The sequence below is a fragment of the Lutra lutra genome, chromosome 4 (genome assembly GCF_902655055.1).
Source record: "Lutra lutra chromosome 4, mLutLut1.2, whole genome shotgun sequence".
In the NCBI taxonomy this organism is placed as follows: Eukaryota; Metazoa; Chordata; class Mammalia; order Carnivora; family Mustelidae; genus Lutra; species Lutra lutra.
The window spans coordinates 154,743,995-154,857,773 of record NC_062281.1 but is presented as its reverse complement, the minus strand read 5'-3'; the positions used below and the strand labels follow the sequence as shown (position 1 = coordinate 154,857,773).

Sequence of the window (113,779 nt, the reverse complement as noted above, 5' to 3'; positions counted from 1 at the left end):
GGCTCTAGGGATTAGAGTGTGGGTATCTTTGGGGTTCATTCTGCCTACTACAGTCATGGTACTTTAGGGCTGGAAAGGGCCCTTGTAGAACACGAAATTCTACAAGAACTCCCGGGTTCTTGCCCGGGAGGGTTTATAATCCAGTGGGGGAAAGAGATGAAAAACATACAGCAAAAAGAGTCCAGTAATAAAGAGTTTCTATGGGACATTCTAGGAGCCCAGAAGACCTTTTCTGTATCTGACTCGGCCTGTGGTTCTTCCGTCAGACCCTGCTTGATCTTTGGTGTTTTGTCTTTTCTCAAGATCCTTCAGATGGAATCCATATACACAAAACACCATGTGATTTGATCTCTAAATGTCCCAAAAACAAGCTGCTACCAGAGCTCAGCATTTGGGACTCTGCCATTTAATAAGGAAAGGTCTTGAGCCCTCCGCTCAGAGTAAGAGGAATCATTTTCTTCTCCGATGATGAAGGTATAACAACACCTTATCTCCCCTCCTTCCTCATCATTCCCCCAGGAGAGCCCTCTTGTCTTTCACTCCTCGTTCTCTGGCCACATGTATGTCTTTACTCCCCTCTTTAAAGTTTTCTTGTTTCTTATTGTTTTGAATTAGAAGGCACTTACCCTGGATAATGCAGAGATTTCTGGTTAATTCTTCGCACTTGTCATTTCTATTTTAATAATGTTTCATAGATGTTAATTTAGCCAGGCCTTGGTGACAGTTTGGCAATAATAACAGCTGTCATTTATTGAACACTTATCACGTGCTGGGCGCTGTGCAGAGTTCTGCACTTCCGTTTTCTCATTTACTTCCAATTTCTCATTTAATTTAGACAATCTGTGAGGCATGGGTACTATTCATAGCTCCATTTGAACCCATCTTGGATTTGAACCCAAATCTAAGTCCAAAGCTTGTACTTGACACTAGAGTAATATTAAACAGGAGCTAAAAATGAGGCATGAAGGAGCCAAAGCAGCATGGGTGGATTAGGAACCCTCAATTTCAAACTCAACTCTTTACAGCTATTTGGAAAGTCCGAGGATTTCCTTCTAGAGCACAGGATCTCCTCCATTTTCTACCAGAGACACAGGGATTCCTCCATACTCTGTTTCAGACAGGTGATTTTAGCATGTGTTCCCACAGCGCGCAAACAGCTACAGAGTATATGTGGACACCGGCTTGGCATTCCACAGAAAAGCCTGTCTCTCTGGGGGTGGGGTGGAGGAGATGTAATGTGTCCTGTGGCTGGCCCCAGCAGTTTACAGGTAACAGAAAATACATTCCCCACGGAATTGGGATGAGTAAGGTATTTAAGGATTTCACACAGAGCCTGACACTTAGTAGGTACTCAGTAGATGCTGATTCTCATCGTCCTTCTGGAAGATTTTCTTTAGTTCATGGGTATTCAAGTCAGTAGAATCCTATTCTTCTAGCTTCTCTTGAATCTAGGCTCAATGTTGAGAAGACAGGAGATAACATTTTCTGGGTCAGCCCCTGTCCAATCCTGTGAATCATACCAGCTCTCAAGTTTGAGCTCAGAACTGAAATCTGAGGCCAAAGAAGGCAAAATATTTCCCTTTCTCATTCTTGCTAAGTTTCTGAGTTATTGATGTAATGGAAACAGATAGCCCCGGGTTCAAATTCGGGCTCTGCATTTGCCTTCTCAAGTTACTTGCATGTTTCCATCATGGAAAAAGCCTGGGCTGTGGAGAGGCATAAACCTGGCCATTTTACTCAATCATTTCTCCTTTGTCAGGTATCTCCTTACCTGTGAATGGGGCCAACAGCAATCCTCTGGCAGGGTCATAAAGCTTGGAGAGTAATGTATGTGGTACAATCAAGATGCAGCAGCAGAGGCCCAGGAAAGATCCTTTACATGAGCCATTCATTCATTCAGGGCATTGGCAATCTAAGTTGAGCAAGTGGTCCCAAGTCTGAGTGATTCATCCTTCTCCCTGTCCAGTAGGAGGGCAGCCAGGCAGGGTATCTGTGGGTGCCCTGCCCACAGGCTAGAGCAGGTATAGGGACAGACAGCCTTGTAGGGGCAGTGGAGGTGCCAAGTACCACCTAAACCCAGCCCCACTGCGGTCTACCGCCAAAGCCCCTGGCACAAAACTGTGTTGCTTCAGCTGCTAGTAGTTAATGCTCCTTTACTTGGAAATGTTTTCAGCTCCTGGGAGCAATATGGTGCCGCGAGGGCTTACTGCCCAACCCCCTTGTCTCCCGGCGATTGAGATCCGCATGCACCCTACTCCCAGCCCAATTTACCGTCCTTCAAGGCTCACCAGGCTCTGGGCCCAGGGTCAACGTGGGCGTGGGGGGGAGGGGGGAGGTTGTCGGGGAGGGCGGGGAACTTTTCCCGGAAGGGGCCCAGCCGGGTCTTGGCTGGCGGCCCCGTTAGCCACGGCCCGGGACCCCAGGGTGGGAGAGTGAACGGAAAGGTACTCGTCGTGCCTGGAGCGGTTGCAAAATCCTCAGTTATGAGGAAGAAACTGGGCTTAGAGGCACTTTGATGAAGGGGCCCTCTCCCCTGCCCTCCTTTCAGGTGCTGGGGCCTAAAGGGGGTGCAGTTACCCTGCGGAAGGCGGGAACTAGGAAGCGTTGCGGGTTGGACACCCCGCCTTCCCAGCCTCTTGGTGGGGGTGGGAGGGCGTGGTACGGTGGCCCCGCCGGGGCGGAGAGGGGGAGAGGGGTCGGTGCGGGGGCTCTGCCTCCCGGGGAAGGGGGGCCCGGCCAAGTCCACGCGGGTAGGGAGCAGGCCCTCTCCCCTCCCCGCGCCTGCAGGGACCCTACGCCTGTGTGCGGAGGAGGCCGGCGTCCAGCAGATGCACGCGGTGTAGGGGGGGGGGCGGGGGAGAGGCGGGGAGGAGAAAACCCACAACAAAACTTGCGTCGCCGAGCTCACGGCTCGACTTGAATGGAAGGAGCCCGCGCCCGCGGAGCGCAGAGACTCGGGACAGCGCGGACCGCCGGCTGGGCGCGGCGCGGCCCGGGGGCGCAGCAGGTACCCGGCGAGGGCGGCCGGGTGGGCCAAGGGGTCGGGGCCGAGCCGGGGCGGCGGAATCACAAGTCCCCGCCGGGTCCGTACAGCTCCCGCAGCTACCCCCGGCGGAGCCGCCGCACTGGCCCCCTAGGTGGGAGCGGTGCACCGAGTGCGCGGCCGAGAGCTCCAACCTGGGCGTGTGACCCCTCCGCGATCGCGACCCGGGCGGGGGTCTTTTCTCCTCGCGGGCTAGAGACTGGTCCCGGCCCCCGGGCCCCCCCGCTGCGCACATCTGGAAAGAATCTGAGGGCGGATGGGAGGGGGGAGTGGAAGGATGCGGGCGGGTGACAGGGAATGTGGGGGCAGGTGGAATTGGGGAGGGGCGTGGACCCCTGCACTTAGAGACGCGCATTTTTCTACGTCAGCTTACCCCAGCTACTTCACCCTTCAACCTGGTTACAGACGGAGAAACTGAGGCCTAGGGAGGGGCCGAGGTATGCTTCTGGGAAGCGTGGACAGGTGTGGCGGAGACCCCGAGACGACGGCTTGGACGCGCTCGAGGCTCGGCTCCCCAGCCCCGCGGCGCGCACTCGCCCAGCCAGAGCTCACAGCTGGCACCTGGTGTCCGTTTGTCTGTCTACGCCGCTGGCTCCCCGCGGGGACAGCTGGACTGAGGGTGGGGTGGGGAGGGCACGCGGAGCTAGAGAAGCGAGGTCGGCGCCCTCCCTCTAAATCGGGATAAGTCCCAGGTTGTTGGTCCTTGAATCGCCAGGCTTGGGGGCGGGGGGTGGGGATGGTTAGAATACCTGATGAGCCGTCAGGTGGAAGAGGAGGTGGCTGCGGCGGCGGCGGCAAGCTCCGGGCAGCCGCGGGATCTCCGGGTGCGAGGCAGCTGCACCGGGAAATTAAGGAGAGGAGCAGGTGAGGCTCCGACCATCCCTGGTCCCCAAGGCACAGAGGGATGCGCTTCTGGCACTTGGAATGCATCACGGATCTGTTGAGGCCCCCGCAACCTCAGTGGCTGCTCTTGGACCTCGGGCGGGCGGGGGAAAGCGAAGCTGTGGTCTAGCGGCTCTGAGAGGCACCACTGCTGTGAACCGCGAGAGCCTCTGGGTGGTCATGTCCCCTTTTAGGGCCCGTGGCCCAGTCTACTCGAGCCTCGCACTCAGGTGCAAGTTAAGAAGTGTTAAGATTCATGTGGCTGTTTTCACGAAATCTTGTGGGAACATACTTGGCTCTATCTGAATCTCAGGGAATGGGTGACAAATGGTGGCACCTTTAGGCCTGTAGAGTCATACATAAGACCTCTGACCATGACCTGCCTGGTCCGATTGATGGCTCCTTATCACCAGCACCTTAGCATAGTGGCTGACACCCCCGGAGGCTTGGACCTCCAGCCCTAACCTCATCCCCTGTCTCATTCTGTTTACCCTTCTTTAAAGGCAGCTCCCTCTTTCCCCATCCTGTGGAGTACTTTTCCTCCCCCTTGTCTCCCTGGAGAGCTCCGACTCCGCCTTCAAGAGCAATTCAAGGCTCTGGGCAGGAGTCAGAAGACACAAATTCTAATTCTGGCCTTAACTTCAACATACTAATCTGTAAATTGAGAGGGCAAATCTTTTCCAACTCTGCCTTTCACAAATTCATTTCTTCATTCAGCAAGCATTTCCTGAGCACCTGCTCCATGCCTGGGGAGTTAGAAAGGCTTTGCTGAATCGTGCAGGGTGCAGGGAGCCAGGGTACTGTGGGTGACCTGAAGAACTAAAGACAGTGAGGCGCAGCTATCTGGGGCCCAGCGCAAAGTGGGTGATTAGTGAACTTCTACAGTATTTGAGTGGAGAAGGAAGGTGCTGCTTGGGGCGGAGGATCTGTGTCCTGATTTGGGTCTCCTTTCCCTTTCCTTATTCTAGTCCTTTTTTTTTTTTTTTTTAAAGATTTTATTTATTTGACACAGAGAGAGAGAGGTCACAAGTAGGCAGAGAGGCAGGCAGAGAGAGGGGGTGGGAAGCAGGCTCCCTGCTGAGCAGAGAGCCCGATGCGGGGCTCCATCCCAGGACCCTGAGATCATGACCTGAGCCGAAGGCAGAGGCTTAACCCACTGAGCCACCCAGGCGCCCCCCTTATTCTAGTCTTGCCTTAATTCTCCACTTAAGCTCTTCTGGGCCTTGAGGTTTGGTTCCCCAGGGGTGGTAGGTGGGGTGAGAGGCAGTAGGTCCCAGGGACTTCCTCAGTAACAGCAACCCTGTGTGTGTGTCACACTTGCTGGAGGCTAACATCAGATGGACATGTCATTTCATTTCATCCTCATGAGGATTGCCCAGGCTAGTAAACGGAGGCTCAGGCGATGAAGTGACTTATCCAGACTCACATAGCAGTCAGGAGTGGAACCCATGTCCTTCTGTTGCTCAAGTGCTCCCCCTGAGAAAGAGCTCACTGCAGGCCGAGCTGCTCCTCTTACTGGCCATTTGCTGTCCCAGTGTGTGAGTTCCTCACTGCGGGGCTCCTCACTCGGGATGTGCATAGACCAGGGCCTGGCCTCCTTTGCTCTTCTGCACACAGCTCCCAACGTGGCTGAGCACACAGAAGGGGCTTTAGAGGCTAATCTCGCCCAACATTCTTAGAACAACAGCAACAACAAATTGAGACTCAGATGGGCCATGACGTGGCCAAGACCACACAGAAATCCAGGTGGTGGAGCTGAGACTGCCAGCATTCCAAGGTCCAGAGGAGGAGGTGGTACCCTCCAAGCCTGGTGTGTTCTTCCTCCCGCTCCTGTGAATCCAGCTCCTCCTTCCCATCCTAGCACCTCTCTCCACCCAGACCAGGCTTACTACCCCTCACCTGTACCGTTGCATGGCCTCAAAGAGCTCCCCACTGGTCCATCCATAAACCTACCTATGCCACACTCCTGGGGCAGTGGCTCCTCATCTTTCCTAAGATCTTAAGATAAGCATCCTGGCTTCCTGGCTTCTTGGCCTGGACTGTCCACCTGCATCACTCCCCATCCCTAACACTCAGCAGACACTCCATGGAGGTTTGTGGAGGTCACAAATGGGCTCCCTTGCACCTGGCCCTTTGTACCTGCAGACCTCCTTGCTTATGTCACTTTTCCCCTTTTGCCCGATACTCGTCCTTCACGGCTAGATAAGGCATCACTTCTTCAGAGAAGCCTTCTTGACCCCAGGCATGGTTAGCTCTGCTCTGGCCCCCTGTGGACTCTAGCTTCCCTCCTTCACACCTCTGATGACACCAGGCTTGTAATACTCAGTGTACATCTAGTGTCCATGCCAGGACCGTTCAATAGAAATAGAACGTGAGGGGCGCCTGTGTGGCTCAGTGGGTTAAGCCTCTGCCTTCGGCTCAGGTCATGATCTCAGGGTCCTGGGATCGAGCCCCACGTCAGACTCTCTGCTCAGCGGGGAGCCTGCTTCTCTCTCTCTCTCTCACTCTCTCTCTCTCTGCCTGCCTCTCTGCCTGCTTGTGATCTCTGTCTAATAAATAAATAAAAATCTTAAAAAAAAAAAGTAATAGAATGTGAGCCATAAATGCAAGCCACATATGTAATGTGAAGCCACATTAAAAAAAATAATAAAACAGGTAAAATTAATTTTAGTAATTTATTTTATTTAACTCAATTATTCAAAATATATAATCAATATAAAAATAAATATTTTATGAGATATCACTAATATTAATAATGAGCTATTTTACATCCCTTTTTGTACTAGTGTTTGGAATCCATGTACACTACATTTTACACATAGAGCACCTCTCAGTTTAGACTAGCCACATTTTAAGTGCTCAGTAGCCCCATGTGGCCACCACATTGGAACGGCAGGTGTGAGCTTCTTAAGGGCAGGAACCAAACTGAGTGGTCTGTCTGGGCCCTTTGTGCCCAGCTTTGGTTGGCCCAGGGAAGGGCCCCAGGGTTAACTCTGCTTCACCACTTGACAGCTGAGTCACATTGACCAACCCAACTGGGCCTCATCTCCCTCATCTATGAAGTGATGGTGATAGCATTTTCAGTATGGCTCATAATGTTAATATAAATTACTTTGACAGAGACAGTGTATAGATCTTTATAGATACAAATTAAAGGGGAAGGTGAAAAAACTAGCTGGTCCAGTGAGTGCACAGAATATGTGAAAAGGATCCTCCTCCCTGGCCCCCTGCCCTCATGGATTTGGGGTTTGGGCCTGTGCCCACACTTCCACTCCCAGAGCCCTGGTCTGGAGTCACACAGATAGGTAGGGAGGTGGACTCTGGTCTAATGCTGATGGCTCTCAGGGGCTGCAGGCTGTTGAGCTGGTTGGGGGTAGGGAAGGGTTATAATGTGTGTGGGAGTGATGGGCTGTAGATGGGTTGAGGATTAGTGGCCCGTTGGGTCAGGGATGGGGCAGCAGGGGTGTGGTAGGGTGGGCGCAGGGCCAGGCCACAGCAAGTTATGTCCTGCTGCCACCTGATCCCTGGGGCCCAGGAGCTGTGTGTGTGCTAGGCTCCCTAGTTTCCTGCCAGGTCAGGGGCTGGGATCAGAGTCTGCTTAGGCCTCCTCGACCTACATGGATTCTAACTAGCCTAGATGCTGCCCATCTTCTCTGTCCTCACACCTTTCTCTCTGGGGCCTCAGAGAGCTCACCCAGTCTGGGGTGGAGGATAGGGCAGGAGTTATTGTACTGGGCTCTGCTGCCGCCTCCAGACTGAGGGGCAGGGAAATTTGCCACCTCACTTATGTTCCCTGTGCCAGCACAGGGCTGAGGGCAGACGAGACCTCACCTTGGAGAGCTGGCTGGGCCAGGGAGTGAGACAAAGCAGTGTCTGAAACGTCCTAATGGCCGCAGGGCAGCCGGAATTCATGGAAGGCTGGAATCTGCAAATCTGTAGGGAGCTGGGCCTAGGGCTGGACTGCAAACACGAGCAGATTTTGGACAAGAGAAAGGGAAGAAGCAGGGGCTTCTGGAGTGGGCCGTGCCCACAGATACAAGTGGTAGGAAGAGCTAATGTTTATTGAGCACTTATGGTGTACAGTATGTGCCTCTCTCTGTTCTGACTCTCACAGTCTCGCCATGAGGGCAGCTCTGGTAACCTCCTTGGACAATGAAGAAGCCGAGGCTTAGTGGGTGACAAAACAGAGCCAGAGCTGACTACAACCCCAGCTGTCTTGCTCCCACACCAGCCTTCCTAACCAGACATGGGCAGCGGTGGCAAGTGCCCCGTTTCCCTAGGCCCAGCATCTCAGGCCTTTCTAACTGCTGTGTGGGCTGTGGTCCCCAGTCTAGTGCCAGGGCAAGGGCCTCAAACTGACACACACACCCCTAGCCCCCGCTGCCAGCCGGGCACAGGGCTTAGTGTGCACCTGCGTTTATAATTGCCATAGCAGAGTGATGGACACACCTCAGCCTCTAGGAGGCACCAGGAGCTTCCCATATGTTACCATGCCAACCCCACACAGACGCTGTGGTTTGGGATGTATGGTCTGCAATGTAAGATGGGGAAATTGGCTCCGGGAAGTCCTAGCTCCTAAGTGCTGGAGGGGAGCTCAAACTGGGGTCTGTGGGACTCTAGAGAGTAGGTGTACCCGAGCTGTGGCCTGTCACAACTTAGCATTCCCCAGAGATGTTTGCTAAGTGAGTTTCTTGTAAAGAGAACTCCAGGGACCAGCCCGGAGCCCAGCTCGGCCCCTGCGCTGCCTAGAAGATGGGACCCCTGCATCTTCCTCATGGTCTGAGGCCAGCCCCAGTCCCCCGCCTGTGCTGCCTTAAGGAACCATGCTGGGGAGTGGTCTCTCGCAGGTAGCAGCAGTCACCTGCACACAGCAGGCCAGCTGAGGGTGTAAACAAAGGGAAGAAGGGACTGGGAAGGTCCTGGGAATGGTAGCAGCTCCATTCAACTGAGGCCAGCTCTGTGCTGGCTCTGAGCTGCGCCTCTGCCCAGAACCTGAGAGTGGCTCACCACCCTCTATGGGAGAAAGACAACTTCACATATTCACAGTCCAACCCAACTCATGCCCCTCCCTAGGGAACACAGTAAGGGAGAGCCCTTCGACAGCTCAGGGTCTTACCAGGAGCTACAACACTGATGTTGGTTCTTAAAGTTGCTGACTGCACAGAGGGGCAAGGCACTCCAGGCAGAAGGAACAGTATGTGCAAAGGCCTGGAGAGAGGATCTACTAGGTAGACTTGTATACCTGGGGTGGGGGTATTGGAAGAGAGACCGGCTCAAGTCCGGAACAGCCTAGAATCCCAGGCCCACCATGGCCCTCCCTGTGGCTCTGGAGGACGGACAGATCCTCCTGCCCTGCCTGTGCCCGGGCAGCAAGTGCTCTGCAAAGTCCCAGCCAAGCTCTGCAAGTCACAGTTTGTCCTGGGCCTCAGCTTCCCTGTCTGTGAAGTGGGGGTACAGATTCCTTGGGGGCCAGGCCCGGTAAGGGTTGCTGACTTGCCTCCTGATGACAGGTAGGAAAGTGGGGAAGGGAGGGTGGCAGTCAGCAGATCAGATTGTGCCCAGGACCCCAGGAGGGCGCCGTTATGACCTCTGTGGGCCCTTGCCCTGTGTCTGCTGTACCCGCAGGTACCATGGCCCAGAGCAGGACACTGCTGCTTCTCTTGCTGCTGCCACTGCAGCTGCAGCTGGGACCGGTGGGTACAGCGAGGTCTCCAGGGTTTGGCCGAAGTGGTACCCACAGCCTGAGCCCTGACGAGAATGAATTTGTGGAGGAGGGGCCAGTGCTGGTGCTGAGCCCCGAGGAGCCAGGGCGTGGCCCTGTTACCATCAACTGCCCCCGAGACTGTGCCTGCTCCCAGGAAGGTGTTGTGGACTGCGGTGGCATCGACCTGCGAGAGTTCCCGGGGGACCTGCCTGAGCACACCAACCACCTGTCCCTGCAGGTGATGCGGGCCTCGCAATAGCGGCCACGGGGCTGCCCCCTACACTTGCAGCTCCTGTCCCTGACCCCCTGCCCACAGCCCCCAGCTCATCCAGAACCCCCAGTACTTGTGGCACCCCCGACTCAGTGTGCTAGGGCGCTCCCCGCTCTGACGCCCCCGTCACAGAGTACTGTGCTATTACATCTGCCTTATTCCACCTGAAGGAGTCAGGGCTGAGACCCCTCAGCAGAGTCAGACCCTGGGAAAAATAGACACAGAGCCATCTGGCAGCTGACCTTCTGAATAGACAGGATGCCCCAGACACTGTTGCAGGCCAGGAATATAAGAGAAAGGAGACCCTGATAGGGTGTTCTGGGGGCTCAGAGGATAGACTAGTCTCTGGCTTGGGTATAGGCTAGATTTTGAGAAGTAGGACACAGCACTCTGGGAGTGCTGGCAGCCACGACCAGTTCTGTGTGGCCCAGGAGCCCTGGGGGAGCACGAGGGGCTGTTGTACTCATTTCCAGAGGTCAAGCCCAGTGAAGGGAAAGGGACCTGTCCTTTGTCACCCAACCTGAGGGGTCCATGTTGATGGTGAGGGAGCCCAAGGCCAGGGTAGCCTATGAGGGAAAGGGACACAACACTCATTGTTGGTCCATCCACTCATTTATTCATAAAATATCTCCTGGATACCTGCTCTCCACCTCTGGGGCTGGGTCAGGTGCTGTGCATGGAGGGAACACTCAGTCTGTGGGGGAGGCAGAGATCTAAACAGGTCAAGATAACAGCTGGAAACAGAAGGCTAGTGCAGCAGGGCCCGGAGCAGCTCCTAATCCAGCCCCCAATCCAATTCAGGAAGGCTTCTGGAGGAGGTGGTACCCCACCCAGGTTTTGAAGCCTTCCAGAAGGATTGAGGACCACAGGTTTTTCCCCCTTAAGAAAGGGAACCCAAAGTAGTTTCTGGCTTGGGGTGGGGAAGATGGGCTGGGGATGCTTGTCACCAAGTAGGAACATGAAGGGAGCGGAGATGTACTCCAAGTTTGCACTGTCTATAAATGCCCATGATGGGCTTCTAGAAGGTGGGACCTGCTCTCTGTTGTGGTTCCTGCCAGGCCTCCCCATGCTTAGACCCAGCCCTGGCCAGCCACAGGTCTATCTGCATGGTGGAGAACCCCAAGGGAGGTGCCCACCAGAGGGATTGGCTCCTGGGACTGCATGGGGGTGAGCCTCTACTGAGGCAAGAGCCCTGGGCCTCTAGTGAGGCCCCCTCACCACCCCTGTCCCCTGCTCCCAGAACAACCAGCTGGAGAAAATCTACCCCCGGGAGCTCTCCAGGTTGCATCGGCTGGAAACTCTGAACCTCCAGAACAATCGCCTGACTTCCCGAGGTGAGGAATACCCCAGAGCCCCGGCCCGGGACACCAGGTGGGGGACCGGGCGCCCATGGGAAGAGCTCTGCCCTGAGGACCCAGGGATATGGGAAACAGCAGGGCCAGGCTGGCAGCAGGACCCCATGGGCAACGGGGCTCCCTCTGGTTACCGGAGAGCCCCCCAAGCCCGGGCGTGCCTGAGTGCTCAGTGTCGGGTCACGGGACAGGCTTCAGAGAAGCTTCGATTCCCAGGACCTTTGTCAGAGACTCGTAGGTAGATTCACAGAAGGCCTTTAAAATCAAAGAGCCATAGAATCTTCCAATTGTAAAAGGCTATTTTTTTTCCCAATACAAACACAATTTATGATTATAACAGAAAATTTGGAAATGTAGAAAATGAAAAGAAAAACCTTACTCATAATTCTGCCACGTGGAGTTCATCAGTATTGATATTTTGGTATATCTCTTTTCACTTTTTAAAAAAACAGCTTTACTGAGGTCTAACTTACATACTGTAAGGTTTACCCAACATAAAAGTACAATTTGATGAGTTTTGGGAAGTCTATACAGTTGAACAACCATCGCCACGTTCCAAACTAGTCTTTTTTCTTTGCGTTTTTTAATTCCTAGTGAGCTTATAGGATAGCCACGATAACGACTGTAACAGCTTTGTTTCCCCTAGCAGTTAGCTCAGCAGCGTCCTTCCTGGGGCTGGACACTCTGGGTGGCCATCACTTTTCCCAGCGGCAGCAGGGTGTTCCCCGAGGGTGGGGGGTGCTGCACAGTTTATATAACTGTTCCCTCTCCTTAGATACTTGGGTGAGTCCCAGCATCTGAGGAGCTGGGAGACCGGAACTGAGTGTCAGAGGCCGGCCTACGGACTGGAGAAGGGCCAGGTTGGCTAGGCTCCCAGCGACAGTCGAGTCCTGACACCACATCTGCCAGCTGGGACAGGGGTGGGCCAGGTGGTGGGGAGGTGCAGGGGCCCCTGCCCTGCCCTGCCGCTGGGTATCAGGAGGGTCTGTGACCCCCTTGGGCCGCACCTGAGGGGAGCACTCCTTCCTGGTGAGGAGGGGCGGTGCTGGGTCCTCTGCCCTGTGGCCTGACCTGATGAACACCCATCCCCATTGGGGTGGCCCCGAGCAGGTGAAGGATCGATAATTTCTGAGCCCTTTCCACCTGCTCCTCAGAGCCAAGGCCCCTGTGAGCAAGGGGAAAGAAAAGGGGGCTAGGTAGGCCTGCTGGGACTGGTCGGAAAGGGATCAGAACCCAACCTGCCTCAAGGGGGAGCCTTCCCCAGTCCTGGAAAGTAGGGTGGGCCTTGTGGGGGTTGTTGGTGGCGTGCTGTATGCCCTGTAGCATCTCCTTCATCCAGGGCTCTGACCGATGCCTGTCCTTTGAAGGGCTCCCGGAGGAGGCGTTTGAGCATCTGACCAATCTCAATTACCTGTACTTGGCCAATAACAAGGTAAGGGGCCCCCTGGTGTCTGGGGCTGAGCTCAGGGAACTTTTACCAAGGCCTTTTCTAGGGTGGCAGCTGGGTCCCCATTGCTGCTCAGACGTTGGCCCTGGGATCAGAGTGGCCAGATAATGAAAACAGAGGCCCAGGGCTTACAGAAGTTTAGGGAGTGACAGCTCATCCCCACTAGTGAGGGGCTACTTGGAACACTTCCTAGAGGAGGCAGCATTTGAGCAGGACCATGAAGGGTAACAGGACTTCAGCCAGGGGCCCTAAGGGGGAGGCACTGCTGAAGAGACAGAATGAGAAGAGGCAAAAAGGCACTCAACTTCAAAATAGTTGGTGTGTCCCAGGGCTCTGTCTTGGTTCCTTCCCTCTGAGCTCTCTCAAGGTGACCCATCCCCTCCTTGGGCTTTAGTACCCATCTGCATCATGGCCATGTCCAGTGGCTGTCCCCAGACCTTTCTACTCCTCCCACTCGAGACTCGAATCCGAGTCTGAGCCACAAATCCTGGGTGCTTTGCTCAGCCACGCCCCATCCCACTGCAAGCCCTTGGCTCCCCTCTGGCCCTGGTCCACAGCCCCCACCTAGATGGCCCTGTTTCCTCATTCGCTGCTCCTTCTCCTCAGAGAAGCCAGAGTGACCTTTAAAAATCACCCTTGCTTCTACTCTTCCATCCCCTGTCCCCAGCCCAAACATTCCTGAAGCTTCCCTTTCCACCCAGAATGAAAGTCACGCTTTTCCCCCATGGCCTGTGGTTGGAGGGCCTATGTGTGGGCCTCGCAACTCCCATTCCCACTCACTCCCTCTACTCCAGCTCCCAAACCAGGCAGCCCCCCAGCAGGGCCTATACTCACTGCCCCTGCCGCCATGGGTGCTCTCCCCTCAGATGGCGTTAATGGTGCCTTCATGCCTTAAGTGTCCCTTGTTCCCTGAGCACCCAACCCAGTTGTTCCATCTTTGGTCTGTTTTAACTTGTCAACCCTATCCTATACTTTTGTTCCTTGTTCGTTGTCTTCTCCACTAAGATGTAAGCTTTGGGGGTGGGGATGGGGACACTTCCCTGTTTTGTTCCCCAGGACATGTCCAGCACTGGGAACCAGGACTGCAGTGTTGTAGACTCAGGGCCTACGATTGAATGAATGAAGGCTAGACACTGGGCCGGGGGCGGGGGTGTCTGGGAAAGTGTGGGTCCTCACAGTGACTGCACGGAGGGTCTGTGCTGGGGAGCTCTGAGGGGAGAGACCAGGAGGACAGCAGGACAGGACAGGGGCCAGGCCTAGAGGGCTTTGAATGGTCAGGGTTGGGGGGAGCTATGCAAGTTCTGTTTTTATGATATCAGGGGAATGGGATGGATTTCCAGTTGAGAAAGATGGCTCTGGTTGCAAGCAGGTGGCAAATTGGAGGGGCCCAGATGGCAGCAGGACCGAGTCTGCCTCTGCCCTCCATTGGTCTTTCTTCCCCAACTCTTCCTTTCCAGCTGACCTTGGCACCCCGATTCCTGCCAAACACCCTGATCAGTGTGGACTTTGCTGCCAACTATCTCACCAAGATCTACGGGCTCACCTTCGGCCAGAAGCCAAACTTGAGGTGAGGAGTCAGACAACTCCGGCTGGGGAAGATGGAGGAGCTGAGACAGACACTCCCAGCCCTGAGCAAGGCATAGAAAGCCCAGACAGGCCCTGGAAGAGGGGAAGGCCGGGCAGGGCAAGCAGGATGCCCCTGGCTCAGGGCTATGGGCATGGGTATTGCCCGGGGGCTGCAGGATCTGAAGCCTGAGAGGAAACCGTCCAGGAGACAAGATCAGAGAGTGATGTCTATGGACTTGTGGGGAGCTGGGCAAGGGTTTTTACCTCCTTCCCCAGCCTGTGGGGGAAGGAAGCATCTTCCAAGAAGCAGAGCGGGCCCTCACTGAGAGCTGCTTTGGGAGGAGTGAGGCCTCCTAGCAGAGGTGTGTGAGCAGGGCAGAGTGGTGCTGGGGGGTACTGCCAACTGCCAGTGCTGCTTCTGTCCCTGGATCTGTCACCTCACTCGATTGTCTCTATCCCCCAGAGGAGCCAGGGTCACTGTACGTGGTCCCATCCCACTGATGAGAAGGCTGAGGCCCAAGAGAGGTCACACAGCAAGAACGAGTTATATCTTCTATATTTAGAATATCTACTCTGTTTAAATACCTGCTCTTTCTCTGATTTCTGGTCTTTGCTCCTTCTTATATGTTAGTGCATGATGGCAAGGTCCTGTTGATTGTGTCCACTGCTTACATCTTCAGAGCCTAGAACAGTCTTGGCCCCTAGGGACACTCACTATATATTTGCTGAATGAGTGAGAGGTTACTTCCTCTGTGCCAGGCCCTGTCCTGGACACTTGAGACAAAGAGGTGGCAGGGATGGTCCCCGTCTGCGGGAAGTCCCACAGAACTCAGAGTCAGCTGCGTGGAGATGCCAGGCAGGGATCCAGGGCTGCCACAGTCAGGGAGTGACTGAGAACTGTTGAAGGGTGTAGAGGAGCACAGATGAGGGGGAGCACAGATGGTCAGCTGCCACTGACGTGTGTGGCAACCTCCAGTGGTCCCTCGGTCTCCTTGCTCTGTAGGGTGCACTGGATTAGGTAGGGTTTGAGGTTTTTCAAATGGAAAGAGTGTACTCTTTCTAGGCCCTGGCTCAACCTGAGCAAGGTCTGGAGGCTCACCAGGTAAGCTGGTGGGCAGGGGAGCCCGGGCGAGGGTAAGGACCTTTGCCTTGTCCTTCAGGTCCGTGTACCTGCACAACAACAAGCTGGCGGATGCCGGGCTGCCAGACAACATGTTCAACGGCTCCAGCAACGTGGAGATCCTCATTCTGTCCAGCAACTTCCTGCGCCACGTGCCCAAGCACCTGCCGCCCGCCCTCTATAAACTGCACCTCAAGGTGGGAGGGAGAGCGTGGGGAGGGGCAGCAAAGAGCAGGGCCCTGCCGTGGGGGAAGAGCCCCGGCCCACTTAGGCCCAGTAGCGAGGCTGTGGGGCCTTGGGTACAAGCCAGAGGGCACAGCGTTTGCTGTGGAGAACAAGGCTGATGCCCAGGTACACGGCTGTCGATACCACAGGCACAGTGCTCCACGCCCGGGCCTCTTCCCCTGGCTCCCCAGGCCCCTTTCCATGTCTCATTCCCAGGCCCTGCCCTCGCCCCTTGGCTCTCCCTCATGCTCCCCTCCCAACCATCCCATCCCTCAGAACAACAAGCTGGAGAAGATCCCACCAGGAGCCTTCAGTGAGCTGAGCAACCTGCGTGAGCTCTACCTACAGAACAACTACCTGACCGACGAGGGCCTGGACAACGAGACCTTCTGGTGAGCCCGCCTGGGCCCTTCGTGGGAGCGCAGCACCGGGGAAGCTTCTCCCCAATTGGCAGCCATCCCTCTCCCACACGCCCTTCACCCGCCTGCTCCTGGCCAGCTTCCTGGAGAAGGAACTTTGGGGCTCCTACCTTGGCTGACATGTCTGTCTGTCTTTCTTTCTTTCTTTTTTTTTTAAAGATTATTTATTTGATAGAGAGAGACAGCGAGAGAGGGAACACAAGCAGGGGGAGTGGGAGAAGCAGGCTTCCTGCTGAGCAGGGAGCCCCATGTGGGGCTCTGTCCCAGGACCCTGGGATCATGACCTGAGCCAAAGGCCGATGCTTAACCGGCTGAGCCACCCAGGTGCCCCTCTACTGACATGTCTGTCCCCAAGAACGAGTGATATGTAGAGAGAAGACCCGCCAGAATGCCAGTGAGACATCTACAGGGACTGGCTTCTTGGTACAATGTTGAAACTGGAGCATACTTGTTGAAAGCAATGAGGTGTCACTTTTTAGGCCCAGGGTAGCCACAAAAGGCCTTAAACGATTGGTCTTCAGAGGCTCTTTGTGTCAGAAACCACGCTAGACTCTTCCCACACCCAGAGAGCATCGAATCACCCCCAAGGAGAGACTGGAGGGGACTAAGGTCCCCCGGTGGGTCAGCTGGGGGCAGAGCAGTTCCTGGTCGTCTCCCTCGGGAGGAGGGGCTGCAACAAGCACCCTGCGGGCCTCTGCCCACACCCCACCGTCCTCGTTCTCCGCCGCAGGAAGCTCTCCAGCCTGGAGTACTTGGATCTGTCCAGCAACAACCTGTCACGGGTCCCCGCCGGCCTGCCGCGCAGCCTGGTGCTCCTGCACCTGGAGAAGAACGCCATCCGGAGCGTGGACGCCGACGTGCTGACGCCCATCCGCAGCCTGGAGTACCTGCTGCTGCACAGCAACCAGCTGCACGCGCACGGCATCCACCCGCGTGCCTTCCAGGGCCTCAAGAGGCTGCACACGGTGCACCTGTACAACAACGCGCTGGAGCGCGTGCCCGGCGGCCTGCCCCGGCGCGTGCGCACGCTCATGATCCTGCACAACCAGATCACCGGTATCGGCCGCGACGACTTCGCCACCACCTACTTCCTGGAGGAGCTCAACCTCAGCTACAACCGCATCACCAGCCCGCACGTGCACCGCGATGCCTTCCGCAAGCTGCGCCTGCTGCGCTCGCTGGACCTGTCGGGTAACCGGCTGCACACCTTACCCCCGGGGCTGCCGCGCAATGTGCACGTGCTGAAGGTCAAGCGCAATGAGCTGGCCGCCCTGGCACGCGGGGCGCTGGCCGGCATGGCCCAGCTGCGTGAGCTCTACCTCACCGGCAACCGCCTGCGCAGCCGGGCCCTGGGCCCCCGGGCCTGGGCCGACCTGTCCCATCTGCAGGTAAGGGGGTGGGGAAGGGGGCTGGGTCGTGCCCATGTGGGGTGCTATTGCTCTGGCTGCCCTGAGTCCACCCATCTTGTAGGCTCAGTTGAGGGGTGGGCAGGAGGACCTGGCTTGGGGGAGGGGGGAGCAGCTAGACCAAGGAAACAGTAGGTATGGCTGGCACACCGCGTGCAGCAGTGAGTGGCTGGTATGGCCAGGCTGAGTTCAGCCCCTGCAGGGACAGGCTTTAAGAGGACTGTGGGGGATCTAGGGAGGTCATGGCTGCAGGGAGGGTCTCACAGTCCAGGAGGACCGGGGCGCAGGGCCAGTTCGGGGACACTGGAGAGACAAGCTCACCCACCTGAAGGCTCAGGAGCAGGTGACTAGGAAAGGCTGGGCTGGGGGAGGGGAGGGCGGGAAAGCCTGGGAGGCAGGCTGACCTCACAGGGCGAGGAGGGCTGGAGGAGGCGACCTGAGGGTTGTTGGGGGGCTGCTGAGTGAGTGTGGCTGCTGTGGCCACAGTCTGAGTCAGTCGGGGTATCTGGCTGTAAGAGAAAGGTCCCACTTAGTGAGGGCTGAGAGGGAACTCGAGTAGAGAAATCTGGGAGGCAGAGCCTAGATGCTGCAAGGTTAGGAAGTGCTCCCATTCTATTGCCCTGTGGGGGGAAGGGGGGCCCTTCCCCAGATGTTCCCCCTTCACCCCCCCCCCCCCAGCTTGCTTCATCCTCTCTCTCAGGGCTGTGCTCAAATGCACCTACTTGGGAGATCTTCCTTCACCAGCTCTCACCCTCCTCTGCTTTGTTTTCCCGCACAGTCCTTATCCCTCCTGGGCATCAGGTCATCTGTCTGTTCACTTGTTGCCTGCTTTTCTGCTAGAACAAGGGGCAGGCATTTTATTCTGTTGGGTTCACTGCTGGCCCCAGGGACCTATGTGTGGTAGGCTCACAGTCCCTGTATTTTGGGAGAGCTGTCAGGAAGAGGATATCCAAGGGGAGGGGAGGGGAGAGCCCACAGATTGGGCAGTGGGCAGGCAGGGCTTAGCCCTGAGGGTGGATCAGGGTGGGAGCTGGGGGTAGACAGCTGGCCCCGCAGGAGCAGCTAAGCTGGGGTCTCTCCTCACCCAGATGGCCCTGCTGAGGCCCAGACACCGGGATCCAGCTGCCTGGCCCAGGCCCCCTTGGTTTGTCCTCAGGAGCCCAGATCCCATTGTCCTCTCCTCCACACCTGCTCCTCCTCCTGCATTTTCTAATTCACTGAAGGGGCTGCCCACAGGAGACTTGGACGCTGCCCCTGATACCCCCTTTACACACCACCTGCCCCCCAACACCCACTGTTACTGAACTCTCCCAATTCTACCGTCACACGTCTCAACTCACTTTTCTCCATCCCTGCTGCCCATACTTCAAGCCAAGGCATCCCTATTTCTCAGCTGGACCCCAGCTCTATAGGAGCGCTCCACTCCCACATCCCATATGCAGTTGGTGGGTTCTTGCAAAATTCACGCTCACCTTCCGCTCCTGCTCAGAACTCTTCTATGGCTCCCGATGGCTCTTAGAATTCAGAACAGAATCCTTGCCACAGTTGTCAGAGCTGGCCTGCCTCTGCTCTGGGCCAGGATCCTTAGTCTCCCAGGCACACCAGGCGTCACTCACCCTGGCCCCACTGCGGAAGCACAGCACCCTGGAAACACCTGCTCACTCATTCGTTCCACAGCCTGTCCCAGGCCTCCACCATGTGCAGACATAGCTGCCCTAGAAACTCCTGGCAGGGAGTAAGACAGATGGAGGGTCTCTATCCTCCTGGAGCTTGTAATACACCTAGGACTTAGTCCAGGTGTCATCTCCTTCAGGAAGCCCTCAGTGAGGGGCAGATGTGGCCTGGGTGACTTCAGTCAGGGAGGAAGTGTCTGTTGTGTGTGTGGGTTCTTCCTCACACTGTTGGATCTTTCTACAAGCGGCTGTCCCCCTCCCCCGCTTCAGAGCCCCCACCTGTGCTGGCTGCTGTACTCCCCTGATGCAAGGCTGGGTCAGGCCACTTCCCTGGGTTCCCTCCACACTGCCCAGTTCTACCAACTGTCATCAGATTTTGTGTCCATCTCCCCCATCACCCTGACCTCCGATGAGGTCAGCATCTCTGTGGATTCCATATCCCTGGCCCCCGTTGGCACTGAGGATGTTTGGAATGAATGAGGAAGTGTAAGAGCTGTGTGGAGGGAACACAGTGGAGAGCAGGGAGCCCTGCTGGGTAAGGAAGGTGACAGGGAGGCTCCCCAAAGTGTGTAAAGCTTGTTTTCCTCTTGATTCTTGAATCTTGAGTCATGGCTCCCAGTTTCCTGACCCTGAGCCCCAGCCTGTTGGGGTGAGGAAGGGAGATTAGAGATGAGGGAATGCACCTGTGTGGCACAGGTGTGTGTCAGAGCGACTGTGTGCTGATGGCCTGAGGGAAAGGCAGGGAGCTGGGCCTATACACGCCCGGGTCTCTTGCGTCTCTTGCCTATGGCGTTTGCTCCTCCCTGGGGAAACCACACCATTTCCCTGGCCACCTGCTGCTTGCTCTCTAGGCATGTGATGACTCAGACTGGCCAGCCTAGGACTGCCTGCCATGCTAGGGTCACTGTGGGCCTCAAATCCTTGCTCCCAGCACCTGCCCATGTGGCCTCTGAAGTCCCATGAATGAGCAGCCCCACCCGTATGAACCCCCACCCCCACTGTCCTCAGACCTGAGGATGGATCAGGGTGGGAGCTGGGGGTAGACAGCTGGCCCCGCAGGAGCAGCGGACCAGTGTGGGGATATTCAAAGCCTGGAGGATCCCTGGCCTCTGCCCTTCTGGGGTCTTCAGTCTGATGGGGTGACAGGCAGGCTAAGGAGGAGGGACTGTGCCTCCCAGGTATCTTGGCTGTCATGTCTGTGGAAAGGCAGCAGGAGACGGGGAGGACATAGTTAGAACAAGGGTTTGGGTTTCAGCCTTACACAGGCTGTCAGGCCTCGGACAGATCTCTTAAAACCTCTCTGAGCCTCTGTTTCCCCACCTGGAAAATGGGGCTAGTTCTAGATCCCACCTCACAGGCTTATCATCAGGTTTAGTTAGACCAGGGGGTGGGTGGGATCTTTGCAAGACATTAAGTGCTTTGCCTCCCCTGGTCACCCATCCAGCTGCTGGATATCGCTGGGAATCAACTCACAGAGATCCCGGAGGGGCTCCCCGAGTCACTCGAGTACCTGTACCTGCAGAACAACAAGATCAGCTCCGTGCCTGCCGGTGCCTTCGAATCCACACCAAACCTCAAAGGGGTCTTTCTCAGGTAGGAGGGCTCCTGGGGTCAGCCTGGCTCTGGCGGGAGAGCTGAGGCTTTTGGAACAGCTCCCAGGTAGAGGTCGGTGTTCAAAGCAGGCTCCGCGGCTGACTGGCTGTGTGACCCTGGGTACATCCCAGAACCCCTGTCAGCCTCTGTTTCCTCTGCTCTCAAGGGTGGGGACAGTCCTGACCAGGCCTGGTGGCGTTTATAGGTTTGTAAAAGGGCTTCAAAAACCTGGACAAGCTGTGTGTGGGGGCATTATTGATGTTACTGTGGCAGGAAGGGGTACCCGAGAGCATGGTGACTGCTGTGCCCACAGCTGGCCGGGGTTGAGCCTGGGCCTCAGACGCAGGCCAGCAGATGGAAGATGTTCAGGTCCTTGCTGAGCTGTGGGGGTTTAGAATTATTATTTTTTAAGACAGAGAGAGGGAAAGGGGAGAGGAGAGAGAGAGAATCTTAAGCATGCTCCATGCCCAGCGTGGAGCCCAAGGTAGGGCTCGATCTCATGACCCTGAGATCCTGACTGGAGCCCAAAGCAAGAGTTGGACGCTTAACCGACCGAGCCACCCAAGTGCCCCTTGAATGATTCTAATGGGGGAGCCAATTCCTCAGGACAGCAGCCAGGGTGGTTCTTCCCAACATCCTACCTAACTACTCCCTCAACTCAGAGAGAAAGGGCAGATTCGAGAAGGCAGAATGTGCACCCCCAGGGAGTTGATGGCCCAGCAGGCCCCAGGCTGGGTGGGGGTACAGTGTGACCCATGCGTTGGGTCCTGTGAGGACTAAGGCACAAAGAGTTGAGGCGGCCTGATATCAGAGCCCAGCCTCTGCCTCCCCTCAGCCTGAGTGCAGCCCTGGCCCAGTTTGACCCTGGCCATGCCTGTGTGCTGCTCCACACCAGGCTCCAAGGTAAGCCTAGGCTGGCAAGCCTGGAGCCCCAGGCCTTGGGGTTAATCCCAGAGGGAGGTGATCCCAGGCAGATAGGAGTCTGTCACTCCCCAGTCTTGGAGCATTTGCAGATGGGGGCCTGCCCTCGCTGTAGGAGATGAGTGGCCCAGGATCCACCCTTCCTTCCCCTGTAAGCTGTAGGCACACTGAACAGCTGCACCTTGCTTCTCAGCACTGACCCCCTCCCCGCACTCTTTTTGTGCTTACTGCACCGTCTTCCTGGAGAACTGTCCCCTCCCCTTTCCCTGTTATGGTGAGTGGAGGTGGGGACTCTGAGGGCCAGGCCTCCCACGCTGACCGCACATGGCTGCCTGCGCAGGTTTAACAAGCTGGCTGTGGGCTCCGTGGTGGAAAGTGCCTTCCGGAGGCTGAAGCACCTGCAGGTCTTGGACATAGAAGGCAACTTTGAGTTTGGTGACGTTTCCAAGGACCGGGGCCAGCTGAAGGAGGAAGAGGATGAGGAAGACGAGGAGGACGAGGATGAGGAGGATGAGGAGGATGAGGAGAGGCGATAGTGACAGGGTGAACTGGATGTGACACAGGTAGGTCTGTGTGGGGGTGCACTGACCTCTCCCCATCAGTGTCCTGTCCCTGTCCCCAGTGTGGGCCCTGGGTGAGGGGCTAGCCAGCCTGTGGTAGGCCGGCACAGGCAGGGGCCTCTCCAGAGCGAAGAGCACCCTGATGGGACATGCACAGGGGCTGGGACGGTGGAAGCAGGGAATGGATGTGGGGGCCCCGGAGGAGGCTACCACTGTGACCCAAGCTGCAGGTGAGGACGCACTCAAGCAGATGGCCTGAAGGGGCTGGGGTGCGGGGGGCAATGCGCAGACTCCAGAGACCAGAGTCAGCCTTCCCGGCATGAGGTAAGGCAGAAAACAAGCCCCCGGACCTCACTCGGAATCCCGGGCGGATGATAGTACGGGGGGAGCAGATTTGTTGAGGTGGTAGAAACATTGAGTTAGAAGGCCTAGGGGTCCTAAGGTGGCGGCCCAGGTGTGGGCTGGATGTGTGGGTCAGTGGCTGGAGATGTGGGTCCAGCCATCATCAGCCTGGAAATAGTACGAGGCCACAGGAGGCTGGGGGAGCTCACCTGAGGAGAGTGCAAGGCCATGGCCCGCTGCAAGGATGCCTGCAGAAGGGGCTGGAGGGAAGCAGCAAGGGAAGGAGGTAGGAAAACCCCAGCCGCCATGGAGGGAGCTTATGCGCATGTACAACACAAGCACCCCGTGTGTGCACATGGTGCACCAACACCCATGTACCCATGTTCACACGTGTGTCTAAACACGCATATGCTCACCCGGAGCACACACTTGTGGAACACGTGGTGTGCACAGACACACAGGCACGTGCTCCGTGGACTGTTCGCAGGTGCTGGGCAGGCACAAGCGTGCACACACGAGGACGCGTGCATCCCCACGCACAAGGCCCTTAGAGAGAGAGCAGCCACGTCAGTGCTGCTGAGGGGCAGCGGGAGGGAGCCCCATCAAGGACCCAGCAGATTTGTCCACTAGGAGCTCAGACAGGACCTTGTGGGGGAGGGGCCTCAAGGGCAGTGGAGGTGGAGGAAGTTGCTGTGGAGAGGAAGACCCACAGAAGGTCCACACCTCTGTCAAGAAATTTGGCTGTGAAGAGATGAGAGGGTGGCAGAGGGAAGGGGGTGCGGAATACAGGGGGGGCTCCATTTACCTTTGCCCTTTGCAGAAACAGAGCCTGTTGGAGTGCTGATGGGGAGGGGCTGGCCTGGATGAGGGGGTAAAAAACATGAGAGAGGAGGGCAGGGCGAAGCTAGCCCCACGGAGACAGCCTCCAGTGGCTTTGGCAGGAGGGTCAGTGCTTCTGCGGGGACAGGAGGGACGGAGGACCAAGTGGCTGCAGTCACACACAGGTTAGTGGCTTGGTGGCTGGACATGAAGTCACATCAGCCCGATGCCTTCCGCCTTCTGTTTTCTCTGTGCAGCAGGAGGTGCTCAGCTGACCGGGGTGGGTGTGGAGAAGATGGACCATAGGATCCATCCGTGGCGGGGTTTTTGGCCAGGTGTGTGGGACAGAAGGGTAAGGAACAAGGATGTTGAGGGTGTTGGCAAGAGAATGACTGCAGTCGTGGACCCTGGGGGTCAGTCTGGGAAGGGAAGGAGGTGTAGACAGGAGGGTGGGTGGGCAGGGCCTCTGGAGAGGGACTTTGGAGAGTGGGCATGGTGCGGTGAGTAGCCAGGAGGGGAGCCGTGGTCAGAGTGAGCTGAGCTGGGGACGGGGTCACAGGGTCAGGCTGTGGCTCTGGGAAGGGGCCCCCGGGGCCACTGTTAGGACACTGACTTAAAGGAGGGGCTTGGGTCAGAGAGGAGACTGCAGGGTGGTGGTGAGGACCCCATGGGTAGATGACAGAGGGAGGTGGGGCTGACAGAAGGGTGTGCATGGGGTCGTTATCCTAGCTCGGCAGAGAATAGACCCAGACACCATGCTTGGGAATCCCCTTTCTCTGCTGCGGGGCCCACCAGGAGAAGGTGGAGACCTCCTCTGCAGGCATTGTCCTCAGGCAGAACCGGGGTCAGGGATGGGGATGAACCCTGAGGGGGCTGTGGAGTCCTAGGGTGGGAGAGAATCTGCCCCTTCTGGAGGCCCTTGGCCTCAGGCAGGTCTACTGATTGGGGGTGCAGGGGTGGGGGCATAGGGGTGCCTGGAAGGGGCCCTGGAGAGTGGCCAGAGGGGCCCCAAGGCCCTCTAGTTCATACAAGGCCTGCCACATCAGCAAGAACACTGCCCAGTGGGTAGCCTGCTGGCTCTGGGCCCCCAGGGGCAACTCCCCCTCCTACCTGCGGAGTCCCCTCAGGGAGGCCCCCTAGCTCGAGCCCACCTCCCTAAAGCCAACAGTTCCACCCCTGACTCTTCCACGTGTTCTGCAGGACAACGGACCCCTGGACCCTTTTCTGCAGCACGTACCTGTGCCCTGTGAGCCCTGGTGTGCCATGTTCACAGACACCCCCAGTGCCACCCCTACCAGCCCTGCCGCCCACCGCCACCACCACGCAGGCTGAGCACACAGTCTCCAGCCCCACCTGCTCCTGCAACGCCCTCAGCCACCCATGTGCAGGTACCATGACGCGTCTACACACTGTTGGCTTCACGGAGCCCACCGAACAGTTCCATGCCCTGCCCAGGCCCTCCAGTGCGGTCATGTCCCTGGACTCACGCAGACTTAGGGAAGGGTCTGACCCTGCCCTGGCACCCACGGATGCCTGCTCCCTTCACCATGGACCCACATGTATACCCAGCCACTGCCCCCCCGCCCACAAGTCACATGTGAACAGTCCTCTGTGGCTTTGGCCACCAACATATCTTGCCCCAGCCAGAACCAGCCAGAACAGCTTGCCATTTGCTCAGCCATCTGTCCATCCAAAGACAGAGTTATCTTGGTGCTCTCTGTGGCCAGGGACCACCCCCGCTCTGGAACTCACAGAAGCTGACTTTTGTTCCTCTTCCTGCCTTTGGGACTGCTGCCCTGGCCTGCTTGCCCTGGTCCCCAACTGCTGGGGCGGTTACTCCCTGCCATGCCCTGGCCGGCCACAGATGCGTCTTTGACGGAGATCCCACTGAGGCCAGAGGGAGTCTCCTGGGGCAGCTGGGGCCCTGGGCAAGAGTGAGGTGGAGGGGCAGGGCCAAGCAAGGAGGAAGGGCCCAGCTGCCCTGATGACATACCTTTTTTTATTCTTTGGGCCTGTGGGGAGTTCTGGGTGCCTTTGGACTTGGAATTCTTTTTAAGAAAAAAAAATGATAAAAAAAAACCTCAAAGCTGATTTTTCTTGTTACAGAAAAACTAATATAAAAGCATTACCCCTTTCTGGCAGCCCATGGCCGTGTCTGTGTATGCTTCCTGCCAGGCACTGGACTGGTGCCGGCTGGGGGTGGGCAGGACACAAGAACCTCACGGCCCATCCAGACAGGCACGGGTTGGTGCAGAGTTCAGTTGTTGGGCCCACAAGTCATCACATAGGCAGAGGTCCAGGGGTGTGGGGCTTAGTTACAGGTAAGGAGGCCTGAGGCCTCCTTGGTGGGGGTCGGCGGGTCTGGCCAAGACCACCACACGGGGCTTGTGAGCTCACTCTGTACTTCCAGAGGCTGAGCATCTGAGCAAAGGACCTCCTGGCTTTGGGGCCCTTAGGCTCTCCCGGAGGACCACCTGCATGCTGACGGGGGTGTCCCCAGGATGGCCAGGGTGGGAAAGAGCCTGGAGACAGGCCCGGGAGATAGAGCAGAGGCTCCTTGGGGGCCCAGGTCTTTGCAGTTCTGACCGGGGAAGCAGTGAGGGACATGCCTGATGCTCCCACCGCCCCCAGCGGGGCCAGAGCTGGAACCCAGAGGGGGAGCACCTGGCTCAGAGCAAAGAAGGAACTCTGACAAGCAGAGCCACCCCACAGTGGAGGGGTGCCCAGGAAGTAGTGCCCTCCTGCTCCTGGAGGCAGGTAAGCATGCTCCTGTTGAACCCAAGGAAGAGCAGCTTCCTGCCTTGGGGTGGGCCAGGCTCCATTGCTCAAAGGGCCTTAGAGAGGTGACACGGGGAAGGGGTGTTTAAGCCAGTCCACACGATTGTGGGACTGACTGATAGCTTGACCTCTGACCTCTCTTCAGTGATTAGGCCTTAATGGGGGGAAAGATGTTGCCATGGTAGACCCTTTAGCCCCTGGCCCTGCAGTGGAACAGGGATTCTAGGATCAGGGCCCTTCATAGACTCCTCAGACTACAGGCCTGGAAGGAGGATAGGAAGTAGTTCAGGACCAGGAGGTGGGAGGGCAAGTGCCCTGCTGAGTCTCCGAGGGACTTTGGGATGCCCATCCCCACCCCCCACTTCAGGGTCTCCTGGGGGCTCCTCTGTGCAAGACCCCAAAGCTGCATCTTCTCCCCAGAGCACATTCAGAACAGGCTGTGTAGCTGGGGCTCTTCGATGTCCCCTGTGAGCCTCCTGGAGGCCTCCTGGGGCTGAGGAGAATGAGGGATAGAGTCTGGATAGGGCCTGTCCCCTCCTGAAAGCAAAGCATTCACGGAAGGGAGCCAGACTCTTTGAGGAAATTTGTCTCTCTTATGGGGACTGTTCTCTGTGGTCTGTCCACACTGTGGCTGTGGAGCCAGGCCCCCAGGCAAGCCGATTCATACTCTGCCTCCTGCATATGACAGCTCAGACAGGTCTGGCTTCATTCCAGCCCCCAGTACCGGCTCGTATGCTCTCTGGCTTCCATGGGCAGGCACGTCCCCTGCCAGGCCAGCTAGACCTGTCTATCCTTTGGCTGCAGGGACAGGTCTGACCATACACAGGAGGCCCAGTCGGGCCAGTCTGCATAGCAACAAGCTGATATTATTAGCCCAATAAAGAAATGCTGGCCATGGTATGGTCGCTACGCCCACAAGACTTGAAAAACAAAATACCTTTATTTATTATCCTGAATTTGCAAACACAGAAAGGAGTAGAAAATCTAACACTGCTTCATCAGAGGGCTGACCCCAGGGTCCCAGGGGCAGCTTGACCAAAGCATCCCAGACCAACCTGCCTCCCTAGTCCTGGCTAGCCCACCTAACCCGTGGGAGGCTGGCCCAGATGATTCTAAGGGTCTCTGCGGCTCTTCTGAAGACATCCCCTCTCCACATCAGCTGAGTTTTGTGAGAGACAACTGGTGGGATGGGCTGTGGCACGTGGCAGGCAGTGGGACTTGGCCTTGGGTCGGGCCATCCTCGGGGAGAGCTGTGTGTCGGAGGACATGTGTTACGGGGCAGGGAGGGGGATGGGCCTGGGCAGGGACACAGCTGGGGTAGGACCAGACTACTCTTGTGTCTTCATAAACTGAAGGCAGTGGCAGAGCTCCTGGAGGGGGGCAGAGACCCTTCGCCTCTGGCCCTGCAGGCCCCCATTCCCTAGGAAGGACTGGCCAAGGCTTGAAAGACTTGAGTTGAAGTCCTGGCCCTGGCACTATTTGCTCAGTGACCTGGGGCAAGTGTTTTCAGCTCACAGAGCCTTAACCATTTGATCTGGAAAGTGGGCCCAGATAGCCCCTGCCTGCCACCCTCCTAGGTCATCACAGTAGACATGTCACAGCCGGGGCTCGGGCCATGCTGCCTCTTCATTCTCCAGGGGAGGCTCCCACCTACAGGGTTGCCCTTCTGAGCCTCCACTGTCTGACAAGTGGGGCTAATTCTGACCTCTCGAGGGTGGGAAGAGTGTGTGAGCCTGGCTCCCATCAGGTGCTCAGAAAAGTAGGTGTGTTGAGATCCTGCCCTTGGTCCCAAGCCTGGAGGCCTCCCCGGACCCCCACAGCCCTGCAGGCTCAGACGTTGGTCTCAAGCTCACTAATCTCAATGGTGCAGTGGTCCAGACAGGTGGTAGCTGACTCCTCATCCTGTTCCACCTGGATGGGGACGTGGTGGGGACAGGTGGGGCCCAGGGTCAGCTCTGAGGCCTCAGCCACGCTCTTCACACAGCCATTCTGCTGGGTTGCCACGATCTCCTGGAGGCTCACAGGCTTGGTCTCACAGGGCGGCAGTTTCTGGGGAGGGGAAACAGGCCTCAGGAAGTAGCAGCAGGAAGAAGTAAGGTTAGACACTGGGGTGGACGGAATGAGCAAACTGTGTGATTGGTTTTCCTACAGATGTGCTGTGGGACCTTGAGAGGTCACCCAGGCCCTCTCGGGGCCCCAGTTCCACTCTGTCCTGCTTCCTTCTGAGCCTTCCTTCTGAGGGACCACACGGTCCGGCAAGGGAGTCGGTGGCTCCCCTGCCTGTCCCCCCATGGAGTGGGCTAGCCTGCTCCACAGAGTTACGGAAGGAGCCCTGAGAACCACAAAGCCCTGTGCTGCCTAAGTGAAGCTGGTTGGTGGACAAATACCACCTCCCACAAGGGCCCAGGCTCCCTGAGGGCAGGGCTCTCTCTTCCTTTGCTCCCCTCTGCTCCTCCCATGATCTACCACCACAGTGAGGGCTCAGAAAGCAGCTGCTAGAGGACTCGGTCACCCCCATACAGAGACCAAGGCCAGAGGGCTGGGCAGAAGGCTGTCCTGAGGCCCTGCCTCCCCCCAGCTCTGCCCTCTCAGTGGGGGTGGGGAGGGTAGGAGGATGGGGGAGTATGAGGGTGGGTTGTGGGGAGGCTCTACTCTCACCTCAGTGCCTGTGTCCTGAGCGAAGTCCTTCCGGCAGATGTGGGCCATGATCCCCGCGGCCAGCGCATCCCCAAGCACGTTAATCATGGTGCGGAAGCGGTCCCTAGCGAGCCAAAGTGGCCAGTGAGTGGAGACTACTTTGTTGTTTTCCCTAGGAGTTGCTGGTGGAGGGCAGTGCTCACCCTGGCAGCACTGGCAGCCAGCAGCCAGGCCGGAGCCCACAGCAAGGTGCCTTTCTGGTCCTCTTGAACCTACCAGCCCCCGGGGGAGCTGTGCCCGAGCAGGTTGACCCACGGCTGGCTTCATGGGCACATCACTGTGCCCATGCTTAGAAGGGCCTGGGCTGGGTCTAATGCTCAGCTCCCACCCTCTGGAAGTTCGTTATCCTTTTTGAACAGGGATAGGCACATTTTTAGTTTTGAATATTGGGCCCCACAAGTTATGCAGCCATGCTGGTGTCCATGAGCAAGGCACCCCCACTAGGCCACACCACGGCCGTTCCCTGGGCTGCCTAAGGGGTGGGGCAGGCGAACCCCACTCACAGAGCCCAGTCGACAGCGATGATGAGGGTGATGTCGTCAGTGGGCAGTCCCACAGAGGTAAGCACGATGACCATGGTGACGAGCCCAGCCTGGGGGATGCCAGCTGCCCCGATGCTGGCCGCGGTGGCCGTGATGCTGCAGGAGGGGCAGGGAGAGGAAGAGGAGGAGCAAGAGGGGCAGGCCTCGCTGCTGGGGCCCTGGACCCAAGAAGAAAGCCAGAATGCCAGGGCCTCTGGGGACAGCCATATGGGGCAGGGGTTGTTAGGAAAGCCACAGCAGGAAGTTCTCGAGGTGGAGGGGTGGGGCATGGCCCTGCTCAAGGTCCTCTGGCCCCATGGCCTCCATTCAGGGCCTCAGCAGAACCTCCTGAGGAGTTTGTGGAGAAGCCTGTGCCTGGAGCCACTGCCTCTGTAGACCAGAGAGTCCGGTCAACCAGCACATAGTTGTCTGCCCAGCCTCCCTCTGGGGCCTGGTTCCCAGGGCCAGACTTGTGCCCTCGGGCTGACATGCAAGGCCTTCCCCATGGCCCCTGCCCCTCCCCCCAGCACCCCTCCCTCAGTTCCGGCCACACTAGCAGTCCCTCCCTCCCTCATCCTGTCCCTAGCCTCTGCTTGCCCTGTGCCTGCCTGCAGCCCCCTCTCTGCCCTGCATGTCCAGACTGCAGGACCTCCTCTGGGCCTCAGCTTCCCAGCCTGCTCAGAGCTCCCTCTCTGCAGGGTGCTGCTGGAGAAGGAGCCCTGAGTCACTGGCACCAGGTCACGTGCCAGCCACAGCACTGACTTGCTATGTGGCCGGGAACAAATGTCTTCCCTACTCTGCACCTCAGAGACCCCCTCCAGATGTGGGAGCTCAAGAATCCTGAAGGCCCTTCCAATGCCCTCCAGTCCACACTGGGTATGGGTGTCAGGTGTGTACCTGATGGTGATGATCTGGCCGAAATCCAGCTCATAGTTGTTGACCTGGGCAATGAAGATGGCAGCCACGGCCTCGTAGAGTGCGGTGCCATCCATGTTGATGGTGGCGCCCACAGGCAGCACAAAGCGGGCAATGCGCCGGTCAATGTGGTTGTTCTCCAGCAGGCACTTGAAGGTGATGGGCAGTGTGGCTGAGCTGTGGGCAGAGGGCCCAGTGTCTGCCCACCACCCTCCTCTGGGGGCCTCTGGGCTGTTTTTCTGCCGGGGCAGGAATCTTGCCCCCAACCCAGGCAGCCTGCCCATCACTGGGGAGAAGAGGCTGAAGGAGCTTTGCAGTGGTCTCAAGTGGCATCCTTGGGGAGTGTGTGATCAGTGGCCCAGCCGGGCCTGCCCAGGCCTAGTGCCCGAGAGACCCCCACTGACGGCACGGGTTGGGAAAGGAGTTACTACCAGCAGAGCACCTCCTACGTGCCAGGCTTGTGCTTTACACACTCCTCCAGTCCTCTCGGCTTCCTGTCAGAGACGGGTTTTGAGACTATTTCACAGATGAAGAAACAGAAGTCCAAAGGACACAAGGAGCTGACTCGGAGTCACAGCGCTGGGCCACGTTTACATGAAGTGGCCACTTGCTGGATTTCGATTCCAGCCGTCCACTAGCCAAGTGGCTCTGGCAGCTTCCTCAACCTGTGTGTGCCTTAGTCTCCCTGTCCCACATGATATCTAGATCACAGCACTATTAGGGTGGTTCAAGGAGAAAGCACTTTGAACAGTGTCCGGGACTTTGCAAATATGCAGGCAGCAGAGGCCCCTGTGACTGCTGTTCTTGTGTTTGTGACTAGAGCTCCTGGTGGCCGTGCTGAGATGAACACTCAGGTTGGGGTGGCCCCAGGGCCCTTCCTCTGCCACAGGCCACGGCCTGGGGGCCCACGTCCAATTCTTAGTGTGCTGGGCCCAAGGCTGTGGCTCCTGCCAAGCAGGAGATGGTCCAGGGCTCCTGGCTGCAGCAGGGCTTGGCCTGTGGCCTATGGCCTGGGGGCTGGCAGCCACTTGGGACTTGGTCTTTCCTTTCTATCTCCTGGCCCTGCCCTGCATGGAGGTTCCTGGATGAGGCTTCTGGGGCTCCTCCCTGGGGCTGTGCTCCTCCTCAGTGCTTCCTGAGGTGCTTCAGCTGCCAAGGGAGGGTCACGTGGCTGCTAAGGAAGGAGCTCTGTGGTGGCCTTCGTTCCCATTTGACAGGCTGGGAAGGTGAGGCCCAGAGAAGAGAAGGCAATAAGGGCTAGAAGGAAGAGCTAGACTTTGGCTCCAGAGAGACACAGGCCTCAGCTCAGGTGACTTAGCTCGGACATTTGCTGTGGGGAAAACCACCCTTTCTTCATGGAGTATAGAGCATTTTCTCCCCCAATGTAGACAGCCGGGTTTGCATGACTCCCACTCCCTGGGCTCCACTGTGGGCTGGGACCCTGGAGAGTAGGTGCCATATCATCTAGCCCAGACCAGCCTTCTTGCCCTGTGGTGGGTTATCTCCACTCATTCCCACAGCAACCCTACAAGGCAGGGGTTACCTAAGCCCCAATCTCTGTGTGAGGGAATGGATGCCCAGGGAGCTCAAGTGACTTGCCCACAGCCATACAGCCAGTGGGTGATGGAACCGTGATTCCAATCCCGGTTGTCACTGGCTAGTGACACTGTCCAGGTTGTGACAGGGCATCCCGCCAGGGTGTCCCCATGGCTGTGGATGGGCCAAGTCCCTAAACAATGCAGGGCCCGACTCCAACAGGAGCAACAGGCGACAGCAATTGTAGATTCATCCCTCTTCAGCTGTCCCGACCCCGGTGTGCGGAAGCCACCCCCACGTGGACTGAATAGGTCTTAGAGATACAGGTAGTAGGGGAGGGAAAGGCGTTAAGAGGCAATAAGGGGTTTCTGCCTCTCAGTGGGCAGGTGGGACCTCAAGCAATCCACTTAAAGAATTGGTCTCGGGGCACCTGGGTGGCTCAGTGGGTTGGGCCTCTGCCTTCTGCTCAGGTCATGATCTCAGGGTCCTGGGATTGAGCCCCGCATCAGGCTCTCTGCTCAGCGGGGAGCCTGCTTCCCCCTGTCTCTGCCTGCTTCTCTGCCTGCTTGTGATCTCTATCACATAAATAAATAAAATCTTTAAAAAAAAAAAAAGGAATCGGTCTCATTACCAAAGGTACCTCCAAGTTTGTGGAGTGGGCCGTACAGACACTTGCCATGGTTCCATGGCTATGGACACGTGATGGCTGGACAGATGAACAGAGTTCAGCCATTGCCATCCCCTACCCTGCCCACCCCCCGGGGCTACCTGGAGGAGGTGGCCAGTGCGATAAGCAGGGCCTGGAGGACGCCGCGGATGAACACAATGGGGTTCTTTCTGGTAATGAAGAAGTAAAGCAGGGGCAGGATGAAGAGGCCGTGGACCACCAGCCCACACACCACGGTGATGGCATAGAAGCCCAGCTTCTTTCTGACGGCCGTGGGGTCGTCCATCTCCAGGATCTTGCCGGCGATGAGGAACACAATGCCGAAGGGGAAGTACCTGGAGGCAGGGTGTGGACCGGCAGCCAGCTCAGGGCCAGGCAGGCAGGGGTCCCAGGCAGCTCAGCACCGCATCGCTGCCTGGCCCAGGGCCCCCTGAGCCTCCCGGGGCTCCAGTGAGGACCAAATGGGACTGTGTACCAACATGCCCAGCACGTAGCGTCATTTGTACCCTGACCCTCAACCAGCCCAGCCCTGCACAACTTCTGACCTCTGTGCCTTCCTGTCTAGGCCTTTGAGGAGTGCCCTGCCCTTAGCAGGCCTTCCTTTCAACCCAGCAGTGCCACAGACTTCATGCATGACCTCTGACAGGCCTCCGCATTTCCCCATCTGAACGGTTAGACTAGAAGATTCCTAAGGCCTGAGCTCTGAACCAGGAGCGGCAGCTGGTTCTTGCTTCCACTGTTCCCCTTCTCTAAAAGCTGAGCTGATGAGACTCCATGTAATGGGGAAACTGGGCCAGGAGAGCGGGGCCACGATTTGCTTGGAACTTTCTTCCAATGGGCCTGACTAGGCCAGAAAGGACAGGGCCAGAGCTGGAACGAGGCCTGGTCAGGGCTGCTGGGGGTGGGGGAGTGGGGGATGGAATCTGAGGGAAAATGTGTTAGCTCTGGAGGCCGCAGGCCAGGCCTGAGCCTCCTGGGCAGCTTTCTGCTTACGCTAGGAAAGCAGAGGAAGGGACTGTTTGTCCCTCCGTGGGCACAAGGCAGGGCTGGAAGGGGGCGGGGTGAAGGCAGAAGAGGGCATTCCTGCCCCCATGAGGCTTACCACACAGCCACCGCCACAATCTTCATGACAGACTCATTGAGGCACTGGCAAAAGCTGACTAGAGGGGTTCCGTTGTCACCCATACGACCCAGCATGATGCCTGCAGGGGCAGGGACACACAAACTTATCATGGATGCCGCAGACTGAGATGCAGAGGTGCACCGGCACACGCTGGTGGCAGAGGGGGGACAGAGCCACACGTGCATGGAGCCCGCAGGCCTTGGCTGACTTCCCAGCAGCCTTTGACATACCAGTGCTTCCCCCCACCTCTCCCTTCCTTCTCCTCAGTCTCCACCACTGGACCAGGAATCTCCTCTCGTCCTCCTCTCTTCCATAAAAAGGCTGCCTGCCAAACACCTCCCACTGGCTCCCTGAGCCCTCAGACCATCACCAAGTTCCCTGTTGCTCCAGGCCCCAGTGCATCTGACCCCTGTCCACACTTCCCACCTCCACCTGGCGCCATTTTTCACCTCCTCACTATGCTCTGGCACCACTGGCCTTCCTTATGTTTCTAGAATACATCAAGCTTCTCACTGACGCAGGGCCTTTGCTCACGTAGGACCTGGTGCCTGAAACACTGGCCGCCCAGCTCTGCACATGGCCTGGACACCCACCAGGCCCCTCAGCACATTCCCTGTTCTGCTCTGTCTCATCTCTTTCTGATCTATTTATATCACTTATTACAACTTATAACTATTATTTTCCAGTTGTCTGTTGTTCTTTCTCGTCTCCTCCAGCAGGAAGTTAGCTCTGTGAGGGCAACAACAGAATTGCCTTTGCCGGGCATATTGTAGGTGCTCAATGATAAGCACCCAATGACTGAAGGAGCAAAGGAATGAATAATAAAGCCTTTCCTGGAGCCCCTATTATTCCCTTACCTCCAGAAGCACCATCAGGCCACTCCTGAAACAGAAGGGACAGCTGTCCCTTCTGGTGACACAAAAAAAGCACTCTGTGGTTACCCTTGGAAAGCTTACTGGCAGTGTGCTTGGAGGGACTCATCGCCTAGCTCAGCTAGGGAGAAGCAGGGCTGGGATTTGAACCCTGGCCTATGTGACTCCAGAGAGAGGCCGTTTCCCTGCCCCAGAAGCCTTGAGCCCACACTGTCCACAGAAGAGCTACCACATGGTGATGGGGTGACATGCAGGCCCTGCTGCTATGGGTAGGAGAGGCTCAAGTTGGAGGTAACACAGCCTAGCCCTACCCGTCTGGCCTGTGGAAGGCTGGCTGAGCTCAGACCCAGGTCCCCTGCCAGCTCTATCCCTCCTCTTCCTGGCTAAATCAACCTCCACTTAAATTTCCCTGGAGGCACCTAAGGGCTCTGGCTGCCTGGGTGCTAGTGTGCATGGGACCCAGGGTGTGGCAAGAGGCCTTCTGCAATAGTTAAGGCCAATGAGGCCTTAACATCAGCCATGTCCCAACACCAGAAAGGAGCAGGAGAGGAGGTTGTGTGGAGGGGACCAAAGAAAGTCCCATCCGGAGCAGCTGTGCAAGTGTGCATGCTCACACTCAGATGTGGGCACACACAGACAGATGTACATACACACCTGGGCACACATGCACAAACACAGACCAACAGGTGGGCAGTTACACACATCCAGTCAACACTTAGTGAACTGAGTCCAAGGGTCCTGGAGTTTCTTTTCGCTCTACCAGTAGACGTCCTGTTATATGTTCCCACCTCTAAGAGAGGTGGCTGGGGAGGAGGACTGTCCACTGGGGACCGATGACCAGATGTGCTATGAGTACTTCCAAGCACCACCCTGTCAGACACTCAGGTCCCTGAGGCCCTGGCCTCTCTGTGTGCCTGAACTTTGAGCCAAGATGATAAGAGCTTCCTTATCCCCCAGGGCCCATCCATTCATCCAGCCATCCACCCATCTCTCCAACAGATTTTCCCGCGTGCCTGCTCCCGCCAGTCCGCGCGGTGGGCTGTGGGGACCAATGCGGAACAAGCCAGGCCCATCTCTGCCTGCATGGAGCTTACACCAGCTTCTGGGCGACTTCAACAGAAACAGATAACTGCAGTAGGTCAAACATTTAAGGAGGAACATGGGGCATCTGACTAGTCTAGGGGGTTGGGGACACGATGCTAATGTAGACCTTCATCCCTGGCAAGGATGGGAAAGTTGCAGGGGAGAGTTAGGGACAGGAACAGCCAGGTGGCAGGAAGTGGGAAAGTCTTTCGGGAGGCTGCGTCCGGAAACCGGAAACCTGAAACTAAAAGGCAGCATGGCGGGCGGGGGAGAGAAAGCGGGAGTGGAGGAGCTGGCGGGGCGGGCTGGGCCAGGTCTTTCAGAGCTCCGCGGGCATCGGGCCCCCTTTTCTGAGTGCGCTGGAGAGCCACTGGAGGCTTTTTGCAGGACTTTGCGGGCCAGTGAGGAGGACACACTGGGGCAGGAGGCTCTTGCAGAAACGAGGTGAGAAATGACGGTAGCCCAGAACCACAGTGCTGGCAGAGGGCAGAGGGAAATGCGGGCTCTGAGAGAGGTTTCAGAGGTAGACCTGACAGATCTGGATGTGGGCTAAGGCAGAGGCTGAGGCAGAAAATGGTGCCCGGCTATCCAGTGTGAGCAACCAGGGGGACCTTGAGAAAACCTTGTGGAGAAGTCAGGGAGGTAGGAGAGGCTCTCCCAGGCTCTTATCCCAGGATGAAGAGGGAGGTTGATGCCAATTTTAGAGTAAGACTCACAATGACCTCTGACATGGTTTAGAAGGACAAGATGGGGATTGACGAGCTAGATTGTTCTGGATGACTTGTCCCCAAGAAGGGGAAGGGTTTTGTGTATGTGTGTGTTGGTATTGGTGGCGAGGGCACTGCTGGCAGAGGCAGGCCCATAGGTTTTTGTGGGATCTGAAGCTTATACAGTTTGGGGCTCTTTCTAAGAAAAAGAATACCTTTTTTTTTTTTTTTTTGTAAGAATGTACTGAAAGACCTTTGCAAGTTAAGCTTCGCTTGCTTCACGGTAATAGCCTATGGTTGGGGGTCCTGGCAGCTCCCAGAGAAGAGTAGCAAAGGGCAGGGTGTGGTCAGGGAGGCCAGCTGTGGGCCCTGAGAAAGGACACATACATGTCTGAGGAGGCACTTGGTCAGTGAGAAGCCCCTGTGGGAGATGGAGGGAAGAAATAAGGGGGCTTTAGAGAGATGGTGATGACTGAGAGCATTTTAGATTTTTCCTCTTCTTTATTGTAACCTCCCCTCACCCTGCCCCAGGATCCCCAGACCTCAGTAAAATGGAACAGGCTGCTGGGAGAGAGTCCAAGGGATGGTAATCTTTAAGGGCAAGCTGACACCCCTGGAGGCCGACTAGCACCCAGGGATGGAGAATTCCAGGTGAGGAACCCTGACTCCAGCAGGGGGTAGGGTGGGAGACACCCCTCAGTAATGGAATGGGGACTTGAGCCACTCCACTGGATAGGAGAGAAAAGAACCACCTGGAAAATGGGAGACTCCAGGTTATTAACATCAGTGGGTATAGGTGGCAAAGGATGGATGCAGAAGGGGACTGGCTCCAGGCCACTTCCGGGGGTGGGGGAGGGCAGCACATACCCATGGTGGCAGAGAAGATGACGATGCCCAGCACATTCATGCCATCGATGGTGTCAGGCTCTGACTTGTAAACAACCTCAGGTGGTGGGGTCAGGTCCAGGGCGAAGTTTTGAACACGAGAGCCATTCTCTTCCTGGATCCCGTAGATGAGGATTTGCCGAGAAGGGGCCTCTTCGGATGCCATCTTGGGGGATTTGACAACGGGGGTGGTCTTGGTGCGGTACTAGTGGACAACACCCCAACCAGGAAGGAGTCAGGGCCAAATACTGTTCTTAATATCATCATCAACAACAATAATAACATCTTGGAGGCACCTTTGTATGCGGTCAAGAACTATTTGATTGACAATAACCCTGTGAGGTAGGCAAGAGTATTACCAAGATTTTACCAAAAAGAAAATTGAGATTCCTTCAGCCATGGACACACTCCCCAGCCATGTGCCTCCCCAAGCCTTCCTCCATCTTCTTCGTTCTCTGCAACATCACACCCATCTGGGTTCCCCTCTACCCATGTCCTCTTCTACCCAGATAATTTTCCATTCACTCATCTATCCCTCCCAAGCATCCATTTTCCCTCCATCTAACTGCCAGCCAGCCCTGCCTGCCACTGATGGAAACTTGGACCTTCTCTTTGAAAAGCTCTGGTTGCCCCAAGCCTTCTTAAAGAGAAGAAGATCCATCTGGGAGGAACTGAACCTCCAAGCCTCTTCCTTTCCTCCTCTGCCCCAGGGCATTCCTGCGTCTTTCCCCCTCACTCCTTGGACACTAGGAGCCAAACAGGGAGTCTTCTATCCTCCCAACACCATAGTGTCAATAAGGTAGGCCTTCTGAGGGGTGGGGGGGGGGAGCTACTCAGGAAATACATGGGCCCTCAACTTTCTGTGCTTCAGTGTCTTCATCTCTAAAATGGGGGTCACAGTCACACCTAGCTTGTTAGATTAAATGAGACAACGTACGTGAAGTGTTTAGAACAGCGCCTGGCATGTGGGATCCCTTATGTGGCCATCGCCACTGTTATGCCACCACCACCATCGTCATCATCATTCCAACATTGAACATGCTGTGGTGGGGGAAGGGAAGCAGGGAAGCAAAGATGAACTGGACATGAATTCTGCGCTGAGAACTTTGGAAAGGGAGCGAGCTACTTTGCCTCTTCACAGCTTCACAAAGAAAGGGATATTTGAGCAGGGTCTTGAAGGATGGGTAGGAGTTTGCCAAAAGAGAAAGGGCATTCCAGGTAGGCATGAGGTTGAGCAACATTCAGTGTTTCTTTCTGACACCTTCAATAATTCACCATCACCACTGAAATAAAATCAGAACTACCTCGCCTAGCATTCAGGGCGGGTCATTTCATAGATAAGGCCCAGGAGATTGGGAAAGATACAGTGATTAGCTCTGGGTTTCACAGCTCCTTATTTTGGAGCCTTTTCTCCAACCCTCAGCCTCTTCCTTTGTGTCCTCACTCCCAATGCAGGGCCCAGCACAGGCAAGGGGGTTGGGAAATGCTTGCTGGATTGTCAACCAACAAGCCGACATTTTATGAGGGGTAAAGAATTAGAAAGTATTAGAAGGGCAGACAAAAACTGGCACACAAGGGTATTTACCATCATTTTTTCCAAAAAGGAAACACTTTGAATACAGCCTTAAAGCCCACTGGAAGGAGGGATGGCCCCACCATGGGCTTTTACATCCCCACAAATACTGTATTTTAAAGAAACACTTAATAACCAGGGCAAATGCTCATGCTATAATGAGCATGGGGAAAAAGCAAGATACACACCGTCTGTGCACCATTATCCTGATTTTGTTTTTTCAAAATATATTTAAGCAGAGAGAAAAGACTAGAAGTGTCCCACCTAGTACCAACTGTTGCTTGGTCCTAGAACAAGAGATGATTTTTATTTTCAACTTTGTACTTGGAGTATTTTCCTAATATTTTATACTGAGCACGATTAGTATTCTTGCTCCTGGGAAAAAGGGTTATTTTGTTTTGTTTTATTTTATTTTATTTTTAAAAGATTTTTCTTTATTTATTTCAGAGAGAGAACACAAGCAAGGGGAGAGGAAGAGGGTTAGGACCCTGGGATCAGGACCTGAGCCAAAGGCAGCGGCTTAACCCACTCAGCCAGTCAGTTGCCCCCAAAAAGGGTTATTTTAAAAAGAAAGAGAAAACAGGCTTAGATGCCAGATAGGCCTGGGTTTCCTGATCAGCACTGTTATTTACTAGCTGTAAAACCTTGAACAGTTCCGGGGCACCTGGGTGGCTCAGTGGGTTAAGGCCTCTGCCTTCCACTTGGGTCATGATCCCAGGGTCCTGGGATGGAGCCCTGAGTCAGGCTCTCTGCTCAGTGGGAAGCCTGCTACCCGCCCCCCCCCCGCCTCTCTGCCTACTTGTGATCTCTGTCAAATAAATAAATAAAATCCTTAAAAAAACAAAAACAAAAGCAAAAACCTTGAGCAGTTCCTTTAATCCTTCTGAGCCTCCAGCCTCAGTTTCCTCATTGGGGACAGGGGACTGGCGCACGGAGTGCAGGCTTACTGTGAGGACCCAGTGATTCAGGGTGTGCGAGCAGGGGTGAACCTAGAGCACGGGGGGCTCCCCCAACCCTGTCAGTTCTCTTCCCGAGAAGCTGGAACCATGGGTAGGGGTCGGCCAGGGGAGGCTGTAAGGATTTCGGTCTCCCCACCTCCCCTGCTCTCCAGCATCTGGCCCCAGGAGTCAGGGAGACTTGCTGGGTAAACCTGACACCGCCCCAGCCTGGCCCAGGCTTGCCATGGGTGCCCCGCTCCCTTGCCCTGGGACCCACTCACCTGTTTGAATGTGGCTTCCACCAGGTTGGCTGGGAACATGTTCCTGGGAAGAGAGTCAGTTACTGAAGAATTCCAGAGGCCAGGACAGGAAGGCCCATGGGATCATCTGAACACCTCCCTTGGCAGGCAAGGCCTTCCGTGACCTAGCCCACCTCCCTCTGACCTTTCCTCTTCCTACCACCAATCACGTGTAACCCCCACCCTCCCCAATCCCCAGTACTCAAAACTCCAACACCAATTGCATATGGTTCCCTAGAAACACTGCATACGTCTCCAGCAGCCAGGCCTTGGTCTGCACTGTTCCTTCTGCCTACAGTGTCCTTCCTGCTTCTCTGGCTAGCTCCTACTCCAGCCAGTCAGAGGCCCTGCCTTCTCTGATTGCTGGCCGACTCTGCAGGCCTTTCCTTGGGGTCACCCATGCTCCAGAGTGCTGCAGTGTTGCCCTGGCTTACCAGTCTGCACCCTCCCCCAGCCTGGCCTCCCAGAAAAGTCAGTGGTTCCTATCTTATCTGTGGTGCCCAACACAGGCCACATAAATGAGATCATAATTCCTATTAACGTTATTTTCATAAAGCTAAAGGAAGAGAGGTCTTGTCCTACCAGATATGAATGTACAGTATAAAGATAGAATTTATGGTATAATATTGACACAGCTGTCAATTATTAAGAAAAATTAGAGGAGAATAGAACCTAGTACATCTAAGTACCTCATTAAAAAAAATAAAGTGTATTTATTTGTTTTAGTATTGCTACACCCAACATGGAGGTGTATAGCCATGACCCTGAGATCAGGAGTCCCACACAATCCTGACTGAGCCAGCCAGGATCCCCTGAGTGCTTCATTTTTGATAAAAGTCATTTCACAGATCAGTGAGGAAAGGAAGGATTTGTCATAGAGTACTATGTAGGCGAACCAACTATTTAAATAAAAAAAAAAAAGTTAGATCCCTATTTATGCTTTGCATCAAAATAAATTCCAGATAGGTTAAAGAAATAAATAATTTAAAAAAATGAAGCCATAAAAAGCTAGAAGAAAATATAGGTTAGTATTTTTCAGATCTCAGAATATGGAAGGACCGCCTAAGATAAAAAAAAAAAATGAGCAATTAAAAAATCAATAGATTAAAAAAATTTAAAAATTTAAAAAATTTAAAAAAAATTAAAAAATTAAAAATTAAAAAAAATTAAAAAAAAATATCAATAGAGTTTACCAAATAGAAATTAAGAATGTTCTGAGTGCAGCACAGTATCCTGGGTTGGATTGGGGGGGGCAGAAAAAAAGACAGTGGAAAGACTGGTAAGATCCAAACAGGGTCTGTAATTTAGTTAATAGTGTTATACTAATTTAGTTTCTTAGTTTCCACATCTGTGCCATCGTTATGTATGCTGCTAACATCAGGGAAAGCTGGGTGAAAGGTATGTGGGAACGCTCTCTCCTGTGTTTGCAACTTTTCTGTACACTTACAATTACGCCAGAATAAAAAGCTAAATTGAGAAGTTCTCTAAAACGCATTCAAATACAAATAAAATTATAAAGCAAATGACAAACTAGGGAAACTATGTGACAAAGTATTATCATCCTAAATCTAGAAAGAGCTTTTATAAATCTTGTCTTTGTCTCCTTGTTCACTGTCTCTTCTCTCCAGAACACCAGCTTCCTGGAAGGGCCGAGAGCTTGGTTTTGTTCCCTGCTGGGTCCCAGGGGCTGGAAGACTGGCTGGCATGTAACAGGCCCTTGGCATATATTTGCTGCATAAATAATGGGACCACAGGAACACTAGGACCGCAACAGAAAAATGATCGGAAGTCATGGCCAGGCAATTCACCTCACAAAAGAAGGACCGTAAGTAGCCCCAAAACGCTTTTCTAAAATGTTCACCTTCATCGATAAATTAGACATTTTCACCTCTCAAACTGGTAAAGGATTTTTCGATGACAATACTCAATACTGAGCAGGTTTGGCAACATGTCCGGCCCCGCTTCTGTAAGAAAATTTGCAATTCCCCTTGCACCTTTGTCTTTATAATCCACTTCCAGGAATCTTTCCTAAATCAGAGGTGTTCACAAAGATTTTTGTTCGTATGCTTGCATTTTCTCAAACAGGCCATGTGGACTGGCCTTACCACTCATTCCTGCTCTTGGCAAACCTCTTGGCTTTTAAGACTCTCCTCATACATGCCTGGAATTATATACGAGAGTATGGGTGTACGTGACTTCTTAACATTACACCCCAGCAGTCGCTGTTGGAAAGCGGAAACTATAGTTTTTTTCTTCACTCTTGCAGATATATAGGTTCAATGTGAGCATATGGCAGGAGGAAGGGAGCTTAGAAAGAGCTAGCAAGACAGAAAGAGTGGGTCCTGGCTTTTCCCCTAATTTTAGCTTTGTCAGGAGAGAGAAGCAGCAGGCTTCTGAGGAGACTGGGGGTCCCAGGGGCTGGGATCTCAGAAGCTCAAATGAGCCCCCCTCACCCGTGCCTGCAGTTTTAAGCAGATTCCTGCCACCAGAATAATATCTGGCTGCAAGGGCTTTTGACCTTATCAGACCCGAAGCCCCAAAGCCAGGGTTAGCATAGGGGGCTCACCAGACACACAGCTGCCAGAATGTACCGATCCACGGGGCTTGAGCCCTCGTGACCAGAGGGAAGGATGCTCTGGCTGTACCCGTGGCTCAGAGTTTGAAAATCTCTCCTGGGCATAACCCCTGAGATGCAAAGGACTTACAAGGTGGTTTACTAATGAAACTTCGCAGGAAGGCTGCTTTAGCCTGAGCAAAGACTAGGAGCGTTCAAGTTGTCGGAGACCAAATGGAGCTTATACCTGGGATGTACATTTCTTTACAATCCCCTTGAAAATTAGATTTATTTATTTATTTTAAAAAGATTTTATTTATTTGTTTGTCAGAGAGCGCGCGCACAGGCAGGCAGAGTGGCAGGCAGAGGCAGAGGGAGAAGCAGGCTCCCTGCCGAGCAAGGAGCCCGATGTGGGACTCCATCCCAGGATCCTGGCATCATGACCTGAATGGAAGGCAGCCGTTTAACTCACTGAGCCACCAAGGTGTCCCAAAAATTAGAATAATTTAAAACGTGGGTTGTAGCCAGTACAACTGGTTGCCTACACAGTCTCCATTCTCTCCTTCCTTACCAGTAGGAGACCTGGCATGTTACGGGACCCGTGGGGCTCTGCCATCAAACCCTATTTCCCAGCCTCTCTCTCGCCAAAGGGTGGCACAGGAGATGAAGTGGGAGTCATGGGTGGTGCTTTCAGAAAACTCTTGGAAAGGTGCCCGCTCAGCCAGGACCCTTTGATCCTTTCCTCCAGCTGTCTTCTTTCTGCTTGGAACATGGGTGTAATAGCTAGAGCTTCTGCAGCCTTCTTGGAACATGAGACACACTGATGATAAAAGCCAAGTGGTAAACATGGTGGGGGAGCATGGGATCCTCCTGCCCACAAACTGCCCATCGCTGGACTGCTGATTTGGGAGACAATGAAAGTCTTTACCACAGTGCAGCCTCTGCTGTTCTGGCTTTCTCTTAACTAGCTGCCAATAGCAATCCCTAACTAATACACATGGCTCATACTCACAGTCGATGAACTCATCCTTTAGACTTTAATGAAGAATTATACTTTTGATTATTAAACAGGAAAATGTACAACATTTTCTTTTGACAATGAGTGCCCATGGGCAGTCTTCCCATTTGCCTCATGAGGCCTGTGCTCCCCATGGCGTCAATGGGGATGGAACGTGCTTGGGAGACATTAGCAGCCATGCCCATCAAGTACACACACCCTCTGGCCTGGGCCTTGCCACATGCACTTGGGGCAGAGCCACAGCCTGCCAGCCCCTCTCCTTACCTACTCAAAGTCCCAAGACTGTGATGTTCCAAACTTGCCCCTAATCCATATGTCCCCAACCCCCAAGCATGGCCCCTGAAGGCTGTATCCCATGCCTTACAGGGTAACTGGGAGCTGTAAATAGAGCCAAGTGATTACTTTATCTCTCTGGTGTTTTAATAGGATTGGAAAGAAAGAAGGGGGCCCGCTCTGATTAGCAGCCACTCATGTGGGTGGTTTTCTGTGAGGCTGCACTGTGAGCAGACGTCAGTTTCCTGGAGCCTTGGGAAATGAATTCATGTCTCAGGGAGTCGTCTGGGGACATAGCCTGTTGTGTTCCTTTGGAATCTTCTTTGAGAGAGGGCTGCATATCTTCCTGGCCCTGAGGTACGCCGCTGGCCTTACTCCACTGCTCAGTGAGCCCCTGCATCTCTCTGACTTATCACGGGTTACAGCTGCCTGCACTTCACCGTTCCCTGCCTTGGCTGTCCCTGTTCTCCCTCAGTTACCAACACTCACTGTCCACCTGCTCTGGGCCACAGTGAGTGTGAGGGGGCCCCTGGGACCTTGGATCCTGGTGTTCTCGTTTTCCGCACAGCCTCTTAGAAGGTCAGAGCATCTAGGAAGAATTCCCACGAGTGTCTGTCCTAAGACAGAGGATAGCCTGGTTCAGGACTTGCGTTCACCCCCTCTCTGGACAGTGTCTTTGCCCAGAGCAGGCACCTTATAAGGGGGAGAGAGTGAATGGACCGGAGGTGACTGCACCCCAAATAGGGCATTCCCCCTGCCTCCAGTCACATCCTGACCACTTTGCTCTGCCCCAGTCCATCCTTCCCTACTCACCAGCTTCCAGTTTCTAACATAACAGCCAACCCCTCAGCCTGGGTTCAAGATCTTCAAGGTTGGGTTCTGCACTGTCCTCCCAACCTCATCTCCCAGAACCCACCTCCAGAAGTTTCTGCTCACTGGTGTGTAGGCCTTTGTGTTTCAGAACCACAGAGCTAGAAGGAATCTTGAAAACCACTGGGGAAACCAAGGCCTAGAAGGGCCACACTGAGCCTAACTGACAGAGTTGTGACAAGACTTCCTATCCCCAAGGTTCTGGTTCCCTGTCCCAGGAACCATGTGACCTCTCTCTGTGGCCCCACTCTCTGAGAAACAGCGACCGTGATGTCCAACCACTCAGCTCTGCAAAACAACTTGCCTTGGGGTTGAGAGTAACTGGGGAAAAGTTTAAAACCAGAAGGATCAATTTTCACCACGTGAAAAGCAACCAAGAGCAGGAGCCACTCCTGGAACATTTGACTCTGACACGTGTGTCTGATCCAGAGCCCTCAGCCCCTCCACAGGGGAGGCCGTGGTGACGAGGGCGGGGACTCCCGAGCACCAGCTCCTTCCACCATGAGGAAAGGCTGTTTCAAATCATTGAATCCAAGAAAGGATGAATCATAGCCACCAACTTTTAGAAATAATGGATCTCAGAAAGGAAGCTTCTCAAAATTCCTCTTCCCTCGGCCTCTAGGATACCTGCTGTCCTGGTGCCCCTCCTGGCCCTCTGCTGCTCCTCTCTGTCAGCTCTGCACAAACCTCCACCATGGCCGGGGGCTGAGGCTCAGCATGGGCCTCTGAGCCACACACTCTGGACCTTCTCCCTGAGCAGGTGAGTCTCCTCTCCCAGCTCTGACCCCAGCCCCATCAGTGACCTTGTGTTGCACGCCTGCCTTCAGCAAACACTGAGCACCTCCTCTGAGCTGTTCTCGGCTCTAGGATGCAGCAGGGAACAGATTTGCAAAGATCTAGCCCTCATGGAACGTATGTTACTCCAGTGGGGGAGACACAAGAAGAAATAAAAAACACACACAGACAAGATAATGACAGGTAGTAATGAGGACTGTGAGGAGAGAGGGTGACGGAGGTTAGGTGGTCCCTCTGAAGAGGTGACACAGAGCAGGGGTGGAGTGAGGGGAGGAGCCATGCACCCCAGCAAGAAGGTCCATCCAGGCAGAGGCTGTGATGAGGACAGGATCACATGGACATTTGGGGAATGGCAGGAGGCCAGCGGGGCTGGAGGGAGGGGAGGGACAGTTGGAGCAGAGGTCACAGGTGGTGGGGGTGTGGTAGAGGCATCAAGAAGGAGGGGCCTGTAGGCCATAGTGAGCACTGCGGGGTGTGCTGACGTGAGGAGTCCTGAGCACGATCTCTTCGGCCGCTGTGCTGAGACCAGACTTGAGGGAAGCAGAAAGCAGGGTGCTGCGGTTGGACCCTCTAGTGAGAGGTGAGAGTGGTTGGGGAGAGGGTGAGATTGGCACAGGGGGACAGAAGGGACAAAGTCTGGGATAGTATTTAGAAGGTAGAGCTGACAGAATTTGCCAACAAACTGGATGCAGGATCTGAGAGAATGAGAGAAGGTGGCCCAAGATGGGCAGCCTCCTCCTCTGTCTCCAGCTCAGGCTCTCCCAAAGACTCAGATGCACCAGCCAGCCACCAGCGGACACGTTCCCCAGCATGTCCCCACCTGCTCCAGCATTGTCATGTGACTTGGTGACCTCACAGCTGGGTGTTCAGGTCATCGAGATCAGCACTGCTGCCTCCTCCAACCCCCTCCTCCCTTCTGCCCTGCCTGGCTCTGGCTGGTTTTAGCTTCTGACAGCCTTCAGTCTGCCCTTTCCCTGTGCCCAGGGCTGGCACCGTGTCCCTCTCCCTGCCTGTCCTCCTCTCCTCCCCCTGCCCCCGTTTCACCCTCACGCTGCAGTGGAGTGAGCCTTTTGAATGGGATCATGCCGCTTCTGTTTCAAGCCCATTTCCTATGGCCTCAGTTTCCAGCCTGAGTCACATTGTCCTTCATGATAGGACCCCTTCGCTTCTTCAGCAGTGACTGTCTACTCCCCTCTGCCCCAGTGTTCCAGTCACTCTGAGTGGGTGAGGATTTCTCCCCATGCTTTCCTCAGGACCTTTGCATACCTTCGCTTCCACAAAGAATGGGCTCCTGCCTCCCCGGCCTGTGCCACTCATCCCTCCCTCTGCCTCCCCTGAACCTGCTCTTTGCACTCTCCCACAGCCCCTGCCTCCCTCATTGCGATTCCCACCCCAGACAGTTGTTGCTCTCTATTCGTGAACCTTTCTCTCCTCTGGGACTATGGCCAGGCTTGAGTGCCTGGCACAGGGCAGGCATTGGCAAGAGTGAATGAGTGATGGAGAGGAGGGGCATGGCCAGCATGGAGCCTTGGAAAAAGGGGTTCAGACTTGGAGGCATTGCTGGGTCTACAGAACTTTCCTGGGGGGAGGGCTCAGGTCCCGGACGCAGGTTAGCCACGTCCACGTGGCTCAGGCAGGGGCACCACCAGGCAAAAATCACTGCCCTTGGAGTCAGACCCAGGCTGAATCCCAGCTCCATGACTTGCCCGCTGGATGACCCTGGAAGAGTCACGTCATCTCTTTGAGCCTCACTCCCTCGTCTGCAAGAAGAGGACCAAGAGGGGGACTAGCAAGGAAAAGATGGTGGGGTAGTGATGTATGGAGTGGAGGCTCCAGTGGAGGAGGATGTATCCAGTGGAGGCTAGGTGCACACAGGCTCAGTCAGTCAGGGAACACCTGCTGATGCCGGCCCAGGGCCAGGCTGCATGCTGGGGTGTGGCTCCTAGGGGGGCCGACCCCTGTCCTGCCCTCGAGGTGCTCCCAGTCTGATGGAGGCAGGCAGCACAGTGTGAATCCAGTGGACAGCATGGGGGCTGAGGGGACAGAGACGCTGTGGCCACAAGAAGTCAAGAGCAGACCCTGAGCACCCCCTCCCTGTGACCTATGGGGCTTCCGGCAGACACGCAGGGCCAGGCCTCTGGAGTCCGTGGCCCCAGCCCAGGCCTGGCGTTCCTGAGCAGGGCGGCCATGTGAGCCTTACCGGATGAGGTCCAGCAGGGCGTCGGCAGAGCTCATTATGGCTTTCCCGCTCTGCTCTGTCATCTCCTTCTGGGCCGCGCCACCTGGGTGAATGATGGAGACCATGACGATGCCCACAATGACAGCCACGAAGGTGGTCCACAGGTAGTACGCCACGGTGAGGACGCCCAGGCGGCTGGAGGTCTTGGGATCCAGGGATGCGAGGCCAGACATCAAGCTGGGAGAGCGACGTGGGTTAGGGTCTGGGGGTGGGGGGTGTGGGCACTCAGGTGGACCCACTCCCACCCCCCGGCTATGCCCAGCACCCTCACAGAGCTGGAGGGACCGTGTGGGCCCGCTCCCCCACCCAGCAATCCAGTCCTGTGGCCCTCCAGCCTGGTTTCCTGCTCTGTCCTCTGGGCCACGTCCAGGGGCAGCAGCCATACCCCTGCACACCTCCAGGCCTTTGCCATTGCTGTTTCCTTTGGCGTCATTCCCAGGTGCCTCCACTCTGCCTGAGTGCTACTCACTAGGTAAGACCAAGTGCAGTGTCACCTCTCTGGTGACATTGTGGACTGCCTGCCTGTCCCTGGGGTTAGGAGCCCATTCTAGGGCTTCTGCAGCCCCTGGCCTCTGTCAGGACCCTGTCTGTCACTGTCTACCTGTCTCTCTCATCAGACTGAGGACAGGAGAGGAGAGGGGCAGGTGTGACTTCTCTTGTGTGTCCCCAGTGTGTGTGCAGCATGAGCTGTCAGGGCCACCACTGTGCAGGGGGTCACTGCGGGCTTGCCGAATGAACTAGTGATGGCGGCGAGTTAGAGCCCTGGGCTGGGTCCCAGTCCTGGCTCTGCCTGGGGGATATCTTTGGGCGTCAGGATCCTATCTCTGAAACAGGGCCAGGGGTTTCTTGGCGAGGCGCCACTCTGTGGCCATCTTGGGCTACCGCCTGGGTCCAGATTCCCCTTGCCACCGTCTTGGGAGGTTGTGTTGAGGGGGCTTATGGGTCTCCCCCACTCCCAGCTCCTCCCCACCCCTGCCTGCCTTGCCGGGAGCTCTGGGCCTTCCAGTGAGGGTCAACCCCAGAGCTGCTCTCCTCCTGGTTGTTGGCAGGGTGGGGTTGAGAGATTAGTTAAGGAGATGCCTGTGCTTTGCTTTGCTGCCAAAAGGATTTTCCCCCAAAGCCCTTTCATTCTTCCAGATAAAGGAAGTATTTGTCTGCTTTTAATCATGTAAACAAGAGTAGATAATCCCTCCCCATCCTGCTCCTCTTGTCATTAGACTACAGGCGGGCAGCAGCCCCATCCAGCCCAGAGCCTAGCAAGCTTCTACCCCACCTTGGGCTGTAGCTGCTGCCTGAGTGCTGTGCTCTTCCTTGCTCTGTCAAGACACAGTTGAAGGGTCCCCTCCAGGATGCCTTCCCTGACCACTGGCTGGGGACAAGGCTCCTTCTCTGAGCTTCCACAGGCCCAGTGCAGTCCTCTGCCCCAGCACCCACAGCACTGAGTTGCCTGCTGTTTGGGACCCGGCTGGAGTCTGTTCAATCCTGGGTCCGCAGAGCTGGGCATGGGGCCCAGTCATGTGCAGCTTGGTAGCCATTTGCTGAACAAAGGAGTGAGTGAATGAATGAATGAATGAATGGATGTTTACAATCTCCTTTCATCCCTTGTCTGCCAGTATGCCATATGTTAGTGATGGGCTTAGGGTGGGTCTCAGGCATAAATCCTGAAGGGCTCATAATGGGATTGTGTAGGCAAGGGAAATGGGGGGCTGCCCTGCGATTATGATCCACCAGAGAGATTATCCCCAGCTTGGGGCCAGCACATCAGCCCCGGGCCAAACAACCCCCTGACTGCAACAAATCCCCATAGCCAAGTCCAACTGCTCACAGAAAGTGGGGGTCCTGAGAGGACGACCTGCCTGAGGTCGCATGGAACACTAGCGGCCAGCTGAATCAGAACGCAGGCCCGTAACTCCAGTCCTCTTTCCTTGATGTATTTATTCATGTCTTTAATGCATGCCCACTCCATGCCATGCCCTGAGTCCACAGAAGGAAATCAGAATCACTCCCCAGCCTCAAGCTGCTCCTGGTGTGGTAGGAGGGCAGGACGGAGACAGACTGAGACACTTTAGTACAAGTGGACCCAAGAAAACAGGAGCCAGGGTGGCTGCATTGGTACCATAGGCGAGAGGATGAGGATGTGCTATCTTTTATTAGAGGAGGAAGGGATCACTTCTAGCTAGGAGAGTCAGGAAGGATGTCCTGGAGGAGGGGGCATTTGAGTGGTTCTTGGGAGGATGAGGAGGATTTGGAGATGGGGCAGATATCCCAGGCAGTGAGACAGCAGCAGCCAACAGGGAGGCTGGCAAGTGTGGGCACAGTGTGGTCAGAGCTCAGGTCAAATCAGAGAACCAGTGACATGGGGGATATAGATCGCACTCAGGAGGGGGGTGTGGCCTTGAGTGCCAGGCCAAGGGGGACAGAGGGAAAGGTGGGGTCCAGTATGATTCATCCAGGAGAATTTGCTGGCTGTCTGAAAAGGGAGAACTCCTTAAATCTGAGAACATCTAAGTGTACTGGGAGAGACCCTAAAGTGGTATTTGCGAGAGCAAACACCTAGGACCAACCTAAGAAGGCCAATGCAGAATTAGATCAGGACTCAGGGCCTGGGTGGCTCAGTGGGTTGGGCCTCTGCCTTCGGCTCGGGTGATGGTCTTGGGGTCCTGGGATTGAGCCCTGCGTCGGGCTCTCTGCTCAGCAGGGAGCCTGCTTCCCCCTCTCTCTCTGCCTACCTCTGTCTACTTGTGATTTCTGTCAAATAAATAAAATTAAAAGAAAAAAAGAATTAGATCGGGACTCAGGCCTCTAATTTATCAATGCAGAATTAGATTAAAAGTTACAGCATACCCACGCAATGGCATTCTAAGCAGCTATTAGGAGCGACGGTGTCATTGGAAAGATGTTCTTATTGAAGGTTAGGTGGAAAAAGCAAGGTCTGATCTAGTCTGTAGCCCTGTGGGGAGCCCCAGAGCCTCCTCTGACAGAGGCCCCTCTCCAGGATTGGGGTCCAGATGCCCTGCACAGACATGCTTGGGGTATTGTGCACGAGAGGCGTGTCCATGACCATCAGATCGCAGAAAGGGGCAAAGGGCTCCTTGGAAGGCCACCCTGAAGAAGACGAGGTCTAACACAAAGGTGGTTCCAACTGGTCTAACACAAAGGTGGTTCCAACTCAGGGACCCAACAGGATATGGGAAGGGAGGGAGTATAGATTCTAGGTACAGCAAGAGAGGCCCCAACCCAGGGGCTCTGGAAAGGAGAGGGCTGACGGATAACATGGGAAGAATTCCATCCCCTGGCCTCCAACGAGTTCCCCTCTGGAACCTCCAAACTGGAAGGGTTTTCCTGCTGACTGGAGAGGGGAGGCAGGAGCTCTCGGGGAGGGAGCCGCTGGTAAAAGATGACGGAGCCTCCAGGTTGGTGACCATGGGAGTTGACAGAGGTGAAGGAGACAGGGAGCTCAGTAGGAGGAAAGCCTGGACCCCGCATGCACATGGGCCACTCCAGGGACTCATGTTAACAAGAAAGCAAGTTCAAGGTCCCGCCTGTGACCAGAGTGGGCTCCTCTGAGGTCTCAGGCTTTCGGGCCAAGCTGTTAAAGTGACCTTTATGAGAACCTATAAGCTGGGGTAGGGTTGTGAGGACTCGCATGGATATGCACAGAAAAAAACCTACTAGCAAGAGAGATTTTACAGTAGCTTTCTTTGGGAGGTGGGATTATGGGTGATTTTCATTCTGTTGTATTGATTATCTGTGTTCTTTATTATTTCTAGAATGAGCTTGTCTTACTGGTGTGATGGAAAACACAATCCCTGGAGTACCAGGTAGCCACAGAAACCATAATTTATCTGGACCTTAAATGTCCCCATACACCTGAATATCAACCTCGTTTGATCCTTAAAAAACATTCTAAGTCGGTGCTGCCCTATGGAATCACAAGGTAGGCTACAATTGTAAAATTTTTAATTTTCTAGTAGTTACATTTTAAGTAAAAAAAAAAGTAAAGTTCATTTTTTTGTGAAATTCATTTTAATAATACTTTATTTAACCCAGTCTATCCAAAATACTATCATTTCAGTATGTAACCAGTATAAAAATGTTTACCTTCAGGTAAACAGGTGTTAAAATTTTAAATTAATTTCTTAAAAAAGTTAAACTCTTCAGTTGCACATTTCAAGGGTTCAGTAGCCCATTTATGACTAGTGACTATCGTATTGGACTATGCAGTTGGAGTTACAGAGAAGGAAAATAGAGCTCGGGGAGGGGGAGATAATTGGCCAAACCACCCTGCTGGGAAGCTGTGGAGTCAAGACTGGAACATGGGTTTCTGATTCAGAACCCTGTGGGGCTTCCCCTGCTCCTAGTGCCTCTCCGCTGTACCAAGCTGGTTTAACTCCTGTGGAAGAAAAGTGTCTTCCAGTTTTGGCTGACCATGATTGGAATGTAAGGGAGCTCATGTCATGCCTCTACAGCTCAACTCTCAGAGTTGACGACTTGTCCCGTGATGGATTTGTGGTGGTGAGCCCCCCAGTCTCTGGAGGTATCCAAGTGGAGCCTGGATGACCAGCCACTTGCTCAGATGCTCGATCAAGGCTTCTAGACTGAGGGGGAGATTCTGTGAGGATGACCCTTCTGGCACATAATTTGCAGTGAGGGGAGAAAAGGTAACCTTGTCTCACCTACTCCCAGTCTGGTTAGGCGCTCCTTGGAACCCCCGTGGTCCTTCAGGGCCCTGGGGAAGAGCCTTAGGGAGCTGAGAGGTCTGGGACTCCCCCCGGAGCCATATGGCTGCCACCCAGAGCCAAGGGATTGTGGATGAAGAGATTGCAGTGACTGGGGAGCCCAGCCAGTTTCAATCTGGGAACTGCTCCACTTGCAGGGGTTGGGGGAAGGGAGGCAGCAGCTGCTGGGCTTCTCATGGAGGGCAAAAGAGGCTGTTTACTGGCCATCACCTGGTTCTAGCACCAGCTGCTGAGGTGGGGATCATGCCCACCTGACCCCGGGAGCCACCACTGCTGCTGTGCCCTGCGCTGGGGACAGTGGACAGAACACCTGGACTGTTGGCCACTCCCCACCCCCCATCCCATTTGAAGTCCTTGGTGGCTCTACACTGCCCTCAGAACTTTGCACCCTCCTTCATGGCCTTGGGTCCAGTGTGGCCTGACTCAGTCTCAGCTCCTCGCCCGTACTCCAGCCACCCTGGTCTCCCTGCTACTCCCTGAACCACCTTTGCACGGTCATTCCTTCAGCCTGGAACTCTCTATCTTTCCACCTACACACATTTCCCCAACCCCACCCATTTCCACCTGCGCTTTCTACAGCCAGCCTAGATGTCATTTCTTCTGGGAAGCCTTCCTTGAGGTGCCGCCTCACGCTCCGCCCAAGGGAACCCTGTGCTTCCCAGTTAGTTAGGGGCCACTCTACTGGTATGCCCACCTCTGAATCTCCAGAGCCCAGCCAGTAAGCTGGCAGGGCATGAGTGTTGGGAAAGCAGGGAATTCCAGAGGAACCCAGTCCCCTTGCCACTGCCCCTCCTGCTTCCCTTTCCTGTCCCCTTCTACTGCTGCTCACCTGTCCAGTTTCCACTCTGGCACCACCTCCCTCAGAAGGCCCCTTTGAGCCCTTTGAGCTGGGCGAGGAAGTTCCCGCCTGCTCCCACTCATATCCCTCAACAGCTGGGAGCCCTCTTCAAGTTCCCAACCTCTGTGTGCCTCAGTTTCCACAGGAGGATCAAACGGAGGTAATGACGGCTCATGGTGAGGGGTAATCTAGGTTTAGCGCGGTGGCTGGTACATCATAAATATTCGGTACGTTCCAGTTATTAGCGTTTGCTCTAGCCTGTTGTCACCCCTTCTGAGACTGCCTGCCCCGGTGGACTGTGAGCTCCTCCAGGGAAGGGCTGGATCGGGCTCAGTGCAGGTCCCCAGAGCCCAGGGCCTGGCCTGGTCTGGGTGCAGGTTTGTTGAGTGTGTGATGTTAAACCAGGATGCTATTCTAGATGAGATTGCTAAAAGGTCAACTTAGCTCTGATGACTGAAGGCACCCAGTGTGGGTTCCCTGCGAGCAAGTCCCCTAGACCAGCTTTGGCCCTTTGCCAGGTTTAGGGGACTCCCCCAGCACTGTGTCTGTGTGACGTTGGCACTGGAACTTTTAGGAACAGATGGGAACTTCCGGGAGGGACTGTCTCAGGCAGTGTCCTCTCCCAGCGGAAGAGAATCTGAGAGGGTCCCTGGAGGTGTGATCCAGCGCTTTTCTTTCAGCCTCCCCTTCCTGGTCATTTTTATCAATGGCTTGGCCAAGGCCACTGAGAGCCTGTGGATCAGATTTGGGGAGGACAGGAAGCTGGGAGGCATGGCTAACGTATGGGACGAGGAAGTTGGGACGACGCAGACCCCAGCAGGCTGGGACCTCGGGCCAGTTCTGACCTGATAAAACTGAGCACGGACATATGTTGGGCCAGACCTGGCTTCCGCAACTGGGGAGATCACAGACTTTGGGGTGGGGGTGGGAGGCTGAGCCACAGCAGCAGCACATGGGAAGGGACTTCAGGGTTGGTTTGCTGCCAGCCGGCTGAATCATGTAGGGAATGGGGCTGCTGAAGGGCCAGTGGGCCCTCCGCCTGTGGGGCCAGAAGCCTGGGAGCTTATGGACGAGGCCATGGACGCGCGCTGACATTGAGACTCACCGGGAAAAGGACAGGGAACAGAGGTGTGTGCCTTGCTGCTGAGGAAGGTGGTGGTGACAGAGTTGTGGGCCTGGGGAACCAGTTGGGGGGGTGGGATCTGCGGAACAGGGAGCAGAGCAAACCTGTGGAATGCTGGGATTTGGCGGGGGAAGTGGTTGTGGCAAGTGACAGGGAAGTTCTCAGCTCAGCACCAAGAATAACGTTCTGCCCTGGAAGGGACCACCTTGAGAAGTAGTGAATTCCCAGTGACTGTAGGTGTGCAGGCAACTTGCGATGGCCACCCAATAAGGAGATTCAAAGCCTGGTTTACTAGCATGACAACACCCAGAGTCACAGCATCCCAGCACTAGGATGTTTGGGACAGGAAGGAGCCCAGAGCCCCATGGCCAAGCCCCCAGGTTCTGGCCTCAGCTGACCCAGTCAGGGAGGCTCCCCCAAGCCGGCCCCTGGATGCATCTGCAGAGAGTCCACCAGAAAGGCGGCTGGAAGGAGGCATCTGGGGGTCCACAAGAATCCCTTTAGCCCTCCCAAGCATCATGGTTTGCATTCTCCCTGGAGCAGATGACAGGCCCAGCAGCTGACAGCAAGTGCCACGTTAGCGCCGCGTTCCTCTTCCCAGATGGCTCTGCCACACCCCCTCCTTCTCGCCAGCTTTCTAAGACCTGAGGCAGGATGCCCAGACTCCCACTTGGCTAAAGTCAGGGTCATCTGGTCCCAGCATCCCTTACCCAGGGCAACATGTTTCTTTACCTCCTTTGCTTGCACACTTCAGAGGACAGAGAACTCACTACGTTCTGTCAGCCCCTCCATATGAGCTAGCTATGCTTATTAGAAAGTCCTTCCCAGTGCCAGAATAAAATCCACATTCAGGAAGAGAATTCCTCATTCTGGGCTCAGCCCTGCCCTCTGCAAACCAAACCAAAGCTCTTTGGTTCCACTGTAGATGTGGGGCTCAGAGTACAGAGGGGGGGTGGGAAAGGAGGAGGGCTGGATTGGGGAGCGGGCACAGGGCCAGGCATGGGTCTAGCGGGACACCGCAGCCTTGCCATCCCCAACTGCCCTCTGAAGGTCCCTCCTTCCCAGCAGACCACTGGGCACCAGAACAGTGCTTCATTGGGTCTTGTAGATAACAAGCTCACAACTAATGTGCACATAACCAGCTTGAACAGAATCGAAAGTAGTAGCTGGAGGAGCCACAGCTGCAGCCCTCAGAGCTCACGGTCTGACCATCGACCATTCTATTCACCTAGTCACCTTCTACCAGGAGGGCAATAAGGGTCTCGTCCAGTTCCTAACTCCGTGAGAGCTGAACTCCTACCGCTTTCTTTCTTTCCCCCAAGGCCCTCCTCCTTCCGCGGAGGGCCACTCTGCTCTACAGTGGCAGACGGTCATTGTCTCTGCCATGAGGAACAGTGTCCTTAGGATGTCTGGTTATGGCCAGTGTCCCCATGTCATGGTTAGAACCCCCTCGCCCCCAGAGCTGAAAGGAACATGGGTCTCCTGCCTCCTCTCCCTCCGCCAACAGGGTTCCTGCTGTCTCTCCACTGAGGGCTCAGGCTAGGCTGCCCAAGTGAGACTCTCGCCTGCTCAAATGAGACCTTCCAGGGCAGTGGCTCCTGACAGACAAGGGCAGTGGAGCTTTTCACAACCTCCCCTGCCTCCCCAAAGGAGGCAACACAGGACCTTGGGTTGTGGCTGTGATGGGGAGAGGCCAGAAGCAGGGCCTAGCCCAGCCTGGGAATCTAGGCTTCCCGGAGGAGGTGGCTACTGAATGGAGCCTTGCAGGATGAGGAGGAGTTCTCTACCTGGATGGGGGAAAGAAGGAGCATGGGAGTCCATGAGGGGTGATAAAACCGGGGAGGTTTACAGAGTCACCAGCTGCTGGTCTGACCCCACCCGCAGCCCACAGCTGGGCCATGTTCCCCATTCTGATGAGTAAGGCCATCAGCTGACTGGGCAAGAGGGCCAAGGACAGATCCCAGGGCTCCCATCAGAGAGGTCAGCGGAGCTTTGCTAAGAGAGGCTACCCCATGACTTGGGCGGCAGAGCCGACATGTCAGCGGCCTATTCCTCCTGCCTCCCTCCCGCTCACAGCGAGCTGGGGAGCCCAGTGCCATCGCCCCCGGCACACTGGCTCCCCAACCAGACTTGCATTGGCCGCGCCACCCAGGACCTTCTCCAATAAGTCAGGACGTGGGTGTTTGGGTGTTTTCTGCCAAGCTAGAGTTCCTCAGGAAGGGGGAGAAGGGAGTGTTAGGTTTCTCTGGCCAAACATGATTTCCTGATTCTAAGAAAAATCAGTTTAAAATTCTTACAAGAAAGAAAGGAAAACAGCACACACCCAGGAAGGCACAAGCACACACAGCCATACACACTCTACACACGCGTGAAGACACACACCACGCGGTCCTGTGCGGACCCACATATGCACTTGGATTTCTTTGCTTTGATGTGAAGCTTACAAAACATTGTGCCGTGTTCAGCATCGGTGAATCACAAACACATGGATTCGGTTTCCCCTGAATGATGCCTGGTTTAAGAAACTGAAGAATGAGGGGAGGGGAGGGTTTGGCAGAGAGCAAGTGGAGAATTGGAGGCCCTCACTGGCTCCAGATGCTGGTCTGACCCACCCCTTCTTCCCGGTGTCGCTTGTCTGGGGATGTGTGAAAACAAGACGCAGTTGACTTCCCGAGCTCAGAAGCAAACCCCAGCCCGTTTGGGGCCTTGACGGGCCACCAAAAAATAAAAAAAAAGCACCTGCCGGGAACGGCTTTGTCACTTGGCTGACTGCATCATGTTTCTTTTATGGCTGAGGCCAGGCATGTGGTAAATAACAGAGCTCATAACTCCAGAGTTGTGGGACACAGTGATGCCCCAAAAGGACATCCAGCAGCATCCTAAGTGTCGAGTGAAAGGAGAGGGGTTTTGCAAACTCTGCTCCGTCCAAGTGGAAGACGAAAACAAATTTATGGAGATGGGGGGGTGGGGTGCCACGTGAACAATTCTTACGACATCACATTGAATGAAAAAGAAAGAAAAAAAAACACACACAGACTTATTTTTGTGGAAGTAACAGTCTCCTCCGAGAACTCAAAGGAAGAGGGAGTTGCCAGTACCCTTTGGGATAAACTATAAATTAAAAGCAAAAGTGATCAGAGTAGTGACAGGTGCTATAACTGAGAGAAAATGGGAAAGGAAAGCCTCCAAGGCTCCAAAGGCTTGACTTTTCTAGTGGAAGAGGATTAGCATGGGCTTAGTCAGCCCTGGGGCACGGAGAAGAGAGCTGAGAGCGGCAGAGCACTTAGGACACACCCAAGCAGCACCCATGGGAGGTGGACCATAGTTCAAGGACATGACTGTTCTGCAGCAGGTCCTAACCATCCAACTATTCCTGCGCCAGTATACTGGGAGGCAGGATTTTCTAAATTCTGTCTGAGGCTTCCGTGTGCATAGGTAGAGACAGCTAGTTTCCTTGCAACCATTTTCATTATTAGAAAACATTTTCAGGGGTGCCTGGGTGGCTCAGTCAGTTAAGGGTCTGCCTTCAGCTCAGGTCATCATTATGGGGTTCTGGGGTTGAGCCCCATATCGGGCTCCCTGCTCTTCCTCTCCCTCCGCTGCTCCCCCTGCTTGTGCCCTCACTCTCTTTCTCAAATAAATAAATAAAATCTTTAAAAAAAACAGAAAACATTTTCAAATGGCAAATACAAGGTAAGAAGGCACATTTAGTCCAGGGGAAAGGAGACACTTCTGTGGTTTGATGGACACACCTTAAGACCTGCATGCAGAGTTATGAAAAGTGCCTCAGTTTGCATGAGAGGCTCAGGAGCCTTCTGAGAGAAAAGAGACTAAGATCCCACAGCCTGGTCCCTGTAATTTGAAGTTAGGGTCAGGGTATACTAGGGGACCTATGACCAAGACCTGCTGGCACTAAAAGCCCCCAGGGCTAAGCCAACAGGAGGGAAACGGGATCAGAGCTCAATTCCAAGGAACCAAGCTCAGGGCATGACTGAAGCTGCTTCAAGAACAATGACAGGGTACTTCCAGCATCTAGGAGCCAGAGCAGGGGGTCCTGTGCTGACTTGAACCAGACCATGCAGCGCCTGTGGGATCCCCAACTGGTAAGCCTGCAGGGAAAAATGCCCCGGCCAGAGACTGTGTGCACCTGTGCAATTGTGTTTATCTCTGTGAATGAATAAACTGTCATTTTGTCTGTTTCATTGTCCCTTGCCAGCATCCAAGGACTGGCCTCACCAGCTCAGGGGCTCAGATGAGGGTGAACTTCTGAGTCAGTCAGCCAAGGACTACGCCCTGAGCCTGGTGATTCACTACTAAGAAGGAAGAGCAAAGATAACAGTGGCAGAATTCGGATTGTGGGATGACAGGAGGATTATTTTTCTCGATTCCCTAAAAGGTTTATAATTATAGAATTTTTTAAAGTACAAAAACATCTTTAAAAGGCAACTCCAAAGCATCCTCCAAGGGTCAATTCAAATGTTGGTCACGAAACTCCCCTGAATTCTGCCCCAGCTGCTCCTCCACTGCTCTTTACTCATTTAATACACATTTATTAGATACCTACGACAGAGCAGGCCCTGTGATGTCTTGTAAGAGACAGAGGAATTCATTTTCTTCAGAATTCTTTTTATGATAAGAGCGTTGTCCCTGTTTAGAAGAAATTCCTCGATGAGCCACGTGGACCAGACATGAGCAGCACCTCCACCCCACCCCACTCCAGGAACAGGGCAGGAGTCGAGGAGGCTTTTGAAAGCCAAGGAGGACAGGAGTTCTGGCTGGTCTTAGAATAGGGGGAGAGAGAAGGAAGGTGGGGAGAGAGAAGGAAAGAGGTGGATACACCCTATGTTGACACCCCCGCCGCCGCACCATGATCCACACCCTTGTATCATCTCTCTCCTTAAGGGTGGATGGGATCCGTGACTTGCTTCTAACTAAGAGGACATGGCAAAGGTGATGGGACATCACCCCCATGATTATGTTATGTGAGACTGTCTTAGAAGACTGGAGAGTGAGGGATCCTCCTCTTGGCCTTGATGAAGCCAAAAGCCATGTTGGGAATCACCTTTGAAGAGAGCCAGAAGGCGGGGAACTGCTGGTAGCCTCTAGGACCTGAGGATGGCCTGCAGCTGACAGCTATTAAGAAGCTGGGTCCTCAGACAAATAGCCACAAGGAAATGACTTCTGCCAGTGACCCGGATGAACTTGGAAATAGATGCTTCCCTGGCTCTGCCTTCAGATGAGAACACAGCTCTGCAAATGCTTCGACTGCAGCCTCATGAGACCCTGAGCAGAGGATCCAGCTGAGCTATGCCTGGGCTCCCGACCCCTGGAAAGTGGTAGATAATTAATGGCTAAGTTTGTGGTACTTGTTCCCAAGTAACAGATAACTAATATACACAGAGAGAGAACCAAGAGATGGCCGAAGGGCTTACACTTCTCAATATGGTCCTTCCCTGTGATCTTGCCCCCAACTGTCAGTGAAATTACTAAATGTATGCACCGTTCGAAGCAAGGGATCTGTGTGTGAACGGGAGACTGGCAAAGGCTGTCCCCTGACTAGTTGCAGGAATGTGAAGGCAGAGGAAAGCAAGAGGCACTAGGAATGCCTGGAGGCTGAGGCGATCGTGACAACCATCTCACCTGGAATGACTCTGGGCGTGGGCGACACGTGAGTGTCACGTGGACACACATGGTGCCTTGTCTGTGTGCCTGCTGAGGCTGCCACGAACACAGGTGTGCAGGTGTATCCGTGTTCCCAAGTGCGCCCGAGCCCAGAGAGGCTTCCCAGAGGAAGTGATGAGGACAGGTGCTGAATAAAAGCATGAAGAAGGAAGAGGTCACTCAAGGGGGTTGCCTGCTGAGAGCTCAAACCAAGGTGGAGGGTTTCAGGAAACATCTCCTCTGGGCTTCGGAGAAGCCTGGGGAAGCTTTCATGAGTCAGAAAAAACAGGTGACATTCATCCTGTAACAGGGGCTCTGCTGGGTGCTCCAAGGACATTATCTTATTTCATTCTCAGAAGGGAGGTGGGTGTTCTCCCCATTATACAGGGCAGGTTACTAAGGCTCAGATGCTGAGAGACTTGGTCGGGTTCAGACCTCCACTGAGTGACTCCAAAGCCCCAGCTGCTCCCCGGCAGTCTCCTGCAGGTTCTCAGCCACGCCGGCCAGTACCCAGGGCCCGCCGCCCTCTCTGTGAAGTACGAAGCCACAACTGGCCAACGGCAGCTTGCACTCAGCTGGGCCGTGGCATGCCCATCTGAAGAGGGGGCTCAGGCCAGGTGCTGGCTTGGAGTGGATTCAGCAGTAGGAGTGGCTAGTCCACACAGGAATGCTGATTTATTTCTTTGTCACTACTATGCGAAAAAAAAGGGGGTCTGTACTCTGTCATGTGGTATGCCAGCGGTGACTGTGAATTCATTTCACAGACAGTACTGAGTACTTCTGGGGTACGAGCAGCATCCACGGGGGAGACAGGTCATCGTCGATAGTTATCAATAAATGAAGATCTGGGAGAACTTCAGACAGAACCTTGAGTTAGATCTTGAACACAGCAAGGGAACTTTAATTAGGAAGAGGAGAGGGCATTCGTGGAAGGAGGAACGACCTGAGCAAAGGCATGAAGGAAGAAAAGCACATGGCATGCTTAGGGACTAAGGAGGAAACCTGCCTGGTTGCAGGGACTTGGCGAAGGGACAGGGTGGCAGTGCTGCTGGGAAAGAGGTGGGAACATCTGGCATCATGGGTGCTAGGCTTTGGGGCCCAGAATTGCGGGTTATTGGAACTGGAAGCGAATGTGCCTTAATCCTTATCCTTTCACTGCCCTAGAGCAATTACTTATTTGAGAGAGAGATGGGGGGAGAGCACAGAGGGAGAGGGAGAAGCAGACTCCCCGCTGAGCAGAGAGTTGGATGCGGGGAGCTCTATCCCAGGCCCCTGCCCTGGAGCAGTTACCAGGTAGAACAAGCCCTGTCTCCTGGGGGTACAGCGCGGAGCCCCTGGGGCCTGCAGAGCAGCAGCCCTCTGCCACGCTCTTTAACTCTCCGGCCAGAAGGCTTGATTCCCAGACAGGAGGGTTTTTTGTGTTGTTTTGTTTAACCACTCGAACACACGTGGAATTTTAAAGCAAACCCCTGCTTGTCTCCTTTGGCAGTTCCGGTTTAGTCAGCCCAGCGTGAAGCCTGACATCTGAATGATCAGAGCAGCTCTGCTGATTTTGCTCCGTCCTAAGCAATGACCCCCACCACACACACACCAGCATGGCTGCCCCCTGAGGACTCGGATCACCAGCCCTGAACTGGCCAGGAGCGAGAGCTCAGGGGGCTGTGGGCGCCCGATGGATGGATGGATCGCAGAGCAGCTGAAGCCAGAGGAAGACATGTTCAGGGATGGAGGGGCTGAGGCTTGGAAATGTGTCAATTTTATCCCCCAAGAAGGTTTAATTCTCCCTGAGTAGGAAACTGTGAAAGCACTTCCGTTTTTCAGTGACACAACCGCTCTGCACCAGCCCAAACTGTATAATAAACAAAGGAAATGTGTGAACACACACTGGCTTTTCTCAAGTTAATACCACATTCCGTTCCCAGCACAGAGAATGCACTTTTGTCTAGTGGAGAAAGACTGGGCCTCTTGACAGCCAGGATTTGGAGAGCTGGACAGGCCCTTAGTCACTAGGTAAGCTGGGTAAACCAAGGCCCACAGTGAGGGTACCTTAGTTAAGATCACGTGATAATCTGTGGAGGAATCAGGTCACTGACCCAGGCTTCTGATTCTGATTCCAGGGCTTTTTTTTTTTTTTTTTTTTTTTTTTTTTAAGTAGTTTCCACACCTAGTGTGGAGCCTACCATGGGGCTTGAACCCACAACCCTGAGATGAAGACCTGAGCTGAGTCACGAGTCTGTCACTCAACCAATCAGGCACCCAGGTGCCCCTGACTCCAGGACTTTTTGACAAGTTAAGTGACTTGCCAAGGTCACAGAGCCAGGCAATGGCAGGGCCAGGGCAGGAACCCAGCTCTGTGTGAGTCCACGCCCATGCTAGGGCTTCTGCCTCTAAGGTGTTTGGGTTCTGAGTAAGACTCGACGCCCGGGCAGTAAGGAATGTCAGTGGTCAAGGTTGGTAAAGCTGCCTAGCAGAAGTCCCACACTTTATATTATAATAAAACTGGGAAAAGGGGAGGAAAAAAGAGAATCCTGTGCTTCCTCCACCAACACATTTGTTCAGCTGTCCTGTAACCTTGTGTTTTCTCATCTGTCTCCCTCCCAGGCTATGAGCTCCTCGGCAACTGACCCTCAGGCATCTCTGTATCCGCAGTGCCCACATCAGGGAAAAGTGCCCTGAGCCCACGGGGCATGATTGTTGAATTCCTTCGAGAATTCACCTGACAGGTGTTAAGGAGTACCCACTCTGTGCCGGGCACTCGGTTAGGTGGAGAGTACGACCTCCGCAGAATCTGATATCTGCCTCTACAGCATTTGCAGCCCTTTCGGGAATTAAAGAAACACGGGGCCACGTGAGTCCAAACAGGATGACAACATATGGTAAGTGCCGTGCATGGAAAGGAGCGGGGCTTGGTGAGACCCAGCAAAGGTGCTGCTGGGGGGATGGGTGGGGCAGGCCCTTCTGAGGCAGGGACGTGGAAATGGCGATCTAAAGGAAGAGAAGGAGGAAGAGATGTAGGGTGCGAGGAAGCGAGTTGCAGGCAGAAGGAACAGCCTTGTGGAGACCCTGAGATGGGGGAGGGGTTTGTCTGGTCTACAAGGCCGGTGGGACTGGAGTGAGTGGGGCCTGGATGAAGTGGGGTGCTGGCAGGGGTGGATCGGGCAAGGCCTTGGAGATCAGGGGAAGAATGAAAGGGTTTGTTGGAAATGCCGTGGCAGCCATGGATGGTTTTTGGGTTAATGGATAGCACAGCCCAGGTGGCTTTTCAGGAGGTGGTTCTGACCACGGGGTGTGGAACAGGTGGGAGGGGAACAGGAACGGAAGCAGGGAGCCTGGTGAGGTGACCGTGGAGTCTGGACCTGTGCAGTGGGGAGGAAGCTGCGTTGGATTTGGGGGGGAAGAACCAGCCGCAGTCACTGATGGACAGGCTGGTGGTGGGAGTGGGAAGGGAATAACTAGCAGGGAGACGTGAAGAACTGGGTGGATGGAGCTGCCGTTTATGGACCAGCAGAAAGCAGAAGGAAATGGTTTGTGGGGTAAAATCACGGGCTGGCTGCACAGATTTGAGACACGTGTTAAGCATCCGGAGGCGATGTCAAATAGGTAATTTTTTTTTTTAAATTTTATTTATTTATTTATTTGACAGAGATCACAGGTAGGCAGAGAGGCAGGCAGAGAGAGAGAGGAGGAAGCAGGTTCCCTGCTGAGCAGAGAGCCCGATGTGGGGCTCGATCCCAGGACCCTGGGATCATGACCTGAGCCTAAGGCAGAGGCTTTAACCCACTGAGCCACCCAGGCGCCCCTTCAAATAGGTAATTTGAGTGTGGGGGTCAGATGAGAGGCCTGGGAGTACTTGGGAGTGTCGGGCTTGCAGGGGTACATCAAAGCCACAAGGATGGACGAGAGGAGCTTTGAGAAGCAGAGGAAGAGAGCCTGGGATGGAGGGGCAGAGAACAGGCAACAGCTGGGAGGAGGAATTCCAGAGGGAAAGGGGGATCAGCTGCTCTGTCAAGTGCATCAGCTGCGTGGAGAGAGGTTATGTAGAGCAGGAACTGAGTGACCTTGGATTTAGCAACATGGAAGCTACTGGTGACCTTCACTGATTCAGTGAGTAACTCAAAAGATGCATAAAGAGGACACAACAGCTAGAGTGGATTGAGGAGTCAGGGAAAACTGTGGATTGAGGTGTTAAGGAAAGCTTTTAGAGGGAGGGAGGCAGCCTTTCTGCAAGATCCTTGGGAGGCTGAGTTCTGAGAGACCTAAATGCTGTCTGTAGGAGACTGAACTGAACTTGACAAAGCCCCTCCCCAACCCCGATGGGGGAGCAGAGGGTACAGCTGGAGGGAAAGGTGGGGAGGAGCTGGCTCTGCTCAGTAGTGGGGAATCCGATGACCTTGCCCTAGGAGACAGAACCCACTACCCCCAACCAACACACACAGGGGACTCAGAGACGTGTGTTCACGTCCCTTCATGCACAGAAGTCCTGGGAGGTGAGGATTCCAAACCCACAGCCTCAGAGCAAAGAAGGGCTCTCAGGTACCACCTGGAGCCGCCTGCTCATTACACAGAGAGGGGCAAGGTCTGGCTCCAAGTCACCCAGCATGTCAGTGATAGGGGATAGGTGATCTCCACTGATTTCCAGTGGCCCTCCCCCAGTGAGTCAAGCGTGACCTCTTTCGCCTGGCACACAAGGTCTTTCCTGCTTGAGCAAGAACCCAGCCCCTCCCCAAAATCTAGCACACACAAGTATGCGTAGCCAGGGGCAGTCCTCGAAATCACCCTTTAGAGTAGTTGTTAAGGTTCTCATTTTGCAGACAAGGAAACTGAAGCTCAGAGGAGTCTGGGCACCTGTCCTAGTTTGCCCATCTGAGCCTGGTTATCATCTCACGAGTGTCTCCAAAGTTGTCTTTCCCCTATGCTCTGCTGCATTCACCATAAACAGCCTCTCTGGGAAGCCGTCCCTGACCTCCCAGGCCCTGAGTCACCTGGGAGTGGGGTCACATCCCCCAACACCAAATCACTTGTTTAAGTCACAAAAAAGTCCATTGAATGGGCCTGAAATCAGTGGTGCCCCTGATGCCCCAGGCCCCAGCAGCCCGGGCCACCACCTAATGACCACAGGGACCCCACAGGCACGCTATTCCCAGGGCCCATTGCCCCAGGCCAGCCACCCACAGCAGGAGTGTGCCCCCCCCATCGGCACAGGACCTTCTCCCCTCCCAGCCCCAACCGCCCAAACCCCTGCCCCTTCCTCACCTGGAGACCACCAGTGGTAGGATCAGCATCTTCAGCATCCGCATCAGGAGCTCCCCAGGAAACTGGAAGTAACTAATTTCCTGAAAATACAGCAAGAGCAGGGGTTATAGAAGGCTGCTTACAGTCTCCGAGCACTGTTTCACCCGTGCACTCCTGGGGAGCACAAGTACACGGAGGAAGTGACGGCTGGGGAGCCAAACAGATTTGGATTCTAATCTTGACCTCCTGTAACTAGCTGTGTGGCCTTAAGCAAGTTACTCAGCCTCTCTGAGTTTTTCTCATCTTTACGTAAGGGTTGCAATCTCTTGGTAGGAGCCTTTGGAGGCTTCAGTGTGAGGAGGCACGGAAAGCACCTGGCAGATGGGATGGGAGTAAAGGCTCTGTAATGGCGGTAAGTGGCAGGTCTCCCTGACGTCTGCTCGGTCCGCCCGCCTGTCCGAGGTGTACATGTGTCTCCTGCAGCAGATGGTCAGTGGCAGGAGGGCAGGGCTGGAGACCATTCACACATTTACTCAGCCCAGGCTGGGCAGGCCTCATGCTGGGCACCCCAGAATGAATGCAGCCCCGCTCCTGCACCCAAGACTGCTCAGCCCAGTGTGTGAGGAGACTGACTCAGAGACAGAGCACGGCCTTCTTGAATCTGTGCCTCCTCCTGCAAGGGGTACACCCATGGGTGCGGTTCCCCCCAACACCACGCCAGGTCCCTGCCAGCCACCTGCTGTGCACACATGGAAAATGCTGAAGGAGAGCACATCGGCTGGAGTGGGTGGGACGCCACTCAATAAAGAGTCCCTACCCGCAAAGGTCTTGGCATTCAACTTCCGCACAGGCCGCTAGGTTCATCCTACCCATGGGGCCTTGGATTGGGGGGCCAAGTCTGTGTCCCCCTCCCTCATCAGCTGTCTCCAGAGTCATAGGACCAGAACCTGACAGTGAAGTAGAAGGGCCCCTAAGCCCAGTTGACTTTAAATTTCAGATAAACAACAACTGAAATACAAATTTAACTGAGTGTGTGGTTTTTAAATTTTTTAAATTTAATTTAACTCAGTTTTGCTATTTCTGGCAAACCTAGCTTGAGGCTACTTTTCCGAGGTTAATGTTGTGGGTGAGGCTGGTACAGGGACTTTCAAGCACCATCCAATTTTTGTACTTGCAACTCTCTTTCTCTCCCTCCTTTCTCCCTCCCTCCCTCCGTCCCTCACTTTCTTCCTTCCTTCCACCAAAGCTAAACACTTGGTTAATGGTTTGATGCTTTGGAAAGCCCCAACTCATATAATTTTGGTGCTGAGAAGGGGTTTTAAAGATCTTCTAGTTCAACTGAGCTAAAAGACAGAGAGGACTTAGCAGTGACAGTGCAGGCCCAGAAATCAGGCCTCCTTTCCTATTCTACTATCCTTTCCAGTGCTCCAGAAATCTTTATGAAATAAGGGTGAATGGGAGAGAAACTTTTGAGTCCTTACATGAGCAAAAATGCCTTTATCCTACCCTTACCTCGGATAGTAGTCTGGCCGTATATAAGATTCTTAGTTTGAAAGAATTTTCCCTCCAAATTTCAAAGGCATTTCCCTTTGTCTTCTGGATTCCAGTGCAGTGTATGTTTGGAGCCATTCTTCCTATCCCTTAGTGGAGACTTGTTTCATTCCCTCAGAACCACTGAAGGATTTTCTGTTAATTTCCAGTTTTCTATAATCTTCATGGTGATGTACCACCACCTGAGATTTTCTTCTTTCTTTCTTTTTTTTTTTTAAAGATTTTATTTATTTATTTGACAGAGAGAAATCACAAGTAGGCAGAGAGGCAGGCAGAGAGAGAGGAGGAAGCAGGCTCCCTGCTGAGCAGAAAGCCCGATGTGGGGCTCGAACCCAGGACCCGGGATCATGACCTGAGCCGAAGGCAGCGGCTTAACCCACTGAGCCACCCAGGCGCCCCATTCTTCTTTCTTTTAAAAAAAAAAAAATTCATAGTGCTATGCATACATTTCAATTCTGAGAACTTTCTTACAGGCTCTGTGAAATTTTCTCTCAATTTTTTCTGTTAGCTCTCTCAAAACCTCATACATACTAGAGAGTTAGATGTTGGACATCTCCGATTTTCTTCTATTTCCATCTCGTTTTACTTTCCAGGAGATTTCTGCAACTTTATCCTAGCTACTGACATGTTTGTCTTGCCTCATCAATTTTTAATTTCTAAAAATTCTTTCTTGTTCTCGGATTGTTCCTTTTTGCATCCTGTTCTGTTTTACAGTCACTGTATCTTCTCTTACATCTCTGAAGAACTTAAGATTTTAAAATTTTTCTTCTATTTCCTGCATTGTCTCTGCTTCATTAGAGACCCTCTTTTCTGTTTCTTTAGTACCTGTCTTTCTGTTACAAGCTTTGACTTTGGCTTTCTCCTCGTATGTAAGTGTGAGGCACTGAACTTACAAAGAGTGCATGAATGGAAACCTGCTCCTTGAGGACAGGTGATGGGTGACAGTCTGATTTGTTTACTCTGGATAGGGTGGGATGGGGGAGGAGATCTTTCTTCTGAGGCTCAGTGAGAAGTCTCTTCTGACCTCCACTAGGGGCTGAGGGTGTGCCTAAGCCCAGCTGATGGCAGTCTTACAGGGATCCCACACTGCAGTGCAGATACCCAGTCATTTGCGGGACACATGTGCTTCATCACCTCCCCTCCCCCAACCCACACAGGTGGACCGATTTCCCTGCCAGGCTTCTCTGTGAGACACAAGCAGGTAGAGATGGGTGGATGAGGAGTGCCCTGATTATATGGACTGGAGCAGACTGACGGGCTTAACTGCTCCAGTTACAAAATTCCAACCAATGCCCCTGATTTCACCTTCTGGCTTCACCTGGTCTCCTGCAGCTCTTTGCACTTTCAAGTGCAGAAACTTTCTGGAGTTTTCCAAGCCAAACTGACATGGCATCTACTTCTATAGACACAGGCTTTAGCTTTCTGTGCTCTCCTAAGTGAGATCATTCAACTCTATCCACTTGCCATCTTGCCTAATTTATGGCACTCCCTCAACTTCTTTTCTCAGTTGTCTCCTTTTATGTTCTCTTGGGAGCTTATATCTTTAAAAAAATCCCATAAGTATAATTTTAGTGGAATTCCAAGAAAGAAAGGAAAATGGATGCAACTGTAAATTTACCATGGTTTAACTGGAATTCTCAAAATAATCTCTTTTTTTATTCATTTATTTATTTTTGGAGAGGCAGAGAGAGCATGCATGCACGAGCACGGGAGGGGGAGGGGCAGAGGGAGAGGGAGAGAGAGAATCCCAAGCAGGCTCACATGGCGCTTGATCTTACAACCCCGAGATCATGACCTGAGCTGAAGTCAAGAGTTAGACACTTAACTGACTGAGCCTCCCGGGGGCCTCTCAAAATGATCTATATTTTTTCATGAGCTACTAGTTCCAAAAATCTGTGCTTTTGTAAGTTCTTTTCACAAGTAGGACATGCTTCCATTTTGCAAATTGTTTATGACTTTTGCCTGTTGCATAAGCTTGCAAAATAAGAAGGGTTTAGTTTCTGAGTCACAGGCGGAGATCATAGAAACAACTCCTGGATTTCCAAGTAGCATGCTGAGAAAGCCAACTCCTGCCAAGTAACTTCTCTAAGACTCCACAGCCTTTCTTCGGTTTATCTGGCAGGTTAATCCAGACCGGAACACATTTGCACTTCCAAGCAGATGGGGCAGGCAGCTTTGGCAAAGGAGGCCCCAGATGAGCTTGGCTTTTAGTAAAAAGCATTCCAATTTGTTTTCACAAAATAATCTTCCTGCAGGAAATGTATTTGTTGTTGCTCAGGGAAATTAAAGAAAGTAGATTGCAGACTGTTTGCGTTGTTGCCTGTTTAATTCAGCAAAGAGGCAAGGGCTCGCTCCGCGACAAGCCTGAGCTAGACTCACATTTTGGCTCATGAAAGCCCATGTGATGTTCAGCAAGTCAAAATCTGCTGGGAGCTCCAGACACCTGCACAAAAGGCTCCGGAGCGGGACAGCCGGCAGCTGGTTACAGGGGAAGGCTGAGTGTGATGTGAGTGAGGGAGAAGAGGATTATTTCAGATGGGGGCAAGAATGGGATAATTTTTGTAAGGTATGGAATATGAGATGACTCTCGACACAGGTAGGCCTTGGACAGGCAGATAAGGGAGGGAGGAGTCAAGTACCAGCTACTCAGCCCTGCTATAGGCCAGGCACCGTTGAGTCCTTGTTTATGCTCATGACAGTTCCAGTAGACATATGATGCCCCCACCCCGGACAAGGAAAACGAGGTCCAGAAAGGAGATAGGATTTTGCCAAAGGCCACACAGCCGCTTATGAGTAGAGACCAAGTTCAAGGCTCTGAAAAGCCTCCAGAGTCTAAGTCTCTTTCTTAATATCTGAGAGTGGCTTAACAGTGTTAGCCTTGAAATAGGGGCTCAGTTTTCAGGGAGGGGGTGTTTCCCTTTTCACGGAAGATGAAGTCTGACGCTTAAGCCCCAGGTAGGTCATCTTCAGTGTTGGGGAGCTGCAGGAAGAGGAGTCTTGTGAAATAGAGGATCTTCCAGAAGCCCATTGACAAAGACTCTCTCCTCAAAGAGACATGACACTGGCCGCCTGGGGCCCTCATTTTGGCCAGGCCTCATTCTTAGGTCTTGTCTTTGGCCTGCCTGGCTCAGTTAGAGCAAAAATCCTGCTATGTTCATTTAGTGAGAATGCCCCCTCTCTACCTTCGGCAAGAATCCCTCTACCCTCCCTGTCTCCTCTTAGCAATGCTCTCTCAGTTGGCCCCTCACTATGTTCCCTGTCTCTAAGCCCCAGCTATCTTTGTTGTGTTCAGACTTGAGCCTGATCTCTCTCCCCTAGTCCATGGTCTTGACACCTATCCCAGTAGTCCTGAATGAAGTCTCCCTTACTGTTTTAACAAGGGTCAGAATCATGTTTTCTCCAGTGCCATACGAATGTCCCTCCCTGTCCTGTGGGAGGTGGGTGCTGAGAGGGAAAGGGGCCCTTGCTCAGACAAGGCATCGCCACCCTTGTGGTTACACAGGCCGGAACCCCGGGGGCCTGTGCTGCTTCCCAGCCCCATAGCCAATGCACCCCCACATCCTGAGGGTTCCTTTTCTGGAAACAGGTCCCACATGGGCCCCGTTCATCCTGCTGTCAGGTCTCACCCCTGTAAATACCTCCTCGCCTGACCCCTGCCTGGCCCACGACTTCCTCATCCTGCACTCAGCACCAGAGTGATCTCTCCAAACTGAGATCTGATCATTTCACTCCCCTGCCCAAAGCCTTGCGCGGTGGGGCCAGGCCCCTGAGGGCCCCTGGGCTCCAGCCCTTGCCTCGCAGGGTACATCCCCCCACTGCCATGAATGGTCTGCTCCACACATGCCCAGGTCTTTTATGGCCCCGCGTCTTGCTCCAGCTCTTCCTTCTGCTCGGGATACCCTTCCTGGTCTCTCTCCATCTGAGCTACTGTGGGAGGTGTTCTCTGATGCCTGCTTTGCAGTCTTCCAAGACCCCGTTCTCCTGGCTCCCATGCCTCTTCACCCTGTGCTTATTCTAATGAGATGCCCTGGCCTCTTGCTCACCCGGTGATGCTGTCTGTAACTACTTCCCCTGCCATTTCACCAGCTCTCACTCTAACCCCACAGTGTTTCATCACACCCATGCTACAGATAAGACTGAGACTCAAGAGAGGCGAAGTGACTCCTCCACTCTCATGTCACCAGGGAGCCACGGAGTGGGACTGTGATTCCCAGATCCCTCAGGCCCACATACTCCTCCTCGGCAGGGACCCTGAGAAGCTCTGGGTGGCTGACCTGTGGTGAGAGGCGACGGGTCCTCAGGAAGAAGCCGAGAAGGCAGCCCACGGTGACGGACAGCACAGACAGGATGAGTAGTCCATTTCTCTTGCACACGTCCTTCCCTCGTGCCAGGATGGCACCTGGCACCATGGTGAGCCCAGCCTGCTGGCCCGGGGCACGGTACCATTCCATGCACGTGAAGCCAGCCGGGGTCACAGGGTCCCAGCCAGGGGCTCTGGCTGCTTGGCAGGCCGGGGGAGCAGTTGCTAAGCACCGGTCACCAGCCCCACGGCCATGGCCTGCATGGCTGCCCCAGAGGGAAGCCACAATCCTATTACCGGCTGCATCATTAGGAGCCAGAAACAGATTAGGGCCTGGGAAATTAGAGCAAGCCACGTGGTCTGGGGTTTTGGACCTCAAAGCCAAGTGCACCTCTTAAACAGGGGAGGGGCCCAGAGATTTGCTTGGTTGGTTTGATTTTTACCCACACTTTATTCCAGAAAGAGCTGAAGGCAAAGCAATAAGCTACTAGCAGTTAGTAACATTAATTAAGCATTACTGTGTACTGGGTGCTATTCTAGAAGCACATTACTTGCACTAGCACATTTAATCCTAATAACCAGTTCCAAGAAGTAATTACTAGGAGTATCATTTTATAGATGAGGAAACTGAGACAAAGGGCATGTGCTGTGTGCCAGGCCCATTCACTTGCTTGACCTGTGTGAGTTGTAGGGGTCATCGCGACAACCCTAAGATTCCAATGATCGCTTTCCTGAAAGGGAGATCAAGACCCCAGGAATTAGAGTCTTCTGGCCGTGGTCACGGAGCTCGCAGTAGCAGAGTGGAATTCAGGCCTGTGATGGTTTGATTGGCGTCCCAGGGACAGATAGATGGCTTCAGAAGTGCTTAGCAGTATCGTGGGGCCTGTAGGCTCTGAGTCCAGTGCACCTGGGTTCAGACTCGGGGCCTGCCATTCACTGTGACCTGTATCCCTCACTGTTGCTTCAAGCCTGAAGCTGGGACTCTGCAGGCTCTCAGGGCCTGTTATTTTTAAAAATGACACAGCCCAAGGGACCTATTCAAGTCCCAGCTCTGCCATTGACCAGCTGGGTGGTATGACCCTGGGCACTGTGCCTCAGTTTCCCCATTCATAAGACAAACATAATAATGGCGTCTGCTTGGTTGGGGCTGGTGCAGCGTCCCATCCCAAGATTCTTTGTGAAAGCAGGGCTGAACCGTGCTGGGCGGAACAGGGGAGAGGGCTGTGAGGATCACTGTCCACATTTAGCAATTTTTTGAGAAAGGTTTCCTGGTTGCTCTTTCTCGTGGCCTGGACTGCCCTTTAAAGCTAGAGGGAATTAACTCTAGTCTGTTTCCTGGGGAGTCTGTAATCTCATTAGGGGCAGTCAGGCAGCAGCAGGGAGTACAGTCTGTCGTAGGGGGGTTGGCAGGGAGGGAAAGGGCTGCCTCCCCGACACAGGGAACAAGGAGGACGGTGGAGAGGATGGGGCCGAGGAACTGCGGGGTCCAGGCAGAGGGGGCCAGGTGTAGGCCCTAAGCTATGCACAGAGCTCCCAAGGGAGGGGACCCTTGGATATTGGTCCCAACATAACCAGCTCTGTGACCTCACCCTCTCTGGGCCTCAGTCTTGCTGGCCTTCGAATGAGAGAAGCAGTGGGTGTGGGGGACCTAGCTGACTCAGTCAGTAGAGCATATGACTCTTTATATCAGGGTTGTGAATTCGAGCCCCAAATTGGGAATGGAGCCTACTGAGAAAATAAGTAAAAAGTCTAAAAAAAAAAAAAAATGAGAGAGAGAACCAGGCTGAGTGCTTTCTAAGGACCCCTCTGTTCAACAGGCCAAACTTCCGAAGGCCCTGCCCTTTGCTGGTAACTTTGGGGAGTAAGGGTAGAGTGACTTCAGGTCTGTGAGGTATGTTTTCTCCAACTCTGATTCTTAAAATCAAGAATTTTCTGACATGACACTCCAAGGAATGCCTCATTTTCCAGTTAATCAGTTGGTTTAGTTACTGTCTAAAAGAGAAAATATTATCTTTTATTTGGATATTTGGATTCATGTGTGTGTGTGTGTGTGTGTGTGTGTGTGTGTGTGTGTGTTTTAAAGATTTTATTTATTTGTTTGACAGAGAGATCACAAGTAGGCAGAGAGGCAGGCAGAGAGAGGGGGGGAAGCAGGCTCCCCGCTGAACAGAGAGCCCTATGTGGAGCTTGATCCCAGGACCCTGGGATCATGACCTGAGCCAAAGGCAGAGGCTTTAACCCACTGAGCCACCCAGGTACCCCTGGATTCATGTTTTAATCCATGTCCAGGCTTGGCCCTTAGCCACGCCACTGATGCAGGTGTGCCTTGCTCTCCATGTCAGCCTCAAGACTCTGACTCCCAAGGTGACCCCACAATGGCTTCTGTCTCCCATCCTTTCCCCTCTGACAGTACCACCCCCTACCTCCCAGACTCCAGGCCTTTCTTTCCTCTGTTCCCATTGTCTTCAACAGGCAAAATTACAACTCATTCAATCAAATGTTTTTACAGCACTTTGTCATGCCACCCGTGCTGGGTACTAGGGACACAGCAACGTATTGACACAGTACTTGCCTTCAGGAAGCTTGTAAGAAAATTGAGGGGGCTCTAAAAGAAGACCCAATTCACACTCACATGTAAGTGACTGAGAATGAGCTTACTAAGGATATTTGCGAATCAAATCGAAAGGGTCCTAGATAAGAACCCGTTAATAGCTCCCTGTTGCCCACAGACTCAGTTGCCTTACAATGTTACAAGATATGCAAAATTTTTTTTAGTAATTAGAAACAAGTTGGGAAATGCTGGTTGAAACAAAGTTAAGTGGGTTCTTTACTCAAGAACAATTCAAAGTCAGACTGCTCAAGTTCAAATTTTTGGTCTACGTGACCTTGGACAAATCGCTTAGCTTCTCTATAAAATAGGAATAATACCACAGTACCTAGCTGATGGGATTGTGACGTGGGTCAAATACGGTGACGCGAGCTAAGTGCTCAGAGCATTGCCTGGTGCCTTGCAGACACTCACAAGGAGTTACTGTCCGTTTCACTGTTTAGTTTTGCAATACTGACATATGTTGGAGGAAGTCTCTAAGTGCGATGTAGAACCTCAGCCCCCTTCTGGAGCAGAGACGTCCATGGGTCTAGTGTTTGGGAAACACAACTTTGGAACACTCCAGCCTCTGGGATGAAGTCCTTGCTCCTTAGAGAAGTGTTTGAGGGCCTCGGGCTTGCGTGTGCTCACCTCCCCAGGACATCACCTCCTTGCATCCGACAGACATGGAGCTTTTCGGACACCACCCATGCGAGTCTCTCAGCCCCACACCTCTCTCCGGCCTTCCCCCCTGTGCCCACGCTGTTTCCTCTGCCTGGAATGTCCTTCCCTCTGACTCCATAGGCACAGGTCCAGTGCCCCGTCGACTTTGAAGTCTTCCCCGACTCTCTGAGATACAGCATTCCTTCTCTTCCTCCTGCTCAGGCCCTTCTGCGGTCGCCACCTGCACACTAACCCTGGCTCCCTTCTAAGTGGCTCTGACAAGGAAGTATTTATGACAACAGATTGAAGTTTCTGTTTGTTACCACGTCGCTTGGTAGGACATACTGAAGGACATACTGTGGGGTCGGGGGGCACCCCAAGGAGCAAGGAGTTGCCCTCCAGAGCAGCTGAAACTGATGGGCAGCGGGAAGTCTGCGAGATGCTTCCTGGGCAACTTGAGCTGCACAGATTAAGATGCTATGGGCAGAGAAGATAAAACAGTCTTGTCAAAAATGAGCCCCAAGTCACAAGTCCCCAGTGCAGCCACCCCGCTATGTGGAAGTGAGTTTGTAGGCAAGCTCTTTCCACCAGGGCAGCTCTGTGTTGGGTGTAATGGGGCAGGGGCCGCAAGATAGATTTTGCTAATGATTGATGGCACTCCGGCACCAGCAGAGGGATCTACTCAGCCCGGGGAGGCAGGGGTGGGAAGGCTTCCTGGAGGAGGGGTCACTTAGAGACCTGAATGTGCCAGGAGTTAACCCAAGGAGTGGGGTGCTAGTCAGGGGGGAGGCAAGAGGAGAGCCTGTTCTGAAAGAGGTGCCCAGGTTGGAGGTGCAAGGGCTGGTTCTGGAACCTGCCATGGAGCAGTGTCCTGGAGTGGCCGGCTGGCCTGGGACCTTACCTCACCCACCACGTATCAAAATAAGTTTGGGTCGAGCTGTCTGAGCTCCTAGCTGGGTTCTGGTGATGACAGTTCTGGTTTGTTGGCTGCTTTCCAGAGACATACCAGAGGCGCCTTAACCTCCTCCCTGACATGCCTTCCCAGCCTACTACAGGCTGGGTCCTTCTGGGAAGGTTTTCTGTGGACAACTTAGCCGTCTTGGTGTGGATTCCTGCGAGTGTTAGTCACTGGGGGGCTGTCCTAACCTCTGCTGAGGCTGGTCCTTTCCCTTGTTTGCCTCAGACAGGGGGTAAAGTGACGGTCATGGCGCCTTCTGGCCCCTCCTATCTAGACTGTTTGTCTCTAGAAACTGGATCTGAACATCCATGAAACCACTTAGTTGCTGTTTGTTGAACATCTACTATGTGCCAGGTTCTGTCAAAGAGCCATATACCGGAGGGAACCAGTGAGCACCCCAGCCCCTCTACAAACACAGTATCGATCAGGTGCTGGGTTACAGGGTGAAGGCATAGATTCTGGATATGGGCCATCTGATAAAATCGTACTGGTCACACTATTACATTCAGATTAATGACAAAGTTTAAAATTCAGTTGTTTGGTTGCAGGAACCACATTACAAGGGCTGAAGGGCCACGCGTGGCTTGCAGCCACCATATGGAGCCGCACAGCTACAGAACATTTCCCTTATCGCCGCAATGAGCCAGATTCAAGTCTCAGATCTTCCTTTTGGAAGCTCTGTGACTTTTCCCCAAAAGTAAACCTCTCGGAGCCTCTTTCCTGCGTCTATAAAAGCCCATGTTCTTTACACTGCATCACACCTCCATTTGTTTAAACACAACAGCTGGGGCAAGATATAAAGTTACCCCAGCAAGTTCAAATTAAGATTCCTAGTTAGTTAGGACTCTTGATAGCAAATAACAGGAAACTGAATCAAACTGCCTTAGGTAAAAAAGGAATTTACAAGCAGGCTGATAACATAATTTGTGGAACCCATGCAGTGGAACATGTGGAGATTTTTGTTCAAAAAGCAGGAAAAAGGTACATTAAAGGTCCTAAAATATGCTTTTTTTCTTTCTTCTGCAGTCTCTTTCTCAACTTACTATGGTGTTTTTTGTTTGCTATTTAATGTCATTCTTAAATAATACAAACTAAAAATTTAGATTACTAACATGAATTTTCCCATTCATCTTTATATTTGCAGGGCTAGTTTTTCTTTTCTTTCTTTCTTTCTTTTTTCTTTTTTAAAGATTAATGTATGTATTTGAGAGAGAGAGAACATGAACAGGGGGAGGGACAGAAGGAAAGGGAGACTCCTGCTGAGCAGGGAGCCCGACGTGGGGCTCGATCCCAGGACTCTGGAACCATGACCCTAGCTGAAGGCGGACACTTGACCGACTGAGCCTCCCAGGCGCCCTGCAGTGCCAGTTTTAAATGCAAACATAGGAGAATCTATCTTGTATGCAGAGTGACCAAAATTACACAGTTTGTATTTAGCAGTACGTGTGTGTGTGTGTGTGTGTGTGTGTGTTATACTTAACCAGAACAGTGCAAACACCATATGAAACTAATTCAATGATCTTTATTTCACCTCTTGATACATACACATTCTTCCAATGCATTCTCTACCTTTGGCTTGTTATGGAAAATCTGAAGCAACCGAGGAAACCCAAGCGGCACACGGAAATCAGGGAGAACACAGCTTTATTATCGCTGGTGGGCTCAGCGGGATCGTTTCCCAAAGGCTGAGGACCTGACAGGGTTAGGGGTGAGTTTTTATGGTTACAGGTGGTGGGGGATGGTAACAGGATGTCTCCGCGGTCTCTCAGGGCCGATTGGCCCCCTTCGTGCGGAAGTGTAATTTATATGGAGGCATCTCAGGAAAGGGCTAAGTCTTCCCGGGGGACTTGTTTTTTCTTAACCAAACAGGATGGCCATGTGGTCTTTTCTTCCCCCTCAGCAGGAGCAATGGTGAGCAGCAGACAGGAAGGGGCTGGGGCCCAGGGGTCTCTGTCCACCTGAGGCTTACTGGTGAGTAAGGAAGGACTGAGAAGCGGAGGAACTATATGGGTAGCCCTGTCTTTCCTTTCTCTTCTGCATCATTTTCAGCATCGGCAGTTGGCTAGCGCAGGGAACTTACACTGGTGAGAAAGGATGTGATAAGGTTCCTTGGCTGTTTGCCGTCTTTGAATGCCATCTTCTCCTTTCTGTGTTCAAAGCAAGTTCTAGTTTGAGGAAAGCACGGTTTCTCATGGCGCACAGTGCCCCTGCTCACTCAGTTATAGACATAACATGCTTTCCTTGGACTTGGCTTTGAGTCTTGCTGAATGTCCATGTGTTGCCAGTTAACCAAATTCTGAGCTCAGAGAGCACCGCAGACGCTAATATAAGCAGAGTGGCAAGAAACTGGAGGGGCATGTGTACTGTACCTGCCTTCTCTGCTCACGTGATGCTCCACTGGTCTGCCAGACTCTGCTTATGAACCATAAGTTCAAAGATAAAATTATTAAGAATTCAGAGATGGTGACAGCAGGGCATTAAACCAAGCACAGGACCTTTCAGCTGCCTGTGGAACCAATCCTGTTTGTAAGACTAGAGGGTGAGGCTTGCACAGAACCCATGGGCAGAAGCAGAGCTGGGCTGCAAAGACCATCTGGATGAGGTGCTCAGTTGTCAGCAGAATTCTCTCTCTCCTTTCTGCATGCCCGATCACTCACTGCTTCTGCTCCCAGCATGTTTACTAAGATATAACATGTAAAGTAGTGATTAAGAGCACAGATTCCAGAATTAGATGACTTATGTTTGCATCCTGACTCCCAGACCAACTGTTTGTGTGACTTCGGACAACACATCCTGCGTCTCAGTTTTCTCATATGGCATACTGATGTCTACCCTTCCCCTTTATGGCAGCTGAATGCAGCCCTGCCCTGCCCCACAGAAGACACTGCAGGCCACGTCTGGTCCCTGTGATATCTCACTCCTTTTCAGACCACACAGACACTAAAGTCAGGGATCCAGGGTTCAAAAGCTAGACCTAGAGCCCACAGGGAGCCCCAGAGATATTCTGCTCCACTCTCTGAGGCTCAGAGAAGGAAAGAAGCCCAGGCAGGGCCACTTGGAAATCAGGTGCCAAGTCAGGAACAGACCTGGGGTCTCTCCCTTCCTATTCAGTCCTCCCTAAACCCGGGAACTTTTCTCAAAGAGTTTTGTCATTGGCTGTTAGTCTTCAGCTTTTGTCTCCTTTATGGTGCAGAATTGCCCCCACCCCTTATGCCCACCCGAAACTGAGTAGACCCTCTCCCTTCTCCCGGAGCCACACCCTCCACTGCCACCACCTCCCTTACGACCTGCGACCTGCGTTCAGGTTGCTCTCTGCTTCCTCTGGTGGCCAGGCACTCATGTCCTTTGGGAAGGTGCTAAGTTTAACAGCTGCTGAATAGGGGAGACAAGATGGGGGTGGGAGGTGTGGGGGGTGGAGGGAGAGGGACACAGGATAGCTGTTTACAGAGCCACAGTGGCTGGTGGCTGGAGAATGGATGATCTTGGGCCCTTGGAGGCCACAGATGTTAGAAAATCAGATTAAGGAATTGAACAAGAAATGGACTGAGCCTTGTTTTCTGGAAAAATCAAGAGGAGAGCTGGCGATGCATGGAGGCTCAGGGCAGAGGGTGACGGAGTCAGGAGAAGGGCAAAGATTCAGGTTCATGTTCTGACACTGAAACACACAAACAGGAAGTCATTTGACCTCCCCAAGCCTTGGCTTTTTCAACTCAGAGATGACTCCTTGCTTCATGAGGCCATAAAAAGGCCGTGGGGTGGGCAAACAGCATGGGGGAGGCAAGGGTCTGGGTGCCAGAGAAATGGGGATTTAAACCTCAGCCCCACCATTAACTAGCCATGCAACTTTTAGCCATGTTGCTTCACTGCTCTGGATCTCTATTTCCTTGTCCATGAAATGAGAATATTAATTATACCTAACTCATTGTGGTTGGGGAAGTTTAGAATCTTATGTGAAAAATCATTAATGGGCTTGGCATGTAGTAACTGCTCAGTAAATGGTTGCAAGATATAGAGACCTCAATTAAGAAAGCTCAAGCCGAACAATTTATTCAAAAGCTCTTCCACCTCCCCTCCTTCCTGCTGCATCATGATTTCTAAGGCCTGACTCTTCAGCATTTTGGAATATGACAACTGTGAATGTTTGACAATACAATGGGCTCCCTCTGGAAGTAGTAAACTCCTTGTTCCCAAAGAAACACAAACAAAAGCTAGATGATGTCGTGAGGGCACAGAGCAGGAGGGCTTCAAGCCACTGACGGAATGGGGCTGAGGGGAGGAAGGCACTGGGCCCTCAATCATCTTTTCCAGACCCTCTCTCCCAGGGTGCCTGCCCACCCCCAGATCTAGGGGTGGGCGGTGACCCCTGAAAACACTCATCTGGGCAAGGCTAAGGAAAACCCGGGCTGAGAACCGGCCATGAGGGAAGCTGAGATACACACAGGCCCTCCCCATCATCCCACAGGCCCGTGTTTGGATCACTTCCCTTTCTTGGGGCAGAGGGAAGGGGAAGGGGCTGATTCTGCAGGAAAATATGGTGCAGATGGCTGGCCAGTGGAACCACTCCATCAGAGCTTGGCTACAGAGGGATTTGCAATGATCAGATTGGAGAATCTTCAGACCAGAGATGGGCCTTCTCGAAGGCAGGAATGAGGAGCTCAGGAGAGCGGCTCATTAGCCCTCCTTCCTGGATTTTCTCAGGCCCCTAGACCACACCAGAGCTGGCACAACCACAGACTGGTCGTCTAATTAAGTGATTCTCTGCTCTGGGAGGGAAGGGTGCAGCCCCACTTCTTGGGGGCCATGGCAGAACGTCTGAGAGAGGTTTTGCTTTAAAAAGCATAATTTTATTTTTGGAAAATAAACACAAATCCTCTCTTTTTTAACTCCAGGAACAACAGAGTAAAGCTCAACAAAACCTTCTTGGCTAGTGGAGCTCTTTCTACCTAACCCCATTGGCCAAGAAAATTCCCAAGGTCAGGAGAGAGGAGACTGTTGCCCTGTAAAGTCCACATCTTTATCTCTGAGAAGTATGAAATTTTTCTGTTTCTCTGAAGAAGGTATGTGTTCAAAAGGGTCAAGTACTCAGATCTAGACTAAGCCAAGTTTTACAGAGGAGGGAAGAGGGGCCAGCAAAGGAAAAGGACTTACGTAAGGTTAATAGTAAACTGGCCCTGACTCGTAATTAAATCTCATTTTATCTCACTGTTAAGTCCAGAGCTTATTAATGGCTGATTGGTTGATGGTGAATGTGGCACTTGAGGCTGACAATATGGGCAACAGTGCTAAGAATGATTATTTATTAGCTCAAGAATCAAGAGGTCAAGAGTCGAAATTAACTCCTTTTGGGTTCAGTAAGGCTGCCTTGACTCCCTGACCACTGACAGCATCCAAACTCTGAGGAGGGTTATGGGTCAGGGCGATTTTGTGTTAGCAAAGGAGTATTGTGTTTGCCTTGGCCCCAAGCTATGAACAATAAAATCTAAGGACTCCACAATTAAGAACGGAGGTCTTGACCATCTCATGTGCTGATTCTTTAAAATAAGAGGGGTGGGGCACTTGGATGGCTCATTCGGCAAATCATCTGCCTTCGGCTCAGGTCCTGATTCTGGGGCCCCAGGATCGAGCCCTGCATCCAGCTCCCTGCTAAGTAGGGAGTCTGGCTCTCTCTCTCTCCCTCTGCCCCTCCCCTCAGGCTCATGCTGTCTCTCTCACTTTCTCTTTCTCCCTCTCAAATAAATAAAATCTTTAACAAAAATAAGAGTTGTTATTTTATTTATTTTCTCTTCTGTTTTGTGTCTTACCATTCCATTCCATTCCAAAGCAATCATTTCATTGCTTTTCTGTATAGATTTTACTAAATTATTTGCTTTTGCCTGTTTTTGAACTTACGTAAACTGAATCACATTGAATTTTTTTCACTCAACATCATGCTCTTGAGATTCCATGTCATTAAGTGTAGCTGTAATTTATTTTTTAAAAAGATTTATTTATTTATTTAAAGACAGAAGAGAGAGAGAGCGCGAGTGCCCACATCGGGGAGGAGGGGCAGAGGGAAAGAGAGAGAGAATCCCAAGCAAGATTCCCCGATGAATGCGGAGCCTGATGTGGAGTTCAGTCCCACGACCCTGAGATCATGCCCCAAGCTGAAATCAAGAGCCAGAGGCTTAACCAACTGAGCCCCCTGGGGGCCCACTGTAATTTATTTTTTACTTTGCTATATAGCATTCCATGGTATGAATGGAATATTATTTATTTGTCATATCTTGTTGATGGGCACTTGTGTTTTTTTCCAACTTTTGACTATTATGTACAATGTCACTATAAACATTCTTGGATGTTTACATCGTGTGTGCAAGACTCTTTAGGTTATATACTTAGCAGCGGGATTACTAGGTCATTAGGTTATGCAGATGTTCGACTTTACTAGGTAATACTACTTCTTTTCCTAATTACTTTTACCAGTTGTTGCATTCATCCACAATGTGTGAAAGTTCCCACACTGCTCCACATGCTCTCCAACATTTGGTATTAATTACTTTTTAACTCTTGTCAATCTGGCAAGTATGAAATAGTATTACATTATAGAGTATATCTGCATTCCCCTGATTACGGAAATTAAATACGTTTTAATGTGTTTGTGACCCATCTGTGTTTCCCCTTCAGTGAAATATCTTCTCATTCCTTTTGTCCATTTTTATTTGGGTTGTTTGTCTTTTCATATTGATCTTCATATAATCTGCATGTTAACACATTATTTATAAAAGTTTCCCTGTTGATGGCTTATCTTTATCTTCAGATATAATTTTTAATATAATCAAATGTATCAGTCTTTTTCTTTATGATTTGTTTTTGTCCTTTTTAAAAAATCTTCCCTACCCTAATAAAGTTACTTTTCTATAAAGTTGTGTTTTACTTTTTTCATACAGGTCTGACCAGCCTGGTTAAAGACTAATGTAAGAGTCAAAAATTATGTTTTCCTTAAGGTCAGCGAATTGTCCTAGAACTACATGTTGTAAAATCTATCCTTTCACCTTGAACTAAATGCCTTCCCTGTAATAAAACCAAGTTCAGTGGTTTTTTGGGTTCTGTATATATTTGTCAACACCACTCTGTCTTAATGACTGTAAGTTTATAGTTCTTTTTTTTTTAAGGATTTCATTTATTTATTTATTTGTAAAAGAGAAAGAGAGCACAGCAGGGGGAACACAGGCAGAGGGAGAAGCAGGTTCTCCACTGAGCAGGAAGACTGATGCGGGGCTCAATCCCAGGACCCTGGGATCATGACCTGAGCCGAAGGCAGACGCTTAACCGAGCCACCCAGGCATCCTGTAACTTTATAATTCTTGACACTTTGCCAGGTAAGTCTCTATCTTTTTCTTCCTCTTCAGGAATGTATAAGTCTTCAATAAAGGCATTTAAAAACTTAGGGATGGGGCGCCCGGGTGGCTCAGTGGGTTAAAGCCTCTGCCTTCGGCTCGGGTCATGGTCCCGGAGTCCTGGGATCGAGCCCCGCATCGGGCTCTCTGCTCGGCGGGGAGCCTGCTTCCTCCTCTCTCTCTGCCTGCCTCTGCCTACTTGTGATCTCTCTCTCTGTCAAATAAATAAATAAAATGTTTAAAAAAAAAAAAACTTAGGGTAAAAAGTTGTCACGTTCCAGAAAAAAATTCTTATCTTTATTGTAATTGCATGGAAATTATTGATCAATTTGATAGATTTGACATCTTTATGATACTGTTCTAATTCACGAGCATGGTGTATCTTTACATTTATTTAGATCTTTTTTTTTTTTTAAGATTTTATTTATTTGACAGAGAGAGAGAGCACAAGCAGGGGGCAAAGGAGAAGCAGGCTCCCCGCTGAATAGGGAGCCTGATGCCGGACTCAGTCCCAAGACTCCATGACCGTGACCTGAGCTGAAGACAGATGCCCAGCCATCTGAGCCATCCAGGCGCCCCTACTTTGGGGGTTTTTTTTATACGGATGTTCCTTAACTTCTCAGCATAAGGTTTTCCTATTTATCTTCTGTTACTTTTTTTAAAAAACTTTATTTAGGCATAATTTACATATTACATGATTCATCCCATTTAAACATACAACTCAGTGGTTTTTAGTAAATGTACTGAGTTGTGCAATCATCAGCACAATCCAATCATAGACCATTTCCATCATCCCCAAAAGACTCATCACGCCCATCTCTAGTCCATCCCTGTTCCCACCTCCATCCCCAGGCGAACAACCACGTGCTGCCTATCTCCATACATTTGTCTTTTCTGGATATTTTTTGTGTATGTGGACTTTTTTTCCCATTTGCCTTCTTTCAGTGAGGGTAATATTTTTGAAGTTCATCCATGTTTGTCGCATGTTCTCATTAGTTCATTCCTCTTACTGGTGAACAGTATTGCATAGTATGGGTAGCAAACATTTTGTTTTTCAGATTACTGTTGCTGTGAACTTTCCCGTACAAGTCTTTCTGTGGACACATGTTTTCATTTATCTTTAGTAGATATCTACAAGCCAAATTACTAGGTTGTTAAACATAAATTTATGTCTAACTTTTAAGAAACGGCCAAACTATTTTCTAAAGTGGATACACCATTTTAAATGCTGCCAGCAATGTATGAGGGTTCCAATTTCTTCACATCAGCTCCCACAGCTATTACTGTCTGTCTTTCTGATTATGGCCATCCTCGTGGGTACCAAGTGGCCTCTCCTTATGGTTTTAATTTGCATTTTCCTCATGGCTAATGATGCTGAACACCTCTTAATGTGCTTATGAACTCTTTATATATATTCTTTGGTGAAATGTCTATTCAAATCTTTTGCCTATTTAAAAATTTGGGTTATCTTCTTTTTGAGTTGTGAAACTTCTATATATTCTGGATATAAGATCTTTATTAGGATTTGCAAATATTTTCTTCTACTTTGTGGCTTACTTTTTTATCTTCTTACTAGTGTCTTTTAAAGTACAAAAATTTATTAAGTTTGATTTATCAATTTTTTTTCTTTTATGAATCATGTTTAAGTGTCATATCTAATAACTCTTTGCCTAACCCAAGGTCAAGAAGATTTTCTCCTATGTTTTCTTCTAAAAAGCTTTATCATTTTAGCCTTAAATTTTGGTCTGATCCCTTTTGAATTAATTGTTGTGTGTGGTGTGAGTTAAGGGTCTAAATTCATCTTTTTGCTTGTAGATATCCAATTGTCCTGGCAATATTTGTTGAAAAAACTTATTATTGATTTTTAGCAACCTGTTTGTGAATGGAGAATAAAGACTTAATAAGAGTAATCCTTTGGGGTTTGTAGAGATGTGCTTTATGACCCAGTAAATATTGCATGTTCATAAACATTCTGCATATGCTTGGACAGAATGTACACTCTACCAATGTTGGCACACTGTTATATGTATTCAACCAAACTTGAGAATGCATTAGTTCTGGGGCACATGGGGGGCTCAGTCAGTGAAACGGCTGCCTTTGGCTCAGGTCATAGTCTTGGTGTCCTGCTGGGATCAAGCCCCAGGTATGGCCTCCTGCTCAGTGGGGATTCTGCTTTTCCCTCTCCCACTTCCTTCATGTGCTCTCTCTCTCTTTCTCTTTCAAATAAATAAATAAAATTGTAAAAAAGAGAGAAAACATTAGTTCAAATCTTCTATATCTGTACTTATTTTTTGCACATGTTTGAGCTAGGAATTACCAGCAGAGTCATGTTAAAATCTACTGACATGATAGGAGATTTGTCTTTTTCTTCTTGTCCTTTCAATTTGTGATTTATGGATCTAAAGGTTGTGTTACTAACTTTCATTAACGTGTGATCTGATCATTTTATCATAAGGTAGTGACCCTCTTTATCTCTGTCAATATTTTTTGCCTTAAAGTCTATTTTGTCTGATACTGGTATCTTTTTGGGAGTATGTCCAGGGACTGTATACTTGGAAGATTTGACCTGTTGAGATAATAAATTCTGCCTCGAAGTTAGCTTCTTTGCACAGCACCTTTCCTCCCTGCCTTCCAGTCAGGCTCACATCCTCATCCTAATCTAAGGGCATCTTAATTGGCTAGGCAGCATCTTTCCCTTGGGATGCCAGAGAATATTAACAATTTTAACAGGTCATTCACATCATTTGTTGTTTGGTATAAGAAAGCCAAACATGACAGAGAAAGAAGGTTCTGCCTTTCAAAGCCAGACAGAACTAGGACATTTCAGTATGCCAGTAGAAGTAGGCATATGTCCTAGTGGAAGGTGAACTGTTTTGGGTTCTCGATTTCTTGTCGAACACAAAACATCTCCACATATGTAGAATGTAAAGTACGGACACTGATGGTCCTGCCAGCTTCTCCTGCAATCCAGCCTGTGCTCAACAAGAAAGGAATAGTCCCACCATATTTACCACCATATTTAATGGATTCTGAAGCAGTTGGACAGGTTAGGCAAACAGGAGTGAGACTTTCTCTCCACCCAGACGTCATTCCTCACACACTTAACGAAAGAACACCTCCTTCTTCTCACTGGTGGAGGCTGAATGACTTTCTTGGACCAGAGAGGACATATCTGTACCCTGAAAGAAAGAACCTCCCCTGGTGTGGTTAAAGGCCTTGGTCTCAAGCAACACCCCAAGAGAACCCCACTCACTCAGCACTTACTCTGTGCTGGGTCTTTGGCAGACATGATTTCCTCCAGTCTATGCAAAAACCCCATGAGAAAGATATTATCATCATTTTACAAGCAAGAATACTTAGGCCTGTATATGTTGACCTTCCAATGGACAGTCTGCTAGCAAGTGGCAGAGCCAGGATTTGGACCCCAGTACTTCTTACCTTCCTGCTTGAAGGTGAACCAAAGCACCTGGCTTCTGAAGAGAAGAGTTTCCAGTCCACGTGGAGCAGCCAGGAAGGCAGCCAGGGGAAGGGATGGAGGTGTGGTTGCCTTTCCTCCCACTCCCTCCTGAGCCCTGGCACTCGGTACAGGCAGACATCAGGGAGGCACCATGGGCCGGGCGTGGTAGAATGAGCAATTTGATAGCATTGCCCATGAAAAGCACTATGTTGTGTATTTTCTTAGATGCTGTATTTGTCCACTTGGCCTCCATTCATCACAGGGCCAACTACATTAACTAGTTGCTTATATCCATGATGCTCTGGCTTCTAGGGGCTTCACAGACCCAGGAAGAGGCTGCCCGTCCCAGAGCTAGCTGATTCCTAAAGACAGTATCACCCTACCCATGAGCCTGCCTTGGATATGCAAACCAGTGAGTCCCGAGTCTACACCCCCTTACCCACCTCCTTACCTAACCCTCACACACCAGGCCCTAAGTCATCCCAGGGTGGCCTACAGAGCAAAAGCGGCTACCCCAAGAGCCCAGAGCCTTCCAGAATGACTCAAACAGTTTATCCTCCCCTACCTTATCTTTCCTGAAGAAACCCCAACAAAGGCTCTGGCCTAGGCTGTCCCTCACTCTTTTCTGTCCCCTGACCAGCACAGGTGCTTTCCCCTGTGGCCCTGCCCCATGGCATGCAGGCCCCCACACCCCCACTGGGATCTGTGAGCCTAATATATGTTTTTCTTTCAAGTCCCATTCCTGCTTCCTGCTGTGGCCACACCGGCTTTATCAGACCACATCCGTCCCACATGTGCTTAGAACAGCTCAGCAGTTTCGGGGCCACGGCAAACTCTCTGTAACTGTTAGCTGTTACTGACATTGTTATTATTCTAGACCAGGTCTCTGTTAATTCTGTGACCCTAAACAGGCTCTTTCTTTTCTGAGCCTGTTTCCCCAGGCTACCAATGGGGATTCATGGTACCCTGACCTCACCACAATGGTTTTGAAGGCCAAAGATGTAAAATGAAAATATTAGTTTATTTTCTCTTTTATGCCTCTGTCTCTTCCCAGAAGCTTCAGAGAAAGAAGGGTTATCTTGAGCTCACAGGGGGTTTTATGGTCATAGGGGCTTCCTAGCCATTGACGCTGGATCAGCTCAGATGGCTATGAACTCTGCACTCCAAGACCGTTCTCAGGCTCTGGCCAATCGTCTACTTCTCATCTGCAGGAAATGGTCCCTCCTGGGCCCAGAAGTGACAAGAGCCCAGCTTCCCAAGGCCTAGGCTTTGGAGAATGGGGACAGGGAAGCCCAGACCACGAGAACAGCTTGTGCACACATGTGGCACTTACACACCTGAAGCACCCAGGCTGCCTTCTCCATAATCAATCAATGCACAAGTTCTCCAAAGTATTCGGTGAGTGCTGAGCATTGAGCTACAGACATAATATGTACCAAACCACTTGTTTGGAACCTGCAAATGGGCTGCATTCCAGAATTCCAGTTGTAAATCAGGACTTGCTTCCTACAATAATTTGTTCTTTGGGGGAACAAAGAAAATTACACCCGGCACTGTATATTGTATTCCTGGCTTCATCCATGGAAAAATATTTCATCCATTGGATATAATTACATACAGTGGCAAGTATTTGTAATGAAATATTATAGGAAAAATTATGCTATGATATTATATAATATTATATATGTTATAATATTATATAAATTATAATTATAATTATAATTATAATATATTATAAATACTATAATATATATAAATCATATATATAATTTATATAAAATATATAAATATATATTAAAATATATAAAAATATAAATTATAAATATAATATATATTATATATATAATTATAATTATAACATATATAATATTATATAATATAATATATATTATAGATATATAATTATAATTATAACATATATAATATTATATAATATAATATATATTATAGGAAAAATATACAACTCAAAAAAAACTATTTTATTTGTTCCTGACACATAGTATATGCTACATAAATGTTTGTATACATATATTATAGACAAAAGACTAACATTTTTTGGGTCTCAAAACATTGACAATTAGGTCAAGTTGTTAAACACTTCGAGAGCCAATCCAAACAGGGTGCAGGCTGCCAATCTGTGACTTGTTAATAAACTTTGTCAAGACTTGGTCACTTGCTTCTGAAAGGCCCTAGTGAGCTTGTAATTGATTTTGGATGAGTTCCAAAATTCAGATTTTCAAACACTAAACGTTTAGGTTTAATTTTAAAAATTGGAAATGAGGGGCGCCTGGGTGGCTCAGTGGGTTAAAGCCTCTGCCTTCGGCTCAGGTCATGATCCCAGGGTCCTGGGATCAAGCCCCACATCGGGCTCTCTGCTCAGCAGGGAGCCTACTTCCTCCTCTCTCCCTGCCTGCCTCTCTGTCTACTTGTGATCTCTGTCAAATAAATAAATAAAATCTTTTAAAAAAATTAAAAAATAAAAATTGGAAATGAAAGTAAATCAAACAAGCAAAAAAGCTCCATGAAGTAAAAAGGCAAGTGACAAACTGGGAAAAATTATTTGCAGTTCATGTCAGAAAGGATGAATCCCCCTATTATATACAAAGCTTCTAGAAATAGAGAAGGAAAAGACGGTCAATCTAATAGAAAAAGATGGGCAAGAGACAAGAATGCTCAGTCCACAGATGACCCTTACACATATGCAAAAATGGTCAACTGCCTTCAAAATAGGAGAAGTACAGATTGAAACACTAGACTACAGTGATTTGCCTGACAGACTGGCAAAAATCTAACACACCTTATTAGTAAATTCATGGTGAAACAAGACGTTCTCATTCACTGTGGCTGAAACAGCAGAATCCTCTGGGAGCAGCAAGCACCGGCTATGAAATTTCCAAATTCACCTCCCTTCGCTCCCACATCTGGCCTCTAGGAATCCGTCCTCTGTTGCATCAGCATGAAATGGCACGTCCGCAAGCTTATGGGTCGCCAAATAGCACATTGTAATAGCGAAAGATGACAAAAACAGACCATCGTCAGGCGGGAGGGAGCTGGTTAAATATTCTATGGTGCGTCCGCACAATGGAGCGTTAAGGATGTATCGGAAGTAATGAACTTGGTGTCGAACAGAAGGATTTCTAAAATATGTTAAGTAATAAAACTAAGGTGCAGAAGGGTAATTGGATAAGAAGGAGGAAAACAAACATGGATATTTGTGTTATGAGTAGTTACGACAGAGGCACTAGCAGGGTATGTGAGAAATAAAGGGAAATGTTTATTAATTAGGTGAGAGCAGCAGCTCTTAAACTTCAGCCTAGACCGAGATCACCTGGAGGGCTTGTTAAGTACAGATTACTGGCTCCCACTCCCCGGGCTTCTGATTCAGTAGGCCTAGGATGGAGCCCAAAATGACTTCTAACAAGCTCCCAGATGGCCAACCAGAGATTTGGATTTTGAGATCCACTGGATCAGAAGCTGGAGCGACGCTTCTCCAGGTATATGTTTTGGGTTTGTTTATTTTTTAAGGATATTATTAATTAATTAATTAATTTACTTAGAGAGCGTGCACATGTGAGCAGAGGGGAGGGGCAGAGGCAGACGCAGAGGGAGAATCTCCAGCAGACTCCGCCCTGAATTCAGAGCCGGGCTCTGGGCTCCATATCAAGACCTGAACCAAAATCAAGAGTTGGACACCCAGGCACCCCTCCAGTTATACCTTTTTTTAGCATTTTGATTTTTTTTTAACATGTAAATGTATTACTTCTTTTTTTTTTTTAAAGATTTTATTTATTTGACAGAGAGAAATCACAAGTAAGCAGAGAGGCAGGCAGAGAGAGAGGAGGAAGCAGGCTCCCTGCCGAGCAGAAAGCCCGATGTGGGGCTCGAACCCAGGACCTGGGATCATGACCTGAGGCGAAGGCAGTGGCTTAACCCACTGAGCCACCCAGGCGCCCCAATGTATTACTTCTTTAAAAAAAAATCTTAAAGAAATGTGTTCCATGAAATAATCTGCTCCTCATTCACACTCTAGCCTCTTAACCTGTTTTATTTTTCTTTCCGACAATTATTATACCTGAAATGATGTTATTGTGTTTACTTTTCTTTCTCCCCCCCACTAGACTAGGGTAAGGGTGTTAATTTCCATTGCTCACTCTATTTCCAACACTAATATTATGTCTGGCACAGAGTAGGTGCTCAGGAAATAGTTGTTGGATGAACAAAGTGTGTGCTTAGTTCTCTTAGTCTGTACTAGATCCAGATCCAGATGCCTCACTGAAAGGGGTCTCCCTAATGCCCGAGACCCTCTTGGCCCTCTAGGTGAGGGCCAATTCAGGCACCGAATGTTGAAACACGGTTAACTTTAATGGTCTTCAGGTAGCTTTCCTTTTGGCATTTTAAGTTCTGCAATGAAGTCAGGGGGCGTGTGGGCTCAGGTAAGACCATGCTGCTCATCTTGCCACACTGTCAAAGTGAAAGGAGGTTGGGTTTGGGAGTCACAGAGGCATGGCATCCAACCCTCCAGACCACCCACCAGGTCTGTGACCTTCGGCATCTCTGGTCCTCAGTTTCCCAACTGTAGAATGGGGATGCTTCTGCCCAGCTCTTGGGATCACTGAGAGAACTCAACTGCTGTAATGTGCACAACACATGGCACCCAATTCATGTGAGTTATTTCTTGGCTTTCCAGCTGGCGTATTACATCAGCTGTTTGCACAGTTCTCCCCCCTACCTTGGTTTATTAAGTGATAGTTGTAAAAGTTTATAACAAGTCGCAGATTGGCAGCCTGCACCCTTGTTTGGATTGGCTCTCGAAGTGTTTAACAAAAATCTGACTTAATTGCCAACATTTAGAAACTAGAGATAAAAATCTGGATTTGTGGCTTCATTGGAAACATCTGCATGACCACAATCACTGGAGCTTGGTGTTGGCATTGCGCTCTGCTTACGGTCCTCGTGAGTCTCTACCACCTTCTGCCACAACACCCCTTGCTGCCCTAAACAGCTAGCCCCTAGAAGCTTTGAGTCCCTAGTTTATAAAGTGCTCCCACTTTCTTCTCTTATTTGAACTTGACCCTTGAGGGAGATGTTACTATTATTCCCCATCTTACAGGGAAAGCTGAAGCAGGTCTGTGAGGTGACTCACTCAGGGTTGTTAAACCAGCAGCAGCAATAAATAGCGAGCCTTTACTGGATATTCAGCATGTGCCAGGAATTATTCTAAGCACATTACTTGTCTTAATTAATTTAATCCTCACAAAAATTTTATTAAATATTTCCATTATCCCAATTTTACAGATGAGGAAATGGAGGCAGAAAGGTCAAGTGACTTTTCCAAGGTCACACAGCTAGAAAGCTCAAAATGAACCTGTCTTCCACATCCTAATGTGCACTGTAAGGCAGTGTTGTCTTTCCTTGCTTCCTCCCTTTCTTTTCTTTTTTTTTTTTTTTCAAATAGACAAATCAGTGGTGTGTTTGGTTGGGGGGCAGGTGGGGTTACATTTTATAATATTTGTGCCCTGCTGTACCCCCATCACCTAGAACAATGCCTGGCATGTAGTAGAAGTATAAGAAATATTGGAACAATATAGCAATAGAGGCATTCATGATCCATTATCAGCTGTTGGTATCCCTGGTGTCTGCTACTGTTTAATTAATTAGCACAGAGATGAGGACCTACTTACTACGTGAGCATATGATGGGTTCCCTGCCCTTGAGTAGCTCAAGTCCAGGTGAAAAACACTGACAAAGTTCAAATACAGGACATATGCAGATATGTCACTTGCCAAGAAAGTTACGTTTTACCCTTCAAAATGATCAATTTGGGGGCACCTGGGTGGCTCAGTGGGTTAAAGCCTCTGCCTTCAGCTCAGATCGTGATCCCAGGGTCCTGGGATCGAGCCCCACATCGGGATCTTTGCTCATCAGGGAGCCTACTTCCTCCCTTTCTCTCTCTGCTTGTCTCTCTGCCTACTTGTGATCTCTGTCTGTCAAATAAATAAAATAAAATCTTCAAAATGATCAATTTTCTTTTTTTTTAAAGATTTTATTTATTTATTTGACAGAGAGAGACCAAACAGGCAGAGAGGCAAGCAGAGAGAAAGAGAGGAGGAAGCAGGCTCCCCGCCAAGCAGAGAGCCCGATGCGGGACTCGATCCCAGAACCCTGAGATCATGACCTGAGCCGAAGGCAGAGGCTTAACCCACTGAGCCACCCAGGCGCCCCCAAAATGATCAATTTTCAATAAAGGCTAAAAATGGAATCAGTCTGGAGTGCCTGGTTGGCTCACTAGGTTAAACGTCTGCCTTCGTCTCAGGTCGTGATCTCAGGGTCCTGGGACTGAGTCTTGCGTCAGGCTCCCTGCTCACTGGAGAGCCTCTTTCTTCCTCTACCTTTTCTTGCCCCCCCACTCATGATCTCTCCCTCTCTCAAATAAATAAATGAAATCTTTAAAAATAATGGAATAAAGGAGCACCAGGGTGGCTCAGTCATTAAACGTCTGCCTTCGGCTTTGGTCATGATTCCGGAGTCCTGGGATCCAGCCCCACATCGGGCTCCCTGCTCAGCGGGAAGCCTGCTTCTCTCTCTCCCACTCCCCCTGCTTGTGTTCCCTCTCTCACTCTGTCTCTCTCTGTCAAATAAATAAATAAAATCTTTAAAAAATAATCAAGTCAGTTTAGAATGCTAATTATCTTACTGAGTTAATATTTTCAATGGTGAAACTGGGCACATGAGATAGTCTTTCCAGAGACTGTAAAAGTTTTATGATGAAAATCCAGGACAAAATGCAATTTGAAAGAATTTCCTGCTATGATATCCCCCTGTTGCTAGGATAAATTCACTGGGATCCAGTGACACAGACCATGAAGTTAAACATGCTTGATCCAACTTTTTTTGGAAATATTTAATTTATTTATTTGTCAGAGAAAGAGAGAGAGAGCACAAGCAGAGGGAGTGGCAGGCAGAGGGATAAGCAGACTCCCTGCTGAGCAAGGAGCTCGACTGGGAGCTCAAGCCCAGGATCCCAGGATCATGACTTGAGCCGAAGACGGACCCTTAACTGACACTGAACCACCCAGGCAACCCTACCCAACTAATTCCTATCCTGGTTTCTCCTACAAGGGCTTCTGGAAAGTCTAGGGAAGGACTGTGGACTTCTGGCCTTTTTTGTTTTTTTTTTTTCTGATATTGCTGTACCCTGGAGTTGGCTCTCTAAAAATCTGGTCACCTTGCCCTGTCTGTATCCCCTTCTCTTGTCCATCATCCCTATTCACTTCCATCCCTTCCCCCCCATCTCTTTCCATCTGTCCATCCTTTTCCCTCTCTCCCTTTCTTCCATCTTTTCATTATCCATTATTTCATTTTCTCCCACAATAATCCTGCAGAGTAGTCTGGCCAGAGATTATTACTGCAATTTAATGAGGAACTTAAGTCACAGAGAAGTGGAGTCATTCTTTTAGGATTATCCCTCCCACCCTCGCCACCCCAAAGTCGCATCCACAGATCTGACTCCCAGGCTGTGTGTCCTCTACCACACCACAATTTTATTTCCCTGCAGGAGCACAGCCTCTGTCAGAACCTTTCTGCTTTCACCATGAAATCATGAAAGAAAGAAGCAAGATGAAAAAACCCCTAGACTTATGGTTTTTCTCCCTTTTTTAGGAAAATGGAAATCTGGTGTCATTTTCCAAATGGGGTAGAAATTAAGCGGCACATCTAACTGCAAGCACTGGGTATTCTCCATTAAGAACTCAGCTCCAGCTCCAGTAGGAGATGGGTTCTTCCAGCTCAGCTAACCCGAGTGCCCACTGAGCTGGGCCTGGTGGGACCTGCCGTTGCCTCAAATGCTCATGGTCTATGTGCCACGTGCCACACAGAGGGGACTTGGAGGTAAGGAGGAGCTCCAAACACAGTCTGGGGGGGTCAAGGAAGGCTTCCTGGAGGAGGTCTCAGCTGGGCTTAGTCTTGTTGATGAACAGATGTTGTCCCCTGGTGAAGGTGAAGAGTGGAGAGACTAAGGTCGCACATGAGCAAAGAGTAGAAAAAGGCTGTTCTATCTCCCATTGTGTGTATACCCCACATTTCATTTATCCATCCATCCATCCATGGACACTTGGGTGGCTTCTACCTTTTAGCTCTTTGTGAATAATGCTGCTATGAACATGGTTGTGCAAGTATCCATTTGAGTCTCTGCTTTCAATTCTTTTGTTATTATTTTTTTTTTAGAGAGAGGGAGAGTGAGAGCTCATGCAAGTGGGGTGGGGTTGCAGAGGAAGAGAGAGAATCCTAAGCTAAGCATGGAGCCCAGTGTGGGGCTTGATCTCATGACCTTATCACGACCCGAGCCAAAATCAAGGGTCGGATGCTCACTGACTGAGCCACCCAGGTGATCCTGCTTTCGGTTCTTTTGAGTATATATCCAGAAGTGAAATTGCTGGATCACATACATGTTGCTTTTTGTTTCCAAAATTTTTATTGTGGTGAAATACAACATAAAAATTCCCATGGTCATCATTTTTACGTGTAATTCAGGGATATTTAGTATATTCGTTTGTTGAGCCATCACTACCGTTCGTCTCCAGAACTCTTTTTATCTTGCAAAGCCGAAACTCTCTACCCATTAGACAGGGACTCCCCACCCCCCTCCAGCAGCCCCCAGTGGCTGCCCTTCCACTTTCCATCTCTGTGAATCTGACTACCCGGGGGACCACAGATGAGTGGAGTCGTACAGTATTTTTTTATTTTTTATTTTTTTGTGACCAGTTCATTTCACTTAGTATCATGTCCTCAAGGTTCATCCATCTGGAAGCATATTACAGGATCTCCTTATTTTTTTAAATAATAGTCCATGGTACATATATACCATGTTTTGCTTATCCGTTTGCCTGTCAATGGACTGTTGGATTGCTTCTGTGTTTTAACTACTGTAGATATTATTTCTTAATATATTATGAGCATCTTTTCCTATGAATAACCCAATTTCCCCAAGGCTTTTTTTTAGTGGCTGCTTTATTATATGTCAAATGTCTGTCCCACCATTTAGTTGACTAATCCCTGATAGTCGGAAATGTGGTTCATTTCTAAATTTATAGTATTATATACAGTGCTGGAAGAGTACCTTTGTGAATGACACCTTTGCATGCCTGATTATGATCTTCAGATAAGAGCATACACAGTGTTTACGTCTTTGGACACACTGCTGGGCAGCGTGTTACAACAGCCTCCCTGCCCTCCACCTCCAGACAGTAGCCTAAGCGTGGTCAGATTGCTGCACATGTCCCACCCCTCCAGACTGGGGAGCGCCATGATGTCCAGGCGTCCCTGTACCTCCCAGGTGTGAGACCACAGGGATCCTGTAATAGAGGCTGATAAAGCCTCCAGCCTGCTCACCTGTCATGGGGTCCATAGGTGGGGCTCTCCCCAGAAAGTCAAGTTGAACCTCTGGGTCATGTGGCAAATGGGTCTTTGCCAGGGGAAATGTGGTTCAACAGAGATATGCTCACACTAGCTCAAACCAAAGGGGGGTGATCTGTGAGAAGGGAAATGGAGATTGGAGGGCCTAAAGACAAGGCCACTTGGGCTTCATAAGGGTCTAGAACTAAGAACTGAAAAGTCGAGAGTTCAGATTCCTTCTCTGTCCCTTCTAGAGTGATCTCTTCTCTCATACCTCCTTCTCTCGCTGCATCCCCTCAGTCTTCTGTCTTTCTGTACAGAGCAGGTTATAACAAGCCATGTGGACCACTGGTCCCAGACCCAGCAGTACCTGCTTATCCTTTCTGCTTTAGCACCATCATGAGGAATAGTAGCCTCTGGGTCCCAATCCCCAATTCCTGAAAGGTGGCTCTGTCTAGAAGAGGTGTCTACCTGGGGAAAGAGGACAGGGTAGCTGAGCCCACACTCCTCATGCAGAAGTCATGGCTGGGGGATGGGACAGAAAGATTCATCCAAAGGGATGCCACACCTGTCCAGCAACTTTTTCTTGCACTTCCAGACCTCAGACTTCAATGGGATCGTTCATGGTCAAGGAACTTGTGAATAGTACAACCATTCTGCAGGAAAAATGGTGTCCTCAGAAGATTAACTCACTGGAGAGACCAAGGAGGCTTAGGGAAGAGTGGGCAGAGTTAGGAAGCCAACTTGAGATGGTGAAGCACTCTGGGACCAGCACCAGGAGAACCAGTCCCACCCATACGTGGGCAAAGGAGGAGAGGCAGGAAGCTGTCACTGCTGAAACCAGAGAGGACTGAAGCCAGGAGTGGTGGATTAGAGGGCGAGGGTCCAAACTGCAGCTAGAGCAGATGAGGCAAAGCAAGAAATAGCCAACTGCTCTCCCCTCCCTGCTCCACCCCTCCCTCCAACCTAAAGCCAGAGGACAAGGCACTTGGGTTTTCAGCCTCCTGGATCACAGAGCAGAGCAGATAAGGATGCCGAGTGGATGCATCTGGGGAGGCAGGATGGAAATTACCCAGCCCAAGTGGTTATGACATATGTTTTCAGAACATGACAAGTGTTTAACTCCTGACTTTGTCATCTTACTCCTGAAAATGTGGCTTGAAGCTATGAGACAAATTAAAATTTGTACTTGTACTACCTTTTGGGAGGCAGTGAGGCTTAATGACAAAGTCTGGGCTTTGGAGTCAGAAAGATCAAACCGCAGTCCAGGCTCTCTTGCTTCTTAATGTCATGGGATATGAGGGCATGTGGACTGGCCTCTCAGAGCCCCATTTTCTTCATCTATAATACCTGTCTCCCCCTTAAGTAAGCCTTTTTTTTTCTTCAAATAATTATTTATTGAGAGGCTTAAATAAAACCTTATGAAGTGTCTGAGCATGAGGCATCATGGTGCACCACAAAATGGTGGTTGTTATTCCTATGATTTTTTTCACTGTAACATTATCTGTAACAAAAAGCATGAAAATAGCCTGGATACCTAACGAGAGGGGGGATTAAAGAATCAAAACTTGCTATCCGGCTCTAGAACTGCAACCATGACTATCATGGTGGAGACAATGAAGCCACATGGGACAACATCTCCACTGTAAAACAGAATGAGTGGGAGGCATGGCCAACACTGGGTTTACAATCCTTATGAGTGTTGCAAATACAAGAGAACGTGCAGAAAATGAAATAATCCGTATGCCTGGTAAGGACCGTGAGTATTTTGTTTGTTTCTTCTGAAAAAATTTTAGGTGATGTTGACAGTGTTTGTATGAACATAGTATTCAAAGTCATACAATTATATGACCTGAACAAAAGTTAACTCCTTCCTATGGGGGACTGTTTTTGTTTCCTATGGCTGTTATAATCAGTTACCACAGAATTCAGTAGCTTAAAACAACAGAAATCTAGCCACTCTCAGTTCTCGAGGCCAGAAGTCCTAAATCCGGGTGTCAGCAGGGCCATGCTCCCTCCAGAAGCTCTGCTGGAGAATCCAGTCCATGCCTCTCTCCCAGCTGCCAGTGACTACCAGAATCAATCCTTGGTGCTCCCTAGTCTGTGGCCACATCCCTCCAGTCTCTGCCTCCATCTTCACACTGCTTTCTCTTCTGTGTCTGTGTGGTCTCCCTCTGACTCACTCTTTTTTTTTTTTTTTAAGATTTTATTTATTTATTGGACAGAGAGATCACAAGTAGGCAGAGAGGCAGGCAGAGAGAGAGGGGGAAGCAGGCTCCCTGCTGAGCAGAGAGCCCAATGCGGGGCTCGATCCCAGGATGCTGAGACCATGACCTGAGCAGAAGGCAGAGGCTTAACCCACTGAGCCACCCAGGCGCCCCCTTCTGACTAACTCTTATAAGGACACTCATCATTGGATTTAGGGCCTGCCCAGATAATTGGAAATGATCCTATCCTATATACCTAATTACATTAGCAAAGACCCTTTTACCAAATAAGGTCACAGTCACAGATTCCAGGGATCAGAATGTAGAAATATCTTTTTTCCCTTGGGTGTGTGTGATGGGGGAGGACACCATTCAACCCATTTAAGAGAATTCGGAAACTGGAGGAAGGGAGATTCAGAAACTTGGGGGAGAGGGGCCAGCTGACACCTCAGGACAGGTGGTGGTTACAGGGGGTAGCGTCATGGAGGAAACAGAAGACAACTTTTCACACAGAATTAACAAATAGAAATGTTTGTTGAGTGAACAGAATGAATAGAGAGGAATTGAGGATGAGCCATAACAGAAGTCTGATGTTCCAGACTTGTCTCCCAGCCTCACTGGGCAGAACACGGACTCCAGTGTCTGCTGTCTGTCTGTCCGTCATTGTGCTCAACTCCACTCCTTGCTTCTTAGCCCAGTTTTGCCTCTGGCTTGTGTCCTGTTTGATGAACATCTCAAATAGTCTGAGAATGAAAATCAGGGAAGCTCTGACCCACGACCTCTGCAGCAACCATCTTGGGAAGAAAAACCACAAAGCTCCATAGTAATCAGCCCAGAACAGTCAGGACATGGTCAATGACCGTCAACTTTCCTATTCTTTCCCCCAACGTCCAACTCAGGACAGTCAGAGAAAGCCAAAGACATCTCCAAGCCAGTCACATACAGAGGCCCTGCTTCTAGTCAGCTGTTTCCAGCTTCCCTTTGCTAACAGCACCCCTGAGGGGCACCCCTGATGCCCTCTTTTTTTTTTTGACTATAAAGCTTTCAGGCTCCAGTGCTTGCCTTTGAGTCTCTTGTCAAATGCAAGTGATGGGAACTGACTCCTTTGTTACAGCAAGCTCTAAATTGATAGTCCCTGTTTGTTCACATTGGGATCTTTATTTCCACTGGGCAGTCTCTATTCTGCTGAGCTGAGTGAACTTGGCTTCTACACCTTGGTTCTGAGCATCGCCTGTGAAGTTGAACCACTACAACCAGTACAGTACCTGGCACATAGCAGACACTAAATAAACGACTGTCAAGTGATTGAATAGCCCTCTAGGTTAAGGTGAGATGTATTGCTGAAACTCCAAGTTCTTAGATGAAGTTTAGGGAAGTAAATCCAGAACACTTATTTAAAGGAGATTCCAGCGAACTCTTGGTTATTCTGAATTCTTTGAAAAATGGAATTTTCTAGTTAATAGAACATTCTGGTTAACTCAGTCAGAGGGCATAAATGCCCTTAAAAATGGTCCTCATTGAACAGACCTTAATACTTCTTAAAGATGCAGATGGCATGCTATTGTTTTACAACTAGTGCTGTGAAAAGTCTCAGGAGCCACACAGAATGGGCAGAAGTTGGGTGGTGTTGGCTATGGGGCTCCACTTACCTTGGGGGCTATTGTTGAGCTAAAGGCACAACTGGAGCTTGTGTTTTTATTATTTATTGCCCATAAAATGGAATGCAAGCTACTCTCATTACCCACCACCCCTACCTCCCCCCATGGGGTTCCTTGGTTGTTTAGATGGTGGGTAAACAGGCTGTTGGGCTGTTGGGTTGTTCCTGAGGAGAAAGGTTGGAGGTAACAGAGGTGAAGAAGGAAGAGGACCTGCAGGAAGGAGCTTCAGAAGAGGCTTCTGAGAGGCTACTGTGCCCATGAGAGGCTTGGACCACAGGACCCTCCATTTCTGTTCTCTATGCTAGGTGGTAGGCACCATTTCCAAAGCACAGAGAAGATCATTTCCATGAAAACAGCAAGAAGTTTTTTGACTCTGCCTTTTTTTTTAAGGTTTTATTTATTTATTTGAGAGAGAGAGAATGAGAGGGGAGAAGGTCAGAGGGAGAAGGAGACTCCCCATGGAACTGGGAGCCTGATGTGGGACTCGATCCCGGGACTCCAGGATCATGACCTGAGCCAAAGGCAGTTGCTTAACCAACTGAGCCACCCAGGTGGCCCCTTGACTCTGCCTTTGAAAAAAAAAAAATTTCAAAGCATTCTTTCCAAGTTCTGTTTAGCTCTGTTTATAGCTGTGTTTAGAAAAGCTGAACAAATGACATTTACTTAACACTTCAAACACTGGGCTTTTGGTGGATCACTGTATATTCTATGTTTTGAAAACAATTTTGAATTTCATAACAGCAGGAATTCTGCCCTGAGAATTTATTTACCACAAAAGCCAAAGACTGTTCTTGTCTCCATCTTTCTTTACTTTCCTGCCCCTTCCCCCTCTTCCCATTGTCCCATGCACGTACTAAAATTCTCTTCGTTTCCCCAGCAGACTCATATCCAATCTTGTTGCAGTCTTTGCACATGCTATTCCCACCACCCGGAACGCCCTCTTCTTTCAGTCCATCTGATGAGCCAAACAATCCTCTAAGACTAAACACCAGTGGGGATTCTGGGAAGATGGAGCAGTAGGAAGCACCAGGAATCTGTCTCCCTACCTAGACGACAACCGCACTGGAAGAATCTGTCTGATGTAACTGTCTTGGAACTCTGGAGACTGTTTAAGGCTTGCAAATATCAGGAAAAGACTTGGACAGTTATTTGTAGTGAATTTTGATCAATTTTAGCTCTTAGCACAGTAGCAGCTGCCCTCCCCCCACCCCCCAGCCCCAGCCACATGGCAGGCAGCTGTGCGTGTGTTCCTGGAGCAGACTACGCACAACTTGCAAGAATCCCGTTCTCCAAATGTCTGTGCTCTGACACCGACTGCTGCTGATGATCACAGAAGGTACAAAGGGGCGGCTGCCATGGTTGTCACACCTCCCACCATTGTTGCAAGCCCCTCCCCCTCCAGCTGTACTAACTTGCAGGGAATTTTACTGGCTGGTACCCACCGCCCTTCATTTTTCTCTTTTTTCCCTTTTGGGAGGCAGACATTAATGACTAGGACGTTGAAACAAAAGAAAAGAAAAGAAATAACAATTTTCAATTGAAACTAGAATATGAAAGCACCTGCCCAGAAAAGACCTGAAAAGATGTTGTTTATACCCAGGCTGAGCCTCAGCACAGACAGCCTACAACAATCAAAACAACAAAACCAGTAAATAAAAATAACAGCAAAACCCAGCAAACCCCGGGGAATGAGGAGGATCTGATTTCCAGAGTTACCAGATTCTTAGATTCAAATGTCCAATTTCCAATAAAAAAAAATCACAAGACATACAGAGAAACAGGAAAGTATGGCCCATTCAAAGGGGGAAAAAATGAACAGAAAGTGTCCCTGAAACAGACTTCACGGCAGCTATACTGGATGAAGACGTTAAAACGCCCATCTTAAAGATGCTCCGAGAATCAAAGGAAGATGTGGAGAAAGTGAAGAAAATGATGTCTGTAATAAAAATGCCAGTACAATGAGAGAAAATGTAAAAATCAAGCAAAAAGAAAGTCTGGAGATGAAAAAAAACAATAACTGAAATGAAAAATATACTAGAGGGATGCAAAGGCAGATTTGAGCAGCAGAAGGAAGGATAAGTGAACTTAAAGATAGGACAACAGAAATTGCTTCCTTACATACATGTCCTGGTGCCTGGGGTGAGGAGAGATCAGTGGATGGCGTGGCCTATGTGAGCAATACAGGGCTGGAGACAGCCCCTGAGATCTTCCCCACAGTGACCCTGTTGGATTGTGAAAATACCCGAGAGAGAGAGAGAGAGAGAGTGAGTGTGGCACTGCTGCAGACGGCCTGCCCATGTCAGGAATGTGGCTGATTTCTAGAGTACTGTGAGGGTTAGTTGAATGCATCAACTTCTCCAGGCCATGACACCCAGATATTTGATCAGTTATCCTGGATGTTTCTGTGAGGGTGTTTTGGGATGAGAATATGTTTAAATTGGTGGACTTTGAGTAAAGCAGATTGCCCTCCGTAATGTGAGTGAGCTTCATCTAGTAAGTTGAAGGCCTGACTAGAACAAAGGCTGATCTCCCCTGAGCAAGAAGGAATTCTACCAGCAGATGGTCTTTGAACTTCAACTCTTGCTTGGGTCTCCAGCCCGATGTCCTACCCTGCAGATTTCAGATTGCATCTCCATAATCATATGAGCCTTAAAAATAAATGAGTTCCTTAAAAAAAATGAATTTCTTAAAAATAAATCTCTGTCTCTCTCTCCCTCTCTGTACACACACACACACACACACACACACAAGTATACCTGTGGTATACACCTATCCTGTTGGTTCTGTTTCTCTGGAGAACCCTGACCAATACAAGTACCATCCATGCCAAGAAGTCAAGATGGGAACCAGTCAACCACAGCAGAACATCAGAGGCCCCATTTGAATAAATATTTGTTGACTCTTGGCAAACATGGTAAATAATCCCAAAGCTGTGAGCCAGATGCAGTAGCATGCCATCCCCAACTGCTTCCGCTAACCCCTCACCCCCACAAATCCATTTAGGGACGGGTCCTTTCTTTTCCCCACATTTCATCTCTCTCACTGCTGCCACCCTAGTCTGAGCCATCCAGAGAAATGCCCCACCCACCCACAGGACCTTTGATGGCCTAACCACGGCTAACTTCCAGGTCTGACCCCTGCCATTCCCCATGTTTGCTCGGCGTGCCAGCTGACAGAACTCCTCCCCACTGCTTGTATGCCTCAGGCTTTTTATGCTTCTGTGTTTTTCAGTCACCTAACAAATCTCTAGTGAGGACTGCCCTTGTGGATGTCCCCGTGCTAGGGGCAGACACCACAGGTCCAGGCCTCAGGCACTCTAGTCTTGGGGGAAGGTAGGCTTGAAAGCACACAGGTGTACCCCCAGGTCAGCAGTACCTGAGAGAGACCTGCACGGGGTGGCACACAGGGCAGGATCATCATTGTGTCCCCTGAGACTTCCCTCTGCTGCCTATGCCTCTTTCCCAGGGAAACTGTCCTACTGCTCAGTATCAGCTACATACCATCTCTGCTCAGAAGAGCCTATGGGGCCTCCCGGCTCTCTCCAGACAGCATCTGCTCCCCATAACAGTTCATATTTACCACCTTCCTCACTTGCCACCAAAACCTGCCCATCAAGTGTTCGCTCTGGGCTAAGCTCACCCTTTAACCCCCTCACACAGCAGGGACCAGCATGGCACCCACCACTTACAGGGGTGACTTGCCTCAGTGTCTTGTGGCTCATGAGCGTAATCACTGAAAACCTCCATGCTGAGCACCCCTTCCTGGCGCAGGGTAGATAGAAAATGTTTGTCCAATTGAACCACAGTACATTTTTTTAAAGCATCTGGCTTTGCAAGCCAAATGGAATGGAACGAAGTAAACTGGAAGTATTTGTCAGGAAAGCCTTCAAAAGCAGAGGCCATTGGTTTTTCTTTTGTCATCATTGACATTTGTCACTGTCTGGGCAAGGATTGGGAGAGAGAAGCCAGATTGTTCCCTCCTTGGTTCAGGTCGCAGCATCTTGCTGCCACCAGCCAGGACAACGTGGAACTCGGCAGCTCCAGAATCGCCCAGACGAGAAGCTCTTCCGGGCGCCATGTCCATCTCCCTTCTGGGTGCCAGCTGGGGTCTCTCCTGACTGGGGCTGGCGCTGCTGAAGCCAGACGTCTGCAGACAGGATTTGCAAACAACTGGTTCAAGGTTCTGAGCTTTAGTGATCTCATCCAAATGCCTGACTGTTGCGGGGGGATGGGGGTGGGTGGGTGGTGGTGGGCAGCCTTATTTTCCTAGGCTACCAGCTCTGAGGGTGAGGGGGAAGAGGGTGGCGGTGGAAATTGCACCAGACTTGGGTCCAGAGTCCTGGAGTTGGTTCTTAGCCCTGCCACTTCGGAGCTAAATGATGCTGAACCTCAGTTTCCTTTGGTATAAAATGGAAATGATGACTGTTCCTGCCTCCTGGGGTTGTTATGAGAAGTAAGATGATACATGTGGAACATGCGTTTGACTGCTTTTGCTGTAATGTGCAAGAGATTGTTAGTAATTCAGAGAAGGCCAAGTTCCTCAAGCCACAGTCTCGGGACAATGTACCCACCACGGCAAGTACACCCTCAATAGTAAATGCCAAGATGTCTAGACAACCCAGTCGGTTTATCTGAGTTCATTACTGAGATCCACATAACAGAGAAACTGCTTGTTGAGCTGACTTGGACCAGTTATTTATAGAGGCACCTTGGAACTAGACCAGGATCTGGAGACAGAAATTCTGGAAATGAATCTTGATACCCAATTTCTGTTTGTGTAATGTAAGCATTGCTTTTCAGCTCTAAAATGGGCACTCAGTCGGTTAAGCGTCTGACTCTTGATTTCTGCTGAGGTCTTGATCTCAGGGTCATAAAATTGAGCCTCGAATCCAGCTCTGTGCTGGGCAAGGAGCCTGCTTAAGATTCTCTCTCCCTCTCCCCTGTCCCTCCCACTCCCCCACTCCCAGAAGCGCATGCACACACATGCTCTCTCTCAAAAAAAAAAAAAAAAAAAAAAAAATTTGGGATGATAACTCTGCTTTGCCTGTGCCCTATAACCCAGTAAGGCTGCTCTTGAATGATATCCCAGGGAAATTCTCTTACAGGGAACCTGGAAGGGGATGTGTAGGAGGATATTCATGGTGGTGGTGTCTTGGTAGCAGAGAGCAAAGGTACTGAATGTTTTCCCTACCGGAGGAGTAGATAAGTCAGCTGTGGGGGCTGCAGCTGTGGGATTCTGACAGCAGGCAGAGGCCATGGCTGGACACACATACAGCAACAGGGGCGACTGTGCAAAACAGTGTTGGCTAAAAACATGAGAAGCAGAACACGGATATCACAGTACCATGAACATAAACACAGAACACAAGCACACACAAAACAAGAGAACACACTTTACAAGAATACATACCTACGTACAGATGTATCAAAGGAGTTAGAAGAGACGCCGTGAGAGGAGGGGAAAAGGAACAGAGATTAGTGGTGGGCGTGGGGGATCAAAGCAGAAAAGAGCATCACGGGGACCAATGACAGCAACGAGCTGTTAACCAAGAATTGTGATTGATTCAGCTTCCTGCATCAGAGGTTAAAGAGAAATCCCACCTTGAGGTGTTGCCCGAATTGTACAAATGTCCATAAAGGTCCCTGGTACGGTGCAGGGCAGATGGGGCATGGCCAGCAATGACAATGTTTTTATTATTCACTCATCGAAAACCGAACCTATCAAGTGTCTGTGTGGGAAGCTGTGCAAGGAGCTAGAGAAGAGACAAAGACTGAGTGTCTCAGGTGTGGGGGCAGAACAGCATCATGAGGGGGGGCCCTCATCCGGGATCCCGGAAATTGTGCTGTCAGACGCCCTCACTTTCCAAATGAAGGCTGGAAATAGTCACTTTCTCAGGGTCACATGGCAAATTGGTGACTGAGTTAAGGGCAACAACTGTCCAGGTCTCCAGGGCTCTTTCCAGAACTTTATCCAAGTCAGGACCTCTGAATCCTAGACCACTGGAAGGCTTGTATCTCTTTTACCCCAACATTCCTCTCGTTTATATCTCCAGGGGTGTGTATTTGTGTGTGTGTGTGTATAATGGAAAAGTGAATAAACTCTTTTTTAAAAATGCAGTTTGGTAGCTAAAACCTTTGAGGTCTACGGGGAAAAAATAGAAATGTTCTGAACCCTGGCAGAGCTGGACTCCAAGCATCCCTCCTGCTCTCCATCTCCTGGGCCTTTGCAGCTGGGTTAGTGGGTCCCCATTCAGTCTCACAATCAGAAGCAATCTCCACTCCCCACCCTCAAAACTGGCTCCGTTAAAATTTTTTTTTAAGATTTTATTTATTTATTTGACACACAGAGAGAGAGAGAGAGTAAGAGACAGAGCACAAGCAGGGGGAGTGGCAGAGAGGCAGGCAGAGGGAAAGGGAGAAGCAGGCTCCCTGCTGAGCAAGGAGCCCGATGTGGGGCTCGATCCCAGGACCCTGGGACCATGACCTGAGCTGAAGGCAGACGCTTAACTGACTGAGCCACCCAGGTGCCCCGTGGCCCTGTTAAATCTTCCCACCTAAATGCTACTCTGAGGAGGGGGAGACATGTTCCTGTAATCCCCTTCTTTCCTTTCTCACCCTTTACTCATCTCTAAAATAGCCTGTTCCCTAAAAACGGCAAGAAGGCCTCCAGCCAAGGAGTAAGGACATTTCTAAGGGAGTGCAGCTCTCTGAGACTCAGTGGAGGGGCGGGAAGAATGTATCCAGGGATGTGAGAAGGTGGTCAGAGAAGGCCAGAGAAGGAGGGGTGGACATGGCAAAGGGGAAGAACAGGTCCCTGAAGACTCTGCCAACATCTTGCCAGCCTTGATTCATGGCGCTATCACAGCCTTTCCTACAATTTCAGGAAAACTCAAAAGTTTTCCCACAGATTCCAAAATGAGATTGGCAAGGAACTAAATAACACGCTGATTTTCCAAGAAGAGTGTGGTTAATTTTGTGTCAGATATGAAGAGAGATGAAGAGGAAAGAATTCTCTCTGATGGGAACTCTCCATCTCTGGGGGATTTGGTGCGGCCCTGAGCTGGGACAATGGCTCACTGAGGAGGAGTGTGGCTAATATTTAAGGAACACTTACTCTGTCCCAGACACTGTTATAGGCCCCTAATAGATTGTGTCATTTAGCTCTCGCACAGCAACTCTGTGAGCCAGGCACTGTTTAGGGCCTAGTTTTCTGGTAAGATGTGGGGAATTAATGAGTTGCCCCAAATCATGCTGCTGGGAAGTGGTGGGAGCAGGACTTGAACCCAGATTGTCTCTCCCTGGTCCATGGGCCTAACTGCTAAATGAACCAGCAGCTAAGCCACAGTCTGGTCACTAGGGATCTCCCAGAATAAGGCTGGGGATGTGCCCTAAACAAATGCTTTCCTCTCGGGGCAGGAATCCAAGTGCCTGTCACTCACTGCTCATTTTCGCTGAAGTGTATTTCTTAGGGCAATGCATTCTAGGAAATGATCAATCATCAGCCTCTGTAGCATACTTTTGCTTTATATATTCTCAGTATTATCTCTAATATTTTATGGTGTGGTCTCTGCTAATGAGCAAACAGCAGAGGATATCATGGGGTTATACACATCTCCCTTTATTTTTTTTTTTAAATTATTTATTTATTTATTTGATAGACACAGATCACAAGTAGGCAAAGAAGCACACAGAGAGAGAGGGGAAGGGAAGCAGGCTCCCTGCTGAGCCCGATGCGGGGCTCGATTCCAGGACCCTGGGATCATGACCTGAGCCGAAGGCAGAGGCTTTAACCCACTGAGCCACCCAGGCACCCCAACACATCTCCCTTTATTATTATCGATATTCAGCTCTCTCAGTAGCACTGCCCCTGATGGAAGGTTTGGATGACATCGTTATAAGATATTTAAAGAGATTTTAAAGCACAAAAACTACGTAAAAGCCACCACCATTATTAGAACACACTGTAAACCCCAGCCTGGCTTAGACAATACGGACATGACCCAGGAAGGATTTCTGTTTACTGGCTTAAGTGGCGCCACCGTGTGGCAGGAATGTAAACACCATTCGCAATTTACCCCAGCTTTGAAATTATGTCCTGATAGATTTTTTTTTTTTAATTCCAGTGAGTTGCTTTAAAGTTGTATATATAAAATCAGGCTTTATTGTTATCTCCTATTACACTATTTCAAATTATTAGGGATCCTGTAACGTACAAGGTCACGGTTTGAAATTGCTCAAGCCCTGTGAGGTAGATGGAAATTCTGATAACCTGACATTAGGTGTATCACAGAGAGGCCTCGGCTGCACCCCATCTAACAGATCCTCAAAAATATGGTAACGAACTGACTTAAAGTAGCACTCTGAAGTTGAACCAAAGAACCTTGGGATCTCTGGGCCAAAAAGAAAGTGTCAGACAATATGGTGACCCTTCCAGAAGGTACATGTTAATCATGTGAATTTAGTCACGGACACAAGCTTGCTTTGGCTCAGTGGGGTGTCTTCAGATCAGTTGGATTTGATACTTTTATCTGCCTACCCAGTGCCTCTACTTTTTACCTTCTATGTAGCATTGCTATCTGTCTATGTCCTATCCCTCTCCACCTGTCAGTCATCCACCTACATATCCTAATAGCTGTCTCTATCCAGGGGTCCATCCCTTTAACCTTTCTCAGATAATCCTGTTAACTGTTAATAATCAGAATGTGGATATTGGCCAGTTGTTTCTTTTATTTCAAACCAAGATTGTTCTAAAGGCCATCATTTTATTGACCTGTCTGCAGATACTCACCATCTTTGATGGGCACCTTTGACTCTGGGCACCCTTAGGAAGCACTGATCTCCCCATAGACCTGGAAGTTGTATGTGATTTTTTAAAATGCCAGATTCTTGACATCAGCTCCTTTTGTCATTATTTGTTCTTTTCTCATATAATCTTAAAAAAAAAAAAAAGCTGACTAAGGTTTCTGTGTGGTTGAATTCTGTGAGGTTTTTACTAAACCAGAGCGTGCGCACGCGCGCACACACACACACACACACACACACTCCCATAAAGGTTCTTGCCCACTGAAATCGTCAAAGGGGCACAAAAGAACTGGGGCCTAAGGACCCAGTAAAGACAAAGGTTTTCCTTGGAAAATGGTCTTTTATAATAATAATTGCATCATACCTAGGAGGTGGGACAAGGCCGTTATTTTTGTGTCTTGAGAGTACCTTCCCTCTTTTGCTCCAGTGCTGACCTGTGGCTATGGGCAGAGGGGCCTGTTCCTACCAGAGAAGTCTACAGGGGAAAATGGACACATTGGGAAGAGGCTGGAGGTAAGCCTCGCCTTCCACACTTTGGAAGAAGAGTGCACGCAGGAGTGCCCCAGAAGTCAGGACTCTATTGCCATGGGGTCCAGAGAGGGGCGGTCTCCCTTAGGAGGCATGCTCAGCTGTGGGTGCAGTTTCCACCTCACCCTGGCCCCGCTCAGGCCCCTTCACAGCCCCTTCTCCACTGCATCCTTGTAATCAGGGACCTAGAGGCCTGCCAGCTTGGATGACCAGAACCCATGTCTGAGATGCTTGAGCTCAGTCCTCTGGACCCCTCAAAAGGAGCACCTTCCATATTACCTGGACCTTGTGAGACCTTTATGCTCTGGCCCTCTGTTCTTTTCCTCTAGTAGTTCTGATGTGGAGAAGAAAGGCAAAAGAAAAAGAATTAAACTTGTTTATACCTTACTGCCCATTCACAAGTCCCTGCCCCATTCACAGCTCAGAGAGCTTAGCTGCCTCCACATTAACACATTACTGAGGCAAAAGGCAACCTTAGCTTGACATTAGCCCAACCTCCAGGATCCTGTAAAAATCCCTCTGGAAACTTCCTTTATCTTCCCCACCCCCACCCCAAGATGTTAGCAATCATCCTCCAAGCATATGCCCCACTGGTACACATCTGAAGGGTCTCAGGACTAAGGGTTTACTAGATAGTAAATGACCTTTTTCTAACAATGGCTAGCCCCTCAAGGTCGTGGAAACCTTGCTTCCAGATTCCTTAGAGACTTACACTATCCCTAACCCCCTCCCAACTTAGAAGTATGTAATCAGTCACTCCTCACAATGCCAGTGCCCCTCTTTCTGCCCATAGGTCCTGTCCCCGTGCTTTAATAAAACCACCTTTTTGCACTGAAGATGCCCCAAGAATTCTTTCTTGACCATTTGCTCCCTATCCCCAATATTTCACATCAGGTCTGGGCAATGCTTCAAAAAGTGAATGTTAGCTTAGTTATAAGTTGAAAGGACAGTTTTTTTTCACATACCATGAATTCCTCATTCATTGGTTTTATCAAATATCTAGTGTATCCACACATGAGTTTAAAAGGTCTTTTAATGAGTGTATTGATCAGGGTTCTCTAGAGAAACAGAAGCAATAGAATATATATAGATAAACAGAAAAAGATCTATTATGAGGGATTGGCTCAATAGATGATGGAGGCTGAGAGGTCTGCCTGCAAGCTAGAAGTCCAGGAAAGCTGGTGAGGTAGCTCCAGTCCAAACCTGAAGGTCCGAGAACCAGGGGTATTGATGTTCTTAGGCAGAAGATGGATGGATGTCCAGTTCAAGCAGAGAAAAAACTGACCTTTCCTCCACCTGTTTGTTCTATCCAGACCCTCAGTGGATTGAAGGATGCCCCCTGCCCTGGTGAGGGCAATCTTCTTTACTTAGTCTATTGATTCAAATGCTAATCTCTTCCAGAAACACCCTTTCAGACACACCCGAAGCAATGTTTTGCCACTGAGTACCTGTTAGCCCATTCAAGTTGATGCGTATAACCAACCATCACAATGGGGCAGGGAACACATTTTTTATACTTCAGTTTCAATTTTTTGTATTTAAATACTTTTCACATACTGTTTCTCTTTAAAGGTTTGGGGTTCGTTACAACAATCTGCACTAAGTCGATTTTGAGGCCTGGCCTGTGAGTTTCCTTATTTTAAGCAATATTTGGTCCAGGTAAGAACCAGTAGAGCCGAAGAACATGGGGCTGACAGGCCAAGTCTAGGTACTAGTTCCTGTCATTCATTTCTTTCTCTCCCTTCCGTTCTTTCTTTCTTTCTTTCTTTCCTTCCTTTCCTTTCCTTTCCTTTCCTTTCCTTTCCTTTCCTTTCCTTTCCTTTCCTTTTTTCTTTCTTTCTTTCTGATTTTGTTTATTTGTCAGAGAGAAAGAGAGAGAGCACAAGCGGGGGGAGCAGCAGGCAGAGGGAGAAGTAGGTTCCCCACCCAGCAGGGTGGCCAATGCTGGACTCAATCCCAGGACCCTGGGATCATGACCTGAGCTGAAAGCAGACACTTAACTGACTGAGCCCCCCAGGCATCCCCTCCTGCCATTTCTTTAAATACCTGGATCTCTTTTCATCCAGATGTGAAATCTTCTGATATTTATTTAAAGTTCATTGTCCTTAAGAACTTTGATTTTGAATGAGAATATTACCTTAAAGGTCGTCTGTGTGGCTCAATTGGTTAAGCATCTGACTCTTGATTTTGGCTCAGATCATGATCGCAGAATCCTTGGATCAAGCCCCGTGCTGAGCTCTGTGGTCAGTGCAGAGTCTGCTTAAGATTCTCTCTCTCCCCACATGCACACATACACTCTCTCTCTCTCTCTCTCTCTCTCTCACACACACACACACACACACACACACACAAACCCCCAAAAAACTATTTTAACTTGACCACCATGTTCTGCTGTTTCATATTAATTTGAAGCAGAGCAGAATTCTGGGATTACTTCAATACAAACAGTGTACTCTTTAGGATTTTTCTCTAAGCAGAGAAAAGCAGAGAAGCTTTCTTGACCTTTACATAGCCAAAGCTGATGTTTCTAGTCTTCCAGCTCATGGTTACCCTTAATGTGAAACAGGCACCAAGGCCATCCCAAAGAAAAAGAAGGAAAGCAGCCATCCATGACAGGCCTTGTGTTAGGCACCTGGGTGCATTAATAAAAGCAAGAGCCTTATCTTAGAGGACCTCAAAGTTATTGGGGGAAATGCACTATAATGAGATCAGTCATAACCTAGTTAGGATTTACATACACAACAATAAAGGAGGGTGAATGTGCAGTGAAGGGAGGGATGTGTTCTTGTGGGAAAGAGGAACGATGAGGACTGAGGAAGATTTCCTAGAAGTTGTGGGTTTGGAAGTGGGATTTGGAAGATGTTGGGGTATATTAGGCAGAGATGCATGGAAAGAACATCCTTGACAGAGGCCCAGCTAAACAAAAGGCACCGAGTAAGGACAAGGTCTGGGAATGCGGAGTGGTTCGGTGTTACTAGGGCATAAGATCCCTGGAGTGACATGATGGGCTTGAGGAGAAAGAATTCCTCTCCCTTTCAAGGGTCTTTCTAGTTGGACTAAGAATCAAATTGACATGAGACAGAGTAACAGGGGAAAATCAGATCTAATAGGAATCCACCCAGACATGGATACTCCAAGGACAGTCAGGCAAAATGAGGTATATACCTGAACTGTCTCATATCACATAATGTGAAACAACTATCAGGTACATATCAGAAGCATCCTGAACTAAGGAGAAGTAGGATAAGAGTCTTGGACTTCAGAGGAAAGGAACACAATTCACAGGCCAATAAGAAGAAGAGCAGTTGTTTGGTAAATTAGATGTATGTTCTGTAATGCAGGTGGATCACTCAGATAAAATTTCTATCTGCTAAAAACCCTCATCCTGGGAGAAACTGCTAATTTAGATTCTTCTACGTAGTTACAGGAGGGGCGAAAGTTTCTCTTGAGCCTGCAGGGTCTTTTAAAAAATTATTTATTTATTTTTTTCACACACAGAGAGAGCGCACAAGCAGATGAAGCAGCAGGCAGCGGGAGAGGGAGAAGCTGACTCCCTGCTGAGCCGGGAGCTTGATGTGAGACTCAATCCCAGGACCCTGGGAACATGACCTAAGCCGAAGGCAGCCGCTTAACCCACTGAGCCACCCAGGCATCCCTGAGCCTGCAAGGTCTTGTTGCTTTCAGCTCAAAATAATTTTCATGTCAGAGTGGCCCATCTTGGGGTGGCCTGCCTTCGACCCTACAGTGGGAACTGGAAAGGTGAGGGCCAGAATTAGAAGGCCTTGGCCACTGGTGTGAGCGGTTAGATTTATTCCTATCAGCTACACACCTACGGAAGGCTTTTGAGCTGTTATATTGGATGCACACCCTCCCTTGACCCTCTGTCTCTAGAAGGAAGCCTCTGCTCTTCTGCTGGGCCCGCTGATCCCCTTAGCTCTACATAGCTCCTAATGATTGCTTCAGGTTTCAAGGCTTTGAAAACTGTCTGGATTTGGTGGAATGATTTTTTATTATTATTATTATTATTATTATTATTTTAAAGTAGACTCCATGCCCAGTGTGGAGCCCAGTACAGGGCTTGAACTCACAACCCTGAGATCAAGACCTGAGCTGAGATCAAGAGTCAAAAGTTTAACTGACTGGGCACCTGGGTGGCTCAGTGGTTTAAGCCTCTGCCTTCGGCTCAGATCATGATCTCAGGGTCCTGGGATCGAGCCCCACATCAGGCTCTCTGCTCAGCGGGGAGCCTGCTTCCCCCTCTCTCTCTGCCTGCTTCTCTGCCTACTTGTGATCTCTGTCAAAAAAAAAAAAAAAAAAAAGTTTAACTGACTGAGCCACCCAGGCATGCCTGGTGGAATGATTTTTTTTTTAAGATTTTATTTATTTATTTGACAGAGAGAGAGATAGATCACAAATAGGCAGAGAGGCAGGCAGAGACGGGGGAAGCAGGCTCCCTGCTGAGCAGAGAGCCCGATGCGACACTCGATCCCAGGACCCTGAGATTATGACCTGAGCTGAAGGCAGAGGCTTTGACCCACTGAGCCATCCAGGTGCCCTGGAATGATCTTTTTAAGAAAAAATTTTTATATTCTCTCTCTGGCTCTATATACTGTAGGCAAATAGTACCAATGTTTTAGGTTTGGGTCAGCTCTGTCTGTTCTCCCCTCAGGGAAGGAGGCTTAGATATTCAGTATTTTTGAGTTTTATGTTCAGTTCTGTAGGATTTGTAGTCACCACCAAGTGAGTGTCAGAGGTGGTTGGTGATCTTTCTGTTCAACCAGGGGCACCTAACTAAGTTAAAGACAGAGCTGAGACAAAAGCTCAGGTCTTTTGACTTCCAGTCCAGTGTTCTTTCTGATGTGCTCCAGCTTCTGCCACTGCTGAGCCAGCTGTGGGACAGACCAAACGTGCCCAGCTACCTCAGACACACTGACTGCGAGAGCTAAAAGTAAGAAAATCCAAGTTCCCACAATGGAATTCTGTACCTCAAGCCAACCAACATGGTTTTATGTCTTTTTTTTTTT

General features: G+C 51.0%; 2 protein-coding genes and 1 long non-coding RNA gene across 8 annotated transcripts; 2 read left to right on the top strand and 1 right to left on the bottom strand.

The window, feature by feature from the left end:
• The first annotated feature begins 1,122 nt into the window (after positions 1–1,122).
• PODN (podocan) lies at positions 1,123–25,489 on the top strand. Of its 5 annotated transcripts, none has more exons than XR_007126690.1 (12): positions 1,133–1,268; positions 9,551–9,867; positions 11,141–11,234; positions 12,620–12,684; positions 14,157–14,266; positions 15,426–15,582; positions 15,887–16,002; positions 16,760–17,417; positions 20,553–20,701; positions 21,963–22,185; positions 23,604–23,678; positions 24,544–25,489. XR_007126690.1 is itself a non-coding variant. In XM_047726430.1 (11 exons), exons 1-10 carry the CDS (start codon positions 1,133–1,135, stop codon positions 22,156–22,158), a joined length of 1,998 nt encoding a protein of 665 aa, XP_047582386.1. In that variant the 5' UTR covers positions 1,123–1,132; the 3' UTR covers positions 22,159–22,185; positions 24,544–25,489. The 5 variants fall into 5 exon arrangements, 3 of the variants coding, with proteins under 3 accessions (XP_047582386.1, XP_047582388.1, XP_047582387.1); XR_007126689.1 differs by having other exon boundaries at positions 23,601–23,678; XM_047726430.1 differs by lacking the exon at positions 23,604–23,678 and having other exon boundaries at positions 1,123–1,268.
• Positions 25,490–27,081: 1,592 nt separating this feature from the next.
• SLC1A7 (solute carrier family 1 member 7) lies at positions 27,082–71,239 on the bottom strand. The gene is made up of 11 exons (XM_047726433.1): positions 71,105–71,239; positions 65,301–65,380; positions 47,648–47,863; positions 39,920–39,962; positions 37,110–37,332; positions 33,560–33,659; positions 32,559–32,792; positions 30,237–30,431; positions 29,322–29,456; positions 28,780–28,882; positions 27,082–28,170 (listed from the first exon to the last, which is right to left on the bottom strand). Exons 1-11 carry the CDS (start codon positions 71,237–71,239, stop codon positions 27,952–27,954), a joined length of 1,683 nt encoding a protein of 560 aa, XP_047582389.1. The 3' UTR covers positions 27,082–27,951.
• LOC125098048 (uncharacterized) lies at positions 35,845–46,111 on the top strand. Of its 2 annotated transcripts, none has more exons than XR_007126691.1 (3): positions 35,845–35,979; positions 41,566–41,762; positions 45,275–46,111. It is a non-coding gene; the product is annotated as an uncharacterized LOC125098048 (long non-coding RNA). The 2 variants fall into 2 exon arrangements; XR_007126692.1 differs by lacking the exon at positions 35,845–35,979 and adding an exon at positions 36,803–36,893.
• Positions 71,240–113,779: the final 42,540 nt, after the last annotated feature.

Excerpts from the sequence above, each read along its gene's own strand:
- SLC1A7 (XM_047726433.1), bottom strand. The coding sequence starts at position 71,239 with ATGGTGCCAGGTGCCATCCTGGCACGAGGGAAGGACGTGTGCAAGAGA. Across the intron at positions 39,963-47,647 it reads GCCCTGCTGGACCTCATCCG|GAACATGTTCCCAGCCAACC; the intron begins GTAAGGCTCACA and ends CTCTCTTCCCAG. Across the intron at positions 28,171-28,779 it reads CTCAGGACACAGGCACTGAG|AAACTGCCGCCCTGTGAGAC; the intron begins GTGAGAGTAGAG and ends TCCCCTCCCCAG.
- PODN (XM_047726430.1), top strand. The coding sequence starts at position 1,133 with ATGTGTTCCCACAGCGCGCAAACAGCTACAGAGTATATGTGGACACCG. Across the intron at positions 17,418-20,552 it reads CCGACCTGTCCCATCTGCAG|CTGCTGGATATCGCTGGGAA; the intron begins GTAAGGGGGTGG and ends TCACCCATCCAG. Across the intron at positions 20,702-21,962 it reads CTCAAAGGGGTCTTTCTCAG|GTTTAACAAGCTGGCTGTGG; the intron begins GTAGGAGGGCTC and ends CTGCCTGCGCAG.